This window comes from Leptinotarsa decemlineata, unplaced genomic scaffold (assembly GCF_025532065.1).
Source record: "Leptinotarsa decemlineata unplaced genomic scaffold, Ldec_3_MD MMD2_tig00026345_RagTag_RagTag, whole genome shotgun sequence".
In the NCBI taxonomy this organism is placed as follows: Eukaryota; Metazoa; Arthropoda; class Insecta; order Coleoptera; family Chrysomelidae; genus Leptinotarsa; species Leptinotarsa decemlineata.
In genome coordinates, this window is record NW_027412696.1 from 1,562,996 (window position 1) to 1,707,174 (window position 144,179).

Below are 144,179 nucleotides of genomic sequence, written 5' to 3' on the forward strand. Positions count from 1 at the left end.
TATAGAATAATTGGGAAATTATCATTGAATAGACCATATGGTAATGAAAGAATGCAAATAAAATAATTTCATCAAAGCTACAGAAAGCAGTTATAAAATGAACTTGAGATAGTTTTATGAAGATCATATAAACCCTGCATAGAATTCCTATGAAACTGCTACAAAAAAATACTTTCATAGGTAAATATGTTTCATGAGTCAGTTGTTAAAACGTTTCTGTGATGATTTCGTGACTATTTTATGACGATTCTATGACAAATTTATAAAACACTTTCATTGCCTACAATTGTATTGTGTTCATGGCTCGTCCTATATAATCAATTGGTATTTTGGGACCAATTATAAAAATCCAACAAAATGAAACTGTTGCAGCACCATGAAATTATGAAACAATTTTGCTGGTTGGAGTAGAACGTGGCAAGCAATATCATCAAACCAAATTGCATTGAAAAAAAATTATAAAATCCCTTTTCTATATATGGTGATGTTTTCTGGTTGGAGTTATTCAATTCGGTTTTTAACAAGCAAATTTTTTTCAGCATCTACCAGTAAAATACCACACAGTTTTTTATATATTTGTTGTTGGTGTTATTTTTATTGAATTTGCAACACTGGATTTCTTCATAGATGTCGATCATCATCATGAATAACACCTTTTCTAAAAAATCATTTGTATTCCTTATTTGAATGTCAAACTTAGAGATACCAATTTTTTTTTCAATTCATCAAGGTCAGGAAGGAATTTATTTTTTTTGTGGGGAGTTGGTTTCTCTATTCTCTTTTCATTTCAGATGTACACCAACACCATATTAATTCATCCAAAAACTCCACCATAAAGTACATTGATTCACTATCTAATATCCGAACACTCCATTCCATTTTTTCATTGCTAAAATGCTTTGACTGCTCGAAAAAAACTATAACTGATATGGCGTATCTTTCAAAATTTGTATAACCGTATATAATTTCGAAGGCTTTTTCAGATTTTCCAATTTCTCTTGATAAACTCGTCTTTTCTTCATTTGGACTGCTCAAAATTTTTTTCTGACTCTAAGTTATCTAAAATTATTATATTTCTGTTTCATTGTTGAAGTTTTTGCTTGGATATACATTGTTTTCAATTTTACGTTTTTGATATTCTAAACTTTATTGATATAACTTAGTCGTGATCATCATCGACCTGCCGATATACCTATATTTGTTCTGACTCTGCAAATCCAGCTTGTTCTTTTTCAATAAACTTGCACTCACCTGCACTTTTGAGTTCATGATGGAAGTCATTTTTCGTTTAATAATTATGTATGGAATCATTTGGTTTCTCAGTAGTATTCAATTTGTTTCTCAAAAAAATCCAGACATCTCACTTAGTGAGTATACTTGAGACTCACATATCTATATATTAACCGTTTCATAGTTTATTATATCGTCAAAAGTTACATCACCAATTATCAATTACAATCACATTATCTTGATAGCACTGTGATAAATTATAACAGGCTCTCTCACAACAAAAATACTTCAAAACTTTCCTGAAGTTCCTGTTATGGCATGCGCCTTTTAGATGGGATGATGGGATTAGATGGGATTTCAACCCATTGTAAATAAAATAGTCTTTAATGGGAGAATATTAGGAATCACACGTTAGAAGGTAAGATCTCGTTAGTTCTCAGCTCGCAAAAGTTTCTCAACTTCTGAGAGTTGTCGTTCGTATGGAGAAGACAGCTGATTAACGGAAAAACAGATTTTAAACAGATTTTGGAATGGCAAGTTGAAGTTATTTTTTTGATGAGTGGCGTTTGCGTTAATTGAAAACCGATTTTGATGTTTTACTATGAGACATATAGTTTCAATAATGAAAATTGATATTACAGTGAGGATTTTCTGTTCCTTAAACAGTGGTCTGCAAGAATCTCGTGGCTTTGCTTCACACAGAAATCGTACAGCACTTTTCTGTATAACTAAAATTGATTGTAATGTTGTCACAGTACATGCATCCTAAAAAGGGATTCCAAATCGTTGCTGATATTCTATGAGAAAGTGATATGTTGAGAGATGAACCATGATGTGAACAGTTGTTATCATGAAGTAGCTGGGCCTTTTTGTTAACACACACTATAGGATCCTGCGTCTTGCGTCTTTTATATAGACGGTATATCTGTATATCAGAATTTGTTTTTTTTGCCAGTGAGATCGTTTAGGAATACTATAAATGGAAGTGGATCAAGTACTGATCCTTGTGACCCTCCCTGAGATATGACTTAGCGTCGTGATCAGATTTCTTGATATATTCGATATCCAATTCCAGAACTTATTTATTATCATGGTATCATATTTGTTAAGTATACTGGGGGTGCAGTTTAGTGAATATTGAATGTTGGGAATAGAAATATAACCGACTTTCCAGAAGTGATAAGTTCCAAATATTGGCCATAATAACAACATACTGAAATTTTTGAGATTTCCAACGTACAGTTCTCCTCATAACTATGGAACGATACGTTTTCTTGTGGAACATTTGGATGGAAATCCAAAAGTTCATCATATACAGTAAAAATCAATTAGTCATTTGATTTCCTTCAAAACAGTCATCATTTACAATTCACCTAAACAAGACAACTGAAAACAGAAGTCGAGGTGAAACATATTTTCTTTGAGATGTTGCATTTTGAATTAGGTGGCAAAGCCATAGTTATTTCTTGAATAATTCAGTGATACCATTACTTATTGTATACTGAAATTTTTGGGACTAGCTGAGAATCTTTGACTCGATCCTTCAAAACAGTCATCATATACAGTTCAACTAAACAAGACAACTGAAAACAGAAGTCGAGGTGGAACATATTTTCTTTGAGATGTTGCATTTTGAATTAGGTGGCAAAGCCATAGTTATTTCTTGAATAATTCAGTGATACCATTACTTATTGTATACTGAAATTTTTGGGACTAGCTGAGAATCTTTGAGTCGATCTCCGGACAGTTTTTGTATGTGTTTTGATTGCCTTTCGTGTTTTGCTATGGTCTTTTCTGGTTATAATCTTCAAACCTTTCAACTTCAACTGCGGCAGTCACTTCAATGGTGTAGTCGAAGTACTACTCTCCTCAACATGTCAAATGAAACACCGAAAGCCAATCAAAACATTGACGCCAGCTGTGAAAGCCTACATTCCGATATTAGTTTTCATATACTTCCAAAGAGCACTTTATTAATTCGTACTCTCAGTTCAAAACTCAATTTACTCGACTCATTGAACTCTCGAAACTTTTCTTTGTTAAAATATTCGAATCAGAGCTTTCGAAAATGGAGCGTGAATAACTCAAACTCATTCAAGCATAACTGATTCGAAGTTATTGATAAACCGAAATTTATGATCCCAAACAAGTTAACGAATATCACTAGGATCAAGGAGTCGAATGAAACAAGATGGAAAGGTTCACCTGTAAACCACACTCTGAACGACGTTAGCTCGAAGATTTAGAGTATATTATTATAACTGATTAACGGAAAAACAGATTTTCAACAGATTTTTTTAAACTAGAGAAAAGTGTGTTTCAAACTGCTATTCAGGCATGAATTGTACTTGGCTTCCCGAATTGGAGGAAGATATGCATAATGAAGAAATTGCAAAAGAAATGTCAGAGAATACCCAGTTCTACACGGAAAGTTTCAGAGGCAATCAACAACATTGATCTATTTCACTTTCTGGAAACGCCTACTCCCAAGTGTCGATGCTCAGAAGTAAGCAGATTGAGACCCTTGCGGAAGCCAGTGACAAGACCTGGGGAGTAGGTAGATAGAAACCCTGGCGTCAAGCTACAGACCCTTGAAGTGTGTCACTAACTAAGAAGTAGGCAGATTCAGACCTCAGTGTTGTAATGTTCTCTTGAAAATGGTTTCAAAGTCGAAGTCGAATCATCGAAGAACTGAGAACTCTAGACACGGTTCAACTCGAACGTCAGATATTTGAGTACACGTTTCAACAACTTATTATGTTACTTGCAACAACTAAATGATAAACCAGAAGTTATTGTTCTCACTGAGACGAGACAAATTAAATATCTGAATTTATATCACATCGATGGTTATAACATAGTATACAATGAAGGAATGTACAATCAGAACGATGGTGTAGTGATGTTCATTAAATCAGATCTTGAGTTCACATATGAAATAGTGAAGTTGAGCAACGAAAACAACATGATCTTTTGCCATATTTATTTCAATAACAGAAGTTTATCTATTCTCGCTATGTATAAAAACCCTCCCTATTGTTGTAAACTGTTTGTAAATTCTTTGAAAGCATATCTCAAACAATGCGAAAATAAGGCAGATTATTTCCTCTTTCTTGGAGACATAAATATTGACATAATGGATGAGAATATGGATATATCAATAATTGAATACCTGAATCTTATGGGGGAATTTGAATTTATATCTTTGATAAATAATTATACAAGGGTGACAGAAAATACAAAATCTTGTCTGGATCACATGTTTATTAGAACTAAATCCGACACTGATATTTTACTACCTATTATCATTACAACAAAACTCACAGACCACTATACTACATATCTCCAAATAGTACTAGATAAAAAAATTAATGAAACTGAACGGTTTGTGAATAATTATACAGCAGTAGACTATAATAAACTTAGGACGCATATTCAGACGGTTGACTGGGAACCAGTATATCGCGCAACTAAACTAGAATCTGCAACAAATTTTTTTATAGAAATCCTAGATAATAAAATTTCCGAATGCAGCTACAAAAAAAGTCTAAGCAAAAAAAAGGAAAATATGGATTACAAACGGAATAATAAATTCAATAAACACTAGAGACCGCATGTTTCAAGAGTATCTACGCAACCCAAATGATGACAGTTTGAAAAGGAAGTACATACTCTATCGAAATAAATTAAACAGTACTATAAAAAAGGCACGAATTACTTTTTACCGGAATGATATTGAAAAATATAAAAGTGATAACTCAAAATTGTGGGAAACTGTTGGAGAAATTTGTGGGAAAAAAAGGCCAATAAATGAAATAACACTTATAAATATAGAAGGAAGATCCACGGATAATATTCCCGAAATTGCTGATAATTTTAATGATCATTACATCAATATAGGCAAAAAATTAGCAAGAGAAATAAAAGTCAATCCAAATTATAAATGTCCGAGAAGAAATATCAATAATCATATGTCAATGTTTTTATTTCCTACTGATTCCACCGAAATAAAAAATATAATTCTATCATTGAAAAACAGAAAAGCGGTGGGGGTCGATGGAATAAAGGCTGAAATTTTGAAAAACACAATTCCATTCATAGCCGAACCATTAGTATATTTAATAAATAAATCTTTCATAGACGGTATTTTTCCATCCGCGCTGAAATTGACACAAGTAATACCAATTTATAAAAACGGCGATAAAAATGAACCTATAAACTATCGACCAATATCACTGATCACTTCTGTAGCCAAAATTTTCGAAAAAATTATAAAAATACGACTATCGTCCTACCTCAAAAAATATAACATTCTTTCCTGTAGACAATATGGTTTTCGAGAAGGTGTGTCGACCCAAGATGCTGTCCTAGACCTAACAACTGAAATGTATTCTGCTATGGATAACAAGAAGGCATCTCTATGTGTCTTCATAGACCTGTCAAAGGCTTTTGACACAGTTAGCCACCCACTCCTTCTTAAATCACTTGAAAACATATGTATAAAAGGAACAACACTAAAGCTGTTTCAGAGTTACCTGCTAAACAGAAAGCAATGCGTAAAAATTGGAAACCACAAAAGTCAATACAAGAATATAGAATATGGTGTGCCTCAGGAAACTACCCTGGGCCCAATTCTTTTCAATATTTACCTTAATGACTTATTCTCAGTACCAACAATAGGAAAAATTTTCACATATGCTGATGACACAGCCATTTTTTATGAGGACACTACCTGGTCTTCCCTGAAAAATAAAGTAGAGATTGATCTCAGAAATATCAGAAAATGGTTTTCACATAAACTCCTCACAATAAATTTCAGCAAAACGTACTACCTACCAATTTATGCTTCTGCGCGCTCCTCACCATCTTTTACTTCCCTCAATGTGTCCAGCTTGTTTAATATCACACCTGTTAAACAGTTTAAATATCTCGGGATTGTTATAGATGACCAACTCAAATGGGAATCCCATATAATCTATGTAATAAAAAAACTCCAATTTCTAATGCACCGTTTCAAGGTCCTAAGAGACATATTAGACAAGAAAACACTCAAAACGTTATATTTCGCTCTCATCCAAACGCATATAACTTACGGGATACTGGCATGGGGATCAGCTGGAAAGACTACTATGAATAAACTGATAATAACACAAAAAAGAATCCTTGAAATTATTTTCAAAAAAAAGAGGAATCACCCAACAGATGTTCTTTATCACGAAACAAATATATTTGATCCCGTGCAGCTCTTCTTTCTGCTTACTAATATAAAATGCTTCAAATCAAAACAAAAACACCCCAGGATAGAACACGAATACAACACTCGAACAAAACAACTTAACTTCAAAATGCCGTTTATGAACAAAGTTGTAGGACAAAAAAGCTACAGCTACCTCAGCCTCAAATTTTTTAATTCGCTACCCAATCAAATAAAAAGTTCAAAAAACCAAAATGAATTTAAAAAACGATTAAATGACTACATTACCAGTTTGCCACGTACAGAGATACATAAAATAGTGTATTGAAAATATTTCTGTGTCTATACATATATAGTTATTAACCTCAAATAGTGTTCCGTTATTATATAAATATATCTTTAAATCGAAAAACAAACTGACCATATGTATGTGTATGTATGTATATATGTGTATATGTGTGTATGTGTATATATATATATATATATATATATATATATATATATATATATATATATATATATATATATATATATATATATATATATATATATATATGTATATATGTGTATATATGTATTTTAGCTAATGTAAGTGTAAATAAGGATATATCTAGGGTTGAATATGAATGTTGTATTTTTTATTATTTTATTAGTTTTCTTTAAGTGATTTTAACTTTGATTGTAATTTTCACAGTCACACACAAACTGGAAACAGTTTATGTGACTTCTTAGTTTATTAACTTGATTTGTTTTTACTACGTCTATATTCTATATTTTATATTGTACCTGAAGTAAATAAATAATAATAATAATAATAATAATAATAATAATAATAACATAGTCAATAAGTTTCAATAATGAAGCTTTGCTTCGAAACTGTATTCAATTATTTACTTAGTTAACTGAATACAATAATTTTTGAATGTTTTTCATTCCAAATTTCAAATACTGGATATTGTCTTCCGATGCTTCGATTGAAAATCAATTGAAACTTTTTTGTAACATCAATTGAGGATCTGAGAATACTCTCATTACCTATAGTAGTATCAATGTTTTCTTTATTTTGTTAATATTCTCATTTATGTCAAGTACTTGAAAATTCATGTCTTTTTCTTATTTGTTGACCCGTTCTCTTCTTGATCTGTTTAATTTTTCAGATTTCAGTTACCTCGTCTGTTTTCCTGTCTGTTTTGTCTCCTATCGTACTCACATGCCTGTTATCCATATGCTTTGTATTGTCTCCTATCTTTGCTGCATTGTCTTTTATTTTTCTTCAAATTCAAATTCATTTGAAATCTCTTGAAAGCATTTCTGTCCTTCAGTCAATTGTTTCTTCTATATTTCTTTCTAGAGTTTCTATTTTTTTCTTCTATTTCCAAAGTCGTGATCAATTTTTTGCCGCCTTTTATCAGTTTCTTCCTTTTTTTCATCCAACTTCCATAATAATTCTTGTTTTCCATATTTTTTGATAGAATTACAAAACAGGCATGAATTCCATGGGCAAATTTATGCGTCACGTTTCCTTCTTAGAGTTTGGTCCATCTCCTTTTATTTATGAAAAAATCTAATCTATTCCAATATCCGTAGCAAAGAATCTGAAAATCTCATTTGTCGAAAGTTCGCATGGCCTTGACTGATTTCTTCAAAAAAACTATTTACATTATTGGAGAATTGTATATCTCTGAATTTATTAAGTTCCTCACAATTTTCCCACTTCAAAACTACTATTCAAAACCTGTTGTCGAGTAGAAATTTTCTCTCATTTGAAGCTGATAATTTTATTCTTCATTCTCATTGAAGTCTACTCAAGTACAATTAGTGATTCATACCAATTGAATGATGAAACATCTAGTTGTCAACATTCTTGATTCATAAATGACTCTCAAGGTTCAGTTATGCATCATTTCCACAATTTCTGATCAAACTGAAATAATTGAATCAGATATTCAAATACGATTGTGACTGAAAACTCTGCATGAATGCTTCTACAGACATTCACATCGAAAAATGGTTGGAGATTTATATCTCTTCTATAAATACTTTCCCGGGAAGTTTCCAAGTGACTTGGCACATTTGATTACACCAAGAGCGGTACATATGAAATATACGCGACGGACTGTGGCTACTAATCGTTTTGAGGTTCAACTCAGTACACCTCGAACTTGACTGTTCAAGAACTCTTTCATTTGGAGGAATGGGTTTATGTGGAATGAACTTTTTAATCTCCAGCGATTCGAATCCAATGTGAATCACTACTTTCGCACAGGCACCGCTCTTAGAGCGCCTTAAGGATTCTCCTGTTGTGCTTGTATTTTGTTCTAAAAAAATCCACTAAGTCAACTCAAATGAATTTGTAAATCAAATAAAATTCACAAATACAATGAACATATAAGACTCCTAGACAAAAACCCAATTGTTACACTTCATCGATTCAAATAACCCCACGAAAATAAGACAACAATATTAAAGTTCAAATTCCACTTCGAATACACCAATTCATATATAATAATAATAATAATGTGTCTTTATTCTGTCAATCTAGGATACATATAGATTTTTTTACATTTGGAACATTAATGATCCTAGGGCTGACGTCAAAGGCGAAGTTCAAATTAATAATTCAAAATTATTGATTTGGTCTACCACTTAACCTCACACAAGCTTAACATTATGGAAAATTCCTGTAATACAGAATTTAAAGAAAAAAACAATAATAAGGACTCTTAAATGACTGAAATGTATTATTTGGTTAATTGCTTCCACAAAACATTCCTATATTAGTACTTAAAACTAATCACATTCATTTTTTTTAATTTAATTTGGAATACCGTTGTACACGTAAACAATTTGATAACTGAAAGACCGTTTAAAGAATTCATGATGGAGAATTGGTGGTGTTAAAATACCTTTAAATCGAATATTGATTGTATGAACATCGGTTCGAAATAAAATTTTTTCCTATTAGTAAATCGAACTCTTCGTTATGATTATTCTGTGAAATAAGCACGCTGCATGCAACCGCCTACGCATTGCCATATTTAAACAACCAACCAATCAACCAACTTATTGGAAATACTTTCTCGCCTTCGAACCCCAAGAATGAGACGTAAACATGAATTCTGAATCTTTTGGATTTTTTGCTCATATGCTTTCGTCAAGCAGGGACCGTACACTGAATCAACAAAATTGAGGATAGACAAAACTAAACTATCACATAACATTATTTTTGTTGCTTTTGTAAGAAAATTTCTATTTCCATAAATAATCTCAAGAGTTCCATAAGCCTTTTGAATGAGTTTTTTCACGTGTGTTTCGAATCTTAAATTACTTTAGAGAATAAGTCCCAGACTTTCGTTTGAAGGTGATTGACAATGTTTCATGATGAATTTCACTAGTTCGGACTTCCATTGTCTACAATATAAAATTATTTGAAATTTCTGGTACAACTACAAAAGAAGACTTAAAAATGAATAGCTGAAAATAACAATTATATTAAGCAAAATAAAACTGAAATGGAATGATAGTGAAATAAAATACAAGTAAAAATAGAACAATCGAATAAATTAAAATAAAGAAATGAAGAAAGAAAATAAAAATAAAAAGTGGAGAAATTCCAAGTAACGTTAGTTCACAACGTTTCGATTGTTAGTATCTACAATCGTCTTCGGGTGATGACTGGACTGATTCCTCCGAGAGATGACTATTTATAGGTCGTTCGAGTACTTTCACTTATCCCCGCTTTCCATTTTCCCCGTCACTGGGAGTTGGCCAACTCCCGCCAAACGGTCGTTTCCCACGGAACCAGTGAAGCGGAAAATGGAAAGCGTGGAAGTACTTGAACGACCTATAAATAGTCAGATCTCGGAGAAATCAGTCCAGTCATCACCCGAAGACGATTGTAGATACTAACAATCGAAACGTCGTGAACTAACGTGTCTTGGAATCTCTCCACTTTTCATTTTCATTTTTCATTTCTTTATTTGTATTTATTCAATTGTTCTATTTTTACTTGTATTTTATTTCACTATTATTTCATTTCAGGTTTATTTTGCTTAATATAATTGTTATTTTCAGCTATGCATTTTTAATTCTTCTTTTGTAGTTGTTTCAGGGATTTCAAATCTTTTTATATAGTAGACAATGTAAGTTCGAACTAGTAAAAGTCCCAGACTTTTCGCTTGATCTACAATGGACAGGTCTTTGTCGAGTATTTTTGTTTTTAATTTGTGTTCAATCTTCTCCCTGACATGTTTTGGCCCAAATATCAAAACATTTCACTTTTTTGGGTTGTTAACTAGACAATGATCAGTTGCAGTTTCAACAAAATTATTGATGTCTTTATTAACTTGTGCACAAACCTTATCAACGTCTTCAGGATTGAAAGAGATATAGATCTGTGTGTCGTCTGCGTATAAATGAGAAGAACAATGTACAAGGGAGTTAACGAGCTGGCTGGTATAAATAGTCACTGATTCATTAGAATGAGCTCACTCACTAATCTCAGATACTTCGGTTTTACTTGAAACACGGTTTCCAAAATCATCTAGAAACTTTTAATGGTGCAATACAATTACGCAGTATGATCAAAATAGAGAAGAATGTACAAAAGTCAACTGACAACTGCTAACTTCAAAAAATACCTAAATGACAACCTGTCAAATCTGGATATACAGATCGACCGTGTGGGTCTATTCGACTCGCAAGGGTTCATTATGGCTTACACCTATTCACACTCTTCCAAATAAACCCAGCTTCTTAACAAAGCCGATTAGTTTGTATGGTGAGTGGTCTTTCAGTTCAGATGGTGAGAGTACGGATCTGCCGAACTCAAAGAACCTGATTCGGTCCCCAGCGGGGTAGGCACAAAGTATATGCTCTGCTGTTTCATCGTTAATGAGGTAGTCGGATAGTCTAGCTGCAAGATTCTCACCTTGATACCCTCAACAACCTTCCCATATGTAGGTTTTTGCACGTCAGCTACACCTGACGATTCCTTAGATTCAACCGTGCAGGGCTTTTTCGCCTCTAGTTTTGGTGAATCATGACTTGAGCGCAAACGTTTGCTAACCTGCTCATGATGGGTTTGTTCCTCCACCTGGGACAGATTTTGCGTACGCCTCTCAAGAATTTGGTGCAAGGCAGTTTCATAAAGTACCCCCTTCTTGAGGAGACGACTCAGTCGTTTCCTGGCTACACCACCAAACCTTTTTTAGGTTCAGTTATTGGATCAGGAGTTGGAGAGTTGAGAAGCTCTCACTCCTGATCCAAATTCACAGGGAGGTTAGTTGGAGTCATAAGCTCGTCATCCGTTTCCTTTGTAGAATCGATTCTGATCTAAATTTACAGAGAGGTCAGTTGGAATCATAAGCTCGACATCCATCTCCATGAACATACATATATGATATTTAGAAACCTCGATATCTGAATCAAAACTTATTGGTACAATAAGACAATAATTATTCGAAACACTCACCTGAATACTAGCAATTTCATTGACTTGACTCGGGTGTTGGCTCTGCGGTCTCACGTCAAGACACGATAGATCTCAACAATGAAATTCCAATGTTGAAAAAACGAGTTCGGTTATTTTGTTCAAAATTTTGTTGTACTTTCAAACAAATATTGTTGATATTTTTCGTTATTCAGGTAATGAAATTGTGATAATTTTAGAATCGGTCAGTAACAGTTTCATGATCAATATTTCCGTTCCTGTTCTACTAAAGTTTGTAAATGAGATTTCTGTTCATTGAAAAATTGTTATATATAAATCTCAACTTCATATTATTTGTCTTGGCAGATTATCTTTTTTTCTCAGACACATTATTGACCGAAACCATTGATGAAATCAGCCCTTCTTACCCTTCATCAACGGTTCGCTTGTCGTCGGATGTGGTCAGTCGACGCTTTCTGGCTTACCAGTTTCATCTTGTTGATTAAATTAAGAAGGAACCCAAGCGTCAGACCGTCCCTTGATTGAATCAATTATTCTCCAATTAACACATTAGCAACTTTGTGGTCAAGCTCGAAGTGTGTGTCAGAACATTTCTGATACAATGCCTTTCCATTAACAGATACCATCCTATTCATACGCGAATCGAATTGTATTATAAACCCGAATAATGGTCCAAATTTAGGAGCATCCAGAGTCGTTTCGTGAAAAAAATTTCAACAGTATGAACGGCGATTCCCGTGAATGGATTATAAGACCCAAATCGGTTATATATAACCGTATATGTATAATAGATATTGAAATATACACGTTGTTAACGGAAAACACCTCTACTCTCTACTCAAATTTTCAATGTGTTCCAAGACCACGGGTCTTGGAACACATTGAATTTTTCAGGAAATAAATGTTTCCTGAATTCAACTTTTGAGCAATCGATAATATTTTCAGTGAAGTGGTGATAAAAATTCATATGACGGAATTTTCTGATGTTTCAAATTTCGGATTATCGTTAACAAATTCTTATAAAAATGAATTTCATACTATCTTTTTGATGTTATCAAGAATATTACTTTTTGCAGGTTGATCGTAGTATTTTTCCGTCCATTAGGTGCTCACTCCCATTTTATTGCATTGTTGATGAGTTGATATTGACTGTCAATAGTTATTATGGCCGAAAACTGTGGGATTCTGCAAAAATTGGTGTGAGTTATTCCTCTTATTTAGACTTTCGATCTCATCTATTTCGATTGCCTTTCTTATGATTCTGGTTTTCTGAGGCTGTATAATTACGTTCTGTTTGGAGCTTTCGAAGTTGATGTTTTGATTTGTATCGAAGAGGTGTCTTTATAGGGTTCGGGTTGGTAGTTTATTGTGTAGTGAGGATTGGTGTTCCTTCAAATTGACTGATATTTGCCTATTTGTTTGAGCGACGTATTTTCCGATGCAAACTTCACATGCGACTTCATATACGGGTATATTTTGGTTTTCTAGGTTGACTTCATCTTTTTAGTTCTTCAAGGAATTTCTGATGGCTTTCGTTGGTTTGAATGTTGTGTCGTTTTGAAATTTTTCAATTTTATCTCTAACTTCTCTGACGTAAGGCAGGATGACTTGATATATTTTGTTTTTCTCCTTTCTGTGGTGCTGTGTTAATTTGTGAATTTTATGATTTTAATATCCATTCTGCTGAATATTTTTTGTATGTCTTTCATTTCTTGTTCTTTCGTTTATTTGTCTGTTTAGCGTTCAGATCTGTATGAAAGGGTGTTAGATACCGTTTGAATGTATACTCGATGATGATGTAACGTCGCGTTCAGGTATCTGTAACCACACAAGTAATAAAACACATAATATTCATAAACAAATATATTTCATAAACAATATACACTGAAATATTTGACGCTTCTACCAATATCAAAAATGAAAAATCTAATTCAAAATATTTATTCACTGAATAAAATATTCCTGAATATTGTCATTTTACAAATATTAGAAATGTATTCAAATTAGAATGTTCCTACTTTCAAAAAAATGTATACTGAAAAATATACTGAAAAAACCAACTCTGTGAATTCATCAGCACGAATTAAAAAATAATAAACTAACTTGAAGTTATCTAAACTTTGCTCACCAAGAGAGTTTTTCTGATATATTTGTCCAACAATGCATCAGCCAGTGATTCAATATTGATACCTGGAACAAAATATACATTAACTTTCATTATCACTATATGAAAGTGGCACAATAAAATTGAAATAAAAATCAAATAGATATTTTTCTCAACAAATCCCACACAACAACTCTCCTCGGGCCTAAAATTAAGTACAGTAGGTTAAGCACCATGACTTTACTATCGATACTATTGCCTTTCACTTACTTTTCTTAAAGACTGAATATGCAACTCTAATGTTCGAAGATGCAAAAGCAATGTTTGAAGATGATTGACAATTTTTCATGATTATTAGACATCACTGAAACAACTAAAAAAAAGAAGAATTAAAAATGAATAGCTGAAAACAACAATTATATTAGGCAAAAATAACCTGAAATAAAATAATAGTGAAATGGAATACAAGTAAAAATAGAACGATTGAACAAAAAATAAAGAAATATAAATGAAAATAAAAAGTTAAGAGATTCCAAACGACGTTAGTTCACGACGTTTTGACTGTTAGTATCTACAATCGTTTTCGGGTGATGACTGGACTGATTTCTCCGAGAGATGACTATTTATGGGTCGTTCGAGTACTTTCACTCATCCCCGCTATCCATTTTTTTCCGATTCACTGGTTCAGCGGGAGATTACCGTTTAGCGGGAGTTGGCCATTTTTCGCTTGACGATGGGTTTCCATATATTGCGTATCTCTACGCTAGCTTGGCTCAGCTTGGGACCACTCGATGTTGTGTTGATGGGTCCAAACAGGTCTGATGTTGCATTTGGAACCAATTCTTCTTATCCTCTTCGATAATCTTCTGAAGTGGGTTGTGACGTCTTCTCTTCCTTGCAAGGCTCCTGCTGTCTTTTAGCCAAAGTCTTTTCTACCATCGCTGTGGAGTAGCCATTCTGTTGAAGATCATTTTTGATGATGTCTAGTTCCTTCTCTAGACTTTTCTTCATATTGCTTAAACAGTATTAATAGCCATCCAACGGATTCAAAATGGGAAATTTTCAGGCAGATATCTTCTAAATAGGAACAACTAGACTATTCTGATAAGAATAATCATTCCTAATAATAATAGGACGATTTTTAAGGAAGGCCAAGTGATACGCACCTCACAACCCATTGAGAAAGAAGTCCCTCAACAATCCGCGAAAAAACTCATCGACTAATTATTCAGAAAACCATTCGCCCCGAAGATAAAAAGGAAAGACTGCCTTTTCCAAGTTCATGCCGTTTGCAAAATAGCGAATAGCAAAAAAGTTAAAAATTGACGATTTTTGAATTAGCCATCGGAAAGGGCAGAGTTACGGAAACGAAGACAATGCCTGGGAAAACAGTCAAGGAGAAGAGGGAGAACCATATCAGACAGGGACGCGTGCAGAATCTCTTTATGGACAGCTCTGATTGAGAGGTGAGCTTCCACATCTCCTGCTGCTTCGAATTCCCTTGGACCCCGTGGGTAACAATTCGAAAGGATACCTTATCTAGGAATACGGTCAGGCGATGTGAGAAATCACCTGACTGGTATGTTACAGTCGCTAACAGATTGCGAGGGTGACACTACCTTCAGACGAGGCTAGATTTCACCGCAGTACAAAAGGAAGATGCGGCCATGAAAGCTGTGAGGAAAATTAATTGAACAAAGCGATGAGGCCGAAATGACAAGCGATTTCGGAGCACAGCCATCAGGAAAAGTAATGTCTCCAATGACTGGTGCGATAACTGGTACAATCAGCGTGTGTGACCTACATCTTCCTTAAAAATAGTTATTCAAAATAAATGTTCCGAAATTGTAATAAATTGTGTGTAAATTCAAAACAGTTTGATAAGATTAATATCTCCTGGAATACCATATTATCTGAGTTGGAACATAAAATATTAATAGTTTTTATTGTTTATGAATTGTGAACTGTTTCGGCTGGAGTACTACTCCGGTAGCGGTGAATATAGCATTGAAAATAATGGATAGTATGATATTCAAGGCAAATATTCGATGGAACCAGGAATAGTAAAATATAATTGAAAAGTAGCATCAAAGCTAGTGAACCTAATATTTTATTGAAAGTCGAGGACCTGAAGTTTAAGATGAACTGCCTCGAGAAAAAAAATCCTCCACTAAGGAGAAAAATTGAAAAACTGGAAAGAAACAAAAAACAGAACAATATCATTGTTTTTGGATGGGTTGCTCCAAATGAGAATGTAACTTCAGAATATATTTGCACTCAGCTCAATAGCATGTTGAATGTGGTTGTAAGTGGATCAGATACAAATAATTTTCACTACCTTGGACAAATTATAAATTGACCAGTGAAGATAGAATTTGTATCATATCTGAAAAAAAAAAGTTTTAGAAACTGTAAAAAGTTGAAAGAAGGCAGTATACAGTATATCATGCATGACCTAATGAAGCAATAACGCTGCGAGTACCAAATCCTACGAAAATTTCTAATTCAAGAGGGGCACTGTTACATCAAGAGTAATGAACTCGTTGTAGATAATTGAGAATTTTCCTTAGAAGATCTATACGAAAAAAATAACCAGGTATACTAGAAAGCAAATAGTAATGAATATTTCACATGAGAAATAAAAAAATCAGTCTAGTGGAACATCTTCCCAAGTCTAGTGGAGCCTCAAAACAAACAATCGAAGCCAGTCAACCCAGCTGGCAATTGTAAGTCATTGTTGATCACTTGAAAAATTATTATATTGTAGATTTCTGTTCTACTACTATCATATCATGTAAGCAGTTCTCTCTATCAACCATTGAACATTATTTTTTTGTTTTTCTATCACCGCCATATGTGAAATATATATTATAGATTTGAAGGTGAAACAAATTGAAACTTACGCACTTAAAAATTTAAGAGTTTGATGAGGTCTTGAAAGTCAATAGTTAGAAAAATGAAACATGTTCAGTATTCCACAACAACATATGTAGCATCAACAACAATTTTGGTGAATTTAAAGTATCTTTTAGCGAAATAAGCTCTGACATAAACGTTGTGGTACTTTCAGAAACATGGAAAATAAGTGATATGAACTCTTCTAATCTGGAGAGATGCAATACTGTATATAACCAAGGAATATTCAATCAGGATGATGGTGTTGCTGCCTTTGTGAAATCAAACATAAGCAACACTTCTTCGAAACATAAGCTTGGTTATATGTTTATGCTTTAAATTAGAATCAAACTCGGTGGGAGTGATATGATAGTTTCAAGAATGTATATATCACCACCTTCTTTTGACTCTTCTGATCTTCCAAACTTTCTACTAGACGATAATGAATCAAATAGAGATGAAATACATATTTTTATCGGATATATCAATATCGAGATAATGAATGTACTTTCGAATACAAAAGTATACTAGAAGAGTATAGGTTTATCACTACCATTGATGATTGTACAAGAGTGCATGCCTTCATGATATATTTTTGAAATCAAAATCCAACCTTTACTATCAATACCTGTATCACAGATCATTCATCAATAGCTCTACAAATAATAACCGACGAACCTAAAACAGGAAAAGATACTGGCAAAAAATATATCTATCACATTGAGTATAGAAAACTCGCAAAACTTCTACAAAAGTCTTTCTGGAATTCAGTATATCAAGCAAAAGACGTTGAATCTGCAACAATTTTTAAATATCAAACTCGATAAATGATTATCAACAGGGAAATACAAAGAAAACTCCCTGGATTATTCCCGCACTTATAAAATCAATTGATACCAAGTAAAAACTATCCAATAATCTATAAAAAAACAAATAATGAACTATTGAGAAACCAATTTGGAAATTCACCGCAACAGCTTTTTTATTATTCCAACCGATCGTTACGATTTGAAATCCTTGATAGGAGCCCTCAAGCTCAGTCAATTAACCTACACTATAGGTAATATAAGACTAGCCTGAACGAATTTTTCTTTTAGATAATTCGATTTACAGCCAGTCTCCAAATATTCCCACTCAATGTGTGTTTTCTTCATTATACGAGGAATTGGGCAAATTTCGGATATGCGATTGGTTACCTCGTTCACAGGCAGATGGGGCCATGATAAATCAGTTGTTCATGTTTAGGTTGATTATAGACACTACCTTTCACTAACGAGTGGAACCTTTCCGCAAGTGTGTTCCAATATCGGAAAATATCTATTGCGGCAGTTACATCGCCAACAGCATATGCAGGAATAATTTCAGTGGAGAATGCTGCACTGACATCTGTGGGATATAATCCAATTCCCTGTGTGGTATTTTCCAGGGGAGTAGTTGTTTTCTAATGAGTGTCAGTTCGATAACCTACAATGTAGGTGATGAGAGACTGGCCTGAACGATGATGTACTGATTCTAGCAATCAGTACATCATCAGTTTATTAATGGATCTCTTTGTATAATCAGATCCTCTTCAGCTAGTAATTCTACTAATATTTTTTGTCAATTTCCGCATATCATTGTATTTATTGACTAGATTGGCAACATTTCAGAATTTCTGCGTTTCTGCATCCTTTTGTGTAATAGCGGGATGATGTAGTCAGACCATACCACTTCCAATACGCCCTGCTGTGTTAGCAACAGCTTCTTCAGTGACTGTTTCACGCCTCTCATTTGTGCCGGTTTCAGTTACTCATATTATGTGCTTCGCGACATCTGGTATCATATTTCTATAGCCTTCTTCACGAATGTGGATATGCTTTTGAAATTTTGACCAGGAGTGTTTCATTTCGAACCGAAGTTCTCTCGTTGTTTCTGCTTGGCCATGAATCGACCATTATTGAAATTACGATATTGTTGAAATTATATCATTTGATACCGCCAGATATAAAAATCCATCGGTTAGTGAATAGCCATCGAACCGATATTCTATCCATTTCCAACAATATGTAGTTGAAATTTGTTGAACCAATATTCAGCCAATATTCAATTTGAAATATTGTTTTTCCAATATTGGATCAAAATGAAATCACGAAACTTATTTTTTCGACTTTGGTTACACAATGTTGTCTGCTTTCTCTCTCTGACATTTTTTCGTTATCACTTCTTTTGTATTCACAATACACACTTTAACTTATATCGCCACTGTCATCGTTATTACACGTTTATCGGTACTCACTAATAAATAACTTAGCAATTCAGTAACAGAGGAAAACAATCTGAAATATACTGGAACTTGTACGTTAGTACAAGTTCCAGAATATCTATCACCATAACTGTAGTTATGGTGATAGAGGTATTTAGAAGTTTGCTCACACCCCTGACCTCTGCCATCCATTTCAGTGTCATGTACTATCACTTCTAGTAACCACCAGAAATACATTGTATGAACATTTAGATCCTCAATCTATTGGCGAGATCATATTCGCTCACTTGCCTTTGAATCGATACTTATTTAGGAATTTTCTGATTGATTCAGCCGTTACTTGATGAAGATCCATAGTAATTTCAAAAACTACACCTCACGCTTTGATCTCCACAAACTTTATTTGAAAAATGTATCACAACATGTTTTGCTAGCACAGTATCATTGTCAAGTGATTTGACATCACTCGACAAAGCTACTGTGCTAGCGAAACATGTGATATGTTTTTCATATAAAGTTTGTGGAGATCAAATCGTGAGGTGTAGCTTTTGAAATTATTCAGGAATATTGTAGCATAATATGTTGCAGATATGTTCGTTAATATTATGTTTGTCTTGTCTCAGCGAAACAAAAATTATTGACCATTTGATTATGAAACAATCAACAAAAACATGTAAGAAACATTTTAGACGAATTCTAATATTGAAGAATCGATATGTTGACTCACTTTTTTGATACTTACATATTTTGTTTCCAATATATAAAGATCATGGGAATTGCGATTCTAACAAATTTATGAACCATGGAAAGTGATATCAGTTTCTAGTTAACCTAAAATACATGTCTTGTAAGAGTAAGATAGGATTATTCATCATTCTAATGGGATTTCGATGACTAGAAAAAGTAATTTTCCATAAATAATTATGTATGAACTGATTATAAAAAAGTCAAATGACATTTCGTATTGACTAATATGAAAATATTACCTGAATTTTGTTCTAATAATATTCTCTGAGCGGAGTTTTTCATTTTGAAGCTGAAAGTTTTCTACCATCAGAATTTATAATCTCATATTTCAAAAACTTCCACAGTAATTAAATTTGCAGTGTGTTATTCAGTTGTGAAACTCCTGTCATAAAGATTTAGCTTTTAGCTCACTCAGTTCGAGAAAATTTTATATTGCTACAGGCAATGTTTTTATTATATAACAAAAGAGATATTTTCTGTAGTTTCCAGATCAAATCTGTCCAATACAGTACCTTGAATAAGTTTAGATAATAGATCAAAGGTAATTTCCAGTGGGAAATGATTGACAGAAATTGAGTCACTAAAAAGATATATCATGGTTGAAACAAGTTTTGGTCATGTTGTTCGGATGTTATTATTAGTATGACATTCTTTGGGAACTCTGAAATTGTTTATGAAATGGTGTTGAAATTGTTCGATTGTTCAACAGTAGTGTTTAACCAATTTTGACTCATTTTCGACAAAAATAAATTGGTTAATTTTCAATATTGTACTCGAATAACTAGACATTTCCCGGTGATCATTTTTTTGTTTGTGAAGGAAAAATGACGTCTTATTCAGGGGCAATAAGTCGCAATTTTCGATGTTGTTCGAAGTTATCCAAATCATATCAACGACTAGAAATTCCAAGTGAGGAAAAGAGCGTTATTTCAACATCACAGAGAAAAATATGCCCAGAGAAAAAACAAAAATTGTTTAATCCAACATAGCCAGGTGAAGTGAACCAGTTGAATTCAATAAGTTATGTTCGCTAAAACGTTCACAATAAAAAGTGTAGTCAGCAAGAAAAACTTTACGGTACATAGGGAGACGTGGCAGTTGCTATTATTGTGTTTTTATTCAACTCAGTCAACCAATTTCCAGGGAAATAATTTAAAAGAGAATAATGCACACAATTATAATCAAATATTACCGAAACATACAATTGAATTTGATTTTTCAGTATGAAGTGAACGTCGATGATACAAAAACTACAACAAAAATACAGGTCCGTATTTGAAAATTCAGAGATGGGGTGGTCCAAGTCAGATGACTCCCTATATAAAAGATTCATGGACATATTCTGATAGCCTACATCAAGTGCCAATGGCAAAATGTGAAATTTGGGCTATATTCGATTTTTTTACATCACTGAATATGTCTCTGAAATACGCAACTTTGCCGCAATTCAACCGACACTATATTTCTTATCTTTTACGAGATCCCCATGTACTGAAACGAATTTGAATAGCCCTGTATATGACTTGGAGAGTTTGTAATTGATTTTTTTGATTTTCCAACGTCTGAATTTCGAAATAGACTATATAGATAGTGATATTCCACTGGAATATAGACTGGAATTTATTGAAATAACGTATAAGGAAAACAAATAGAATATAAGTAGTATAAAATAAGGAAGAGCTGAAAAATCAGCAGTCGCCCATCACATTTTGCAACAAAACCATTCCATAGACTTCAGTTCATCAAGATTACTTAGACAAGTTAACAACAACAGACATCTAGATACCTATGAGGGTATAGAAATAAGTGAACAAAATAATATTATGAATAACGATGGTAGACCAATACCTAATAGCTTGTTGAAATAATATTGTAATTATTAGATTTACCGGACTATTACATAAGAAAACATTGTAAAATCAATGTGAGACTAGTAGATAAGGCAATATTGTGAAATTAATTCGAAACAGACGCAGGTTCTGGGTACCTGCGTATCTATGGTATACATAAGGATAACTTTGTAAATATGTTTAGTTTGATTTTCCTCTTGAAGACGATCACTCGGTGATCGAAACACGTGTCAAGGTGTTGAAATAACAATTTGGGGTTGGGAAAAAATTCCAGTAATATTCATTACTACACCAAACATTCCAAACAATACATCACAGGTGAAAATGTTACATGAGTTGACTGAAGACAAAAGAATGCAGTTTGGTGAGTTAATATCCGAAAGTCTGATTGCTAATCGAAACTTCATAAAAAGTATTTGTTCCACTGACGAACACACCTTTCACTCAAACGGAAATGTCAACCGCCAAAATGTGTGATATTGGTCAGACACAAACCCATATATTTTTCGAGAAGGTCACACTCAAACTGTTGAGGAAATCAGTGACTGATTAGGAATATTGGGAACTAATATTAATGGTCTTATATCTAAATGAAAATCTGACTGACTCATATTTGGAAATTCTTCATTCATCCACGGATTAAAGAAATTGTTGCCAACAATCAAGATGATTACGAAAAGCCAGTTGTTTCACAATAAGAATGTGGCTAGCCACCATTTTACGTCCTTTAGGGATTAGTTGGATCAGACATACCTTCATTTGGGGCTATATCAAATCGAAGATTTATGTTATGCAACCTGGGACAATTTACGAAGTCAGAGACATAATCACAGAAAGTTGTTCTAGCGTTACACCATAAACAATCCAAAATATTACAAAAGAGTTCGATAATAGATGAGAGAATCAACATTTGCTCGAATAATTTCTGTGAGAAAAACCTCAAAAGTTTTACCCCAATTGAAACCTGTGCTAGCATTACCCCATATAAGCGGTAAATATGTTCTGAGTTTCACGTATTTTTATACCCTAGATTACCTAATATTCTTACTGTTTTTTGTTGTTGAGTAAAAATAGCAGTAGCAGCCGAGGATTTCCCCACAATAAAGTAGCGCAACCGTGACTGAAACAGTAAGAAATGAACTGCTGTGTAAGTTTCGTGATATGGAATATGCCAGAGCTGTCGTAGAAGAAATAATAGTCAGTTTATGTTTTAATCGTTATATATGAGCATCCCAATTCAATTTAGAGTGCAAAGTACCACCAAGTAACTTTACATTCTGACATTCTGTTGTTCACACTGACGGGTCGTTACGAGTAGCTTCTGGGACTTGTCATTATTTAGTTTCAGATTATAGGCTTTTAACCATGTATGAACTCTTTCATCAATTTATCCAGATCGATCTTATGAAACGTCATGATTTTGACTCAAACCCACACAGCACTAGATATTCATGGAATATTCCCTGTATATCATAAAACGAACGTATATATTCCAAATATTCATAGAATATTCTTGGAATATATACATGCCTTTAGAATATTCATAGAATATGCTTGAATGAATATGGCAGGATTATTCCCGAAAGAATGTGCATAGAATGTCTATAAATGGATTATTCTCCCTTGAATATTCTAAGAATATTGTCGATCGAATATACCATATGGTATATTCTTAGAATATATCCCCACGGCATATTTTGGAATATTCTATACAATGGAATTTTGAATTGTCTTATAATAACGTATTCAAATAATTCAATATTATTAAAAACAAAAATATTTGAAGATCTTAATCGAATGCATAACCTAATGTATATAACCTTGATAGTGTTAACCAGTTTTTGAACTCTTCAACAGCAACTGTTGGAAACGACAAAAAAATTTGAATGGGCCAATAAATGAACCAATTGCATCAATAAATTGGTTAATTCTCATCCTATTTGACTTTTTGTATTTGAAATTATTTAATTACAAAGCGAAAAATCCTGGAAACAGAGAAATGGGGAAGTGAATAATTGGAGTAAACGTTTCTCATTGGTCAATTGAAGTGTAGCGCGCGACAGTCGAATAAGCTCTGTGAAAGCGGCTCTCCCTTAATGCATGGTATATTTGCGTTTGCGTTAAATTCGACATTTGATTCAACATGGCGGTTGACGTGGCAGGTTCGCATGTGTAATGCATGGTGTGTTGGTGTTATTATCAAAGTATAATTCTGTCACGTTCAGTGTACCATTTATAATTTGGGGTTGTCCAATTTGCAGTACAGCGAATAGTTTGATTTTGGATCTTCAAACAGAAGAGTTGCATCTATTCAGTCTTCAAGAAAAGTAAGTAAAATGCAATAGTATCGATAGTAAAGTCAGGGTGATTAACCTACTATACCTCATTTTAGGTTCGAGGAGAGTTGGTGTGTGGGATTTGTTGGATTGACTAAGTACATGTTTGAACTAGAGTGATTTCAGTTGTGTATCTTCAATAGAGAAAAGTAAGTGAATGACACATTCTTTTGTATCATTTGTTTTCATAATTTTCATCACTCGTTTTCAAGATAGTATCAATTTGCCCAAAAGGAAACAGAGTGGTACCTGGTACAGGCAGGTGCGCCAAGGAACTGAAAACGTAATGATTACTTTTCAACAAGACAATGCAAGTTGCTCTCCAAGTCATAAAATGTTGTAAATGTTCATGAGTAACCTATGCGAAAAATATCTATTTGATTTTTATTCCAGTTTTATTGTGCCACTTTCAAATAGTGATAATGAACGTTAATGTACATGTTGTTCCAGGTATTACTATTGAAACACTGGCTGATGCATTGTTGGACAAATATAAGGAAAACTGTTCTGGTGAGCAAAGTTTTAATAACTTTAAGTAAGTGAAATTCATTGAAGAACCCATCATACCACTCATTTTAAATACTTCATTTGTGGGTTTATTTTTCTACGTGAGAAACCTAACCTAACCTATTTCTTGATGTAATACACTTTTTCTTTTTCAATGAAATGATATATTTATTATTTTTTAATTAGTGCTGATGAATTCACAGAGTTGTTATTTTAGTATATTTTTAGTATACATTTGTTTGAGAGTAGGAACATCCTAATTTGAATACAGTTCTAATATTTGTAATATGACAGTATTCAGGAATATTTTATTCAGTGAATAAATATTTTGAATAAGATTTTTTATTTTTAATATTGGTTGAAACGTCAAATATTTCAGTGTATATTGTTTTTAAAATATATTTGTTTATGAATATTATGTGTTTTATTACTTGTGTGAATCTTGTATCAAAATGCAATATATACATGCCTAATAGCGGTTACTCGTCACATTCTTGGAATATTCCAAATATTCCTAGAATATTCATAAAATATATTTAAAGAATATTCTATGGTGTTTCTCTATTGTATATTCTTACAATAAACTAAGAATATCCTGAATATTTTATGAATATTCCTCGGGTTCTATTCCTGGAATATTCTTAATAGAATATACCTTAGATATTCTAAGAATATTATAAAACATTCCAAGAATATTCCCAAGGAATATTCTTAAAATATATCAAAGGTTCGCCAGGAGCACTTCCAGGGAATATTCTCCAGAAGATATATATATCCATGGCATATTCATAGCATAATACAATATCCTTAAATGTATATTCATGAAATATACCTGGAATATCTATTGCTATGTGGGAACATATACATGACGTATCATCGGCAAAGAGAACACATTTGAAATGAATCATGAAGTAGCCCTATCAGGGTCGCATGGCGAATCCAACAAAATTGTAAAAAAAAATACATGAATTTGTAGCTAAATAGTTGCTAATTAGCTACAGCTGATTGCTCAATAAATTATATACTTTTCTTTTGATCTTTACGAAAGATTTAGTTACTATTTAGTTGCTAAACCTTGGATATTGCGAAAAATTTTCATATATATTTTTTTTCTGATCTTGCTATCTTGAAACTGGTTTTTCCTGGAATTAAATATGTTTTTAATTTGTTGCCCACCAAGAGTAAACTTAAATACACCTTGAGTATCAGGAACAAAATAGTTGAAACCGATCGGCCGATTTTCGAAATTTTTTTTTCCGCGTTCTTGCTACCTTGAAACTGGTTTTCCTTAGAATGAAAAGTGTTTCACATTTGTTGCTCACCAGGAGATTACTCAAAAACACCTTGAGTATCAGCAACAAAATAGTTGAAACCGAACCGCCGATTTTTATTTTTTTTTCATTTTCCTCATTCTTGCTATCTTGAAACTGGTTCTCGCTGGAATTAAAGATGTTCTAAATTTGTCGCTCACCAGGAGAATACTTGAATACACCTTGAGTATCAGCAACAAAATAGTTGAAACCGATCAGCTGATTTTTAAAATATTCGAAGTAAAACTTCTATAGATGTGACCAGGGATTAACTCTGATTTTTTTTTTCTGATGGAAGTTACGCTAGACAGTTCGTCGCTTTTTTAGATAGTTTCCGCTGTTCAAAAATAGTTAACTGTATTGGTCGTGAGTATTTGTGATGCACTCCGTGTCTCTTGATTTATAGGTGAATTAGAAGCAAAGATCATAATCAATCAAGGGATCATTTTCTTTCTATTTCATCAAACGTATGAATAGCGAAAAACAAGTTTATTCAGGAGTTAACGGTTTCAATTTAATTTTAATTTAATTATTGTAAATTGTACCGGCATATTTTTTTAGAAGTTTTTAAATGTGTTGATTCATCTGTTATTACTTTTGTGATGCATTTACACCTTCCAAAACCTTCGTGGAGGCCGCCGTGGGATACTTTAAGGTTGCCATCTAGATGAGACTAACACATACGGTAAGGTTACCGCAGAAAGGAAAAATCTCATCAAAAATCAACTGCTCTAGAAGCTGGACAAGATCATCTTCTCCGCGTTACATAAGAGATGGAGTACTAGCTCACAACCCACTTCATCCAAATCAGCATGCATATGCTCCTGATTCAGCCCTTCACCATGTGATTGGCAGACTCGAAAGATCATTGGACAACAAAGAATCTACCCTGGGTATCTTCATAATATCGAGGGAGCGTTTGATAACACAACCTTTCCAACAATTACCCAGCAAGTAAACTCCAGGAATGTACCTTTGGTAGTAGGAGAATGGATACTAAGATGCTCTCTAGTAGAAAAATAAATATCAATACAGAAGACATTGCAGTGAGAGGACATCTGCATATGCAGATTACATAGTTACCTTGAAGACCAGCAAATTTGTGAACACACTATACGTTAGAGCGCAAGATAGGCACAAATCAATAGAGCTATTGGATCACCATCATTATTCATAATATCATTTTGTTGACTCATTACTAAACTCTCATAGGCATCTAGATGCCTGTTGTTTTTACTTGTCTAACTAATCTTAATGAACTACAATTTATGGAACGGTTTTGTTGCAAAACTGGGCGACTGCTGATTTTTCTGGTCTTCCATATCTTAGGTGTGCTGAGTGTTCGTCACATCTTATTGCAATAGATATTTCAGAATGGGTTATAAGGAACACTTATCATACCTCAAATATGAAAGAAAAGAAAAATCAGCAGTCGCCCATCATGTTTTGCAACAAAACCATTCCATACATTGTAGTTCATTAAGATTAGTTCGACAAGTTAACAACATCAGGCATCTGGATGCCTATGAGAGTTGTAGAAAATTTAAGAAACAATTTTCTTAAATTTTCAACACCTTGTGTTACGTACTGAATGGGTCTCACACTTACATTTAAGTATCTTAAGAACTATAGGCTGAGCTATTGAGACCAACTTTCTGAATGATATGAAATATGCATCTGTAGTGTGAAGTTTCCATATCATCCTAACCACCCCGTGCCGCCTCTTGAAGTGTACAGCTTTTCATATCCCATAAAATCATAACGACTGAGATCATGATGAAATTAACTTACACAAGAAGATGATACTAAAATGATGGAAGTATGGCAAAGTAACTGCGGAAATGAAAGCAGCATAATATAGAGAGTGCTATTACTTTGTTCTATTTTTCTCCATTCCCAAAAGGATGAATTACTCAATGTTAGTTCTATTTTTCTCCATTCCCAAAAGGATGAATGGAATAGAATATATCTGAAAGACATTTCGAACAACAAATTCAGAATCATATTGTCAAACAAATTTTTGGCGATTTCATTTCATAGGACAACAAAAACGAAATAAAATCTACTGATGAAATATCGTGATTCTATGTACGCCCCAAACTTTCAACTGAATAAAACTCCATAGTATATGTACTGAAAGTATCAAGAGAATTATTTGTTTCCGATACTGATCATGGAATTCAATATCATAGTGACTGTGGTACAATTCACTCATTCATGTCGCGCAAATCCATAATTTGTGGGTGGTTGGTACCCAACAAATCCAATTGGTCCAAAATGATCATCGCCTAAGAGCCAAGCACAGTTTTCAGGGCGGAATTTTAAGCAAACTTGATCAGTCGCGTGAAGCCACATAGAATTATGGAACGCCGTTTTACCTTTTATTGTCACAAATATTCATTCCTCAACTTATTCGACTAACAATTTATTTTATTGAATTTAATTGATTCATGCATTCGTTCGACATATTAAAAACGATTGCTCGCAAAATTTGTTCTATTTTAAATGACACTTGATTTAAAATGTTACATGAATAAAATTGTTATTTGAATAAAAAAGACTAATGAAATAACTTGAAGCTTTTATTGATTCCGAAGAAAAATATTGTTTCAGAGTATTGGAAAATGGAACGCCAATTCACTATATATTATGCTGAAAAATAATCTATATACATATAGTTCAACTCAGCTATGAACAAACATTTTTATTCAACAATCAATGGAATGTATTATTCGAGTAAATGCAACAAAGGTTTCAATTCCGCATATAATTTTGACCTTTGAATAAAATGTTAGTTAGTTATATGACTGTTGAATTATAATGAAACTTTAAATTAACTTTCTAAAAGTAAGTTTGGGAATGAAATTTCAATGAATATATTTGAATGACTGTCAAAGATTTCCAATGAAACATTGTTGGTAATAAAAATAGACTTTCGTTTGTCTGAAAATATAGAAAACTAACTTTCCATACTAAATATGCTTCTATGAATAATAAATATTGTTATATTTCAATTTTATTAAAAGTGTTGAATATTTCCAACATTCACTTTAATGTATTAAATTTGAAATTTGGTTACAACTTTTGTGCAAAACCTTCTCAAGCAAGTATCATTTCATTTCATCAATCTAATCTAAAAGCTAATTTCTGACAAAGAATTAAATTTGTTGAAGATTTAAAAAGTTTGTTGTATTTGGAAGATACATTCAAAAGATTGTTGATAATTTTAATTCGGCGCTGGTATCGAGCGGATTTATCAATAACCTTAAGTGTTACATATGGCAACATGAGAGTTCATTTATAGTACGACAAAATGCCGTTCGACCGTGGCGCCAAATGAAAATTATCAACAATCAATTGAATTCATGTATCACTGAAATTCAAACGGCGGGGCACGCCGTTTTACTTTCTATTAGTATTTTGTGAAAATGAATTATTTTGTTTGTTGCTTTTATGTGATACATGAATTAAATTGATTGTTGATAATTTTTAATCGGCGCTGCGGTCAAACGGAATATTGTGTTACTATCACTAGACTATCATGTTGCCAGATTTAAAAATTCAGCTTCTGCAAGAATCCATTCGACGGTAGCGCCGAATTAAAATTATCAACAATCGTTCTAATTCATGTAACTATAATTATCAACGAACAATTTTATTCATGTTTCACAGAAATTGTACTAAATTATTCGACAGTTGCAAAAAAGTATATATGATAAACATTTACTTCCAGAAATTTCAAACAATGAATCTATATTATAACTGTTCGCAACTTTTCATCAAACAAATTAATTCATGTAACATTTAAAATCGAGTGTCATTTAAAATAGAACAAATTAGTTGAATAAATTGAGGAATGAATATTTGTGACAATAAAAAGTAAAACAGCGTTCCATATAGAATTGACACATATTATTTGTAAAATTTTTTGGTTAAGGAACAGCAGCATTGTTGCAAATTATTGAAGTCATAACTTCTCACTGTTTCCAAAAAGTGCTCATTATCTTCCTTCGCGAAATAACTTTTCATCAAAATGTAATTCTTGGCATTATTCAGACTGTTGCAATTTTTTATACTATATATATGAGCGGTAAACTACTGAACTGCCTTCATTTTTCTATTCATGAAAATATCAGCTTCATCTAGTAATGACGCAGGTATGTTTTGGTAAGATTCATTTTTGGAGAACAGTTTGATTGGCCGAACTTAACCTTTCTGATAAAATGCCGCTCTGTAATCACAACCAGTATACGCATGTAAAGCTGATAGGTTTCGGCATAGTGTGGTTCCTAATTTTCAGGCCAATTCCATGCAATTAATGCAATCAAAGTCTTTGAACTTGCTATCCAAACTTCTGATTGTTCCAATTTATGTATGTTTTCAAGTAAAACAATCATTATGTGGGTATCGAAATATTTAATTCAAATTTCTGATCCCGATGTTACTCTGGATGCATGAAAAATTATTATGGTAGTATCTGTCACTTCATAGTCACACATATATTCAATTTATTCATGTTTTTCCCTTCGATTTTGATGAGCTCTATAGGAGTAACAACAACAACAAGTGTGAACACTTAGAATTCTTTGTTGTTTTTAGTACCTGTAGTTTTGTCCCCATGCTGCAATTAAGAGCTCATCGTTGTCAAACTGATACTGCTTCCACTGCAAGATTGTTTGTTGATTCGTTACTAGCATCAGCAATAATTGCTGTTTTAATGTTGAATAAATGGGTTTCCCAAAAAAAATTCGCTGCAGTACGACGGACTTCGAATACACCTCGTAAAAATAATGGTATCAAAGGCAAATTTCCTGCTCTATTTTCTATCTCGCACCTATCAACTATCTCCAATTCAGAAGCTTAATGATGAGATAACATCTGCTCGGCTTCTGTGGAAGAGCAGAAGGGTTATATCAAGGCCGCAAAGGCTAAGAAAGCTCCGGGGGTTCATTCAATAACCAATAGGTTATTGAAGAGGCTCCCAGATAACTGCGTCGAGAACCTTCTTAACATGATAAACAGTTCGTTGACGATAACCATGGGAAGAACGATATCTTCTTCGGCTAGGAAAGTGAGGGTCTCTGGAAGGGGGATCAACTGGCAAGCGCAAGTAAAGTACTTTCGCCTTCTAATAGACCGTAGGCTCACCTGAAACCCGCATATTATATCCGTTAAAGCTAGGATCGAGGGCCGGATAGCTAGTCTGTACCCTCTGATCAACAGAAGATAAAAAATGAGACTTACCATCAACAACACGATGTTCAAGCCTGTCACCACGTATAATTCAGGCGTCTGGGGACAAGCGGCTCCGTCTCATATCTTCATTCTGGAGAGATTACAGAATAAGATAAATACGGATGATTGTGAATGCTCCGTGGTTTGTGCAGAATGAAGTAATCCGCAGATATTTGCGGCTGCCTTCCATTTGGCAGTCCATTCAGTCGAGGAATCAGCGAGTTTTTGATTGCGCAGAAGCTCACGATAATCCGTTAGTTAGAGAAGCTATAGATTATTCTGTAGACGACCTCTCCCGATATAGAAGGCGTCGACACTCTGTTGAATGAGGCCCCCATATCCCTCGTTGATAGATGAACAATTTTTTCATCCATCTCACCTCAGCCAGGTAGTGGTACACCGTGAAGGGCGGCACTGATGTCTGAGGACATTCATGTCGTCATCTCACCATCAGTTATGACCCATTTATCCCTCCTAATGACTTGGAAATGATATTTCATATACGATTTTTTGCAGGCGAGCCTATACGATTGGTTTTGTAATTGGAATATTTTACTTATGATATCAATTTCGCTTGGTTATCAGATCGATGTAGTTACCTATACTGAGTTAACTGATCACATCTGCTGGACAGGTAGCCATTCACAGAAATAAGTAGGCAAGCCTACTTATTTCTGTGCAAGCATATTCTATGTATTAAAAACTATCAGTTGATATGAAAGTCATTCAGTTATGAAAAGAGTGAAGGTGATGAGAGAAAATTGATTGAGAGGCATTCATTTGAAATAGATATGTACACTTTCTGATAGGAAAGTTATCAAAGACATGTTTGTTAATGAATATTGATAAAAATATGTCTCATCAAGTTATCTGATGGGTGAAGGATCGATCTCCCACCAGCTCTTAGACAATAAATATGCTCCAACTGCAATTAATTTCAACACAAATGAAATAAACATAGTTTGCTTCAAACTCATTTTTAACGAATCATTTTTTAGGGGTATTCATAGATGATAAATTGAAAATTTGATGAGCCTATAACAAATTTTTGCAAAAAATAGCATCTGACTGGTATGCAGTCTGGTAGTCAGCAACTACTGAATTCAGTATTCGTTCTACAGATACATCTATAGGGCAAAAACACAAGACCACTGTGAACTACTTTTCATCAGTCAGAAAATTTTTATTGTACCTTGTTTATTCCTTTCAGAAACCATTTGCCTCATTCACGAAAAATAATTCAACTCAGCAGCAAATAATTACAGACTTACACGAAAGGAAATCGGAATTTACCCTTGCCAATCCCAAAATCAGCAATTACAAAATGTCTTTTCATATATGAGAGCAAGAAAATATACAACCACCTTCCAATGTGCTATAAGGCAATAGCAAATTTGAAAAATTCAGAAAATTAGTTAAAGGAGTACTTCTGCAAAAAGCCTCCTATAACTCAAAGGGATATTACGATGACGTATTTCGACTCTTTGTATCTTTGATGATTTATTATCTGTAATGGTTTATATATTGTTTTATTTATGTGTATTCGTATATGTACATTTTCAACCCTATAATGATTGTTCACTGTATATTATAATTTTGATATTTTTTAAAAGCTTTAACATTGTTGACTCCATAAAATTTCACTAGTTTTGTCAATAAGGATTTCATGGACAATAAAGCATGAATGATTGAAATCAACTCAGCACCAGAGTGGCTCTGAAATTATCTGATTATTTTACTAGCTGATCACAAGTTTCTTATTGATGAGGAATTTGTGAATATCAGACAATTCATAAGCTTTCAGTAATCACACCTTTCACTAATGGAAATTCAAAAATTGAGAATGGTTACTCACCCCACAACTTTACAAAAACCAAACTTTCAAGAGTTGGCTCTCCATAATTTGAAACTATTTCACACCTGGTGCATTTTCCATTGAATTTTGCGGTTATCGATTTCTCGCTATTGTAAAACTTGGGAAAATTTGAAGTAATTACCAACTTACCTTTTAGTACGTCAGCGTTAGCTGATATTAATCATATAACTTCGGTGAAATAACATCATAGAGCAATGAATTACAACTCCAACTTAGTGCATGAAGGAGAAGTAATCTATTTATAATTTGAAGTAAATGGAAGGGAAAAGTTTTTGGAGCTGTTTGAGAGTTATGTTGAGAAAGCCAATATTTGAATTACGTAGATTATTTTTGTAACTCAGAGGTTCCATAAAAACCACTACAATCGAAAATGAGTGATATCCTTTGGAAATGTAACGAAAACACAAAAATAATTTGTGTTTTCATTACATTTCATCTGGTATTTATTTTAATATTTTTACACTCGCATTTTTTTCACCTAATGTAAACTGAGAATATATTTAATTAATTTTTGAATGTGAACTGATATGTTTCACATTTCCACACTTGTATAAAATTCATCATTATACTATTTATGTTATCTAGTTACTGGGAGGCAGAAGTTACTTGTGAAAGTCAACAATTTTTTCGATAAAACAGCACACAAATGATGTCTGAATTTATGTTAGTGATTATGATAGTGACATTTCCCACTTCCGTTTTTTCACTTCGCTGTAATTCATTTCGTCTACCACTCAACAAATCAAATTCTTCAGTTCATTTCGATAGGTTACTTCGAAATAAGGAAGTATTTCTCAAAAAAGGTACTATTCATCAGTAACTTTTCGTATTTATTATTTTTTCATAAACAATCCGCTAAGAATTGTACAGATACTTTCCTAATGTTTTGGAGGCTGGAATATGCTACCGTCTTCATAATTGGAACAAAAATAGAAACGAATATATATTGCAGTTTTTTCTCCGACTCATTCCTCCTTGAAACATTCTGTACAGATGTCAGAAGAGTTTTGAAATGAAAAATATGTGAAAGTTGACCTTATCCCCGAAAAGGTCGATAAAGGAACAATTCGTTTAAGCCAGTCCCAACTCCCCACACTGTAGGTTAATGGACTGACACCCATCAGAAAACAACTATTTCCCTGGCTAATAACACGAAGGGCGTTGTATTATATCCGACAGATGTCAGTGAAGGATACTTCACTGAAGTTATTTCTGCATATGCTATTGGCGATACAACTGCCGCAATAGATTATCAATTATTGAAACACACTTGTAGACCGGTTTCGAGCTGTTTGGCCACCCGCCAATGCAAGGTAGTGTCTATCATCAACATAAAGTTGATGATTTCCGATAATTGAAAATCGAATTCCTTCAGAGTATCATTCCTCGAACTAGGCTGAAGCGGATATCAAACAACAGGTTTGTCATCGCCCTATCTGCCTGAGAACGAAGTAAGCAACCGCATATTCAAAATTTGCCCAACTCCTCGTATAAGGATAGAAAATTTTTCACATATAGTCAGTGGGCCTACTTGAAGACTGACTATAAATAAAATCATCCAAAGGAACAATTATCGGAAATCATCGACTTTATGTTGATGATAAACAATATCTTGCACTGACAAATGGCCAAACAGCACTAAACCGGTCTGCAAGTGTGTTCCAATAATTGACAATCTATTGCGGCAGTTGAATCGCCAACAGCATATACAGGAATAACTACAGTGAAGAATCCTGCACTGACACCTGTCGGATATAATCCAACGCCCTTCGTGGTATTAGCCAGGGGAGTAGTTGTTTTCTGATGGATGTCAGTCAATTAACCTAAAGTGAAGGGAGTTGAGACTGGCCTAAACGAATTGTTCCTTTCTTTAGATGATTTGATTTATATCCCGTCTTCTAGTATGCCCACTGACTATATGTGTAAAGTTTTCTTTCCTTATACGAGGAGCTAGGCAAATTTCGGATATGCGGATGGTTACCCCGTTGACAGGCAGATAGGGCGATGACAAACCAATTGTTTGTTGTTCGTTTCAGCCTAGTTCGAGGAATGATACTCTGAAGAAATTCGACTTTCAATTATCGGAAATCATCGACTATATGTTGATGATAGATACTACCTTGCACTGACAAGTGGCCAAAAAGCCCGAAAGGGCTGAAAATGTAATAAAACAGCTACCCGGGCCGAAGGCATCTACCAAGAATTTGTCAGATCCACTTGAGATCTGGAATTTTTTTACTGATGAAATTTTGAGTACCTTTGTAAACACATTAGTGCAACTGCAGCGAATTATACTCGAGAAAGAGACGCTGATCTTACAAATCTGTCTGAGATTCAAGCATTATTTGGGTTACTATACATGACTGGAGTTCTCAAATCTAGTCGGTTGCATGTCGGTTGCAAAAATAAGATAGATTAGCTCCTATTAGAAGAATGTTTGATGCTATTGTCAAAAAATGCAAAGAGGCATACACATTTCCATTATGTTACGATTGATGAAATGTTGACGGAAATGTTGGTTGAAAATTGTCACGCGTGTTCCGGAAGGTTAATATGGATTTTCATTAGGTATCGGCCATTTCTATTCAATTAATTGTGATAGACACAAGCTTTGGTAGTTATTGTATCTACGAAGCTTCATAAACCATTATGGCTGTAATTCACAAAATATAAATCTTCAAATGAATTCCCTCCGGTTATATCACCTAAATAACACATTTAGAGGACAAATGGCAAAACTTTTCCAGAGAATAGGCCGATAAATTGAAGAAAAATGTCATTCCACTTAATCCATGAAAATTAGCAAAGCGACATGCCCAAACTTTGCTAGTTTCCGAAAACAAATTTCACTTTAACTTTGTTTACGAAGTTCATTTCTAGAACTCACAGTCGAGCAGCCAAGAATTTAGACTGGATGATTGTATTAAATACATATACCTAACGCTTCAAAAATATAACCATCGGGGTTATAAACGATAAACTTTTGGAAAACTGACATATATCGTTCTACCCCAAGTCAATAGTGTAGTGGTAGAAGTGAAAAAGGGGGCGAGAAATATTTGAGAATATATGTGGAAACTTTCAGTGTTACTATCTTCATTCGGGTTTGAAGGCCGTCGTAGTTTGGCTTCTTCAGAGGTTTATTCATCTTGATGATTCACCAATGACTAATGATTTGTAGTTCGTAGGTTGTATTTATGTTGACTCAGGTAGTACGCCTCTTTTGTTGATGTGTTGTAATTGGCCGAAGTGTTATTATCTGAATTGAAGGGGTTATATTTTTAGGAGTGATTAATTTTTGGGAAATAAAGTTTTTGGCTTTCTACTACTCCATCTGATACAAAAAAAAGGGATGAGAGAATCTTTCAAAGAAAGGAAGGAAGTAATCAATTTGAAAATAAGTAACTCTATACATGGATGTGTAGATCATGCAAAGAAGTAACTTTCATAGGTAAGTTATTATCTGTTAATGAAGTATCTATTCCCGCCGTCCTTGTTAGTGGGCTGTTATTGAATGAAGATAGTAACACGGAAAATTTAAGCCGCGAAAGCCTCAACCAAATTATCATATTAGGGAACTGTCACTCTTCCACTATAGGTATCTTCAAATTATACAGGTAGATTAGTTTTAATGACCGCCAAAAGCAGAAAGGCAAAAAAATCGAGAGGAATTGAAAATCCTGGACTATGAGGATTTCTCTGCTGATAGAAATACAGCTTTTTGTATTAAACCTTCATTTTATAGTGAAGAATAATCCATAATAAAAAGTTTCAGGAAATGGAAATATACCATAACCATTTCATTCTCTTCAGTTTTTCCAAAGATGATTGATATTCAGATATTTTTGTTCATTTCGTTCATTTCGTTCATTTTCTTATTCATTCCGAATAAATGATGTTTTGATAAATAATAACAATGTTTCTGATGATTTCTACATGATCCAATTCGTCAAATATATGAAAAATTTGCTTATATTCAAATTATTACCAGACTATCGTGATCATAAACTCAGTTTTTTCTGAAAGTGGAGATATAATACACATTAAGTCCCAGTTAGTAGTGATATATTATCTTTGTGAAAAACTTATATTGGTCAAACTTCAAAATTATTGAAGGACCGTAATATATGCCATTAATGCAATTGCAAATTGGTTTCATTCATTTTGTAATTTGCAGTTTTTCACCAGGTAACACTGGGCCAATGAGTAGGTCAATCGCAGATACAGTGTCTCACATAAAGTTCGCGACATATGGAAGTTTTTGAAAGCTTTCATTTAACTTGAATGTATGTTTGTATGTGAAGGTCGAATCTTGCAAGTTGAATTTGACATACTTCCCGGTGTCCGATTGATCTGAAATTTTACTTACTGGTCGAGTCCCGATGACAATGCATGTTCATGATGAGCATGACGTGATACTGCTGTCACGATTGGCTCCAGACGAGGCAACTTCTCAACGGTTAACAGTAGGGACATCAGATTCTGCATACCCATTGGGGTATGAATGACAGTCAGTGGATCCACCATGAAATTGCTGCTACCTTCAGGGTTGTCTCCAAACCAGAGAACTCCTCAGAGGTCGGCAGTAGGGACTTGAAAGTTTGCTTACCAGTTCGTATATGATAGAGGGTTGGTGGGTCTACCATGACATTGCTGTCACATCTAGGGTTTACTTCAAACTAGGCAACTCCTCAACGGTCAACAGTAGTAACATGCATAAGAGGCATACCATGATTTGTGTAATTTGGTGAGATGGGCGTTAATAGCATTAGTTTGCAACCTCTCTAGGAGACGGAAAACCCCAAAACCAAGCCCGGAATGGTGTTTCGTCAGGCAAGAGTGATCTTTAAGCTCAAATAAGTGGCGCATATATTACCGGATTACTACTGAAGTCAAGGTGAGGCAGTGCCGAGGACTGAGTGGCATGAGGCTATAAACTCATGCCGTGAACGTACCGCCTCAAGGCACCTGGACGAACTCTGTTGTATATTAGCTCTTGCCCCTCTGAACAAAGCTCTGGAAAGGTTGACGGATATTTCTTCGGTAATCGGGGGAAATTATGGAAAATAAAAAAAAACAACACATTTAAAAAGAAGATTGGAGAAAAAAAAGTTGGAAAGGCAAGAAAAATGTGCCATTGAGAGTGCTGACATGAAACGCCAACGACTTGACAAAAGGTGCGGTGAGTTGCGTAGTGAATCACCCACTCAGGCACCCGCCTATGTAACAATGACACACTGAATGAAATGAATGAACTGAGAAATATATTTAGCGAAAAGTGAAATATATAAGATGAATTAATATAGAAAACTTGAAAAAAGATTTTATTTACGCTATAAAGAGATAAAAAAAGTTTTGAATTACATTAAACCTATTCATTTTCCAAATACTTTACAAAATTCAAATGTGAATAATAAGATTCAAATTCTATTAAATAATAAGACTCAACCTCAGTGCTGTACCATGTGAATTTTAGTAATCTTTTCACACTGAGGCTGAATCTTATTATTTAAATAAATTCAAATATATTCACAATTGAATTTTGCAAAGTAATTGGAAAATGAATAGGTTTATTGTAGTTTGCATATTCTCTTCATTTTTAAGGTGTGAATGAAAGCTTTTATTTAAATTTTTCTTTATATTATTATTCCATCAGAATGTTACTTCTCAGTTAGTTTGTGCCTCTCATAACCTGTCATATTTGAATTTTTTATCTAAAATCCTCATTTTTTTCTTACAAATTTCGAAAAATGTCAAAGAAAAAAGTTGCTCAGTTCCCAAGTTTACAGAAGATTGTGATATTTTGACTCAGTTTGTAACTGAGAATAGAAATATAATCGAATTGGATAAAAATCTTCCAAAAGATGAATACGAGTGTAATAAGAATGAAGATAAATACGTTTATTCGATATATTATAACGTCCATACATTGGAAATTGGAATCAGTTCAACAATGAAATGAAAAAACCAGATGAACTTTGCAACAACAAAGATACATTTTTGGAGGTGTATTTATTTCTTCTTCTGGTTACAGGCCAATGCGGGTATTTTCCGAGCAAGATATGACATTAAAGTCTCGTATTCATCAAAATTATGAAATTTGAATCATTGTTTCATTCGAATCGATAGAGCGAAAGATTGGAGAACTTAAAAAAATTGGAAAAAAGTCGAAGTGACAATAGAGAGGCCAAATTTTTGAACAAGGGCATAAAATTATAAACTGAGCAACTGTTTTCTTTGTCAGTTTTCGAAATTGAAAAAAACTGATTTTTTGAGGATTTTTGAGAAAAATCAATCAATCTATCAATAAAAAAACTTCCTCATATCGCGAACTTTCTGTTTGACACTGTATATCAAAAATTAGCTAGGCTACCCAAACAAATGCTAATAGGTGAAGTTGGGTGCCTACACGTTTTTGAAAACTGAACATGAAATTATTGGTATGAACAATCATAGTCTAGAAAAAAGACTTCATTAAAAAAACTCTGTTTAGTTTATACGTATAAGGACATATGGGAAATGTGACAAAAAAAAATTGTTATTTTTTCCCACACCATGACAAATTTCACAATTCTACATAAGATGGAATGCTTATAGAGTTTGTTGTATTCGTTCGAAAATGTTTTTATGGAATGAAACTGCAGTAACGTTAGTTACAAATGGTAAAAACACAAAAAAAATCATTACTCATTTGTCTTATAGATATTTTCGGAGGTGTATATGGATGAAATTCATAAGTTTTGTACCACTTTGGTATAACCTCCATAAGGTTACGGATGCAAAATATGCATCCGTAATCCGTAATCCTGAGTATCTGTATACAAAAATTCCACGTGTATACTTACGTGGAATTTCAGTTTGTTTGTTATTTGGTGAGTTTGCGAAAGTGAACAAAGTATAGTTGTCAATTGTGTCATTTTCTGTCGTCGTAGTTTGGAACCTGGTTGTGAACGATCGACTACCGGAATTTGATTCTGACAAATTATTAGACAGGAGACCGTTACGATGATTCGAATTATTCCTAAGAGGAATCATGCGAAGTTAGAAGGCGAAAGAAATGGTTGTCTCAGTCATTATAGTGAATATGATTCACTATAGGGAGAGAAGCGCATCTTTTTGATTATGGGAAATGTATAGAAATTGCCGATTTCGAGGTGTGAGACACTCGATAGTATAAGTACGGCTATAGGAAGTTCACTGGTACAGCTCAAATACCAACTAGAAACCCTCATTCCAAATGCGGAGCGGAAATGCCTTCAAACAGAAACAAGTGTTAGTGTTTTCCTTGAATTTTGAACCCCAAAGTATCAATCAAATCATAATTGATAGCATTTGCAGAAATTGTGATGGTTATCACCCATAACATTTCTTCAAATTCTATAAGTTTCTGTTGGAAAAAGCTGTCAAAATACCTTGATAGCCTCAAGGAAGTTCATGATATGAATTCAGGTTTATTATTGGGTATTATTGATTGGGTATTTTGAGGTGAATATTCACCCATTTCTGTCCATATTGAATTCCAAAACATTTCATTGTGAGATTTCACAATGAAGTGTTTCTGAATACGCTTTGAATTTTCATCAATTATCGCCGGATTTCATCACATATTCTCGTCCACCATATATAAAACTTCATCGAAAAGTTGTTGAAACGATCCGATCCGCCCGAAACCGGTCTGCAAGTGTGCCCGTTCCATAATTGAAGGTCGACTCTTCCAGTTGTATTGCCAATTGCATATACAGGAAATTTTCCGTGAAGATTCCTGCACTGACGCCTGTCGGATATAATCCAACGCCCTTTGTGGTATTAGCCAGGGGAGTAGTTGTTTTCTGATAGGTGTCAGTCCATTTAACCCACTTTGTAGGTATATTAGAGACTGGCTGAAACGTTTAAAGTTCATTTTTTGTTTATTTGTAGATTCGTCTAAGTCTAAAACAAGTTTAAAAGTCGTTCTGTTCCATAATGGTAACAAAACACCTTCTATTCCTCTTGCACACGCAGTTGCCATGACGGAAATACACGAAGAAACGTCACTTATTCTAAATGCAATAAGTTATAATACGTATGAGTGGAAAATATGTGGTGACCTAAAAGTCATAGGACTGATACTAGGTCTCCAGAGCGAATTTACGAAGTTTTGCTATTTTCTTCGCCTTTGGAATGGTAGGGTAACACAGAGCTATTATCAGGTAAAATAATGGCCTGTGAGAGATAAATAGCATTTCCGTAAATATCACCCTTATATTTCCATGATTACTCCTATAGGTAAGTTTGTTCTATCTTTCAGGTTTTCGTCTTTGGAAAGTTTGCTTTGTATGATTTGAAGTGCTTCCTCGACAGAAATGTTGGTGTGAAGGCTTTCCACGTCGAAACTGAATAATCGATCATGCTCTGTGATCGATTATTCAGTTTCGACGTTCCATACTCATAGTATGGAACCATGGGACAATAGAACTAGATAGTTTTTCGAAGCACATCAACAGCGTAAGACCTTCCATCACCTCCACAATGAAGAAGAATGTCCACAAAGAATTGCCATTCTTAGTCGTATTGATGAAGAAGACCGACACTAAGTGGGAAACATATCGGTGAAAATGAGAGGTCATCGAAAGTCCGCATCGCCAAACATAAGAAAAACACGCAGTGAGGAGAAACCAGCAAATCGGAAATAGCAGAGCCTATTTGGACTCATTAATATAACATCAAAAGATCCCAAGCTGAGATCATCCACAGGGACGAACACTGGTTCAAGAAGAAGTTCGAAGAATCTGCATATATATTGTTCAACGACAGATTCAGCCAAGCTAATGTAGAAAAACGCAACATGTGGGAAGAGGTAATCGAGCAGAAATCGATCGACTCCCGCCAAACGGTCAAGACCCACTAAACCCGTGAAGCGGAGAGGGGTCAGAGGGGATAGTTGAAAGCACTCGATTGGCAAATAGTCATCTCTCGGAGAAATAGTCCAGTCATCTCCCGAAAACAATGGACACTAAAAATCGAAACGTAGTGAAGTAACTTAGTTTGATGTCTAACTAAATCATATATTGATTTTTATTTTTTTGCTGATTTTAATTCTCATTCTTTTTTATTTCCTTCTACTCTGTATTCATTTCCATTATATTATTCATTTTCATTGTATTTTTATCTCAGGTTTTCGAATATTGTTACATCAAATTATGAACTGAAAATATAAAATTTGAGTAATCACATTTTCCTTCAGGAAAATGTAGAAATGTTTCCTCATCAAAGGTTGTATGTTGACCATACTCTCGAGAACATTCATGTTTTCGTCTATGGCACCCTTATAAGGGTGTTTTTTCAGGTTATTTATGCACGATTCATTTTCAAGGGAAGTATTATTGCAGAAGAAACATCATATTTTTTATTATAAATGGAATGTTCCTTTACTTGATGAAAATTACTAACACTATCAATGATAATAATAACACAATTTCTTGAAACATTTTCGACGCCGTAGCTTGCTTACATCTAGAGATAATTATTATCATGGATTAAATCATATTTTGTGATCAGCTGCTGGACTTCAGAGTTTCTTTCTCGTCTTTTTCCGCGAGTGATATCCTTTTTATTCTTGTTGATATCGATCTGGGGGTTCTTCAACTTGAATGTCTATTCCTCACGAAAATTTTTGGTGGTTCCATGAATGATTCGTTACCGTGCTTGAGATCTCATTTCGTGGTGATTAAAAATTTTCCTCGTTGTGTTTTTGAAAGGATTGTTTGTGTTGATATTGAAGTAACTCTCTATAAAATAGTATAGGCATGTCTATACATTGAAAATCTATTTAATAATGGAAGTCGTGTTGTGGTTTTATGAATTTTCCAGTGAAAATCTCACAATGAAATGTTATTTGAATACATTATGGAATTTTATCGTTAAGGACAATTCCATCACTAATGTTAATACATACTTTTTTTCGCTCCAGAGGTTTCTGTTTTCCAATGTAACTCAACTGTATGTTTGATTTTAGGAGAACTATTCGATGTTTGAAATATTTGATGACTTTATCACTTTACTGCTTGTCGGGACTAGATATTTACTATAAGCCTGACCTTCATCAGTGTGACAGCAAATGACATGCGTTTTATCTATCATCAATCATATTTCTATATAATTGATTTCAATATTCATTTCAAGATTTTCGCTGCTTGACTTGTTAGAACCCTCTGTACAGGGTGTAATTAAGTACGTTGAAATATCCAAGTGACGTATTCCTAAGACAATTTCAAGAAGAAAGTTTCTATAAACTTGTGTCCGGCAATGATCCGTTCGGAGATATAGAGTATTTTTGAAAAGTAACTTTCGCAAAAAATAAGTTATCTGCACGAAGTTTTTTTGACGTAGAAAATCATAATATCGTAATAATTCTCATGTTACATCTAGAGAACGCTGCTTACGTTGTCTTTTTTTATTTTAAATCGTTCAAATTTTTTTGACAGTGAACATTTCATGAAAAAACCTGATTTCCACACCTTTTCCAAGTAAAAAAGTACATTTTCACAACAATGCTAGAGATGATCGTTTTCGAGATATTTATAATTTTCTATATCGATGCATATTACTTAGCTGCTAGGGCGCTAAATGAAGTTGCTGAGAACATTACAAAAACTGAGTATGTAGTGGATCTCGTCAAAATAAATAACAATTTCTCACAAAATGTTCATCAATTATTTGTCTTTGAAATACAAATAACTGAAATGACAAAGGAACTTATGACAGAAACCAACCATGTTTTGAAAAATTTCAACAATTTGTATCTCGAAAACGATTCATATTTTGATAAACATTTCAAAGGAAAAAGTTCTTATTTTGACAAGATCTATCATATTGGCAACCTAGTAGCTGAGCCATATGCATCGGTATTGAAAATTATATATAGGTATATATATATATATACCTATATATATATAGGTATATATATATATATATATATATATATATATATATATATATATATATATATCTTGAAAACGATCACCTCCAGCGTTATTGGAGAAATGTACCCCTTTTACTTGGTCTGAGAATTAGGTTTTTTCTTGGAAAGTACCAAACGTTTACTGTCGCAAAAATTAAGGCAATTTGAAATAAATAATGACGCAGTGTCCTCTAGATGTCACATAAAAATTCAAACATAATTATGATTACCCGAAAGGTATTTCAAAAAAAAAGAACAAAAAAAAATTCAATTTCAATACTCCGTTTCTCCGAAACGGAGCATTTCCGGACACAAGTTCATATAGACTTTTTTTTGTGAATCGTCTTAGAATACCTCACTTGAGTATTTCAATGTGCTTATGTTACACTCTGTATAATTGAGAAAAAGTACCTGAAGCTTTCACAAACTCCTCAAGAGTATTATTGATCTGAAATTGTGGCAAACAATTTCTGCGAAATGTTTTCTTTCGATTCATGAGTATATTTATCAGAAAAAAAGATAAGGAAGTGAATGATGACTCAACGGATGGGAAGTGGGAAATCCTATTCAATAGTGATTTGTGTAATGTACGGCAATTTCTTTATCAGGTTAGTCGGACATATTACATCTGAAACCCATGTGATGTTTCATTAGCAAAGAAATTGTGTTCAAAGTGAAATAATTAGTTGGGATGAAATCATCACGAATATTATATTGGTGAGTCTACTATGATAATATTCCGAGAGCTAAAATAATTGTTGAATATTGTAGTTGGAAAAAACTTGCAAAATAAATTGAATGAAACATAATGATATGGATGATGTATCAAGAACATTCGAATTGATTTTTTGTTATTCAAGTTGAAGAAAATATTGTTGTTTTTACTCGTTTCGAGTCCAATGTGGAAATGAGGTCGATAATGTTAACAGCAGGAGTATTTTGTTATCAACATTCTGATAACTGCTGAAGAAGTTGAAAGTTCCATCAATGAAAACTCAACAATTCATTGGGTGAGCTTGAGCGGGGTTATCGGCGACGATAAGGAACTTGACATATTTTCATAGATAAATATCCGAACACGCATCCCATTGATAGGTCCATAGTAAGAGGTTCATTGGAAAAAAATTAATAGATTTGTTCAGAATGTGTCTGAAAATCATCCCAGAATAGAGACATAGGTTCGAGGTGATTTGTATGTGCATTTGATGTGATGTAATATTTCGTACAATTTTGAAAAAAATGTAGTTTCAGCAAACTACTTTATATGAAAATTTGTCACTACTGCAGAAAATCAATACGTCTGATCAGTCAGTGATCTTTATTCATAAATATCCACAACACAGAAACAATAAACTTTGCTTTTCTTCAAAAAATTGTAGAACTTTCGATAAGATGCTCTTTTCTGTTTGCAAACATGTTTTATCCATGGAAACTCACATCAATTATGAATTTCAAGAAGTTTTTTTGACAAATATCAGAGATGGACACAAATTCCCAATTGCTTTTTATCTTCAATTCCTCGTTTCATTATCAATGAGATATTCATTTTCACACAGTTAGTCGAAATGTAAACCTCACGAAAAAATATAACTACTCGTATGTTCATTCATTGAGTTTTTTGTAAACCGTTTGTAGTTTTGAAAACAGAAATACCTTGAATATTCCGAAGAAAATGCAAGTACCTGTATGAAACAATTTTTTTTGTTTGCCTAAGTCAAGTGTCTTACGGCGAAACATCAATGTCTACCAGTGATACAAAAAATTTAGGAATCTTCCAAAGAAAGGGGGAAACAACCAATTTCGGAAAATTAACTCTATACAAAGATGTGTAGATCATGCAAAGGAGTAACTTTCAGACACAAACTGAAACGAAAATCCCTTTCGAAACAGCTTTTTTCAAAAAACTTTTGAATTAAAGAAAAAAACTTTCGAAACAAATTATTTCATATCAAAGTTGAATTATATGAGAAATATTTTTTGTATTCTGTTTGTATTCTAATAGTCGTGATGAAATCGAATCAGATATCATTTACGGGATTCCTGAACAATATAATCGATGAAAGAAGTAAAATTTCACTTACATGGAACACTGTCATCTTCAATGGTAGACACCCGTAAGTTTCACCATAAGACACTTGCCTTATTCGCTCATCAGTACCAAATACGGATAATATTATAAAAAAACACTCTTCTATCAAGATGGAGAGGTAGAAAGCCAAAACCTTCCTTTCCCAAAAAAATTGAAGGAAATTTTTACGGAGAATCGTCAAATCACATGAAGCGTGTGGAAGCAAAGTTAAGTTCGTTTCAAAATCGCAAAATTACTCAATTCGTTCGAAAGGATCATAACTGGTGACTAATCGTGGGTATATTGACTACAAAATCTAAACCAATCTTTAATCGTCCCAATGGAAGGGCCCAGGAGAGCCAAGACCATAAAAAGCACGCCGAATTCGATCAAGTGTCAAAGTTTTGCTCACTGTTTTTTCGATTACCGTGTCGTAGTACATCAGTAGCTCTGCCACATGGCCATACGGTAATGAGGCGTATCATATTGAAGTTATACGCCGCTTGCGAATACGAAGAAATCGTTTAGTATTGTAGAAAAATGCATCACGATAATGCACCTGCTAACTTTTCATTGCTTGTTCGTGATTTTTTGGCCAAAAACAACACCGTAATCATGCCTTAGCCATCGTATATAGCAGATTTTCCCCCTTGAGACTGTTTGCTTCACCCAAGATTGAAGAAACTCATGGAAGGACGGCGTTTTGCGACGATTGAGGAAATATAAACCGAATCACTCAGAGAGCTCAAGGAAATACCGAAAAGTGCATTCCAGAACTGCTTCAAGAATTGGAAAAAAAGCTGGCGTGAGTTTTTCATAACTGAGGAAAACAACTTCGAAGAAGACAACATTGAAATTGATGAATAAATAAATAACTATTTAAAATAAAAATTAAAACTCACCTTATTTTTCGAACAGACAGCCTACATTGAGAAATGAAGACATGTGACAAAAATTATCAATTCAAATGAATGAATGAATAGGAAAGGAGTAGATACAGGGATGGAAGTATGCTTGCCAGGTATGCATTGAGTAAATGCTCATATCGACAATTCTTTGACCACTGTAATGAAATAAGGCTTATCGACTTTCTCAATACAGTATACCGTTAGAAATAGTATATGCAAAAACGGTTATAATTATTCAGGTGCATAACCGATGATAGCTTCTGAATATCCATTTAATTTGTATATACATCAAACTGTTTTGGATTGTTAATTATTAAAAAAAAATGGGAAACAGTTGCAAAAAAGTTATTGTTTGAACGAGCCCATGGGTCTACAAGTTTAGCCACCCTGTAAACTCCACACTCGGTTCCTAGTAGTGGGGTTTGACTCGATGTTATGCCCACTGATGTCAACCCTTATAACAATAGAGTATTGAAATCAAATCGCTCTGAAGGAATCTCCACCTGCTCAAACTAGAGTGTTGACAGAGCAGATCACTTTCAGACGAGGTGTATTTCAGTGCATATTGATATCGCCAGTATCCTTTCTTCTCAGGAATACTTGTAGAGACAGTTGCGACTGTCTGGAAACGGGTAGCATAGGATCATATATATATATATATATATATATATATATATATATATATATATATATATATATATATATATATATATATATATATATACATGTATATATATAAAATCTAGAAAGGTTAATGCAGTCAAGCTGCTGGAGAAAATAATTCCATGAAAATCAAAAAATAAATAGATAAGTACCTACTTTTTGATCATTCCCACATTGATTTCAATTTAGGAGTGTTCTGTCCATAAATGTTTCCTTTTGATTTATATCATATACACTCGATAACATCTTTATCCCTGTATTTATATCCTGGACCCGGAAGTCACGCAGGTAGCTATAGCTGCCTACGTGGTGATGTTAGATGATGCCTGGAAATGCTAGGTCTTCTAATTGAAACCACAAATGTGCGGTTAGCTCCTGTTGGTGACACCGTGTATATGTGAAGTTTTTTATTTTTGGTAACCAGTTGTTGTCCATCTTTGCAATTGGCTGCACCGCGCTGATGAGGCCAATAGCCAGAAACACGTGTCCGCGGTTTGCCTCAATTTTTTGAGTGTTCTGTCCATAAATATTCCCTTTTGATTTATATCATACACACTCAATAACATCTTTGTCTCTGTATTTATATCCTGGACCCGGAAGTGACGCAGGTAGCTATAGCTGCCTACGTAGTGATGTTAGATGATGCCTGGGAATGCTAGGTCTTCTAATTGAAACCACAAATGTGCGGTTAGCTCCTATTGGTGACACCGTGCATATGTATATATGCACGGTGGTGACACCGCGCATATATGTATATATATATATATATATATATATATATATATATATATATATATATATATATATATATATATATATATATATATATATATATATATATATATATATATATATATATATATATATATATATATATATATATATATATATATATATATATATGGTGAAATGGATTAACAGGGTCTCTCAGTCAGAAAATCAAAAATCAAACACTGCTTTACTTTGCCAAGCTTTCGCTTCTAATGGGAAGCTTCTTCAGGGCAGTAAAAATGAGTGAAAAACAATAAATTGAAGATATAAATTGAAGTAAAAGTTAACATGTACCTATACGATTTTTTTTGTGGGTTCGACAAACCCACAAACACACACACTTCAATTTATTGTTTTTCACTCATTTTTACTGCCCTGAAGAAGCTTCCCATTAGAAGCGAAAGCTGAGAGACCCTGTTAATCCATTTCACCATATATATATATATATATATATATATATATATATATATATATATATATATATATATATATATATATATATATATATATATATATATATGGTGAAATGGATTAACAGGGTCTCTCAGTCAGAAAATCAAAAATCAAACTCTGCTTTACTTTGCCAAGCTTTCGCTTCTAATGGGAAGCTTCTTCAGGGCAGTAAAAATGAGTGAAAAACAATAAATTGAAGATATAAATTGACATAAAAGTTAACATGTACCTATAACCACAAACACACACACTTCAATTTATTGTTTTTCACTCATTTTTACTGCCCTGAAGAAGCTTCCCATTAGAAGCGAAAGCTGAGAGACCCTGTTAATCCATTTTACCATACATTTCTCCAGTCGCTAACATTATCCAATTTATATATATATATATATATATATATATATATATATATATATATATATATATAATATGAAATTTATTGAGTGTCTGGTTTTTCCGGGTATTTGATCCGTGTATGTGATATTATTTCTAATTTCACCGACGTTTCGACAAAATCTCATTTGTCTCACTTATATCCAAGTTTTCAAAGTATAGTACAGGACGAAATCCAAAAGAAATGAAGGTTCCCCAATTGAAGACAAAATGTGAAACGCCAGAGAAGTACTTGATAAAAATATCTGCGTAAACGCAAGCTAAACATGAATGAAACCACCTATTGGTGTGACACCCAAGTCAACTTGATAAGTTTTATGTCAGTGTTGGTGGTTTGACCAATCAACCGACAACTGCGGTAGCAGAAATTTGGGAAGGTAACCTGAAATGCCATCGGAAGACGAATCCACATGTTTCTAGAAATGATATTAAATCGATAAAGGTTAATGCAGTCAAGCTGCTGAAAAATAATTCCATAAAAATCAAAATATGAATAGATAAGTACTCTCTGATCATTCTCATATTGATTTCAACTTGAGAGCCACCGGTAGACAGCTGTTTCAGCCTATTGGGCATCGTCAGTACCGGGCAGGTGGTCCTCGATTGAAAACAAAATGTGAAAAACCAGAAAAGTACTTGATAAAAAAGCTGCGTGAACGCAAGCGAAACATAAGTGGAACCACCTATTGGTGTGACACCCAAGTCAACTTGACAAGTTTTTATGTCAGTGTTGGTGGTTTGACCAATCAATCGACAACTGCGGTAGCAGAAATTTGGGAAGGTAACCTGAAATGAAAATATGAATAGATAAGTACTCTCTGATCATTCTCATATTGATTTCAACTTGAGAGCCACCGGTAGACAGCTGTTTCAGCCTATTGGATATCGTCAGTACCGGGCAGGCGGTCCTCGATTGAAGACAAAATCTGAAAAACCAGAAAAGTACTTGATAAAAAAAGCTGCGTAAACGCAAGCGAAATATAAGTGGAACCACCTATTGGTGTGACACCCAAGTCCACTTGACAAGTTTTTATGTCAGTGTTGGTGGTTTGACCAATCAACCGACAACTGCGGTAGCAGAAATTTGGGAAGCTAACCTGAAATGCCATCGGAAAACGAATCCACATGTTTCTAGAAATGATATTGAATCGAGAGAAGTTAATGCAGTCAAGCTGATGGAAAATAATTCCATAAAAATCAAAATATGAATAGATAAGTACTCTCTGATCATTCCCATATTGATTTCAATTCAAGAGCCGGTATACAGCTGTTTCAGCCTATTGGGCATCGTCAGCTATTTTTATCAAGTACTTTCTTGATTTTTCTCTTTTTATCTTCAATCGAGGACCGCCTGCCCGGTACTGACGATGCCCAATAGGCTGAAACAGCTGTATACCGGTGGCTCTTGAATTGAAATCAATATGGGAATGATCAAAAAGTACCCATCTATTAATTTTTTGATTTTCATTGAATTATTTTCCAGCAGCATGACTCTATTAACCTTGCTAGATTGTTTCACCATACAGTAACTATGGTCTTCATTGATGGGTTTTTGCCTTTGAAAAGTGCCTGGGTGACTTATCGGTGTCTCTTCTCACCGATAAGCTCTTCTGTTGTCGTAGAGGATCCACTCTTCATTACACATGACGATCCGCTTTTAAAAGATCTTTTTGGTTGCGCGAAGGACAACTGTGACAATTTCTATCGATCGTTCGAATCATGCGACACTCACTCTTCTAGTTTTTTACTTTTCCAGTACGTATTGAACCATCAAAAACCACATGGAACCTGAATTCCAGTTCTTTCGCTATCTCACACACCATTTTTGTTGGGTCAGTGTCCACGAAAGTCCTCGAATCCTCGAAATACTGTGCTCCGGGGCTCATCCTCGAGGCTAAAATCCCCGGAATAGAATTTTGCAAACCAACGTGGAACAGTACGTTCATCAACACTCTTATTGGCAAATGCCAGCTGTTTTGGCAGCGCATTAGTTCGATCAAAATCCGTAAAAAAAAATTGGTGAAAAATTGTTCAAATAAATCATATGAAAAGAGCTGAGAAGAGTCAAATATTAAAATTTGAAGCAAATGTACAGCAACGTTAAATGGATTGAAAAATTCTCTATCGATCAGTAAACTACCTAATATTTCAGTTGATGTCGATGAGTTCGAGCAATAATCGTGAATGAAATTAGTTTGAAATTATTGAAATCATGAATGTTTATCAATTTATCAAGTTCATATGATGTGAATTATTTTGATTTTTGTTAAAATAAATTATCATAATTTGAAATACGGAACAGTTCTTCTTTTTTGGGAAAGGAAGTTTTTGGCTTTCTACTACTCCATCTTGATACAAAAAAAGCCAAAAACTTTCCCAAAAATTTATCACTCCTGAAAATATAACCCCTTCAATTCAAAGTTCTTCTTTTTGCAGGAAGGCGTCGAAATGAAAAGTTAAGAGTGATGGCCACAAAGGGGCCGAGAGGGCTTATGACAGTTGAATTTAAGATATATATGTCCCTCTTGAATTTAATCGACATGTTTTTGCATTTTTTCCGCGATGAATATGTTTTGAAATTATTTCGAAATGTATTTGTTTTCGGTTCCGCGCAGAAAAAATATTTTTGTTCAACTGTCATTAAAAGTGACATTTTTAATGGTTGTCAAGAGTATTAAAAGATGACGTTTACAAAGTAGCGTGTTGAAAATATCTTCAACATTAGTGTTGAAAGTATTTTTAACACGATTTTCTGAGCCGATTATTTTGGTAGCAATTCATTTGAAGCTCTTTTTGCAGCCTCATCAATATCGTCATTAACACACAATTTCTCACTATTTTTCTTCATTATACAATACATTAAACCCCAGCACGAACTTTGAATGTGTTTTTATAGAAATATTAAATTTATCTATTTGAAAACAAGACACTTCTACAATATGTAAAATATTTGTGTTAAAAGTAAGTTTTCTTTTGTTCGTAAAATTGCTCAATTAGAAACACTCGTTTCGAAAACTTCTTCACTCATAAAATAAAACCTTACTTCCAACACTCATATCATAACTAGCTATTATGGTATCTAGTGAGTTATGAAAAAAATATGAATTGAATCAGTTTACTGAACGTGAATTTATTGACGATATCAATTTAAAAACTTTTATATTTTTCTAGGATTTCACTAAGGATGAGGAGAGACCAATGATTGAATACAATACTGATTCGTTGAGAAATATTCAAAAGAAAAATAAGGTGAATCAATCAGGACGATGAATTTAAATATAATTTTCATCCCTCTCAGCATAGCTATTCTACTCATAACTCTGATAACATTTTTATTTGGATGTTGTTGCAAGAAATTGAATACATCTGAATCTACTACCAGAAACGGAAGTTCTCCATTTGAAAAGGAAGTTATATTCACGAATACGAACATGGAAAATATAAGCAGTAATGTTTATTTCGGGGATTCATGTGGTGATAGAGGTCATGGAGAAACTAATTGTAGAACTACTCTGAACAGTGATGACACCAAAGATGTTTGTGGTGTTACTAGTATTATATCCGCTGACGTTAATGACTTCATATGTGATTATGATAACAATGTTGCTGACTGATACTATGTTTGAGTAGTTTGTTTTATTCATTTTCATTTTTGTAATGCACTGTTGAAAACCTTTTGTCTAGTAGTAAATATTACTGAATTTTTTCCCAACACCAAACCGTTATTATCAAGACCTCAACACGTGTTCCAAATACTAAGTGAGCATCTTCAAAAGAAAGATTAATCTTCCTTCTGAAGTTCAATCTTGAAGTCTTGAAGTTCAATCTCTCTCTTGAACATAATCACTTGGTGATTGAAACACGTGCCGAAGTGTTAAAAATAACAGTTTGATGTTGAGACAAATCTTCAGTAATATTCATCCATAGTTATTACCTGAAATAAAAGTTGATAAATTGTGCCAGCCTCAATGAATATCCCTTTCTCGTAAAAGCATGACACTTAAGATATAATTGATAACCAAAATACCATATAGAAATTAATTGTTGAGTGACCCCTGAACAGTGATGAAACCAAAGAAGTTTTTGTTGCTACTAGTATAAAATCCGCGGACGTAAGTGACTTAATATGTAATTGTAATAAAAATATCGGTGACTAATTCTAGGTACAAATAGTCATTTCTCATCATAGGTGTTACCAGAAATTCAACTCAGTGCAGTTATCCAAATATCGGCACTCAGGATGCAGTAGGATGAAAATATACACCCCATTTGCCAGTCACGTCAGTGTATACTGAAACAGTCAATCTTTGGAAGTCCTCAGAAACAGCTTCGATTTTGATATTTGGATTTTTATAATTTGGAAGAAGGAAGGAACTTTTGTTAGAAAAAATGTATGGTAATTATATCAGAAGTTCAGTTTCCGGTGACTTATATTTTTCTTCTATCAATTATATATACATTGAATAACAAATATTCACTGTGACACCAATGTTGAAGTTATTTTCGATGGATGTGATGATGACGGAACCAAAGCAACTGACAAATATTATATATTTACAAGTGATGAGTCAATCGATTATTAATTTGAACAAAGTATGGTCCTGAAAAATACTTTTTTGAATTCAGGTACCGGTTGCGTTATTTTAACTGATTATAACCGTGTTAGGAATCACACTTTAAAAGGTAAGACCTCGTTAGTCCTTAGGTCGCACAAGTTTCTCAACTTCTGAGAGTTTTCGTTCGTATGGGGGCGACAACTGATTAACGGAAAAACAGATTTTTTTAAACAGATATGTGAATTGATAGATGTAGCCTACGTGGTAGAAGATCATCATGAAAAATGGAAAATGAAACTCACAATGTTTTTTCACCACTTGCATTTGTAACTAACGGTTTTGTCCTATGAGAACATTTTCAAACGAATACAGTTAAATTCCGTTTGAAAATATCCTTATATGATGAAACTGCAGTAGCGGTAATTACAAATATAAGTGTTGAAAAAAGATAGAAAGTTTTATCTCTCATTTTTCATCAAGATATCTAATCATATTTTTGCTGATCCCATTCTCCATGAGCTACTAGAGCTTTACTTTTATATATATATTCCTGAACTTTCGAGTCAACTGTTCAATATCCCATTTTGCTTCATCCCCATTTGCTTCATCCCCTTTCGGAAGTAGAAAACTGTACATCTTTTGCTTCCAGAGATTCTCTAGATTAACAATTTTGCCAATAATGGGCAAACGGGAATAACTTTCCAACACATAATAGAAGAACGTAGGCGTAGGTTCTTGAATGTGAAGACTGATTTCACATTTGCAAATTATCTCTTGGCAGAGAGGCATGAGTCCAGCCACGACTATGATGTAGGTATTACATTTGGGAAAAGAAAGATTTGAAACTCGATCTTTTGGAACGCTCAATTGATAGCTTAGGGATTTCAAAAAATGTACGAAATAAACAAATAGAATTGAATTCTTACCCCCTGTTTTCTAATGTGAAAATTAGTTTGTTATAATTCATTTAAGTAGATAAATGGTCATATGATCGAAATTATTATATTATATGAAGCACTGATAAAGAAGAATAGATACGAGTACCTGAAAACATGATTATAAGCTAAAAACGCTCATCGTTAGCCCGGTCAAAATATACATTTCAAATAACAAAAAATTCCGGTGGAGCTGAATTTTGGTAGAGACCAGAGACGATAAAGTAGCAGAAGTCCCTATAGATTCCATGTTTGCTTAAGAAATTTTTCAAGGTTAGAGTTGAAACTTTTCGAAAACGGCTAATTTTATCGAATATATATATATTGTATATAAAATATTGTATACCAAAAAATATCTACAAAAATTATATATTGGCACACATTTGCACATCACCTGTGGGGTAGCATACGTGGCGTGTTTTCTCAACGTTCTTCTTCTGGAAGGCCTACTCTACGATCTTTTGTAACGGAGTTTTTTCGGAAAATACCGAAATTATCGATTTTGATATTGATAAAGGTAATCGATTTCAACTTCAGTTCTGATTTCTGTTTTTATATTGATCTGATTCACTTCAATTCCGACAGCAACAGTCATGTCTTCTTCGATTTCTAATTTCTCTTCACCTCACTGGATGTTCATGAATTGTTCAACTGAAGATTGATAAGATGTGTTTTTTTTCGATATCACATGAATCTCCATGTATTGAATTTATCTAAACATTCGATCATGACTGCCTTGGCAATTAATGCACACTGGTTAACACAACAATCCTAATCTTCTACAGCCACTTTTTTGCAATTGCAGAAATAGTGACTGAGAGTTTTTTCGAAGAAGAAGATAGTATAGTTCATCCGTTTATTTTTTTTGTGTTTTTTTTTGTCGAAACATACTTTCAACTGTCTTCATCTATTCCATCAAAGATTATTCAATTATCATATGCGTTGAAATTTCACAACTGAATTTATCGAACAGCGAAAAAAGCAAATCTACCAGTTGAACAACTTACATACCAATCCACAGTTGATTTTCTGGTGAAGGCATCACCCACATTTCTCACACTAGAATCCACCATGCCGAAAATTACTTTTCGACAACGTTTAGTCTAGTCAACAAGTCATCTGTTCAGTATTTTGTTTATTTTTCAGCCTGTTTAAAAAAAAGGGGTTTTCCCTCTATGTTGAAAGATTGTTCTCGTTCAGCCTATATTGTCTCCAACCCTCTTTTTATTGTATATTAACAAAATATCGGAAATCCAATATATTGCTTCGATGACGACAGGACATTTGTCTCGTCATTCCATTTGAACTCCAGGACATCGTCTGCAGACGAACATCTCCACCACAGGAGGTTGCATATTTTAATGAGCATCTAGAAATTATTTCAAATTGGAGTTAAAGTAACCAGGTTCAATTCAATGCCACAAAGACACAGGCATCGGTTTTCTCCAGAAAGCACAGATAATTCCGCTTTCTACTTCGATAAGGTTGAAGGGGATTAAAATGGACACCAATAACTTGGCACAAACATGTCGCTTGAATTGCAAAGGCTGCTTCTCAAAAGTTCAGAACACTGTTCCGCACCAGAAAACTGCACACTATTGATGCTTCATAAAGCTCAGATCAGAACTTCTTTAGAGTATTGTTTTCATGTATGGAGCTTTGCCCCTAAGCATACCCTGAAGCCGCTGGATTCTATCCAGAAAAATGCCATCAGCTCGATTGGAGACTCGAACATCAATTGCAATCTCAATAGTCCGGAACATCGAAGAAAGGTTGGAGATTTGTCTCTCTTTCATACATACTTTAACGGTAGGTGTTCAAGTCACTTGGCACATGTGATTCCACCAAGAGCGGTTCATATCAGAAATACGTGACGGACTGTGGCTGCTCATCGTTCTGAGGTTCAACTCAGTACACCTCAAACTGCACTGCTTATGAACTCACTCATTTGAAGAACTGCGTGTATGTGAAATGAACTTCTCGAGAACGTTTCTCCGAATGAATTTCATCTCCAGCGATTCAAATCCAACGTGAATCGCCATTTTCACATGGGCACCGCTCTCAGAGCGTCTAAAAGTTTGTGGAGATCAAATAGTGAAGTGTTGTTTATGAAAAAAAAAAGTCAAACGTTTATTGCAAATTAAACACAAATGTGAAATTTTTTAAAAATTTCATTTGGTACAAAATGTAATAGAAGACGTTAGCAATAAACACGTGTATCCACTCGGAAGGAACATTCAACTCGGAGAATAGAGTAGGCACTTTTTGATCAAGTCCAAACGGGTAGAAGGGATTTAGTTTCCTTTGAGTGTATATTCTCATAATTATATATTTTAAAGATATGAAATACCCAAATAGGCATTTTCATTATTATTCAGGGCCTGACTATTTATATACGTCGCATTTGTGTGCATATCATGTTAATCTTTCAACTTTTAGAATGCCGATACCGTAGAAATTGTTATCTTCAGAAAATAATGTATGAAGACAGTTTCTGTATGTGATCTGTAATTTTTGTCTGCTGTATCTTTGATAAAACTAATCTTTTTCGAGAAAAATCCAAAAGTCCATCAAATAATCAAAAATTCTGACCTTCGACCTTGAGTAACTTCTTTGGCACACATGCGATTTATAGGACTTTTGAAACTCCATTTCTACCGGTATATTCAAAGTCTCTACCAAAATTCAGCTTTGCCAGAGTTTCTGTTATCCGATCACAATTTCGTGTATATTTTGACCAGATAACCAGATCCCTGAAATAATATTTCCAGAATGCATTTCGTTTGGTAGCGAAACCGATGTATTGATTCATTCCTGCACTAGGGGTCGCACGTTGATAAGTAGGACGTCGTTAATACTTAGCTCACAAAAGTTTCAACTTTTGAGGGTCGTCCTTTGCAGAGGAGCGACGGCTGGTTATCAAAAAACAGGTATACACGCTTTAGGGTCAAAACTCTTGACGATGTATTGAAATCAATTGAAAAAAAAATAAATTGAAAATCGAAATAAAGGAATATTTGAATGATATTTCGATTAGTTGAATTTAAAAAAAAATGTTTTGAAATTATTGGAACACTCTTCCTCTGGAGGTATTCAAGCTTCATCGGTTGCAATGAGTTATGAGAATGGAAAATTAAATTATATATAAAACTGTGAAGTTACGTAAGTTATGTCCATTCAATTCTTACTTTCCAGTTCATCATTTTCTCCATATAGTTTTCGGAAGCTACTGATGAACCATTTGACGATACCAGTACAAGCGGAAATAATGGACAAATTCTCACATTCTTTAAGGGTGTGACAGGTAAAAAAATCAACTCACTTTTCATAGTTATTATTTATTATCCAAAAAAAGTTGAATTCCATACCCCATTCAAAGTTATAACATACAAAAACAATGATGCTCATTTTCAAGAAACGGCTGGAAATGTTTTTGGATGGGTTTGCAATGAAATCATGAAGGTGACATGTTGATGGAAGATGCGAAGAGAAAACAAACCATATATTCAGATACTAAACTCAATAAATTTCAATTATAGTTCCTAATTCCGTTCAGAAAATACTATAAAGACATACCACTCCCAAGTAGAGTTTACAACAATTCAAAAGTATTGAAAACATTTAACGAAAGTCATTTTTTTGTGATGAAAAATCAGTTTTTCATCGACCTTTTTTGGGTATTTGTTACCTTCTATAATCTGAAAAATATAAAAATCATAATGGAGAACTTTACACAAGTGAAGAAGGACAAACTTTTCATATTTCATATCATTTTTCATTTATCATATTTCAAAACTCCTTTGACATCTGTAAAGAAATAAATAATCAAAAAGGAATTACTGCCAGTATATTGGAACTTTTTTGTCTATTTCTGCAGACGGAGGCAGATTTTGGCCTTCGAAACGTTAAGATGAGTATTGCATTATTTCTTAACAATTTTTTTGATAGACAAAATTGTTAAATACGACAAGTTACTGATAAATAGAAGATTTTTTCTCTGCCCTTCTACACTTGTATAAAGTTCTCCTTTATAATTTTTATATTTTTCAGAATGTGTAAGATAACAAATACCCAAAAAAGGTCGATGAAAAATATTCAGAATATTATCGCTCCAATCACCTTTGACTTGGAAAAAACTGAAATATATCATTCAGATTGAGAAACTCCAATCAAAGAGTATGTGAGGTTTGACAAAAGAGATAAACTGCATCTTCTGCATTTCTTGTATTTTAAAACTTGCGTTTCAAGCATTCAGTTCATAATATAATAGAAAAAATTACTATCAACTAAACAAATATTTTTGACCCAACAATACTTTTATCACCTCAGAAAGACACAGAGACATTCTGGTTGATATCAATGAATCAAATCATTCCCGGGCTCGCTAAATGCAATATTTAGATAGTTAGATGACAAAGCATGTCACCATATCATTAGGTATGCAGTTTCGTCATATTCAAAAATATGCGTTTCTCAGGTGCTAGAAACATTGACTTCTTGCGATACTGTATTGGATTTGGTGTTCTGTCATTAGGAGAGATTTCAAAATTCAATAGAAGATAGAATATCAAAGTTTTCACCGTTATTATTCCAAATCTGATACTCGGGCAATTTCGCGGTCCCATTCCAAAAGGCATATATTGGAATGGTTCAATTTTATTTTTATTTTCATCGTTGAATCGTTCTGGATCAAATTTATATGGATTCTCAAAATATTCTGGATCATGATGTAGCGAATAAAGTGGAATCCACACTAATATACCTTTTTCTATCACCAGCGGTGGTTCGTCTATAGTTGCTGGTTCGATAGTATACGTTTCGGTGCAAGTTCTTTCAAATCCTGATATAACTGGATGTCTTCTTAAACTTTCTAAAAAAAAAAAATTCAAAAATGAATAATGTGTGATCAAAACATCAATAGTTAGCGCCAAACTGACGCATTTGAAAGAGTGCCCGACTCACGATCCAAATATCGTTGGTTCTAATTTATCATAGATATTTTTCTGGCAAAAATTATTCTTACTAAATCTTACTTCATAGTAGTTTTTATCGTTGACACCAAAAAAAAACATCAATTTTTTTCAACAATCACATAATTTTACGTGAAATGAATGTTTTTCACATCAAAAAGTGGGATGAGTGTAATTTTCAAAGATAAAGGTAACTACGGTGAAAATAGTTGGCTGAAATCAATATCCAATCAGTGTAATGTATTTTCGATGACATGAACAAAATTAACTAAGGAAGGCAGTATCACTAGAAACATCATCACTTTGGTTGCATTAGAAATAATATAATCAGTGAAAATATGGAGCCAGAGTAGAGTCATACAATTTTTGAACCATCAGCATATCATAATCTCAGTCAATAAAATACATTATTCGTGATAAAATGAAGTATTTATCAAATCCGATTGTGATTCATAAATAACACGGATGCATCAAATGATACAATCATGAAAACAAAATATTTCAAATGAAATATATTTTCACTGCCTCAAGGCAGATTCTAAGCTTCAACATCGATTGCCAACCGAAATTCGTGCTTTGTCCTCCACTGCATCGTTCAGAGCCTTGTTCAGCTTGGATGAACGTCGATTGAACACTCTGTGGAACTTACAAATACGCACACATGTTTACAAAACCTTGCTCAGCTCTGATGTACGTGGATTGAACATTCCGTGAACCTTACAAATTGCTTCTTTGTAAAGAGAGATGTCATTGCATTTCCTTACTTAGGTTTGTTCTTCAAGAAAGGTTGAGTTCACAATGCGCTTCTGTGCTGAATTTTCTTGTGCATCTTCTTTTAATATTTTCTAACACATATAATACGTTCACAAAAGAATAAAGGACAATACGGAAAATAGCAGAAAGTAATGGTTTCTCGAGGGGTATTATAGGTGATATTATAAGGAAGATAAAATTTGGGTTGAGGATGAAAGAAATCTCGACTTTCAGAAACGACGAATACCAAGATGAATATATCTCAGGTGCATATCACCTACATATGAAGATTTTGGAAATATTTTCAAGGAATTAGGTATAAAGATAGTATTTAAAACAAGTCATACACTACAGAGCCTTTTAGAAAATCCAACGAACAAAGTTGAGAATTCGGAAAAGTCTGGAATTGAAGGAATTAAATGTAGGGACTGGGAGGCAAAATATGATGAACATACTGAAAGATCTACTAAAATAAGATATAAGGAACACTTAGCACACCTGAAAGATGGAAAACTTGAAAAATCATCAGTCGCCTATCATATTTTGCAACAAAACAATGTCCATAGACTTTAGGTTCATTGAGATTATTTAGACAAGTTAACAACAACAGGCATCTAGATGCTAATGAGAGTGTAGAAATTAGTAATCATAATGATATTATGAATAATGATGGTGGATCAATACCTAACATTATATAGCTTATTGAAATAATATTTTATATATCAAGATTCAGCTGATTATCAGATGAGGCAACATTGTAAAATTAATTTGGGACCAGAAGATAAAGCAACGTTGTGAAACTAATTTAAGACGATTAAGACGCAGGTATCTAGCAGATGTATTTATGGTATACATATATGGTATAGTATTCAGTTCAATATTCTTCTTGAAGATAATCACTAGGTGATTGAAACACCATTTGGTGTTGTGAAAAAACTTCAGTAATATTTATTACTACACCAAAAGTTCCAAACTGTGCATCACAAGATATGGTTCTGCCTAGTCCCACTGATGAGACGTATGATGGGTCAAAACCGCACTGTCCTGTTGTTGTTTCATAATGCTTTTTATTTTTGGTGGACATTTATCTAGTAACCTACTGCAATAATCAAGGAATTGATTCACTAAAGCAATTATATATCCTCCGACACATTCATTCAACTCATGCATACAAACGGTTGTTTTCCAGATATGTTTGGATGTACTCATAAAAGTATTGCCACATTTTGGAAAGAGGGACCGGCCTCCGGTTGAAAAATATATACTCATATAAATGATTATCCTTTTGCGAAAAAATAATTTTTAAGAACAGACTCATGAGCTTTTTTGTTACGGACCAATTATTTAGTGAATATCAACAACGGGCGCTATTCGAAAATCTGTTGATCTAGTTGTCTAGGTCTTGAGAGAAATCAACATGAGAAGTCGAGCATGTGTTATTTTCCTGAAGCATTCGACTGCGTCGTATGACGGTCTTTTCAAAAGGTTTAAGTTTCATTGAGTGAGGAGGGTACTACTCAGGTTATTCGAGTCATAATTATTATGGAACAGCTGTCTGTGTAAATTGAAGCGTTCTCGACTATGAAACTATCAAGAATAGGTACATAGATAAACTGAATAGGAAGTTATGTGAGAGTATTTGCTTTTCGACAGTTGAATAGAGTATTGCCTTTTGACGCTCTGAGAATTGCTTATTTTGTTTTATTCCGGTCACATAACAGTTTTGGAACAGTTATGTGGGCTAATTCTCCTCATTCTATAAAAATCTTCAGACTTCTAGAAAAAAACAAAAAGAATATTGATGAATACCACATATAGTGATCCCTGTGACCCGCTCTTTGAAAAATGGGGATACTACCACTATCATTCATGAAAATGAATTCATCCATTCATTTCGTATCACGGTGTTCATCATCATGATACAAAAAATGCAGATCTGTTCATACAACCTCGATACAAATCTTCAAAATCAATGAAAAATTTATGGGAATTTCTCGAACAAAACCTTCTTCAAAATGAATATCGAAACTTTTCTCCTGTAAAACTGTTTTAATGGTACTCAAGGTCATTTGAGTACATTTATTATGCCTTTTTTTATTTTAATTTTTTCTGCCATGTTTATACATAATATTCGTTTCTCGAAACTTTTCGAAACATATTGTTAACAGTGAATAATATTTATCCGTTAGATTCTTCATCGGTATTTCCTCAGCCAGTTTCAATCCAAACAGTATAATTTATATTTCCATGTGGAATATTTTCCATTCCAGAAAATATTCAAGAACCTACTGGTTGGAAGGCGGTTTCACGACGATGAATATTCACTGCATATTCTCTGAACCGTGTCAGAAAGTGCACTCCGAAACGTAATACCTCGTTTACCATCGCTACAATTTTTGATATTTTGGAATAGTTCGAATGGAAACGATAGTTGATCAACAAAATATACAGAGAGCATATTTTCATCATATTTCAGTATATAGTTATATAAAATATTTCGAAATAAAACTGCACTCTTCACAATTTCTGAAATACTTGTAATTGAGTACACGTTTTTTTTTTTTTTTCATTCAAGTCACAACTTTTACTTTCCATACTCATTGTTCATTTCCTGATATTTCTTGATATCATTTTTCTGATGAGAAAATCTGAATATTACATTCCTGTTATTCCATTCTCATTTATACATGTCTCTAGAAAACATTGCCAGTTCAAGGGCTCATTGCGTACTCTCAATCTCTTATTTGAAGCCAATTTCAACAATCTTGTTTTCTGTACCAGTATGTACGAGTCTTCTGTTGGAGATTTGTCATATTCTTATAGTTTCTCTCTATATATTTTGGATGGACGGTACTTCCCACTCGGGCGCATCAGGTCAGGCTCCTCCTATTAAGGTTGACAGGAACTTCGTCGGGGGGGGGGGGGCGCAGCGGTCTTGCATGAAGCAATGCTGCCACCAATTTTTTGTTGAACTTTTTTTTTATGAAAACAATTGAATTTTTTTATTAAGTCGCCTCCTGCACGGGAGATCTTTTGTTTTTTTTTCACATATACAGCCCCCTTCACGTGGTTATCCGAACCACTCCGGCCTGGATACAGGCGTGTATAAAAATGCCCCGTATTGTCAACTTCAGAATGGGCTTTCACATAATTCAATTATTATCAAAACGGACTAACACACAACACAAAACGCATCCGCGTACCTTCTTTGTGAACGGACGTTATCTGCATATTCGTCCACTAGCATGGCCACCACGAAACTCTTTTTTTTGTAGTCATGATGTGTGTTATCCATAGATTGCTTTCCTTCTGTGATCCAGTGCCTCACATCCACATAAAACCTATCAAGCTATTTCTGTCCGTTAGGTGCATGGTCTCTGTGAACAGCCCTATGTTCTTCAGTATCTTCTCAGTGGAAAATGTTAAGTAATTGTTATTAGCTGATCCCTGCTCTGGTGGAGAAGTTTTTCTATTTTCTTTCCAAACAGTTTGTTTTTCAATTACTTTTCATGTTTCTTATAGACCCACTTTCCAATCTGGTTCCACAACGAAGATTTCGGTAATGTTACTGGTAGTAGGCCCTGCATATAGTATTGATGATACATATCAGAGTGTTGTGACACCTAGTGTAGAGTCAATTCGGCTAGTACTCTCAGTCGTGCACGTCATATCCAGACCAGTTTTGATGTCACTTTTGGACTTATTTGTACCCCAAATGAAGCTTGGCTGTCAATGGAAATATTGATTCATTCATTTCATTGATGTTCTTCAACAACAACTGAGTTTATAAGTCGATTCTGTGCTGAATTTTCTAGTGCATCGTCTTTTGTCCTTTCCTACTATATATGATTGGCTGATTGATTCGGCCGTTACTTGATGAAGATCCATAGTAATTTCACAAACTACACTTAAACGATTTGATCTCCACTAACTTTATTGAAAATAATCATAACATGTTTCGCTAAAACATTAGCTTTTTCAAATGATTAATACATCCAAGCATCCTTACATTCATATTTATATACTACAGGTAACCACAATCGAGACTACCAGAGATTCAGGTAATTTCTTACAGGTAGTCTCGATTGTGGTTACCTGTGGTTCAAACGGATATATTCATACATTACAATAGGTAATAACAGAGGTCCTCAACTTAATTGGAGTACCTAAATTTTGTTCACCTGAGACAATGTGGGTACGCTCATCTGAAAACTGGCGAGTAGACAAGATCGATTTGATCATTTGGTTTATCACATCCGCAATATTTATGCTTATGGATTTCAAGGTATTTCAAATGATTGAGTTTCCAGCCCTTGCTTTCAAAGCACAGTGCAAAGCAAAGCAAAGTGAAAAATTTCCGTATCGTTCATATTCGGGAATTTGTGGTTGCATTCCAAGGAATGATTTGAAAACGTCGAATCATGTTTACCTAGCCTGAATGACCTTTCATGTTCAGCTTACCTGCTTGAGAAATAACGGCCACATTATCCCACATAAACAATAAATAAATGATAAATTCTGAAAAGAAAAGAAAGATTGACAGTTTTCGAGTTTTTTTCGAATCGGCAACGTCTGAAACTGCAACGTCTGCTTAACGTGAATATCCTATAAGAGTTAACATCAATTGTCATTTCAGTTAATTGTATTCATTTGAAAATGTCCATATATGACGAAACTGCATTAACGTCAGTAAAAAATACAAGTGGTATGAAAACATGTAGTGTTATTTCTCATTTTCCATGATGTTCCTACCACGAAGTTATGGGTACATTCATGAATTTATCAACATCTCCAGTAAATTAACAAACTCTCAAGATAATATATCCAATTCAAAACATTAGGCAGAAAGTGCCTTATGTTTTGAATAGAATAGTACCAAATGATTACGGCAGCTACTGATCATGAAGAATGGAAATTCATGAAATTATGGGACTTTTAGCACGCACTAAATCAGTCAACAGAAACAAAATTTCTTTTATAAATAGGTATACACTAGATTTGAGCGTCTAATATACTGATTCGAGACCCTACAGAAGACTTCTTTTCACCTTTACATTATTGTATTTTGTTTTCATTGAATGAGTTTCACTTGATATCACATTCTACAGAAATAACCCTATTGGACTTTGAGAATTGGTTGCCATCAATTTTTTTAGATTTTGAAAAAACAGAGAAACATATTGAATGTATTTTGGGAAAGGAAGTTTTTGGCTTTCTACTACTCCATCCTGATAAAATATATGGGGGAATCTTCCGAAGAAAGGAAGGAAGTAATCATTTTTAAAATAAGGAACTGTTTACATGGATGTGTAGATCATCCAAAGAAGTAACTTTCGGACACAAACTGGAAGAAAAAGCCCTCCTGAAACAGCTTCTTTCATATAAACATTGAATTACACGAAAGGAAAATTATTTCAGTTAGTATTCCAAACATTTGTTATGGAATTAAATCAGGTAACATTCATAGGAATTCTATATTGAATGAATTGTAGAAAATTGCACTCACATAAAACACTGTCATCCTCACTGGTAGACATCGATGTTTTGCCGTAAGACACTTGCCATAGGGCTCATCAGCACCAATCTGGATATCATTATACGTATAATGATATCCAGATTGGTAGTGATGAGCATAATGATATCCAGATTGATAGTGATGATCCCATTATACGTATAATGATATCTAGATTGATAGTGATGAGCCCAGAGGCAAGTGTCTTACGGCGAAACATCGATATCTACCAGTGAGGATGACAGTGTTCCATGTAAGTGCAAGATTTTAGCATTTATTCAATGTAGAATTCCTATGAATGTTACCTGATTTTATTCCATAACGAATGTTTGGAATACAAACTGAGTAGAGAATAGTGTATTCTGTATAATTTAGTGTTCATATAAAAGTAATTGTTTTGAAAGAATTTTCCTTTAAATTTTTCAATTCAATGTTTATATGAAAGTAGCCATTTCAGGAGGGCTATTTCTTTCAGTTTGTGTCTGAAAGTTACTTCTTTGCATGATCTGCACATCCATGTATAGAGTAATTTATTATAAAATTGATTACTTCGTTCCTATCTTTGGAAGATTCCCACATTTTTTGTATCAAGATGGAGTAGTAAAACGCCAAAAACTTTCTTTCTCAAAAAAAATATAAAATGTATTATTGAGAAATTGGTGTATGTATTATTGGAAGATGAATTATCTTCGAAAATATCATGATATTAAAACGATTTGTTTTGAGCTCTACTTGTTTACCAAGCAAATTTTTGAAAGCGAGAAATGGCATTGTTATAATGATAGAAAAAAAAGGACGTGCGATTCACGTTGAAATTATCAACAAACAATCTGAACCAGGCTCAGAGCTCTTTTGGGACAATATATTGAATTTTTTGCATGTCTGCTTCTTGACATCGCTGGTCTCTTTCCTATAATCGAGATTCTAAGTTTCAGATTGAAATGTTATCACATATAAAACGGCGCATAATGCTTGTTGGCTTCTTTCACATTACCCACGAAAATAGTTCCACGAAGTTGATTGTAGTACGTGGTTACACACTCCTACAGAAAGCAAATTGAAGTACGAAGTACTTCCTGTTCATTGTTTTACTCGCCGACTTCGATCAACTTCGCGAGTAGTCTAGAGGAAGCTTTGAACAAGTTTTGACTACATTTTCATTCTATAGGAATTAAATTGTGCAGTAATGTGATGATCGAGAATCGATTTAACAATACAACAGTTGGATGTCAATAAAAATTCAAGTTCCTACCTGAAAAAACCATGTTCATATATTTCATTTCCAATATGCAGGAATACGTTAACTTTCCGTTGTTGGATTTATTTACTTCTAATATTTCTTTTCTGAGTTTTTCCTGTATATTTTTATTCATTGCAAGTTCATAACACATGAATACCAGAACACCGGAAATAGTTTCGAATCCTCCAGAGATGTAAAGCATAGCTTGAGCTAATATATCTTCGTTGCGAATTTCTCTACCTGAAATTTTTCACATTATTTCTAAATTGTAATGATAAGTGTTTTTTCAATAAGACACAAGTGCGTTCTTTGAGTAACACATAAATCCATGATTAGCTGAATGAACATCATTATTAGAAAACCTTTCTTTCAAATATCGACGATGCGTCAAATTAATGAAGGGTGAGCATCAGTATGGCAAGTAAAGAATGTATAAACAGCCATGCGTTACTGAAATCCTCACAGAATAATATTTGAGAATAATCGTAATGAACTTAGCTTCATAAAATTTCGTCAGTCAGAATCACTAGAAATACATAGAAAATATACAAAGTGTCCTCCGTTGATCGTTTTACAATGACCTACTCCGGAATTAAATTCGTCTCTGGTATAGCATTGCGTGTGTTTCTAAATTCATCACTCAATTTGGTCTTCAAGATCACTACTACTACCAAGTCTGTGGAGACATTTTCAATATTTTGATTGAGAACTTTGGAAGAAGTTCAATGTGTTGAGATGGGGTGATCTAGACAGTCACTCCATTCTGAATGATATATATGTTGCAGTTTGGGCAGCAAGTGCTATGAATGGTTTCGAATAAAGTTGTAAATATCTCTGAATAAATATCTGTGAAAATAATTTCAAAGCATTTCCAAAATAATGAAACTATAAATATCATATAGAAGTCTATCAAATCAAACTGAATGCCAAATCCAAAAGGTAAATTCAACCCTGCAGAAAGTTGTGAGCAACTGACTCATAAATTTGCGTCTCAGCATTTTATTCAACTAATCATCATGAGAATTTTCGCAGATCACCAAATAAATATTGACCACTGATGTGGGCATCTGTGACTAGCATAGATCTGACAGCATAGATCTTAGACAAGAGTCTAAGTGAAAAATTGCAGAAGAGTTTTAAATTTGCACCAATAAATAATTTTGAGCTCGATTACAGTACAGGCGAAGGAAAATGAATATCCAGAAATAATCAGAGTCCCGGAGATTTCATTTCTGCTGGTCAACACCATTGTGAAAAAAAACATAGAAAATGAACTAGTTGGCATATATCGACACTGAATATTATTGAAGAAAAAGACTTTGCAGCCCACGATGATAACCAAGCCACAATAGTAGAATCTATATCTGAATCTGAACGAGAGACAATGATAATCTGAGGTCAGCCTTGAATTGACTGAGATGTTAGTGGATTGTTCCAGATGAATATATGTATTCTGAACAGGCTACTTCTTCAAGTGGCCTGAAATACTTTCCATACTGAATCAGCAGGCAGAAAGTTGCAGAAGCTTGATTCAACTAAGCATATCATTCCATATAGGAACTATACTTCAATCAGGGGTAGAACTTGCATTCTAAAATATAAGAAATAAATACAAAAATTGTAGTAGTGAAGAAAATTCATTAGACAGTATTCTGAACAAGACATGATCAAATGTCACAAGAAGATCCCTACTCAGTAGCTGTCATTGTTACAAAAATTCAAAGAATTTATTGGATATACTTATCAACCGAAATTCAGCTGAACCAAAGGGATAAGCAGAAAGGTTATGTAACATGTTGAAGTGTTAGCAGGGTATCAAAACCGTGTCTACCAAACCCAACTAAATGCCAAATCTAAAAGGGAAATGCAACTCTGCAGAAAGTTATGAGCAACTGACTCATTAACTTTGCCGGGCATTTCAATATTTTATCCAACTGATCATTATGAGGATTTCCTTAGATAATCTAATATATATTGACATGTGATAGAACCAGTGATATGGCCATCTGTAACCAGCACAGAATTCACTGGATATATGCACTTACCAATCTAAATCCAGCTGAATGGAGAAAGTATTATTTAGTTGATTCCCCTAAGTTAGAATCAACATAATTCAAAATAAATCGAATATAAAAGCAAATTACAACATTTCACTAGAAATGCTACTGCTTTTGAATTGAAATTGGGAACAGATTTATCTATCCATTTTGTCAGTTGGATCTCGAAATCATCTAAGGTTTTCAATAACTGAGACAAAATGTGTTTGAAGTTTTCGATGTATTTGAACCAGGCTAATATTGGTTTCGACAAGCAATGGTGCACACATTTGGATAATGTCAAACTTCTGATAACAGAGCTCAATGAAACGAGAAAGAATAAAAAAAAACAGCTCTTATAGCATTGAATGGATTTTGTCAACTTTTGAACTTTTCTGATGAAGGAGGGTGAACTGGAAAAAATTCATATCTAGTAAAAGGAATCATCTCCAGTGTGATGTGTTCGCTAAAAAATTCAATTCAATTTCGAGAGATCATGAATTTGATATTTATTAGAAACATTTTGGATATTTCGTAGTGTGAAATAAGGGTTAACCCATTAAGGACCCTGGGGTCGTTAACGACCCACTTCGGATTTTTATTGTCAAACCTAACTTCTTTTGCATAAACAAAAGATCAAAACTTATTTCCATATTAGCATTGTTCACCTTCTGCATGCCGGACGCTTGTTTCAGGGTTTTTGTGATTTTCTGGCTTCAGAGAAATTGTTGAAAATAGTATTTTTTTCTTGTGCGTGCAATGACTTCATATTGAAACTGGTAAGTACCTTTTTTAGTATTTCATTGCTTATTTTGGTAAATTAGTACAATTATAAAAGATGGCTCACAAGTTAGGTTATAAGAAATCAGACTTCGAATGCGTGGTTGCCAAACTGCATGTGTTTTTTTAAGTGGGTAGTTAACGATCCCTTGAGCCTCAGAACTTCTTGAATATTTTTATTGGTTATTTTTTTAGGAAGCGCCCACTCACAGCTGCTGAGCTTTTAGAGTAGATAGAGAATTTAGAGGCAGATGATGTGATTCCAGACGGAATTGTGATATTACCACATAAAGATGGTGATGAGAGTGCCGAAGATTCAGGAGACGAAGACTGTAGGGATTCGGACCGTCTTTGTGTAGTACAACTAAATGCTGAAGCAAAGTTCTTTTATGACAATTCCGACCCCCCAGAAGAAAGCAAAGAAGCCGCAGAAGTAACTCAGGAGACAATTCAATCCTCTTCTTCTAAAAACTTACCTGTGAATCATAATATTGGAAAATTCATTTTTTCACAAACATTGCCAAAAATTGCAGATTCCAAATGGCAAGCACCAGGTGATTTCCAGAAAAATGAAACCAAATAGATTTTTTTGAACTATTTTTGACCCCAGAAATTATTGAAAATTTAGTGAGTTTCTCATGCTTCTATGCTGCGAAAAGAAATAAAGCAGGATTCCAGTTGGATGTAAGCGATATGTACACCTACATAGGAATTCTCCTTTTGAGTGGATATGCTCCATTACCACGAAGAACAATTTATTGGGAAACAAATGAAGATCTTCATAATCCTCTGGTGGCCAAGTCTATGCGCAGAAACCTTTTTTTTGAAATATCTTCTAATTTGTATGCAGCAGATAACGATAACTTGCCTCAAAACGATAAGTTTGCCAAAGTAAGGTATCTTATTGATGCACTAAATAATAACTTTTTGCGATATGCACCTGTTGAAAGCAACATATCCATTGATGAATCCATGATTCCTTACTATGGAAGGCATGGATGTAAACAATACGTAAGAGGTAAACCTATCCGTTTTGGATATAAGGCATGGGTTGCAGCACTAAAGTACGGATACTGTGTACAGTGTCAAGTGTATCAAGGCAAAGATGATAACATGGATATCGACAAAGGTATTAGACTGGGAGAATCAGTAGTATTTCATTTTGCAGAAATACTGAAAAAACATTACGATGATCAAAAATTCTCCCTTTATTTTGACAATTTTTTCACTTCTGCAAAACTTATCACATTGTGGGGTCAAAAAAGGATAGGAGCAACAGGTACCACTAGAGGAAACAGAACTGGCAAATTCAAACTGATAGAAACTGCCACAATGAAGAAGCTTGATAGAGGCTTCATGTGTCCTGCACTTGATAACCATAATAATGTGGTTGGTGTTCGCTGGAAAGATAACAATATTGTCACGCTTATGTCTAATGAGTATGGGTTAGAACCAGTGGCCAAATGTAAAAGATATTCGGCAAAAGAAAGATCTAAAGTCAACATATCATAGCCTTACGTTGTAAATAGGTATAATACTTTCATGGGGGAGTGGATCAGCTGGATAATCACGTCTCAAATTACCAAATTGCATTTAGAGGCAAAAAGTGGTACATTCCGCAAATTTTTTGGATGTTCGATGTATGTGTCACAAATGCATGGCTTTTAGCGCGTGAGTATGGATACAGTGAAGACAATCTTACTTTCCGTCGTACAGTTACATAAGCACTCTTACTGAAATACGGAAAACGAAGCACATGTCCAGGACCGAAGAGGGCAACATAATCTTACGACACATAATCTTAACTGGACAAAGAAGAATCCGATGTGTGGTATGCAAAAATAAGACCAACAAGTCTTGTGATGCTTGTGAAGTTCCGCTACATGATTAATGCTCTCAAACGTATTAAAGTTGATTTCAAATAATATAAAGTTAATAAACCACCTTATATCTCAAGTGTACATTTATTGCACTCCTAAGTCCCAAGTGGTCATTAACGATCCACCTCAAAACTCAAAAACCAAAAAGATAGCATTTTTGAAAGTATTTTTCTGAGTCATTTCTGACGTTCCTTGAACTGAAAAAGTTATCAGAATAACCAATTTTGGAAAAAAATAGTTCTGGGCCTTAATGGGTTAATGACAAGTTGGATAAAATGAATTCTGAATTTTTTCATTCGAACACAGTAACATTCCTGGACAAATTTGTATTTCTATTCGATGAATTTTATTTTTTCATGCTAGGGGAGTGAAGGCCCATTATTTCCAAAAATAATTGTACTTTTTCAAATATAAAATTGAACTGCAGACCCAAGTTTTGGAATATGAGTATCAGGTCTGATTGTGATTAGTTTTGCATTCTTCACAAATTATTACAAACATGACAAACATTCAAGGTTTATATATACTATGGAAGAGAGAAATCGGGGTTGGTTGAGGTCAGTTGTGAACATTTCTTGTGAGACTCATTTACAGATTCACTACGTGTGCGTACAAATACAAAATACTATGAATAATTTTGGTTGAAAAGGGGATTTTTGTCGGCAACCTCCTTTATTTTCAACGAAAACCGATTTTTCAAGAAGCAATCTACAACATATTTTTTACACAGCCAGTTATGTTTATTTTCTACATGCCAACTATGTCTTCAATGTGGTCAGCAAAACATTTTTGTGAACATTCAGTTATATAGAATGGATATTGTATTTCTTGACTTGATAGTTGGTACTGGAAATTCTGAAGTGAAATGAATCTTGAAAACACTTTCTCAACACCAGAACAAAATTACGGTCTCTCGACGCGCGTTTAGCTAATCAAGTTAGCATCCTCAGGAAATCATTACGAGTAAAAAATATTATTGTTGCAGTCACTATGATATAGATAACCTGAAACTGATCTGAATTGATCACAATTTGAACAATGAACTGAATGAAAATAATATTTCAAAGTGAATAAACAAACAGCAATATTAGCAAACAATAGATAATTACCATCCTTTTTTGTATCCAAGAGTATTTGTATCAAATCTGTTCGCGCTGTTTTACCTTCTCTCCTCATTTTTATAGATTCATTCAGTACCTCAGTGAAAAATTTCGAAACTCTGGTGCTGAACATTTTAATCCCTAATAACTGAAAAAAAAAATAATTAGTAAAATACGAGTGGAGTCCATTGAAGATGTAATTGACGTAATCATATTCATTTTCGGATGAATTTCGTGAACATTTTCGTGGTTTTATACTTTCATGAAATATACTGACCTATATTTTTGATCAACAACAATAGCAAGTGATTGCTGATTATTTTTTCGAGAAAACGTTTGGTCTGGTTTCGAAAATCAACGTTTCATCGCAATCTGAATTGGTGTTTTCGAATTATGTTGATTCTTTTCATGAACGTGAATGATGTTCGGCTACGTCATATGGATTAAATGATAATAATAATAATGATAATATCGTCTTTATTATCTTGTGATACATTTAAAGCAAATTAATCAGGAACAGTTAATTTATTATATGAATATAAAAGGCGAAGTTCAATTTACATGATGATAAGTCAAAATTCAATTGCTCTTCCACTTAACCTCAAAAATGTCGCCTAGTACGCGAAGGAATAAACAAAAAGGATTTTTAATTATCTTAAAATATTATGACTATTTATAGATTTGTAATAGGTAGGTATCTATAGGGTCGTTAATAGTTCGGGTCAAAATTAAAATCAATTCAGAACATTATGGTTTGGGTGTCAAAATTTTAACACTTTTTTGAATGATTTTGAAGATTGTCTAAGCCTAATTTATCCGACAGTGGATGAACTGATTTGTACTGGTGATTTTAATATTAACATGTTGGAATGTCAGTCTGCTAATGTTATAAAATTTTCCGCCATTGTTGACTCTTTTGGTTTAAATAAAATTATTGACTCTCCCACAAGAATTACAGGGACATGTGCTACCTTAGTGAATTTGATGATTGTTTGGAGCGAACTGGTTATAACTGAAAACATTATTGATAGTGTAAGAATATCCCACCCTTATATGGTAGCTTGTATGTTAGGAGTACCAGGAAAAGCAAAAATCTCAAAATTTGTTAAATATCGTAGCTTTAAATATTTTAACAAAAATGATTTTCAGCGGGATTTGTTTCAAATTCCCGTATTTCGTATTCTTGACCAAAGTAGTGTTGATGAGAAGGTGTCATTTCTTGTCAATGGTTTGAATAATCTATTTGATAGACATGCCCCAATAGTGAGTGCAAGAGTAACCAAACCAAGGGCACTATGGTTGACGGACACAATAAGAGATATGATAAAAACAAGAGATGAGGCTTTGCTGAAATATAGAAAGACAAAGTCGAAGGCTAGTTTAAGATTTTACAAAGATGTGAGAAATCATGTAAATATAGCAATAGAAAGGGAAAAGAAGGCATATTTTACTTTCCACTTTCAACAAAATAACTCGAAAAAATGTGGCGTATCCTGAAACAAAATAAAATAATTTTACATAAGGACAAAAGTATTCCAGATTATCTGAAAAGTGCTGACGAGGTCAATGATTTTTTTGTTAATTATATACCAATAATGGAACCTGCGCCAAACTTACTTGAATATTATAAAACTAACTGTTCAACTACCTCAAAATTCTGTTTTAAATAAGTGAATGATCTTTTTGTTTTTCAAACAATAAATGATATCAAAACAAATGCAGCTGGTACTTATAAAACTATGTTGTCCGCATATTGTTGAGTACATTACTCGCATATCAAACTTTTGCCTAACTGAAAATGTTTTTTCTGAGATGTGAGGCAGTGCTGTTGTGAAAGTGTTACCAAAAAAAAAATATTCCCACTGAATTTAAAAACTTATGAACCATTACCAGAATTCCACATTTTACCATCGGTTCAGTCTGGGTTTCGGAAGGGATTCAGTTGCACTACAGCATTGCTGCATGTTGAATATGATATCGTCAGAGCTTCAGACAGAGAACATTGTACAGCTTCAGTACTTCTTGACTTCAGCAGAGCCTTTATCACTATAAACCACGATTTATGGATATCAATTTCACATTACGTTCGTCTGTCAACTTCAGCTATCACCTTGCTTGCCAATTATTTTAATGGAAGAAGTCAAAGAGAGACTTATCTTTGGAGCTGAAATTTCTGGATTGGAATTCGCAAACCAACGACGAAGAGTGCGTTCATTAATACTATTATTGTCAAATGCCTGGTTGATTTTCAGGTCTGTTTCGGCAGCGCTTTGGATTTGTAGAAAAGAATTGGCCAAAAATATCTCAACGACATCATATTGTAATGAGCTTAAAGGAGGGAAAAATTTGAAATTTGGAGAAAATAAACAGCATTAATGTATAGGGTACGGAATTCTCTATCGATCAGCATAAACCATGACATGACATCAAACCGGACAAAACTTTTGAAGCAACATAATAATTGATATATAATATTGGTGAAAATGAAGCATATCCATCTGAAAGTATTTCACAAATACACTGAAAAGCTGGATGCACCTCATTTTTTTTATTAACGCGACAATTTTGAAATGGTTAGACATTTCATAACAACACTAACATACACACACATACGATGATCGAAGCAAAGCATATACTCCGTAACATTAGCAAATATGGCAAAACAAAAATCATCAATATCCTGAAGAATATCAAATCCTGAGCAGATAACAGATAGATTAGTTTCCGTCACCCATTATTAGTTCTGAACTTGCAGTATCAATTTCTCTCCTTAGACTTTCAAGAGAGAGAAAGAGAGAGAGAGTTCGATATTGGTGCTCATGTGTTTATGGAAAGTTATTGTGAAAAAAAAACTACAATGGCGATAACATCAAGTCTTCCGTTTTTTCATCCAAACCCATGAGACTTGTGATGAACTGTTTGGACTCTTTGGTGTAGTATTTAATATTACTGGAGTTTTTTCCAACACCAAACCACCAACACCAGATCACCAAGTGATCATTGTCAAGAGGAAGATCAAACTTGGAACTTGCATCTTCCTCTTGAAGATGATCACTTGGTGATCGGAACACGTGTCGAGATGTTAAAATAACGGTTTGATGTTGGGAAAAAAACTCCAGTAATATTCAAACCCATAAGATTTTCAGGTTGAAAATTTTGAGATTGTCAACTTTGAAATTGACGCGAATTGATTTTCAGCAATTTGGAAATAATTAGATAATATCTTCAATTCAGCGATAGCCTGATGAATGATTATCGAAAAATGAGTGAATATTTCACCAGACCTTTTCATCGCTTAAATATGATTTCTGAAATGAATTGTGAAAATCATGTACAATCGATTCCCATATTTTTCCATCAGATTACACTTATATCACAAAACATTTTGAGTGGAAGGAGTATTATTTCAGGGGAAAGCACATGAAGTTACTTTTCATGTCAATATTTGGTATCTAACGGCATCATTGTTATGAGAGATTGAGGTAGGTAGGTAGTATTCATAAATATAATGAAACTAGTATGTTCATTTTCGTTTGAGTGTTTGGAAAATTATTCTTTCATTTTATTTTTCGTTCTGTTAATTTTTTCCTCATATCAAATATCTGGAAGGACTTTTGGTGTTGAGATCATTACCGCTCCTCATTTCATCAAATATAATAATACACAAAGTACTCATATCATACTCGAATATTACTTGCAAGTCTATGATAAGACTGAAATGACTGATATATATATATATATATATATATATATATATATATATATATATATATATATATATATATATATATATATATATATATATATATATATATAGTGTGACCCATTTAAAATGGAACCACCCCTGTAGAATGTGCATTTTTCAATCAATCTCAATTTTTTTTATTGAAATATTAAGCATGAAAAACTGTATTTTGACACTAACTTTCACAATTTTAGTTTCATTTCCAAGGCACTCTATGGTTTTTTTTGTTTGTCAAAAACGGCAAAAGTTTATTAGGCAATTTTTGTTTTCAAATTTGACTACACCACTGGATTCGTAGTCGTTATAAATCAAAACTGTCAAATTTTCATTAAAAAATATTTGTTAACAACGAAGTTACAACAACTTCAATTTTGGAAACAAAGTATTTGTTTGTAATTTTTATTCAGATTATAGACATATTTGAGATCTGACAACACTGTCATCACCAAGTAGAACACCAGTGAATTTGTACAGTGAAAATCCGAAGTCAACAGCTCAATGCGTTCTACAGTTATAACTCCTGAAAATATGGTAATGTGAGAGATTTGTGGTGCAAGCGTTTTGTAATAAAAATCTGACTACGCCACTGGATTTGTGGATAATATTCCCTTAAAATCATTCATTTGAGTGTAGGTTACGAGAAGTGTATTCTAGAATAACAGAAAATTAAAAATTCATTTTCAAGTTATGCAGTACTTAGTACATTCTTCCGTATAGCCGCTAAAATCAAATTGATTTAAAGCATGGAAATCATTTATTCAATAATAAAACACAGAGCAGGACAAAAATTGTTCCCTGTAAATTCTTCATAACTCAGCTAAAACAATCTTTTAGAGGAGATATCAATAATTTGAGGAAGCTGAACTCATTATGCGACTCGTAAACTTCTGTTTGGGTGGTTTCTAAAATAATCTAAAACAGCACCTTCGTTTAAATTTCTTCTTCGGTGATTATTTTTTAAAATATGTTTGCTGACTGCACCGGTTTCTTTAAATGTTTTGTTAATTTTACTGACGGTGCTTCTGTCAATGGGAAGTCGATTTGGATGTCTGTGATTAAATATCCTAGCTGCTTCTCTTTCACTATGATAATTGTCCCCAGAAATTCTCACAATTTCAATTCTTTCTTCTAATGATAATTGCAAAGCCATTATTAAATGCACGTTACTAACAACTATTATTTTATTTATGATTAACTGTCAAAATCACAGCCTACTGTTGATTTATTATAAAACCTTTGCATAATGAGTGGTTCCATTTTAAATGGGTCACACATATATATATATATATATATATATATATATATATATATATATATATATATATATATATATATATATATATATATATATATGGTATATATATATATATATATATATATATATATATATATATATATATATGGTATATATATATATGGGTCACACATATATATATATATATATATATATACAGGGTCCTGCAACAGTGGCGCGGTGTTCCATATCTCTATATAGGAAGCAGATAGGAATCTAATTTTCTAGGCTGAAACAGCTGTCTACCGGTGGCTCTTAAATTGACATCAATAGGGGAATGATCAAGAAGTACTTACCCTATATATATATATATATATATATATATATATATATATATATATATATATATATATATATGGCGCGCGGTGTTCCATATCTCTATATAGGAAGCAGATAGGAATCTAATTTTCTATAATATTACCTTATTGCTCGAGCTCGACAAAATAAAAATATTGGCGGTCACACAGGGTGTTCGATTTTTTCTGGGCGGATCCCAACTGTGTCTTTTTAAATGGCAACCTATATTTTTTATCGCTTTTTCGGTTTCTTCATAGAAAATAAAATAAACTTTATGTATATCTGCACTTCGAAAATATTGATGGTTTTCGAGATATCTAGCATGACAGGTTTTTTTTTCCAATATTCGTCACTCAGAATATTTGAAATTATAAAGTGGTGCCAAGTCCAGTTGGAATTTTTTTTTGGTCGAATATTCTACATTGGTAACTCTCTCAAACGATATATCTGAAATCGACCTGTGATATACAGGGTATGAAAAACCGCTTGCCAAATATTGTAAATGAAAATTTGCAAAATCTTCCTTATATTAAATGGAACACCCTGTATATTATTGATCCATAAGAAGCGCCAACGAAACCTCTACAAATTTCATTAAGTATTCCCTATGGCTAAGTTCAATAGTTTTTCTTGAATGAGCATTTCTTTCGAAAAATGGTCATTTTTTCAAAGCGAAATCCATTTGACGACTGATAAGAATATACAAAAAATACCCTTTCCTTAAAATATCGCCCATTCCTAAAATTACCTGTTGCTAGATAAACAAGTTGCGAATTACATCACAAAATGGACGTTCTTGAATAGTTACAATAATTTCAAAAATCTCGGAATTTGTGCCATATTCTTTCGGTCTAAAACAACCTTTCAGCGAATGAAATATTTATTGGAAATCAAGTAGTCTGGCAAATGACAGAACAAAATATTTGGCTGCAAATGAATATTGAAATTTTTAGTCAATCGTGAAGTTGAACTGTCGGTATAATTTCATCAGAATGTTGTTATCAAAAAGTGATTTGATTGATATGATTTTCATATTAGGTGAATCAGACAGGAATTGTTTATTGGCAAGTAGAATTTATTCTCAACGGTATCCAGATAGAAGGCATCCAGATGAAAGATCTTTCCGAAAGGTCTTGGGACGATTCGTTGAAACTGGATCTAATAATTATTCCAAACATGAGCGCATCAAGCCAGCTACTAATGAAGATAATGAATTGCAAGTACTTCTTGCTGTTGAAGAAGATCCTAGTAGGAGTCAACGACAAATTGGGGAAATAGTGGATATAAGTGAGAGATCAGTGCAACGAGTATTGAAGAAACATCGCTTGCATCCATACCACGTTCAGTTACATCAAGAACTACTGTATGCTGATTTCGAGAAAAGAGTGAGATTTTGCAATTGGGCCATAATCAAAATTCGTCGAAATGAATATTTTTTCAAAAATATTTTATGGTCGGATGAATCGACATTCCATAAAAATGGATTTGTAAATCGACATAATTACCATTATTATGCGACAGAAAATCCTCACTTATTGAGACAGGTGGATTATCAATATAGGTGGTCGATAAATGTCTGGGGAGGCATCATTGGAGAATATGTAATTGGTCCATACTTTTTTGAGGGACATATGAATGGTGCAATGTATCTCAATTTCTTACGAAATGATTTACCAGGTTTGTTAGATGATATTCCTCTTGACCTCCGCAATAGAATGTGGTTACAACATGATGGTGCACCTGCTCACTATTCGGCAGAAGTGAGAGATCATCTAAAAGAAGTATTTCCCAATAAATGGATAGGACGGAATGGGCCTGTACGGTGGCCCGCTAGATCACCAGATTTGACGAAACTAGATTTTTTCTTATGGGGTTACATAAAAAATATGGTTTACGTTGAGCCACCAACTTCTCCCGAAAATATGCTACTTAGAATAACGAATGCTTTTCGCAGCATTACACCAGCTGTCTTGCGCAGGGTAGAATAGTCTTTCAAACATAGACTTCAGCTCTGCATTCAAGAAAATGGAAGACATGTTGAACATATTTCATAAAAGTTTCATTATCAACCTTAATTAAACTCTCCCTTTTGTAGTTTTGTAATTTGCCAGTTGACAAATTTGAATATCTAGCTCTGAATGAATATAATAACATGAAAAAAATAGTTATTTATAATTTTTCTTTCTTTTAACTTGTTTGGTTTGATATTGCACGATTTATGAGTGAAATTCTGCATCCAATGAAAAAATAATTTTCCATTTAGCAAAAAGTGATAGGTACATACATTTATTTCGTTAAAAAATATTTGTTTGGACACCTTCTAATTTACAAAATTGAAACAAGATATCTTTCGTATATTTTTATCAGTCGTCAAATGGATTTCGCTTTGAAAAAATGACCATTTTTCGAAAGAAATGCTCATTTAAGAAAAACTATTGAACTTAGCCATAGGGAATACTTAATGAAATTTGTAGAGGTTTCGTTGGCGCTTCTTATGGATCAATAATATACAGGGTGTTCCATTTAATCTAAGGAAGATTTTGCAAATTTTCATTTACAATATTTGGCAAGCGGTTTTTCATACCCTGTATATCACAGGTCGATTTCAGATATATCGTTTGAGAGAGTTACCAATGTGTAATATTCGACCAAAAAAAAATTTCATTTGGACTTGGCACCACTTTATAATTTCAAATATTCTGAGTGACGAATATTGGAAAAAAAAACCTGTCATGCTAGATATCTCGAAAACCGTCAATATTTTCGAAGTGCAGATATACATAAAGTTTATTTTATTTTCTATGAAGAAACCGAAAAAGCGATAAAAAATATAGGTTGCCATTTAAAAAGACACAGTTGGGATCCGCCCAGAAAAAATCAAACACCCTGTGTGACCGCCAATATTTTTATTTTGTCGAGCTCGAGCAATAAGGTAATATTATAGAAAATTAGATTCCTATCTGCTTCCTATATAGAGATATGGAACACCGTATATATATATATATATATATATATATATATATATATATATATATATATATATATATATATATATATATATATATATATACAGGGTAAGTACTTCTTGATCATTCCCATATTGATGTCAATTTAAGAGCCACCGGTAGACAGCTGTTTCAGCCTAGAAAATTAGATTCCTATCTGCTTCCTATATAGAGATATGGAACACCGCGCCACTGTTGCAGGACCCTGTATATATATATATATATATATATATATATATATATATATATATATATATATATATATATATATATATATATATATATATATATATATATATATAAATAAATAGATAAGTACTCTTTGATCATTCCCATATTGATTTCAATATAAGAGCCACCGGTATACAGCTGTTTCAGCCTATTGGGCATCGTCAGTACCGGGCAGGCGGTCCTCGATTGAAGACAAAATGAGAAAAAACCAAGAAAGTACTTGATAAAAATAGCTGCGTAAACGCAAGCGAAACATAAGTGGAACCACCTATTGGTGTGACACCCAATATATATATATATATATATATATATATATATATATATATATATCAGTTCAAAATTATGTTTTACAACACAATCAAAATACTCCCAACTGAATATGACTTTTTGAAAATTGTAAGTTTATAAATAGTTTATAGATAGTGAGTTTATTGATAAGTTATATGAAAAAACCGTTTCAGAGTAAACAAAGATTTTCAAACTGATTCAAAATCGAACTGAAAATGTTTTTTCTTTTGTTTTCTTAGAAAACAAGGTATCTGAAATAAACCTTAAAAAATGTTCAATTACCTTCATGACATAGTCAGGAAGCAGTAAAGATGAAAAGAAGGCAATTTTAGCCCGGGTTGAATGGATATTTGTAGCCTCTTTTGACATCAGGTAGAACTCATCATCTGGATTCCTCATTGAATCTACAGTTACTCCAAAAGCAATAGATGCAATTATATCGTTACAATAGTGGTTCATGGTTTCCTTGATATCGAGCTCGATTACTGCTTCATCTTTTTTTGAGAAAAACTCAACAAATGTTTCTGTTACGTTCAATATTGTTTGAAATAATATCTTCATTCTACCACTGGTGAATATTGGAGTAGTGGCGGCTCTCAAATTTCTCCATTTATCCCCTGGAATAGAAATCATTGTATCAATATATCTATAGTAACCACCATAGTTAGAGCCTTTTATTTCAACTAGGCTGAATTTCGAAGCTTCTCATCTGGAGGCTGATGGAAGCTATTGTTGGCTGCAAGCCAGTAACCCCCTGACTGACTTACGATATTAACAAAATTATTGCTCTTCAGAAAACGGAAAAGGGGAAGACCTACGTGTGAACTTTCAATCTTATAGTAGATTATATTCCACTACATATAATGAAACAAAAACCCCGGTTGTTAATTCTCAACAGTGAAGTTTCAACAGATAATTCAGAAATATTTGGAAAACAAATCAATTTTCGAAGCACATTGCAGTAGATCCGATTTTGGAATGTAAGATATACATTTTTATTTCATGAAGTGGTGATTTCTAGTAACAGAATAGAACTCGTTGGCGATAAAGTCCAGGTCAGTTTTGGTGGATATTGAAGAATTATCACGTATTTGATTTAACAATGCTATATGCAAAAAATAGAAGCGAATATTGAAGAATTTCAATATTGAATAAATTACCTGTGAGTTCAACCATATTTCTTCCCCAAAGTGGATCAACTTCTTCTGACAGAAACTTCCTGCGATCCGTGAAGTGGTCAAAATATTTAATCATCACTTGTTTCAGTAGTTCCGGATCTTTAATCAAAAGCGTTGGTCTGGTGAACTGGTAGAATCCGTGATATCTGAAAATATATTCGTTAGAATGGAACAGATTGGGATTGGATGTTTAGGAAAATACTCGAAACAAGACATACATGTGTTTTTAAATCACATATAATTCTTTGAAAACTCTGTGGTCACCTGCACTTTTAATTTTTTCAACATGGTTTAGAAAAAAAAGTTCACTGAAAGTATAATCACATAAAATACAGAAACAACTGTTTTGGGCTAACTAACTTTAATTATGATATAGCCTAGTGTGAAAATAGGGAACAATTGATTCCGTAGAGCACAAACGTACACACCATTCATATAAATAACATTTCATTCTGAGATTTTGACTAGACAAATTACGAAATCGCAAACAATCGTAACAATAACCATATAATAGCATGATAAAGCTATTGAAGAGCGAAACATATGTTGCGGTTTTTTGCGGTTTTGTAAACTGTCTAGTGAAAATCTAACAATAAAGTGTTATTTCAGTTATTTTCATCAAGTATCGGCCTATTCCTTCAAAACACAAAATTTTACTGAAGTTTCTCCCTGGTCAATTGAAATTTTGAGCCGATGCACCATTTCGAATGGGAGGAAAGAGAAAAACAATAGAAAACCTAAGTAACAGGACTAGAGAAAGAAAGATTGAGAAAATTAAGAAATCATAAAGAACGAAGATCCAAAATATAATGAACAATGCTTACGAATATCTAGGGAACGTTGAAAATTATGTTTCCAGGACGATTAGTCGAAGCCAATCAATTTTTCAGAAAGTGATGAATGAAGGAGCCAATACAAGAAAAAATATAAGGTTCGAAATCAAGTCAGATAAATTTGGGATAAAAAGAATGCATTCATCGATAAGTACTATAGGAAGAATAGTGCGAAATAGTAGACAAAAAACCATCATCACCATTTCCACCCTCTCATCGTTTTTCGAACAGAATACTGCTGCTTCAAAAAACATCACAAAGTTAAATTTCAAAGCCTTCAAATCCCGACAATGTCATTGTAGATACCATACGTTGTAGATCACATACATACAGGAGTTCTGCATCATTAGTTTCACTGTATTCTGGAAAACATCCAAACATATATCAAATGGATGATTGAAGAATCCGCTGTTCCTGAAGGGAAACAACAGAAAAATGGTACAAGTCATTGTCATCAGAAAAATGAAGGGGCTTGAGAAATACTTTTTGAGAAAATATGTAGATAACATTTCCGATTTAGATTTGGCTGAACTTTGATGCCAAACCCATTGGATCGGTTCTATGAAAATTGTAGAAAAATGAAGATGTTGAAAATAATTCCTTGATATCTATCCAGGAAGAGAGTCACAGAACACAATGCGATGCAAAAATGTATATTGCAAGGAGTTGATTAGCATCACAACTATTGGACGACTGAATTTCGATGGACCTGATATATGAAACATGAACGAAATGAACAATAGATGAAAGGTAGTTTGTGATCAGAAGTTGATTCTGAACAATTCCTATGGGCATTCAGTAACAGAATAAAAAAATGATTTTGCAGAAGAGACGCAGACACATATTCATATCAACTCAAGACAAAAATATATTCATTTCAAGCTATGGACATCGATGAGACAGAGAGTACCAAGAAAATAGGTAACTTGGTACACCTAGTATACAACTACTCTTTGCAAACAGTTGACTATTGGTAATCCAGATTGAGAAGATAGGTTGTCGATAGTGGCAACGATTCATTCGTGTTTTGTCCGAATTAGGCAGCTGAGTTTTTGAAGATGAAATAACGATGAGATGTTTCCTATTGCCAAAAAATTGGTGAGTGAATATTGCTTCCGAAATCAACGGAATTCATTCGTATATCGTATTCGCAAAACTTATTGGAATCACCAATGGGCTATTCTCCATTGGCGAACTTTCAGCTCTGAAAGTGATTGAAATGAGGTCTAGAAATGAAAGAGATTACTGACACCCTGTATTTTTGGAGCTTGTTCTATAATAACGATTCTTTTAAGAAAGTTACAGCTCTCAACTTTGTTGAAACGTTTTGGGGAGCCTATCGTATAAACCAGTGCAGGGTCTATAGCTGCACAAATCTCTTCTTTGAAATATTCCTTTCTCAATAGAAATCGGGATTTATAATAGCTCCATGAAGATCCGTTTTCGAAAATGTTTTGCAGTTATTTGTGGCTTGAAGAAATTCCTGTGGTCATCTGTAGTGGTAGGTATCTGCTTCTGAAGTGATTCTGGAATACTTGTAAAACCATTGGAGTCCACGTCGCATTTTCTGGGATCTCTCTATTTGAAATCCCTTTCTCTAGAATACTCTGAAGTAGGTTTTGTGCTCAAAGTAGCATTTGTGGAATGATGAAATGGTCCTTTTTTTTCGACTAGCCGGTTATTTCAACAATATTGATGACCTTCAATGACTCTCATGAAATTTCAAAAATTTCAGGGTGATAATTATGAAACAATATTATATGTCAGTGGTATCATTATTGGGTCATCGAATAAAGTCTCTTCCGTATGATATTGCTCACTCATCAAAGTACTCAGAGGTGAAAAATATTAAATTAACTGAACCAAAGCTGTTTCCAAATCTTGAGTGAGAGAGAGAGAGAAAGATAGAGAGAGGTTATGTGTTTATTATCCAAGATACATGACCTTAATGAAAAACACTGGTAGAAAGTAAATAACTACATCCAGATAAATATACAATTACATAATTACATGAAAATAATACACGTTAATAATCACATCTAGGTGAAAGTATAATAATAATAATAATAATAAATATGCTTTATTGTCATAAGAAAAACTTGTTGACAAAGCAAGATACATATATTCAATTACAACACCTTATAAAATAAAACTATAAATTATCAAATACTTCGATAACTTAACGTCAAATGTCAAATGTCAAAATAACTAATACAATCTACAATAAAATATGCCGGTAAATAGATCTTTCTTTCAATATGCACATCAAAGCAAAACTTTTAAAAGGAGTCATTAAAATATTCCTGTAAGCTGTAATACGGTCTATCTACAAGGAATTTTTTTACGGTCCTTCTAAAAACCCTGATAGATAAGTTAGTAGTAGACCTTATGTCAACTGGCAGATGATTATATAATTTGGCTCCATTATAAATTATCGAATCTTTTACTAAACTTGAGGTGGGGATAGGGAGCCTAAAAGTAAACTCACTACTTCGAGTCGAATATGGAGTGGTTACTGAAGTGAATTTTGATTTATTTACGAACACTAAGCACACCGTCTCTAAGATGAACGCTGCTATCACAGTTAATATTTTATTGGTTTTAAAGAGTTCTCTACATGAATCTCTGGGTTTAACATTACAAAGGCATCTAATAGCTCTTTTCTGTAGTACCAGAACAGAAGACAAAAGGGTTGGACTACATGCTCCCCAAAATGGTATGCCATATCGAAGATGGGCGTCAATTAAAGAATAGTAGGCGATTTTCGCAATACTGAAGTTCAGTTCCTTTGAAACCACTCTCACTGCATAACAACCGGAGGATAACTTACTCCCAAGATGTCTAACGTGTTCTTCAAATTTGAGCTTATTATCAATAAATACACCCAAGAATTTAGTATTTGATTTGTTTTGTAAGATACCCTTACCCATGTGAAGTTCATCAAGCGAGCATTTAAATGATATCACATTGGATTTTGAGACATTCAAGGATAACATATTAGCGTCACACCACGATTTTATTTTTTGCAAGTCAGAAGATATTTTTCTATGCAATTCAAATGAGTTCTTCTCTCTCCATAAAATAGTGGTGTCATCCGCAAATAGCGTGAAGCTGCCTGATATATTAATTGTTGTCAAATCATTAACATACAATAAAAACAAAATGGGACCCAACACGGAACCCTGAGGCACCCCAGTTTTGATTACCCTCCTCTCTGAGACTTCAGTTGTTCTAACCATTTGTTCACGTCCTGAAAGGTAAGATTCAAACCATTTGTGAGAAGTTCCTCTGCAACCATACCGGTCCAGTTTCCTAAGGAGTATGTCATGATTAACGCAATCAAAGGCCTTAGAAAGGTCAAGAAAAACTGCTGCGGCTACATCACCAGCGTTTATTTCTGAATAAAGTTCGTACAAAAGTGAGAAAATTGCCTGGTGAGTACCCTTTTCAGCCTGAAACCCAAATTGGTTGTTACTTACGATGCTGTTGAGATTCAAAAATTCATTCAAACGTTTCTTGACCAATTTCTCAATGATTTTCGCCAAAGTCGGAATCAGAGATATAGGCCGTAGATTGGAGGGGTCCTCCAAATCCCCTCCTTTATGTAGAGGGATAACAATCGTAGTTTTCAGGGATGTGGGAAACACTCCAGTATTGAAGGAAGAATTGATTAGTGCTACTATAGTTTCCAGAGCTTCAACAGGTAAATTGAGAACTATCTTTGCAGAAATTTCATCATATCCAGCTGCACTTTTGTTTTTAATATCATACAAAATTTCGGTTAATTCACAAAGATTGGTGTCATACAATATAAGCATTTCACTAATTATAATTTTATCTAAATTGATCAGAGGATCGTAAGGCGCATTGATAGTACCGCTAAGTTTTTGAGCAATCGTGCAGTAATACTCATTGATTGTGTTAGGATTCATAGGAACATCAACAACTGTTTTTCTCGATTTACCTCTCAGCTCATTAATAACTGACCACGTCTCTTTGATTTTATTATTCGATTTCTTGATGTTGTTCATGAAATACATATGCTTAGCTTGCTTGATAGTGGATCTATATATTTTGCGGTATTCTCTAAAATAAGTAGAGATGAATTGGTTGTTTATGTACTTCTTAACATAATGCAGTGAGCGTAAATTTCTAGAAAATACTTTTAGACCTTTTGTCAGCCACGGTTTCTTAGATTTCAATTTAATTTTTTGTTTCGGGAATGATGCATTGAAAACATTCGATAATACAGAATGAAAAGATAAGAATGGATCAGATTCAGTTAGAATATTTTGCCAGTTGACCTCAAGACAATTCATATAGAACCTATTATAGTTCGAACCACTGAACAGCCTCCCATATTTAGATTTAATCCGCTTATCTGATGAGTTGATGAGTACCGAACAAGTAATTGCTTCATGGTCAGAAATACCGGAAGGAGTAACTGAACATGTAATATTTTGTGCATCCAAGTTGCTACAAATATAATCAATCCGAGTTGCAGAGAATCTAGAAATGCGAGTATCCTGCTCTACGTGCATAGCCAAGTGGAACGCCAAAAATAAATTATTAAGTGATTCTCTAGCAATAGATACGTAGTCATTATAATCTATATTAAAATCCCCTGTTAATATCAAGGAGCAATTAAGTGGTAAGTCCGAAAGCAATATCTCTAAGTTGTTTAAGAAAATATTAACATCCGATGATGGAGATCGGTATAGACATACAATATATAAATTATATTTTTTACTAAAACATATTGTGAATTCAAAAATTTTATCCACCAAGAGGTCCTGATACTTATCTATTTGAATGAAAGAGTATTTACTAGCTGCATTATTATTAATCAGAATGACTGTTCCGCCATAATTAGAATCAGTTCGCGAGTTTCTGCATATAACAGAGTAGTCAGATATAAAAATAGGTTCATTTATGTTGCACCAATGTTCAGTTAACAATACTAAGCTAGGAAATGTTAGGCTATCCAAAAAACTATAAAGTTCATTACATTTATGTCTCAGAGATTGAATATTCAGCAATACCAAAGTAAGGGAATCAGAGAGGGAGCTGCAACTAGCTCTATCGGTATATAGTGAAGATTTTACTTTGTGATGATTTTTAAACAAATGGTAGGTTAAGTCTTGAGTATTCGTTATGTTATGAACTTCTACATTACCATCTCTAAAAAAGAACTACATTGATAATGAGCTTGGGAGTCAGTGTCTCTTGAGGATATCTCAGGTTGATCATTGTGAAGTAGAAACGAATTTGAAACATTTCCATTGGTCATTTCATTCTGATGTTCAGCTTCATAAATTTCTTCCGCGAGGGAAGCAGGATTGTCGTCCGAAACTAAAGAGATACATGATAATCTTGGGTAAATGTGGTTCGTAGCTGGCACGTATTGTTTGCTCTCAAGGGTATCTTCTTTACGTTCGCTAAGGGTATAATTTGTTGGTGCTTCCTGACATTTCATGCGGGTCTCGAAATGTTTCAGTAAAGACTTACTCAAGAACCGCTTCGCAGACTTCTTTAAAGAAAAACCATTACGTTTATAGTTACTTCCTCTGAATATATTATTACAATCTAAAATGTTCTGCGATCTATTTTTCTCGTGTAAGGTTTTCATTAATTTCAAGTTATTATTGTAAATTGATTTATTAATTGTAGAAGAGCCGAGTCGGTACGGTTGTGTGATAAACAGTATGTGAGGCGACCTCTCAAGGATTCTAGGTACTTCATTTATTAGGTTTGAGTTTAAATTATCAGGCCATAGTACTACTACATCATTTTCTTGTTGATTTTCAACAATTTTTTCCGCGGTATCAAGAAACTCCGCGTCACTAGCGTTAGGTTTAAGAATTACCTGAACAGAATACTTGTTATCTGCTTGGTAATTGAGAAATTCTGCCATGTCTCTACCATTTCGTCCCGCTACCAAAATAATAGTATTAACCTTAGTTGGCTCAGCTTTGTTCTTAGTTTTATACATTAGGCTCTCTGTAATGGGCTTGTTAAGATCTACTGGAAGTGTCTGCGTGAAAACATCATTGCAATTCATTTCAGTGGAGTCTCTGTGTTTCATATTGACTGGATCGATAAATGTTGATTGGTCCCTGTATGATATAGTGTCGGTTTGAGTGAAGCAAGATGTTTTAACTTCTTTTTTAGTAAGCTTAACGATCTTATCTCGTAGTTCTTTTATAGTAGCTTTTTGTTGTTCTAGCAAGGCGGTCATTTCGTGTTCCGTTTTTTCGGCAATTTGGGTGAACATCTGGTGATCATTTTTTAGTTTTTTGATATAATTATCTTTATATAAACTATCTTCATTTAAATCGTTGATTGTTTTTTCTAAGATACTGAGTTCCTCTGCAACTTGTTCGTTTTGTTGATTGGATTCAGAATGGCAGCATTCAATTATGTTTCCCGTCAAGAAGCAAATTTTTGATTTGAATTTTGTCGATGCACAACTCTTATGGTAAATACCTGAGCATATTTTACACACATAACAGCTGGAGATTTTAGTTTTGCAGCACTTATAGAACATTTTCTGAACCGCACAATAAAACACAGCAGGTCTGATCGAGACACTGCAGCCAAAAAAAGTACACATATAAGCAGCGTCAATTTTATATCGTTGCGTTATTAAAATATTCTGTCAGATTGTATCAGACTTTAGATGCTCGTCTTGCATTCATTTTCTTTATATCTTCAGGAAGTTTATTATACATTTTGACCCCGACGTAAATTATTGATTCTTTGATCAGTGTGGATTCAGGGATGATTACCTAATGATGAATCCATTGCATTCCGCGCAGTGCGATTGTTATTTTCATATAAAGATCTATTCTTGTAAATGAGACAGTAGAGTAGCTAAGAGATTATGGGGCAAATGACAACACCGCCTTATGGGAAATACCATGTGAATTTGGAGAAAAAAGCCAAGCTCCGTTTTGCAAATTTTTGTCCCAACATGGGAATCTCCATTAGACAGTATTGCCAGGTTTTCCAAAATCCACAAGATTTCATACACCATTCAGATGTCGCACGATCCACTGTATTGGAAATAAAAATATAATAACTCTGCGCGCTCGACCCAATACTATCTAGCATTAAAGATGAAATTCAGTCATTGCCACCCTCACGTGGGTTGAATAATTTTCCAAACTACCTGTTCCATATTAAAAAGTAGGGTCTGTGTGTGTGAACGGCCGGGAGCCGAGATGTTGTAATCGATTCAAGACAGGTGTTGAAGTAGTGTGAAGATTAAATAACGTGCCTTTGATAAGCAATATTGTAAAATCTCGTGAAGTAATAACCTGAAAATTATCAACTTGAGTTGTAACTATAACTGAAAAGTAGTGTCATCACTTTGATCGAAAATAAATTCATTCACCTGTCATTACCACATTTAGCCGTCAAGTTTGGTTTGACTTTGAAATAAATGCAAAGTTATTATCTGTCGACGTCATGCTAGATGGATGTGTGTGAGGTATCCAAAACAGATGCGTAGACTCAACACATAACATTTTACAGGAGAACGGACTGTCATTTCTCACGCATATGCATGTCTAACATGAACTACAATATATTTAATGATGATTCAAAATGCTACACTATATTTTTCGTGAAATATAATTACATTACAATTTGAAGCAACATAGTAGATGATATTGACGTAACTTCAAATAAAAAGTGTGTATCACCTCACTTTGGTCTCTTTTTCCCCACACATTGGCCAAATCTGATGATGGAGTTTGGTTTAACCTTGAAACTGAATGGAAGGTTTTTTTCGAGGGTCGAGTTTTCATGTATGCCGATGACACAACAATCATTGTAACGTCTCCAGGTCTGAATGAAATTGAAAATTAAACAAAACTAGTAATCAATGAATTCAAATGTAATGAATTCGAATGTTGGTGAAGAAACAATCATTTAATGAATAATGAAGATAAAACAACATTTATCCAGTTTTCAAGTATCAGCACCCTCTCCAAATAAATCTAGGTTTTGAAACAACAGAATATACAAAATTCCTTGGAACACAACTTGACAATAAATTGTCTTCCAATAATCACATCGGATACTTGTGTACTTCTCTGAAAAAAATGTATTTTGCCGTCCTAACAATGAAATCAAATTTTTTGAGACATAATATCTTGGATATATACTATGATCTAGTGTATTCTAAGCTTAATATAAATATTACCATTTGGGGATACTCATCAGAAATTAATGGTAATCCGGATGTATGGTCAGGTTCAACTACTTGGTTTCGTCCTGTATGATTCCATCCACTTCAGGGTCATATCTCTTATACCATAGTGAGAGAGTTTCTGAAGTAATAATGTGTGATTGACACAGTCAAGAGCTTTAGTCATATCACAGAATGCTGCCGTCACGTGTTTGCTGATAAAATAATAATTTGATACTGCTTCTGAAGGGTCGAATTTTTAAAAAACAATGGGAGACTAAGTTAACCTGAATAGAAGCCTTCCGATCACGAATATATTGAGGATGACGTAGATCTAAATATGGAATAGTTCATGGAAAACACAAACATTTTATTTTCTCAAAATATCTCATAGAAAAGGTATTCATAAAGATGGAAGATAATTGCAAACGATTCTGAAATATCTCACCTTGCATTGACCTTTTTATAAATATTATCCATGATGATTGGTATACTTTCTAATCCCATTACATTGCGGAAATTATCTCCGAACATCCATTTCGGAGTTTCTTGTGGAACTCCCCTCTTTCTCCAGTAATACATAGGTCGAACGAAATAATAATAAAATGTAGCCATCACGATGATCGCCACGGCAAAAATAGCTAAAATAGTCTCTGCCATTCTGAAAATATCAATAGAATGGAAAATGAGAACTGTTCATCGAATCTAAAAATATTATGCAATATATCTTTTATACTAATATTATAAATGTGAAAGTTTTAGAGGATGGATGTATGTGTGTATTTATGTTTGTGCACCGTATAGAAGTGAACACTAGTAAATTCACTCCCGGTTGGCGTCTTTGATGTATCGGGTCGGGATTTTATTTTTTGCTGGAGTGTGGCGGGGCAGGAGGGTGTCGGCAAAGACCTATCGTGCACCTCTGCACGAGGTTTGATTAAAATATATGTGACCATGATCTGACTTAATCATTGCTATGAGGAGCTCCCAATAAATGTCTCATATGATCGTGAACTGTTTGAGAATTGATAAAAAATAAGACAAGGTGGTGAAATAAACGTATATTTCATATGATAAGATCATACAATTTAGGTATATTCTTAAGATTTTTCAGAATGTTGAGTTTTTGATTTTTTTTTAATAATTTGTTTTCAAATTTCTATCGGGAAATTTTAAAGTATAATCAATTGTCACCCTTGTGAAAGGAGAAAATGAATAATCCAAAATGAAATTATCACAAGGATGAGAAATGTTGATTTCTGAAAACATTGTTTTGAGATGGTTGCCTATCCAATTATTGAGAAATTCTGTCTCTAGATGAATGATACTTTGTTTAAATGAATCTGGAATCATATATAAACTGCCAAACTGTTTGTATTCTGTATTAGGTACTATATGACTTGAAATAACTATATACATTTGTGTAATTCAGTGTGGTACTATCCGCCGTAGCAAAATTTGTACATTATTCACATGAATGTTTTCTTAAACATTTTATCAAAAGATATCCACAAACAGCGCAAGCTGTTGCCTTCTGGAGTGGCTAGGTTTGTGATGCACTGGTGTAGTAATGAATATTAATGGAGTTTTTATCCAACACAAAATTGGTATTTTTAACACCTTAACACGTGTTTCGATCACCAAGTGATCATATTTATTGAAGAGGAAGAATAAACTGTTTAATTTTCCTCTTGAAGATGATCACTTGGTGATCGAAACACGTGTCGAAGTGTTGAAAATAACGATTTGGTGTTGGGCAAAAACTCCAGAAATATTCTCAAAGGTTTATAGGAATTTTTTGGAACTTCCACAACAATCTTCATTCTAATCATGTCAGCATCTGTGATACTAGATGGAATCTCACAAATATCTTCTAGATCAGTGGTCGCCAACCTCTTCAATGTGTTGTTGATTTTGGAATAAACAGCGAGCTACCCACATGGAAGCCACGTAACGCAACGTAAATGAAATAATCCACAGTTAATTTATCATTATATGTATTTATTTCACTATTCAACTGGTAATACATAATACATAGGTACTAATAATGAACTAATAACAAAATAACTGATATTACTAGTACGTATTTGTTCATAGCTACATTCCTACCTATCAAACGAAGGTGTTTGAAAAATAAACACAAACTTTTATTCAGCCACAACAGTATGTCACGTATAATTCAAAAATAGTTAATAATAACAACAGAAAAGTAACGCACTATCATGAACATGAACATTGGAAAATAAAAAAGCACGTTCAATGAGAAGGCTGACACTCAGACTCATCGATAATTTTTTTAATGTTTGCAGTATAATTTGATGCCGCCATTCGAATACAATTATCCAAATGTTCATCTGTAAGTCGATTGCGATATTTGTTGATAAACTTCATATTGGAAAAAGAAGATTCACACAAATAGGTTAAACTGAATAATGCTTTCACTTTCAAGGCAACACGGCATAGAACTGAATATTTGTCTTTACTTTCAATAGGCCAGATACATTCAGTACTTGAGACTAACGATTTGAAGGCTTAATCATTTTGAAACTCAATGACTTCCATTTCTGTTGCAGCGATGTCTTCGCCAAAGTTCTGCATAACACAAGTTGCAAACTGTTGGATATCAATTTCCATTTCCAATTTCTTCAGGGTAGAAATTATTTCTGCATGATATTTATAGTCATAGGGTTCTAATGGATTTTGAGATATTTTTTCTGAAAGAATAGGAAAATGCTTGGCATCGCTGTTAATTAGGTTTTGTTCCCAGAACTCCAGCTTTTTGATAGATGCTTCTATATCAGAAATCATTTTCGCTAGTTCTTTGTCTCTCCCCTGAAGCTGCAAATTAAGTTCGTTCAATTCATCTGTAATGTCCACGAGAAAACCAAAATATCTAAGCCAGATTGAATTTTCTAGTTCCGAAGTCGGTTCATCGAGTTGTTTGAAAAATTGAACTATGCCGGAGAGGACATCATTAAAACGTTTCAGCACCCGTCCTCTACTCAACCATCGGACTTCAGAGTGAAGGAGTAGGTCCCCGTATTGACAGTCAACTTCATCGGCCAAGGTTCTGAATAATCTTCTTTGTAACGCCTGAGCTCTAATCTTGTTCACAATTTTCACCACCAGTTTCATAACGTTGTTCAATTTCAGGAAATTTCCACATAATGCTTGCTGATGGATAATGCAGTGGTAACAGAGAAATTTCGGAAAAGTTTCATCTTCACGACATAACGCCACCAGACCCTTATCACAACCCACCATAGCTGGAGCGCCATCGGTTGTCAAGCCTACCATTTTCGATATTGGAATTTTCTCGGAAGAAATAATATTTTTCAAATGAGAAAACAACTCATGTCCAGTAGTGTGTCCTTTCAGTGGAATGAACTCCAAAAGATCTTCTTTAATCGTGAAATCACTAAAAACTATCCTGACGGACACGGCCATCTGGGCAGTGTCAACGACATCTGTTGATTCATCCAGTTGAAGTGAAAATTAAACACAGTTATCTGAGTCAGTTCTTAACTGTTAAAAAATATCATTGCTCATTACTTCTACACGTCTCATCACTGTATTAGCAGAAAGTTGCATAGATTTTATAGCTGAAACTATCTCGTCTTCATTTCTAAAGTTGGCAAATAACGAATCAGCAGCTTCTGAAAACGCCTGTTTTATCATTTCCCCGTCTTCATAAGGTTTCTTTTTTTGTGCGATTATTTGGGACACACGGTACGATGCTACAGTTGCAGCCTTATTTTTGTCGACTGTTCTCAAAAATATTGATTGATGTCTAATTAACTGCTTTTTTAACTGTTTCAGTTTCTCCTTTCTGGCGGCAGAATGTAGAGGGAATGATTTTTCAAAATTAGAATGTACAGTTTTATGATGTCTCTCAATATTTCCTTTTTTAACAACGGAGACCGAAGTATTACATAATAAACACACATTTTTATCTTTAACTTCTGTAAAAAAGTATTGTTCTTCCCATTCCGAATGAAAGTGGTATGTCTTTACCTTCTTACAACTGCTTGCCATAATATTGTTTTTGTTGTTCTCTACTAACCCAACCGCTGGACGTTGGTTACGCGTTCAGTTTTGAACTAAGCGCAATGTCGCCGCGCCGTGCGTATTTATCCCGTTCAAAGCAATCCAGATCGTTCTCGAACACTAACGCGCAGGTCCGGCTGGTCGGTTCTAGCCGATTCTAGCTTGATGCCGCAACGTTGCCGTTGTTTATGTTTAATATTTTGACAATTAGATTTTTTGTGGAATTTTCGGAAGCTTCTCTGATTTTTGCAGTTTGTATTTTTTAAATTAAAATCGTTGTGAGAGCTACCAGAATTGCCTCCGCGAGCTACCGGTAGCTCGCGATCACTGTTCTAGACAGTTTGTTCCTTCTGTTTGTGTGAAATACTGAAGAAAAATGTGTTTTTGAAAGCTCTGGTAATTTGGATAGGAATTGTGTTTCTGGCATTTCCACAAGTATTGTGAAAAAAATTGACTAAAATAATTTTCCCACACAGGAATATAAATCAGCACAGTCCTGATTTATATTCCTTGTCAGTATCTATCTATTCTTATCTATGTAGAATTTCCGAAAGTTGCTGAAATGCCGTAATTATATGCCACCCCTAAATGAATCTCATTTGTCCAGTCGTGTTTTTTCCTCTTTTTGATATTATCTAAATTTTCTTTAGAAAATCAATTTGTCTTGTGTGTTTATAGTATTGAGTATTTATAATAAGGATATTGATTAATTGAATAGATTGAATTAAATATTGATTAAATAGATTGAAGCAGAATTTGATGAGAAACAAAAAATAGCTAGTTCAGCAAATGTTTATTTCGTTTGGTTTTGAATCGTTTTTCTGAAATATTTTTCCAAATTATTGGGTTGGTTGTTGTAAATCGAAACTTCGTAATAAAATACAGATTTTTTAGTTTTGGGTTACCTAGTTTGCTAATTATGAAGTCTGTCAATCGAATGAAATTCTAATGTTTTTTGTTATTGATGACAGAATCTAAGATTAGACATATTAGCTTTTTTATAGTAGATTATCTGAAACATATGAATGAAAAGTAGGCTCCAAAAGAAGTTATTCTAATATACATTTGATGCTCTCGTTTTGCAGAGAATTCAGTGAAATAAATTGTTTTTCTACAGTTACCTATCAAAAACTTCATGTGGTTCAACAATATCCACTGGAAATCCACAAAATTCCTTTGTGTATTTCCAGTGTAACTGCAGGCATATACCATTCGTGAAGTTCAATTTCATCAAATTAATTTCATTAAAAAAGTCTGCGTATTATCAATATGATCTATAACAATTTATTTTCATTATATGTTCATTACTTCAATCTCACATAATGAATAATAGATAAACATATGTTTTTTCAACAACTGTAAAAAAAATTATTGCCCATATCACCCTGCAAATTACAGCAACCCACAGCTCGCCACTTGTTTATTTTGGAACTAGACACAAATTTTTCACAAATACAAAACCACCACGTACAACGACTCACTCTGTAATAATATTCCATGCCTCAACTTGGCTCGCTTGGTAAACGCCTCAGATTCAGTCGGCGTCGCTGTAGATCAGCTACGCATAAAATTCGAGGTGAGGAATTTCGACCCAAATATGGCGAAGAATGAACTTACGACTTGTGTTTACTTCTATACGGTGGTTTGTGTCTCTTTTACGCTTGAACGAATGAACGGATTTAAATGAAACTTAACATAAATACAGCTTATACATCAGAATAACATATATGCTACAATTTACGAAGGTTTTGTGTATTTGTGGTCATAATGTAACGATAAGTATTAAGTAAGTCAGAAAAATTCTAGCCTCCTGAGAGCTATCTTGGCGTGCGCTGCCTACACCGTTGATGTATCGTAAAATAGTTCATCTAGAATAGTTCTAAATGAAAGTCTGCGATAGCATATATCTACCTACCTCTTATGTGGTAGCAACTATATGCAATATTCTGAGTCAGACATACAGTTGAATAGAATACATTTTTTACAATGCACATTTTAGAATATCAGTCACATTCGTTTAAAAATACGTTTTTTGTATTTAATATAGATAAACTTTGTCTGTTATAATAAGTAACTTGGAAGAATCATCTGAAAGTTATCACGATAAGATTAACTTGACGCAACACAGTAAGCCTTTACGCGTCGCGTCTAATGTGAAACGTGAAAGTACGATGCGCGGGGATAGGGGAGAGGTCTAAGTAATAAAGCGCCGTCACCGAGAACGCGACCCGAAGGCGAACAGACGCGTGAGGGCAGACGTCGTTGATAGTTGTGCTATTTTTGCGAATTTCTTTATAGGTAACATAATTAGATCCGCGCAGCTATTCATTAATAAGTGCATTTGGCATATTTTCTCAATTACTGTTTTTTTGAAGTAAAAATAAGGTACTAGCTGTTGCCCGCTCTTATATTAACGTACAACCGAAGCTACTGAACCTAGAATCTTGAAATATGCAGGTAAGTTCTTTCTATTACGTAAATAAGCATCGTGAAAGGAAATCAGGAATTTCCACCTCCAAGGGGGGTGGGTTGATGAAGAAATATTGTAACAATTTGTTCAACTTGGTCTGTCATGAAACTCAATGTGTTAAACCAAATTCTACGCGGGCGAAGCTGCGGGCAACAACAATTACTATTCGAAAGAATATAGAGAGACAATAGAAATACAAACAAGATGAGGCAATCCAATTAGGAGAAATCAATCCAAGCACACTTATAATAATGTAAAATCGGGGTTAAATACCAGCTTCGTAGTTACAGCGATCGGAACAACGGGAACAACAACTTAAGCACCAACTCGGGCACTGCGAACATAATCACATCGCCTTTGATAATATCTACCGCAGTAGAAGACGAAAAGTCAGGCATACAAACCTGCAGACCACGGCCAAAAAAAAAACTCAAAACAGTTCTCACACAAATAGCAACTATTAAATATAATCATCATATCAGGATCATGCTGAACTTCAAAATTAATTTATTCAAATTACAGTAGCCAGAAACAAATATAAGGTGCCTCTGCCGAACTCTAAAAACCTGATTCGGTCCCCAGCGGGGTGAGCATGAAGTATGTGATCTGCTGTTCCATCATTTTCCAAACAGAGGCAACACAATCAGTCTTCCGACATTCCAAGTCTCTGCATATGATGACTCAAATGACAGTGACCTGAGAAGTGAGAATGCCTGTTAGACATCGTAGTTCATTCCTACTATAGTCCAGCAACTGTTCGGTATCAAGCTTCGAAGGGTGAATGAACGCCTTGGATCGAGCCAATTCTGGAAGATTCTGCCAGAAGTACATAAATCTTCTTGCCATCCAGGTGTTTTATGTTTGTTTGGCAAAGCTTGAAGCGATGTCAATGACAGGTTCTGATCCGATGAATCTGCTTGCAGCACCCTCCTTTGTAAGGGAGTCAGCAGCCTCATTGCCTTCCAGGCCAGTATGGCCAAGATTCTGGACCAGAGACAGTCTATTGAATCTTCCTATCGAGGAGTGTCGTTTTTGGCAATTTGCTACCAATTTAGAAGTTGCTCGATGGGAGCCAAAAGCTTTCAACGCCACTTGACTGTTAGAGAATATTTTTATTGATTCAATAGTGTAAATTTCCGCTTAGAATACAGTCGTATAGGTTCCTAGGCAGGTTATCCCTGTTTAAGGTCTGCGGCTAAAAACACCTGCACTAGAACCGGCAGGTATTTTCGATCCATCTTTGAACCACCAACTATCTGCTTTCAATATATCCTTCTCCCGGCAGATCCAGTTTTCTCTACTGGGGAACATTACTTTATAAGGCAGTTCGTAGCTGACAGTTGGAGACATGAAGTCAGAGGTCATTCCCAGAATGTTGTGACTTTCAGTGTCGACCAACAGTCTATTGCACTCTGCATTAATATGATTTGTGCGATTGGCAAAGTGCACAAGTCCATATGCAGCCTCTCTCTCTCCAGAAATATGTGGAGGGGAGGTAAATTTAGAAGGATCTCCATGGCCGCTGACGGTGTGGTACTGATGGCACCACGGATGGCCAGACAAGCCTGTCTCTGTAAGTCAGAGAGCTTCGCTTGGGCTATTTTCTGTAAAGCCTTCGGCCAGCAGGCAATTGTACCGTAAGTGATTATTGGTCTGACAATCATCACATATATCCAGTAGATTTGTTTGGGACCTAATCACCAAGTTTTACCACAAATCCTTCGACATATCCATATGGACAGTCTGGCTTTGTGTAAAACTTTTTCCAAGTGTGCGTTCCAGGTGAGTTTTTTAGCAAGGACAATGTCGAAATATTTCACCTCAGTTCCAAATGGAATGATCTCACCATTGAGGGAAAGTGGCATTAGATCATTCAATTTTCTTCTCCTGGTGAAGGGGATTATCACAGTTTTGCCGGAATTGACAGACATCTGCTCCCTTAGGTACTGTGAACAACGTCCAACGTGCTTTGGAGGATATTACAAGCTACCCTTTCCGATGTGGACCTTTCCAAGATGACAAGGTTATCTGCATAAGGTGAACACTTAAGTGCTACGTCAATTTGATTTTGTGAGATAGTGGTTCGGAAGAATGCCAAAAAAGAAGGAGCATAGCAGTCATAAAAAGACAGGGAAAAGAAACGGAGACTGGAAAAATTTCAAAGGAAAATGGACAAACCGATGAATGAATTGATATCGGAAAGTTCAAGTGGAGAATTACATGCGGAATAAAGTTCCAAATACCTTGAATGATCTGAAGTGTTCAACAATCGTGCGTACTGCTGGAAAATAGATGGTCGCGTGTCTCACAATGGTGAATCGAGTGAACGTATGTTCACTCACACAGCATTGTGATGAATGAGAAAGACAGGTTTTTAATTAATATGAACTGAGTCGACATGTGTTTTACTCATAATCAATTGACTGTTGTCACGTGACAACAACACTTACTCATCAATCAACAGTCTACAGCTCACAAAGATGATCAGAACAGTCACTCAATCATTTTGGAGAGGCTACCATCAGCCCCAAGGATCAATAGTAAACTGCTTGCTTTACTTGGGGTCTTTCCCAAAGCAAATACGTACACCGTACCACAGTTACATCAAGAAATAGATTCTGAAAAAAACAAATATCTCATAGAAAGGGATATGCAAGAAGCTGAGAACTGAATCATTGGTGAAATATATTACATCTGAGAATTGATCTGCTCAAAATGCCCCAATAAATGAATTGGGTCAATTCTGCTTACCTGGATGTAGACAGAGACAAGACAGTTACTTTGTGCACAGTTATGTCAGCATCAGACAATGAGATCAACAGAAAAATAACATTCAGTACTGTCAAACTACAAGTTTCATCAACCCCTGTGACAGATGCAACTGGCTACGTCAAGTGTGTTAGAAAAATACAATTCAGAAGGCTAGCTGGGAAATTGAAATTAATTATCAACAGTCTCACCGTTAATGCCACTATACTGAACGTTCAAAAAAGTTTTTGTCTTTTTGGAAAACTATAACTAGAAGATTGAAAGATCTTAGGTTGGGTCAGTTTTATATGATTGCTTCTTGCAGAAAAATCTTTTTAGTTAATTTTACTTAATGTCACATTGGCTCTAGGCTGAGGCATCTAGACATCTGTGTCAACCCGATTCAAGTCGCAGTTATACTAGATGCAGGAGAAGTTTACGAAAATGAAATAGGATGATATTATTATTTAGAAATAATTTAAAATTCCTACAGGAATTCACACATTCATATTGTGACATGAAAAATCTAATTGATACAATGATGACCAGTTGAATTTTCAAGATAAACTATCCCCTCAATGTTTCTATCTTCTAAAACTCCAACAATGTTAACTCGTTTTTTTTTAAATATGTGTCACTCACAGTTTTGGTGTCAATAACTATTGATATTTTTCATTACAGGTGAACTATCTGCAGAACGAACAATTTTTCCAAACACCAAAACTATTGTTGGTGCCTTCAGAAATTCAAATAAACTAAAATAGTGCTCGTTTTTAGTAGGTTTGATCTGAGGTTCTGCTACTATTGAAAAGCTGTGGGTATTGAAAATACCCAAAGGAGATTTCCTGTACCGCCGAGTAATGGAAACAAGACTTGGGAGAGAATGGTGTTGGTTATAGTTTGTGATATTTTTGGGTAGTTTTTCAATCATGAAGTCGCTATTTCCCCCATTCTACTGAAATCAGGAATGTGATTGTGTCTGCACACAATATTTTTTCCTCATCTCTTTTGTGACTGAATTCATCAACAATGGGTGAAAGAAACGTGAAACGAGTTTCTGATGAACTAGAGTTACTGAAGTGACTGTAGTTCAACTCTATCCAGCAATTCCAGTAATTCCAATTCGAAAATGCCATCCAGAAGGCTGAGAAAGTGAAATCAGTAAAAAAAACTCGAGAGGAGCTTGAATCTTTCAAAATGAGTAAAATGGAACTGAAATGGATGGAGACTGTACTCAAAACAGAAATGAAGTCATTCTGAACGAACAGGTATTTAGAGTGAGTTCCATAAATCCCTGAATACAGTTGAAAGATGATATAAAATATATACCCAAAATGAAGTTGGATGGGCGTAACTGGAAATGCATTTCAACTTCTACTTTTTATTTTTCAAGAAAAACTTCATAGACTTCACCACATTCACTTCGATTTGTCCAATGAGCAATTTATCTCCCTCTCTGTGACGTCAGCGGTGAATGTATTGAACATGAATTTATTTGATGTACTGAACCTGAGAAAGAGAAGGTGATCGTTGCCATCAAGTGATAATTAAAACATGGGTTATCAGAAAAAGTATCAATATCCATCCATATACATATTACTGAAAAAATAACAAAATCTTTTTTTTCTATGTAAAAAGTGGATTTCTACCTTACAAACATTGTTCACATATTTTATAGACCTAATGGTCATATTTTCTATCACTTATTCAAAAGAGACCATAGATAAGTTTGAAAAAATTTTCCAAAGTAGTGCAAAATACGAAAAGTACATTCTCCAAACAAACAAAATGAATCATCAGGAAGGTGATTGTTCTATTATGAAATCTGACCAAGCTCAAGAGTTAAAAATCATGATTTCCAAATAGAAAAAAATTCCCAGGGTTTTCAGAAAGAGGTGATTGAGGAAGAATAAAATAACATTGCAATTTCATACTACATGATAAGTGAGTCACTGGTACATTTTATGTGAACATAAAAAATCAGTGTATATTCTTCTATCTGGAGCGAGGTGTATTTCGAACAGCTCCTTAAAAATGAATCGTACTTGGCTACCCGCCTGGAAGGAAAATTGAATAGCGACACAATTACAAAAAAACTAATCAACAACATTGACATATTTCAAATTTCAAAACTCTCTCGACATATGTCGAGAAAATTCGGGAAGAAGCAAATCAGCAAAAAAATATCTTTAATTTTTCCAATTCTGAATACGCTGGCGGATTTTAGCTTCCGAAAAGTTAAGACAAGTGTCTATATAATTTCTTTGCTCTTACTTTGATGAAAATATCACTGATGAATAGAATATTAGTTTTTCCTGGAAAATACTTTGAATACACGAAGTAATTAATCGAGGTGAACTGAAAAGTTTGCCATTTCTACGCGTGCAAGTTCTTCATTACAAACTTTTATATTTTTCAGATTGTGGAAGATGGAAATACCCAAAGAAGGTCGATTTGAACTTTCACATTTTACATGAGATGAATTTCGTACAATAATATAAATTATTTCTGCAACTCACATATTTTGAATATTTCCCTGACAAAGCCTGGTAAAGGAGCGAGAGCCCAAGACCACTCTCATAACATATGAAACAGACTTTGAACATCGAATATTGAAAATGTTCCGCCAAACGATAATATGGAATTTATTTTCCATTAAGTTCCAGAATTCAAGGTGCGATACACTATCAGTATATTTTTAGTACCTCAATGCTGAGAATTAAAAACCTAGTGAATATTGAATTTGTGAAAATAGTTAAATCCAGTATATAACTGTACAGTATACCAGAAAATAACGAACATTGTGAAAAATGAAGTATTCAAAAATAATTTGTTGTTTGTGTTTCTTGATTAAGTTATGAATTTTAATCAAGTGTAACTCGATTCCATTACATATGAAAAATAAAGTACCTATCGAGTTCAATCGAACTAGTTTCTTTTAGTAAGCTCACAAATGTTTTCTCTTCCTGAAAATATATAATGGGAAATGATTTTATATCCAACACCAAATGAGTAAATTCAACATCAGAAATAATATGCATATACATACCTAACAATAAATGTTAACTGTAGAGCTACTGACTGAGAACAAATAACATCAGAGGCAGGAAAAGTAATAAATCAGAATAATTGTAATCGTGTAAAGTGGAAAAAACTTTCCATGTAATTTTTTAGGTAATTGTTCGAAGGATTGAAATCGTACCATTGATTCTCCCTACAGAATGTCCCGGAAGGAATACAACCAAATTGATTATGAGTGTTTGTAAAAACGAAATCATTATATTTTCAGAAATGGTGGACCTCACTTATCAGTTCGATATTCTATAGAATATGTGGGCCAAAAAACTGCTTGTTCTATGAATGGATTCGCTTCGGAACATAGAAGTGAAAATAATTCGACATGGGTAGAAAAATGTGTTGGAACTAGTCGTATCATGGATCACATTGAATGAAAACTATGATAACGATGTCTCCTCCTTTACAATCATTGATTCTGTTTACTGCGAAATACTTCAGAAAAACTGCTTATTTATTCTAATTTTACAAATTTCTATTGGTAAATTACATGCACAATTTCTATGTTGGTTACGTTGAATTTTGCATTATGGTGCTTCTTTGTAACAAAATGAGCAACATCCAATGTCTTCAGGGTTTATACGATATATATTCAATATTTAATATTCATTTGTAGTTCCTCATCACATATAAATACAAAAAAAATTACAGATGAGGCTAGAAACAACAAGTACCGGAAAGTTACTGTTGATCTTAGTTCTAGCCTTGAAGAAAAGAAAACTAAACTAGATAAAAAACAAAGAAAAAGAGAAGAAAAAAAAGAGGAAGAAGAGAGAGAGGGAAGAGGGGGAGAAAACATGTTAAATGTTATTACAGAACATTTTTCAGAAGTATAAAATCTATGAAATCAATGACTTTTTGATTGAATAGCGATGAGATATTTTTTGTAACACCACTTAAATGAAGAAACTTTACTAACTTTATATTCTTGTGAAATATTATTACATAAACTATATATATTATAACTGAAGTATTGTCGATATAGAGAGGTTCAATGGGGCGGAGGAGAAAGTAACCCTTTAAACCTCAAATTTAAAGTATGTACATCGCTACAAAATCTTATTTTGTTATACAAATGTGATGGACATTTGTTAATTAATATTTTATGGAAGAGGGTAGCCGAGTGTAAAACACGTCTATTTTCCATATTTGTGACATGTTTTGTAAATCTTAAATTCCCGTTCATTTCGATACCTACATTTTTTCCCACATTCGTGGGGCGTATTACTGTATCACCAATAACAATATTAATATATCTTATTTCCACCAAGCTACGATTAGTACCAAAAACAAGAAATTTAGTTTTGTGGATGCATGAATATTCTAATATTGTTTTTGGGCAAGAATGCACTGATATTTGATGATATCGGTTGATACTTCATTGTGACACTCCATTGTGATATTTTCACTTAACAATTTTACAAAAACGCAACACGTGTTTTGCTAAACAATAGCTTTTTCAGGCGTGTCTTCACGCCTACACGTCAGATTTTTATGAAAATGACGAAATTTTACTAATACTACAATCGGTTAAATCGTATCCGAAGCATTATTCGAAGCATTTTCTATCAAGCAAGCTACGGTGTTAGCGAAACGCATCTAAAAATGAGAATGTTTATGGAAATTATTCGATTATTATCATGGATGCGAACAATGAATACACAATTAGTTTCCAATTACAGATATTCTAAAGTTCAACAGAACTAAACCATGATTTTTAGTTTATGTAAATTCTGATTTTATAATAATATATCCAAAACATTTCTTCTCTACTATATGGAAGTCGACTTTTTCATTTCTCCAAGTCTCCGGAAAACACTACAGTCTCATAGATATTTTTTTTTGCTCCCATCTTCATTATGACACATATTCTTTTGTGCCCTTCATTAGTTTATACAGGTCCCTTGCTGAATGCATGTCATATTTTTCTGGGTATAATTTGGGATGATCATAAATCGTTTGCCTCCTATGATCCAGTGCCTATGATCGTATAAAATATGACGAGTTATCTTTGTCCTTTCGCTGTATTGCTTTCAATTGAGGTCATATTTCGTTCTTTCAGTGAAAAGTGTCCAGTGAGTTATCCTGTAATTGTTCGGGGCAGATTTCCGCTCTGTCGAATCACTTTCTTGGACGTCCCTATATGAAGGTTTTCACATGTGCGTTCCCGTGTATGTTTTCCCAGTATACCAATGTTTCTTATGGATCAACGTTCCAATCAGGTTCCATAACAAAGACTTTCGTACCCTCACAGCCGATTTTTGACCTATATATGAGTTAATGATCTGTGTTTGGCATATTCATCAGCTTTCTTATTGCCTGCAATTCTTGCTGAATGTCCTGGCACTCAACATATAGTCAATACGTTCGTCAGTTTTCAATGCATTCTCATACGTTTGGATTTGTCAGTGACCCGAGAGCAGTCTGACTATCAGTGAAGTTATTGAAACGCTTATTTCAGGCCACAAATTGATGTTCGTTATGCATTGCAAGGTCGCATACTCTCCTAGAATATCTATTTGTACTGACTAAGTGAGTAATCGAAATTAAGATTCATCATCACACAGTAATTTCCAGCTTCTGTTGGTATTCGACATATGTCGATAACGTGTTTCATGTTGACACGTCCAGGTGTTTCTGTCAACCATATTCTCAGAATAACTGCTCATTTTCTACTCTTCGCAAAGTTTGTTTCGAATATATATTTCGGTGGAATTTCTATTTTGTTCAATCCCATGTAACTCATTAGATTTGAATTGACCACCCTCACTTTTCCCATCGTTTCAAAATGTGAAAGAGGAAGATTCAAGGGTGTCTCCAATGTTGACAGCGGTCGTTTTGTTTCATTTTTGACCATCAGACTATAAATGCATTTATTATCATTTTTCCAACAACTATAGTATAGAACCAATAGATATTATCTGGTTTGAGCCTCCAGCATCAGTGTTACTTCGCCTCCAGAGCGTTAGAAAGAGAATGTTTTGTTTCTTCAAAGGCCAAAAAGAGCAACTATTTTGATTCCTTATAAATCGGCTAACATATTATGATGATTCATTTTAGAATGTTATGGGTAATATACACATGATTTTTATACTTCGAATATTTAGTAATACATAACGGTAGTGACGTAAGTGAATGGTATATGAATATTTATACTATTTTTTTTCATTCTATGCATGTTTTTCATGACAGTAATATGACGCTTTCATTAATAACTCAAAGTTTCCATTACATTTTCTGTGTACTTACCCGTTAATTTGATTCAGGTTATATAATGTTATGAATTGGCCAATTCCTTCAGAATATCATTCCTCAAACTAGGCCAAACAGTCCGAAACCGGTCTGCAAGTATGTACCAATAATTGAAAATCCATTGCGGCAGTTGCAGCATATGCAGTAATAACTTCAATGAAGAATTCTGCGCTCCGCCTGTTGGATATAATCCAACGCTCTTCGTGGTATTAGTCAGGGAAGTAGTGATAGGTGTCTGTCTATTTACCTACAGTGTAGGTCTGTCCTGAACGAATTGTTCATTCAGATGATTTGATTTATAGTCAGTCTTCAAATATGCCCACTGACTATATGTGAAAAGTTAACGAACTCAGTTAAAGTTCTAGGATTAACTATCGATCATACATTACAAATAAACTCAAGCGCATACAGTTTACTAAAAAACCTTCATTCTCAGAGACACCACCTAAACAGAAACACTATGTGATAGAATTATTTTGTCTATTTTGAATTACTGTGATACTGTCTATGATTTTTGCCTACACCTGAAAACAGTCTCCCGAATACAAACATTACAAAACTTCTGCATCAGACCTATTTTTGGGTTGAGCTAAAATACCCCTATCACCCTCTTCATTGATGAGACTGGGTGGCTGAAAATGTGTATCACCAAAAATACTTTGTTTATAGACTTCTAGAGAGTAAAACTCCCGAATATCTCATGAATGAACTTGTACCCAAAAACCTCATACATGACAGAAATCTCTGTCTCGCAAATATTTTCACAATAATTGTGCTGTACCTCAGAGCCAGATGGACGTAAGTCACATTGTGCTAACTTTACAGCAGACTAATAAAAGTGAAAATAATAATTTCATCGTTAAGCTACAAAGTAATTGTTCGAAGTATCATATCAAAATTCATCAAAACATTGAAAGGGTCGTACCTTATTCATTCATGGACAATGTTTGTGTGAATAATTTACAATTGATATAATTATCGTGGTTTAAATTAGGCAGGGAAGGACTTACTCCATTATGGCTCTATATCAAGAATCTTTTTTGGGACTTAGTGATGATAAGATATATTATAAAAAATGATTATTACGTCGTTTTGAGTAAACATAACTACGCAAGCATTCATTTAAAATTTTCAATTAACTTAAAAAAACATAGACGAACTACAAAATGATATTTCATTACTCCAGAGCAGTGGAGTCATCCTCAGGAAAGTTTCCTTCCGTCTCTCCATGTGAAAGCCTTTCGAAGAAGGCTCTATATTCTTCAGGAGCCCACTGCATCAAATTCATGAGATCTTTGTATTTCTCGTTACTCATTTCCTTCTTTGTTTCTCTCACTTTTGGTATCGCCGCTGGCATAACGACCCTTCCTCTTCGATTTCTTTTGAATTCGACAGTTTTGAAGGCCTCATCTGCAAAACTTGTTTTATAGTACAACTTGCTGCCACCTTTGCGAAGCTGCAACCACATTACACGGGATATCAAAAATGGTTCCTCGTCTGTGTTTTTCTTCCTTGCAACAAATGGACCATCTCTGCTTCTCAAGTAGAGGAAATCAAGGAATCAAGGCACATCCTCCTCACAATGAAGGGGTCATTTTTTGAACACGAAGCGATAAAATTTACCCAGTCGTTAGTTGTAAAAATAGTGTGACTTTCCACTTTCTTCTTCGCCCTCTCTATCACACTATGCTTAACATCGACTTCCATGTGTGTGTGTGCCCAGCAAGTAGAAACTTATGATTCATTTCTGCACGGGTCCCTAATTTTTCTAACAGCCACAGATACATGAATACCATATTAATATTTCTGTGTTGGCCGCTGCAATTATCTGTCCACACTGTTAACTTCTCCGTAGATCTTTCAGGATTTCTTAGTTCTTCCATCCCCCAAACGAATAAACATGAAGCTATTTCATTACCTCCCCGACCAGCTGTTGTCTCATTCCACATCATACACCAAGTTCTGTCAGCGGTCGTGTCATAAATAGTACTATTTAATGTCCAGAGCTTTCTTGAGTAGAAACTTTGTGAATTCTTCAAATCAGGCGTTGGAAGACATTTTTGGAGATCAGACATAATCACTCTGGAACCTTGAGTAGCACGGGCTTCCAGTTTATCTTCCCTCTTTAACTTATACCTTTGTGATGCATCTTCAAGGTGGTTTTCTTTTTGCAGAGTAAGCCCAATAAGATTTTCATCAATCTTTTCATATTTGAGTTCACAGTCAAGTTTATCGCAAACATCACAAGTGTCATTGTCTGGTAAGTGGAAAGACAAGTTGAAATCTTCATTGAATACTTTGGAATAAACCCACATCTTTTCTGGCATAAGATTTTCTTGTTTGCACTCATCTACATACAATGAGTACATCCTGGAAATGTTCAGATGATTCCCCAAATACTTACGCATGGATCTTTCCCTGCCATAGTGGCTTTCGTAAACTGGAAACTTCGAAATATGGCTTCTGATCCGTTCTAACCTTTTACTCGACAATTTATTTGCTGAGATATGTTTTCCTCTAAGGTCTGGTGTTACTAAACCAACGTCACTGCTTTTTTTCAAAGCAACTCTCATGAATGTTTCCGAAATGGAAAGTGTGTTTATAAAATAAGTTTTGCAAACGACTCCTTCTTCACAATTCAAATTAAAAATGAATGAGTGACTCTTGGTTTTGCCTGTTCTTGTGCCTTCTCTTTTCCGTTGTCTAACAACAGGCTTAGTTCTTATAGAAGAGATCACAAACTGACGTTTTGAGTCCCAGCTTCTCTCCTCATTCCAATAATCAGGATGTATTTTCATCTTTAGGTCTTCTGTAATCCTTTCGTTGCATTTCAGGCGACACTGACAGGGAGGCTTCAGAGATTTTTTACTTGTGAGTACATTTTTTGTATTCACATATTCCTTTCCACATAACCTACCCTTTTTCCTCACGTTCCTTTTACAGGTGTTTTCATTTCTTACTCGTTTCTTGCCTTGTTTATTATTTTGCATAGTGATATTTTGATCATCTTCCTTATTAGTATCACTATACGGGACCAGAGTAACTGCATCATTCTCAGCTTCATTCAAAAAAATGTCTGGACCTGCGGTAAAGGAATGCATTGAACTTGAATCATTTTTTGAAGCTGCTTCAGGAGAAAACGTAGGATCATCAAGGACATCGTCTGTATCGCTTAACGGTGAGTTGTTCACTGAGGCTACATCAGAAGAATAAGTAGGCTCAACGGACTCGTCATCTGCCAATTGAAGGTCATAACCAGCTGGTCCTTGCGCTAGAACCAGTGGAGCTTGGTCCACTGCCCGTACACCTATTTCGAAGTGTTCCTCTGAAAATAGGTTTTCTTCGAGCTGGTCCTCCGTACGTACTTCTACTTCAAATTCTTCTGTTTCAGAACCATCAAATAGAAAATTGTCCACAAAACTAGGATACAGTGCCTTGAAAAAAATAGTTATTACTATTATATTGAAACACAAAAAGTTTATGATTGAGAAGCTTCATTCAAAAATTGTTACATTCTTCTGTTAGCGATGGAGCCGGACTCGATTCTCTAGAAAGTGAATCAATCTGCATCTGCTTCCACTCATCTTTCAATATTCCACACACCAGACAATAATTCGATCTTCACAAGGCTTTTTCAAATTAATACAATAACTTAAGAACATCCATTTATATCCACTGTTTCAGGTATCATTAATTACTAACTACCAGGATTAAGGGCAGGTACTGAATATGATAATTAATTATGTACCCAGTTGTTTACCCAACCCTACATTAATGTGGGGTTTGGTATTGATGATTAATACAATAACGTCCAATGTAGGTATAATAAAACCTAATAATATTAGGGGTAGGTATGCTATTTTTATTGAAAAATAATATATTCCTTAAAATAAGTTGCAAACAAAAATTTTTTTCTAGAGGGCATTAGTCATACACAACATTCTCATATGGTTATCGTGACTAAACCTAACCACTGACAAGCTAAAACAAGAGGGTAACTGGACTTGGAACATGGAATTTTAGAGCCATTAGGTATTAAATGGACTTACGTTCTTTTGGCTCGAATAAAGCTTAGGACTTACGCTCTTATAACCGTCCCTAATAACAAAGGATGAATCTTTAGAGAACATACGTCATTACGGCCGGATGGACCATGAAATTATATGTGCAAACCACCAATAACCTGAAAATCGCTGCTTTTGGACTTACGTCCATCTGGCTCTGAGGTACAGAATTTTCAAACATTATTCACAAGAATATCAACGCTCATTTTCTTACCAGGCATCAATCTTGTTTATCTACTTTGATCATATTGAAATCAAGTCATTATTTTCATTAAGAAATAAAGTCAAAGAAATCATTTCCAGTAAGCAGTGAAATGAAATGAAACGAAAAACAGTGAAATGAAATATTGTTCTCTTTTTGTCAAACTTTGTTTGTATGATTCGTCATATATGAATATTGTCATGCATTTTCGTCAAATGTCTGTTCTTGGTTGAGTGGAAGAATAGCTATACTAAACTCCGCCAAGTAAATAAAGACCCTTTATTATTATTATTATTATATGGTAATATGAATTATACAGTGTATGGAAAATTGAACTTAACCCATAAGGGTCAAAAAGTAATAGCGTACTCACATATGGAAATCTGGAGTCAGCAGTTGTAAAACTATACAGAGTGGTCCAACGAAAAGTATGCACCTTGCTTTTCTTCTTTTTTTGTAACTTAACGCAAAAATGCTCGGACAGGTCAATTTTGCTTTTGAGGGGGACACATTTTAGATGTATTTTTCAACCTGTGCCTTCAACCCCCTAGCGAGGGTGAGTAACAACCCCAAAATTTCAATAGGAAAGTGGGATCGAGTGATATATCATTTGAAAGGGCACAAAATTATTTTTCCAATGATACCTAATTTGTTGTACTTCACTCAAACATGTAGGTATTATGAAGAAAAACAACTACAACCCAGTACTTTGAAATGTGTAATTGACTTAGTAGAATCCTACTTCAGCAAGTGCTTAAAATGTGATCCATTTGCTTCCATACAATAATACAGATTTTGTTCGAATCTATTCCTAACATTCTGTAGCATATCAGGTGTTATATTTCTGCACTCTGCTGTAATTCGTTGGCGAAGATCTCCTATGGACTTGGGCTGCGTAGTAAAACATTTATTTTTCAAGTGTCCCCAAAGGAAAAAGTCTAAAGGCGATAAATCAGGTGACCTGGCAGGCCATTCGATGGGTCCTCTCCTTCCAATCCACCGTCCAGGAAACCGGTCATCTAAAAACTCTCTTACCGAAGCAGCAAGGTGCTCCATCTTGCTGGAAATGAAGCCGATCATCATTATGATTTTGGTCATTTTCAATTATCTCTTTTATGAGAGGATCAATTGTATCTTCAAGCATGTTCAGGTACACCTCACCAATTGAATTCCCAGGAATGAAAAGTGGCCATACGATATGACTACCTAATATGCCACACCAGACATTTATTTTTTGAGGGTACTGGTTATGGACCTCTTGGAATGAGTGTGGGTTACTGTCATCCCAGTAATGGCAATTATGCCCATTCACAGCTTCATTCAAAAAAAATGTACTCTTATCGGAAAAGCACGTGTTGAATGATAAGTGCGGATCATCAATTAGTAGCTGGCTCAATTGTTCACAAAATTGCAGCCTTCTATCAGGATCATCTTCATTGAGTTCCTGTACTAATTTAATTTTGTACGGATGAAATTTATAGGCTTTCAATATCCGTATTATGGACGAACGGGAGACACCTGAGGCTGCAGCAAGCTGACGGGTACTTTGAGTATGATTCAATTCAACATGTCCCAAAACAGCGACTTCCACTGCTTCATTTCTGATCTGTTTCCGTGGCTGGTGTTTCACATTACAGACAGATCCGGTATCGACAAACTTTTGGACTAACTTGGCAACGTACGAATCATTCACATTTTTCCCTGGATGACTGTTATTAAAGAGGCGACCAGTAAGTCTAGCACAACTTTTATGTTGATAATGAAGTTTAACAATTTCAACTCGTTCAGGAATGGAATAAACCATTTTTACAGTAAAGTTGAAATAATTTCAAAAGCAACCGAACTGAATCAATGAACGTTTGCCTAAATTCTTTTTGTACACTTATCTGCTGTTGTTATTTGAACCAAAAAACGCACGAGAGAAATTGAGAAATGTAGTAGTGATAAAAATGCCGTTTTTTTCCGCATTTTCATTAACACCAAAAATATCGAAGTAAATGTTCTTGCTTTTTATAACTATTCAAGTAAATACAACAAATTAGGTATCATTGGAAAGAAAATTTTTTGCCCTTTCAAATGGTATATCACTCGACCCCACTTTCCATTTAAAATTTTAGGGTTGTTACTCACCCTCGCTAGGGGGTTGAAGGCACAGATAGAAAAAAACATCTAAAATGTGTCCCCTCAAAAGCAAAATAGACCTGTCTGAGCATTTTTGCGTTAAGTTACAAAAAAAGGAGAAAAGCAAGGTGCATACTTTTCGTTGGACCACTCGATATATTCATCTTTCATTGAAAAACTCGTCTTTATCAAATCAATTGCTCTAAAGGTGTTATCGAGAATTATGTAAAAACAAGTATTCATTATTGCTATTTTTTCACTTTTGGTAGATAATACCAAAATGTAAATGAAAAGGTCACTCAGCATATCTTTACCTGAAAGTCAATTATACAGTATCTGATATGAGAAGTATTGAATGGAATTACCATACGTGAATAATGACCTGAGATAAAATTGTTCTTATCTGTATCAGTTACACCTTCAGTTATTTTTTCACTTTTTTTGTTCAGTGAACCTATTCATATTGATATCATGTCATTTACTAGAAAAGATATACTCCATACAATTGATCAGTGAATGAATGTATGTAATATCGATACCTTTATATTTCGTTTCCATTCATCAAAACACAATATGATTCATGATTACAACTTTTTCGAATAATAATTCAATATAAAAACAATATCAATTCCATCGATGTAACCTAACACATCTTTCTTTACTAATACACCGTGATTCACGGTCGATGGTAGGTTAGACGGTTCTGGAAAACGCAAAGCATGATTTTTTCTGAAAATTTTACCTCTCACATTTCCTTACCTGTTCTATCGATCTAAAATATTTTCAGCATTGCGGCGTTGCCACTTCCATCAAAAAGCCCTAGCAACTTTATTATTTTAAATAGAACACCCCCTATATTATTACATTTTTGGAATTGCTCTAGTATTTTAATACTTTTTTGTTGGTAATGTCCTATACCTATCTCTATCTGTTTTCGAGATAAAAAATAAATTGTGCTAAATATGGTCCAAAACATAGCCTTAATTGAAATTAAGTAAATCAGTACTCTCAATTCATGAAAAGTTGAAATTCCGATGATAGTTTGGACAAACTCGAAATATTCAAATAATACCAAGAAATCGACTCCATATCATACAGGGCGTGCTAAAATTATTATTATTTCCATTGTGCATAAAAGTAGTCAAAAACTCATTTTTTCAAACGAAACCTCCTGTATATTACTCGGTAAATTGAAAGATGGTGAAAAATTTTTCAAGATAATATATCATGTCCCTATACCTAAATCGTCAAGTTTTCTCAATACAGTCGCTTCTTCTAAAAACATTATTTTTTTTAGAATTTGGATTTAGGTAGCAGTGGAATTATCAACCTTATAGCAGTTCGGTTACTTTTATAAGTAATTTGCAAAGAGTTGTCGACGGTGTTTCGAATCATCTTCCAAAATGAATTCAAATATCGATTATTCAAACGAAGTTCTTATGAAATTATTTATTATACACATGAACAAAGTGATAAAATCATTGTCAGAACGTGTAAAAAATTCAACTAAATGTATCCTGAATTAACACCAATGAACGAGAGAAAGTTTTCAAGGTTACAAAATAATTTCCTTAACTATGGCTCAAAGTTTCCAGGGAACAACTGTACCAAAAATCAGTCCTTTCTAGGTAAAAAGTAAGATTTTGTGGGCTAAAACATATGAAAGTATAGACAATAACTGAATAGGATGATTCAAAATAACAAAATTGTAAACAAAATATCACATTCTCACAATAAATGCTGAGAATGTTGTCCATTACATTCTAAATACTTCAAAATGTTTTTTTGTACGCGACTTGTGGTTGCTTTTTCAATTTCCTGGGGATCCAGATCCTCAATACTCCGCACTATTCGCCGTCGCAATACTGTATACCCTTTCTTTTAAAACACCCCATGAAAAAAAGGCAAGTGACGTGAGATCGGGTGATCTCGGTGGCCAATCCCACGGCCCTAAACGCCCAAACCAACGATCGTCGAAGAGTTCGTCAAGTTTCCCGGAAACTTCCTGGGTGAAATGAACTGGTGCTTCGTCAAGTTGAAACCACGAATTCCTATATTCCTCTTAAGGCAAATTTTCAAGAAAATAGGTCACAGTCGTCCTTAATATTTGGAGATATCTCTCTGCATTCAGTGTGTCTTCATAAATAAAAAAGCTAATTTTATTGTTCTTCAGAATACAGAAAACATTCAGGTTAAATTTTTCTTAAAACCCATTTCTTTTGTAACATGAGGATTATGATCAGCCCAAAAATGTTTATTCCTTCTATTGAAAATACCATCTCTCGTAAATTTTGATTCGTCGCTCCAAATTATTTTTGACAAAAATTCCCGATCTTCCTGTGTATGAATCAAAAGGGACTCACAAAAATGCATTCTACGTTCGAAGTCTTCTGCTTTTAGAGCTTGAACTTTGGGAAATTTATGCGGATGCATTCCGTGATTTTTTAAAATTCGTTGTACTAAAGCATGTGGTACACCTAAATATTTTTCTGCACTGCGAATGGAAAATACTAGATATGCATTAAAATATGCCAAAATGTTAACAGTATTGTCCTCATTTGAAGTAACAGGTTTTAGTAATGTTGAAGGCGCTTTTAACATGGAGCCATAGTTGAGGAAATTATTTTGGAATCTTACAAACTTCCTCTTGTTCATTGGTGTTAATTCAGGATACATTTGGTTGAATTTTCTACAAGTTCTGGCAATGATTTGATCACACTCTTCGTGTATAATAAATAATTTCATAAGAACTTCATTTGAATAATCAATATTTGCATTCATTTTTGGCGATTCTTTGAAACACTGTCAATAACCATTTATCAATTACTTATAAAAGTCACCAAACTGTCATAAGCTTGATATTTCCACGGCTACCTTGAAATCAAATTCTTTAAAAATTATTTTTTGTACAACTGTTATTGAAAATCTCTTTGATAGAAACACTTCAATCAGAACACCTACCAAAAAATAATTTAGAAAAGTTCACACATGCAGTTCGTGCTATTGGTAATAAATCACTGTGAAGTTACTACGAAGTAGTATTCAGTCCAACTATAGAAAATCCTTCATGACTAACCAATAATCCTCCTTAAAATAACGTGAGTTGGCGTATGTAGTTGTAACATATGCCTTGTAATCCAAAGATCGTGTGTTCAAATCCCATGGACTCTATAATTTTTTTTATTATCATCAGTAACGTTATACAGAAACATTTGTATGATACATTTGTTAAAAGTGATTTTATTTTGCTCGTGAGTTTGCTCCACTTGCTGACGCTCGTTTTGCAATAATCCCCACTCACAAAATAAAATGCCACTTTCAACACTTGTAGGTAAAACGTGAATAACTATTTTTTCACAAAAACGGCCTACTAAGAAAACTTGACGATTTAGGTATAGAGACATGTATATCATCTTGAAGCATTTTTCACCATCTTTCAATTTATCGAGTAATATACAGGGGGTTTAATTTGAAAAAATGAACTTTCGACTACTGTTATGCACAATGTTAATAGTAATTTTAGCACGCCCTGTATGATATGGAGTCGATTTCTTGGTGTCATTTGAATATTTCGAGTTTGTCCAAACTATCATCAAAATATCAATTTTTCATGAATTGAGAGTACTGATGTACTTAATTTCAATTAAGGCTATGTTTTGGACCATATTTAGCACAATTTATTTTTTATCTCGAAAACAGATAGAGAAAGGTATAGGACAATATTGACAAAAAAGTATTAAAATACTAGAGCGATTCTAAAAATGTATTAATATACGGGATATTCCATTTGAAAATATATAATTGCTATTTTAGATCGATAGAACAGGTAAGGAAATGTGAGGTGAAATTTTCAGAAAAATCATGCTTTGCGTTTTCCATAAACGTCTAACCTACCATCGACCGTGAGTCACGCTGTATAAATGTGAAAGTTCATGAGGATGGATTTATGTATGTATGTTTGTGGCTCTTTCACGCCTAAACGACTGAACGGATTCAGATGAAACTTAATATAAATACAGATAACATATCAGAATAATATATAGGCTACAATTTACTAAGGTTTTGTGTAATTTTAGTCAAAATATAACGATAAATATTAAGAAACTCGGAAACATTCTTGCTCCCTGAAAGCTGTCTTGGCGTGCATTGCCAATACCGTCAGAGTTACAAGCAGATAATGTACAGTAAAATCTTACGGTCAATCGTTTATCTTGAATAGATCTGAATACAAGTCCATGATAGCATATATCTACCTCTCATATGATAGCCACCAAATGCAAAATACTGAGTAATAAATACAATTGAATTAGATACTTTTTTTACAATCCATATATTAGAATATCTGTTGAATTCTTATAAAAATTGATAAAATTGTCGTTTTTAATATTAATATAGATTAACGTTATCTTTTATGCTAAATAATTTGGACGAATCGTTTAAAAGTTATCACGACAAGATAAACTTGACGCAACGCAATGAGCCATTACGCGTCGCGTCTACTGTGGAACGACGGGGGTCGATGCGAGGGGATAGGGGCGGTCTAAGGTTTGCTTGGGGTCTAAGCAATGAAGCGCTATCCACTCAGCAGATCTTTATTATCAAACCTTGCGTGGCTTAGGTTATTACTTAACATCTGTAGGCAACTTACTCAACACTGAAATGAGTTCGTGATCAGAAGATCCCAATGGAGACCTTACGGTTACTGTGTAAATTTCTGGATTGATTGTTAGATATAGATCCAGAAGACTAGCATATTCTCCATCACGGTCAGGAATCCTAATTGTCTCATCCATATTCTGAATAAGTCCGCTGTTTATTGCAAAAGCCTCAGCTTTGCGACCTTGTTCGTCGTTGATATTTGAAAATTTGGGCCATTCGATATTGTGGACACTGAACTCACCAAATATGGAACTTTCGGCACTAGGGTGATTGATTTGCAGGAAATCGATGGTCTTTGCAATTGAAGAAAATAGTGCCCTACATTGTGTATCGCTTGGAGGTCGATAAACGCAATGAATTCAGCGTTTTGTGATATTATTTTGAACCACATAACATCAAAATTTTCGAGTTCCAGCAATTCGTTTCGTTGACAGGAGAGATCGCTTCTGATAAAAAGAGATATTTCTAAGGTACGTCTGAATCGGGAGTGAGACCCATATAGAAAATTGACGGGTTTGTTGAAGCACTGACTTTGGTTTCTGTGAGTGCAAAAATATGAGGACTATCTGTTTGCAGATGTTGATGCACTGAGTTTAAATTTGAGTTGAGTCCTTTGATACAAAAATCGATTTTGAAGTTACTGGTGGGCTACTTAGCAACTGCAATAACCATGCTATTTCTCTGTGGACTGATGTTAGGAAGACCCTGTTGACTGTCAACAATAGTGGTTTTCGAATAACTTCTGCAGCTCCTACCCGGAGATCTGATTGGGGAACTATTTTACCTTTGTATTCTTTTAACCCTAGGAGCGCCAGCATGAAATTTTTCCTTATATTCCCACCCTTGAAACTGGAAACAGCACGAAAGCAACGTCACGCTGTCTAAACCGTTGCGATTGCGATGCTATCTCACCGGGCGATACCGGGTTGTACCAGCATCTGCCATTTATAAAATTATTCATAGTGAGTCGACTTCGGCAACAAAAAGTTAGCACACTCTGATTGGAAAAAACTCATATGACATTAGTTCACGTGAATCAAGATCATTTGAAAATAATGTCTTTAGATAAATTCTTAAAGGTTCATCAATAGCAAAAATTATCCATAGTTATAAATTTCAGTCGAGACACTTTTAGCTTAACGATAGCTTCATCAGTTAGACTACAACGTTTGACGAATACTTAATTTTGAGCCAAATGGCAAACATTTCAGAACATCAAAAGGTATAGTAGAAGAAGGTACATATTTCATCCATCCAGGTTGGAAGTATATGAAGTATCTAATAAGTTATATTATTATTTTCAATGTTTTGAAAATTTTTATTGCAAAAAAGCCTCATCTTTGAGGAAAATAATTTGGCATTTAAGAGCTGCTTATTAGCATTTCAATATAAAAATTACGTTATGACTGATTAGTTTCGTTATTCAAACTGTATAATATGTTTTATTAATGATTTCAACAGAGTCCATATATTTCATGAACTCAGAAGATTCAGTTTGTAATTGTTGATGCAAATTATGCTGATGTTGAAATTCCCGTTTTTTATCAAGATGCTATGAATGATAACTAGGAAAATTGGGAAATAGTAATCGACCCTGAAATTAATTGTTAAAACAGAAAGAAAATTCGAACATATATTAATAAACCAGATGATAAAAAACTTTGAATTCAAAATAGGTAAATATAAAGAAATTGATGATAATTTCAACGCTAGGTTAGGAATTAGTAGGTATCAGCAAGATGTTTCAATTAATGGTATTTACTTTCCAGGAATGAATATGCCAACGTTGAAAATTTCATCATCTCAATGTTGTCAAACTAATTTGATTACAGAGCAGATAGATATAGACACTGCATTTTCAAATGAAAAAATTGCACAATCTACATACAAATATCTGAATTGAATTGAAGCTCTGTTATGCTACTTCAGGAGCAAGACCTGAAATAAATTTAATTGTGAATTATATTTGAGCAGCTTTCAAAATTTGTATCACAACGCTGATAATAAGTGTTCTTTGAAAATCAAGAAAAAAATGTTTCCAATTGAAGATTTGAGATTGAATTTCAGTATATGTTTCAGATTGTTATGTGTATAATGATTAATCAAAATCAACAACTAGAGATTGTTTGATAAATCAATAATAAGAAAATTCATTCTGAAAAAATATAGCAGATCTTCATTTAGGATTCAGAACGAAGAGCTGTGAATATTGTTCTTTGTGATAATTGTAATGTAAATTCAAGAAGGCGGGTTGGCATGAAAGTGAATTTGTATTTATTTAGATCCTTATAAATATAGGTAAGATGGTGCCACTGTTCGATGTGCGTTCACATTCACCTACATTGGCAACAATGTATTGTCACATGCGCCAAAGTTTATGTTATGATTTGATCCTAACTTATAGTTCATATCAAGGTGATTTCCAAAGTGATTTACTGTTTTCATTTTCGGAAACTAATAGGTTTCGCAACGAAGTTTCTCTGTAAAACGAAGGAAGGTTTCGAGAAGGAACTAGGCATCATCAAAAACGATATTCAACAAAATGGTTACTCCAGAGTGATAGTGGAACAGACTTTGACTGAAAAACAGCAGAAGCTCCTAAGGAAGAAAAGTCGCGACAACCATTGCTTTTACTTCCTCACATCAGAGGATTCTCGGAAAGAAAAAGAAGAATTGGTTCCAAGTATAATATCAGAACCTGTTTCAGATTGAAAAACATTAACCGTAACAGCCTCACGATAACCAGCAGAGGTGGACTGCGATTCCAAGAATTACATTTACTGGATACCCGGTGAGCATTGCCAAGCATAAGAAACACACACAGGGAGAAAAAACGAACAAATCAGGAATAGCAGCGCATGTTTGGACCCATCAACATAACATCGAGTGGTCCCAAGCTGAGATCATCCACAGGTATGAACAGTGCATTAGGAGGAAATTCAGATACGCTCCATATAAGTATTCAGCCCCAAGCTAGCGTAGAAATACGCAACATATGGAAACCCATAATCAAGCGGTAAACGACCAACTCCCGCCTATCGAACATTCCACTATGAACTATTGAATCTGAGAGAGCGAAGAGGGATAATTGAAAGTATTCGAATGACCCATAAATAGTCATCTCTCAGAGAAATTAGTCCAGTCATCCCCCAAAGAAAATTGTGGATACCAACAATCGAAATCTCTTGATTCTTGAATCTCAATTTTATTGATTAATTGTTCAATTCTGAATTTTTTGGTTGCGTTCCATTTCATTGTAATTTCATTTCAGGATTTTTGGATTGATATAATTGATATTCTCAGCAAATGTTTTCAATTGTTGTATTGGTTCTTTCAAGGCCGTTACTCTGGTGAGTTGACGTTGAGTAGTCAGTTCCACTCAGTCAATCGACCGCTATGCGAACCGGTGGTTCGAATCGCAAGGCCGGACGATCGATTTCCACTTTCCATCGTCCAACCCGTGTCAATAGTCACACGTTGAAAGGTAAGAATTCTTTATACGGGAGCGCCAGCTGGTTATCGGAAAAACAGATTTTGACGGATTTCAAATCATTTTATTACACGCTTTATATTAGCTTCACCTGTATGTATGTATGTATGTATGTATGATTGTTTGTATGCATGTTTGTGTGTAACTCTCAAGATCGGGATCTGTATTGACAGAATTATCAGCATTATTGCTTGATCTATTCGCGAGCAGATGGCGCTGTACGTAACTATCAATTATTGCTTGATCTATTTGCGAACAGATGGCGCTGTACGAAACTATCAATTATTGCAATCAAATCAAATCAAAATGTACTTCATTGTTGAAGATGAAATCTCATTGACAAAGTGTTACTATTCTGAGATGAAATATTATTGTCAAAGTGTTATTATTTTGAAGAATATAAGTTATACAAATTGAAATTATTATCTGAACATTTGGTGATTTCAGCAATTTGGTGTGAAAAAGTAGTCAGAAAGTGATAATATATATGCTACATATTGAAATAAATAATAATAATAATAATAATAATGAATATTCTCATGCAAAACATAAATGTAAGTATGAGAATATAAAAACTATAAAGTATAAAAATATATGAATTGAAGGGGTTATATTTTTAGGAGTGATTAATTTTTGTGAAAAATAGTTTTTGGATTTCTACTACTCCATCTTGATACAAAAAAAGGGGTGAGGGAATCTTCCAAAGAAAGGAAAGAAATAATCAATTTGAAAATAAGTAACTATTTACATAGATGTGTAGATCATGCAAAGAAGTAACTTTCAGACAAAAACTGAAAGAAAGTCCTCCTGAAACAGCTACTTTCATATAAACATTGAATTACACGAAAGAAAAAAAATTCTTCCGAAACAAATACTTCTATATGAACACTGAATTATACAGAAGATACTTTTCTCTACCCAGTTTGTATTTCAAACATTCGTTGTGGAATAAAAATCAGATATCATTCTCATGAGTTCTACTTTGAATGAATGGTATTAAATTACACTTACATGGGACACTGTCACCCACACTGGTATACACCGATGTTTCGTCTCAAGACACTTGCCCTAAGGCTCTTCAGTACCAAATTGGATAACATTATAGAAAATACACACGCGTCATTCATGAATTACGATTTTTAATGTCACGGAATAAGCTTGATCTGCTTATGTCATCGATGCCATCGTAATGACATTCATTCACCTATTTGATTTAATCCCAGCCAAAAAAAATCTTATTTAAATTGGAGGGGTTATATTTTCAGGGGTGATTAATTTTTGGGAAAAAAGTTTTTGGCTTTCTACTACTCCATCTTGATACAAAAAACGAGGTGAGGAAATCTTCCAAAGAAAGGAAGGAAATATTCCAAAGGAAGGAAGGAAATAATCAATTTGAAATTAAGTAACTATTTACATAGATGTGTAGATCATGCAAAGAAGTAACTTTCAGACACAAACTGAAAGAAAGTCCTCCTGAAACAGCTAATTTCATATAAACATTGAATTACATGAAAGAAAAAAATTCTTTCGAAACAAATACTTCTATATGAACACTGAATTATACAGAAGATACTTTTCTCTACCCAGTTTGTATTTCAAACATTCGTTGTGAAATAAAAATCAGATATCATTCTCATGAGTTCTACTTTGAATGAATGGTAATAAATTGCACTTACATGGGACACTGTCACCCTCACTGGTATACACCGATGTTTCGCCTCAAGACACTTGTCCTAAGGCAAATAAGAATCTCATGGCTGGGATTAAATCAAATAGGTGAATGAATGTCATTACGATGTCATCGATGACATAAACAGATCGAGCTTATTCCGTGACATCAAAAATCGTAATTCATGAATGAAGTGTGTGTATTTTCTATGATGTTATCCAATTTGGTACTGAAGAGCCTTAGGGCAAGTGTCTTAAGGCGAAACATCGGTGTATACCAGTGAGGGTGACAGTGTCCCATGAAGTGCAATTTATTACCATTCATTCAAAGTAGAACTCATGATAATGATATCTGATTTTCATTCCACAACGAATGTTTGAAATACAAACTGGGTAGAGAAAAGTATCTTCTGTATAATTCAGTGTTCATATAGAAGTATTTGTTTCGAAAGAATTTGTTTCTTTCGTGTAATTCAATGTTTATATGAAAGTAGCTGTTTTAGGAGGACTTTCTTTCAGTTTGTGTCTGAAAGTTACTTCTTTGCATGATCTACACATCTATGTAAATAGTTACTTATTTTGAAATTGATTATTTCCTTCTTTTCTTTGGAAGATTCCCTCACCCCTTTTTTGTATCAAGATGGAGTAGTATAAAGCCAAATACTTTTTTTCCCATAAAAATATAAAAGTGAATGGATAGAAAATAACAGTAAGAATCAACTTCGCTTGAGCTATTCGCGAGCAGATGGCACTATACGTAACCTCCTTGATGGGTTGTTCAAACGAAATTTTGTACTACAGATGAAATATCTAAATATTTTCAATTACCTGTGATTCAGTACAGAAAAAAGTTTTGAACGAAACGGAAGATACATTTTAAAATCTAATTCGATTATTTGAAAGCAAACCAGAATAGGGATTTCAACAATGAAAACTTTATCGTAAATTGTACACCTAAAAAAATTCAATTACTTAAATATTTCAAAAAATCGAAAAATTAGAATTAAGGTTCTTGACATACATATCGAATCAAAAGATTGATTTGAAAAATAAAATTATTCACTGAAAAAATATTTTTAATCCAATTATATTTTGCATGAAATTTCAAGTCAAAACATCAAGACAGAATTGTTTTTTTTAAATAATTACTGTAAATTTTCTCTTCACTTCGAAACAAATTTTACAACTGTCCACCCTCTGTTGGAGACTTCTAAGACCTCAAACCAATGCTCAAACTTTATTATGTTGTTTGAGAGGAATTTTACTCCGTCTTCGTGCGCCGTCTGTTGAAGATTTTTAATACCAGTGACTAGAACTTGAAGAAAAAAAAGTAGTTTTTTTCAAGTTCTAGTCAAGAAAAGTGAAAAATAAATATAGTTGAAAAAAACTAAAAAACACGCTTTTGAAGAACATCGAACTAAAAAATTAAAAATATTTTGTTTTAAATGAGCTTAAAACAATAACGAACGACAAATACTAGTATTATTTTGAAAAAATGCGTGAGCGCTTTGACATATTTTCATATATCAAGCGCACGTCGCTTTCTTCACAATAATACTAGTAATTTTAGTTCGTTATTGTTTGAAGCTTATTTAAAAAAATATTTTCAACTTTTTAGTTCAATGTTCTTCAAAAGCGTGTGGTTTAGTTTTTTAAAACTATATTTATATCATATTAGACAATGGAAACCCGAACTTATGAAATTCACTACGAAACATTGTCAACCACCTTCAAACAAACGGAGTTTCTTTTAGAGTCATGACTTTTTTGATCATGCTTAGGTAAATTTGTTGTTTCAGCAAAATTTCAGCAAAAAGAAACTGTTGTCTAGAATATTCCTCCACAAGAATGTTTATGTTATGTAGTAGATAGAATTCATGACGCTTCTTTAGTATGAAAGTCAGTTGAAAATTATATGAATTTCCCCAAAGGAAAATAACATATGAAATATTTGAATGAGTGTATTCAAATTGTCAGTGTTGAAAAACTATTCGTTTGTTCAAGTCTCACTATTGAAAATGAAGTTGATGTAATAACCTTGAATAACATCTTGATAACAAACGGACAGAGACAGTTCGTCATATTTTATGGGAATGTGAGGCACTGGATAACAGAAGGCAAACAATTCATAGGTAACCCAAATTGTGTCCAGAATATATGACATACATCCAGGAATGGACCTGTACAAACTAGTACAGAGCACACGATTTTTTTAATGAGTACCTCCGTCTGATTATTCTGTAGAGTGAGTGTTAAATGTGATACAACCGGTACACTATGCATGATTGAGTATTGTTGTCTTCAATAGAAAGATGAAAAAATATCACCTTGAATGTTAGACATGGAATCGGTAGATAATACATACCGTAATTCATTCGATAAGTTTTGGTTTTTGTTAAGGAACTATCAGAGTGCAGTTTCTAGTTATCACTTCATTTCACTTTTTTCTGGAATAGATATTCAGGTTGAATTATGTCCAGAAATAATGAACAAATTATCAAAAAAATGGTTTCCTACTTCTTTTCAACAATTATTAATATAGATAGAGACAACTTGTGGGTCATTATGCCATGTAACAATAATGGAAGTTTCTTTTAGTTGCAAATCGAAAAAAAAAAAATTCATTTCTTTGTCTGTTCGTATATGGAAAACGCTATATACAAAACGTGATAGTATGTATCAGTTAAGTAGAATGAATTCGATAATCAGGCGTTTGTTTGAAAGCAGTTGCCAATGTTTCATGGTGAATGGCTCATTCAGGCTAATTTAGTTTTTCATTAAAAATTATATATTTCAAAAGTAAATCACCTCCCAAGTATCCCACGAAATTTTTCATTTATATGTCAATTAACAAATGAGCAAGAGCAATTGAAAATGTGAAATTGCCCGCGGTACATCTTGACATCACACCAGGCAACGAGCTTCGAGCGGTGGTAACCGGACGTATAGTTGGAGATTATGAATCATTGTTATCGTCAATGAATTTAATTTTCTCCAAAGTAATGTATATATTAGTTATGGGTAACTGACATTTTTGGGACAAAAGTTTTATAATAAATAAAGAGTCCCTTGGGATTCCAAGATATAATTTCGGTTTTGTCTTCATGACGTAAATAGATCTCTGCTCAATATTGTTTTTCAAATTCCAGTTTTGAACGAATATTCCAGACAAAGTAGAACCTTTCAAAAACTACACCTCACGATTTGATCTGCACAAACTTTATTTGAAAAATATTTCACAACATGTTTCGCTAGCACAGTAGCTTTCTCAACTGATTTGAATACTTCAACTTGTTCTTACAATAATATTTATGTACTATACAGGTAACCATAATTGAGACTACCTCCAAAAAAAAGTAGAATCTGATGATGTAGCAAGAAAAGTCATGTCTGATGTACTCAAACTCTCACTGTCCTCAGGGAAACTTAGTCGTAATTTTTTTCGAATACTTTCTGTATTTTCTACTTCTTTAGAACGATTTCTTTTTGGGTGGTATATAATATTTACGGTCTGTGCGGCTTATGATCTTTGAAAAACCTGTTTATCAACTTGAATTCCAAAATCGAAGGTATTTTGCTGTGTACCTGCTTCATCAGACATGCTTTGATTTTCAGCGATATCTTCGTTACAAGTATTTAACAAAATTTGTTTTTCCTTTTTTTGATGTATGGACCGTCGGTCTATCAATCTGGCAATCTGGGGTGGATCACAATGGAAAATAGACGGATATTGAATGCTGCTAATTTATATAACAAAATTATACAAACCAAAACGCCGCCTTATCTGTTCAGAAAAATCACTTTTCGTACTGATGTTCACAATCTGAACATCAGATTCAAGGGTACTCTTACCCCACCTAGTTTTAAAACTGAATTTTTCAAGCGATCTTTTAGCTATAATATTTGCCTAGTGATCAACCTGTTACCAAAAGAAATAAGAAATTCAGAACTTTCTGTTTTACGGAAAAGATTCAAACTACTTCTGTTCGAAAGCCAACTTTAAATATAAACTGCCCAACCCTATACACTTTTCATCAATATGAGACCATAATAAGTCTTAGTAATGGACGTCCTCTCCAGCATCCAAATAGATATTGGATCAATCCCATCTCTTTTTTTATTTCATGTATTACTTTTTTTTTGTTTCAGCTTAGGTAGAATCTTTTTGAGGTTGAGTGAAAGAACAACTCAGTAGCACTGGTGCTAACTAAGTTGAACTTCGCCTTTTGTTATATCAGCACTTAGCTCTATAATTTATTTAAATATTTGTATGTAACTACAGCTGGGTAACAATAAAGACGATTATTATCATTATTATTATTATTATTATTATTATTATTATTATTATTAAATATATGCGGAATTACGCCTGGTTTCAATATAATTTTTGCCACTTTCATAGTTTTGATATACCTACATGTAATTTTCTAAGTCTTTTTCATCCTAAAATTCAAAGTAGTGCTCAGAGCAAACTATAATTTTTTTTATTAATCATTATCAATCATACTTACATTAAAATTATCTTCGCAACAAAAATGCGTTCCCTTGGCAGATACACAGTCGGCCCTCCGCATAGGGCGCTGCCATAACTTTCATAATTTTAAGTTACTTGGCAGTGAAATAAAAAATTTGTTTGGTGTAGCTACCGAAGAATTCTTGCATTTAGTAACGATGCAATACTTTTAACGTCCTTTTTTATTATTTTTCATATTCACGGAGTTGACACACTGCAGTAAAACAACACACAACTCACTTTCTACGGCTTTAACACACGTATTTTGCTTATCCGCCAGCACTCCCTTGTCGCCGAGTCGACTGATATGACGACAAGCTTGACCACGCCCCGTTTCGGTGAACGCCACATTCAACTAATAATTCGAGGGGAAAGATAAAGAGTGAAAATTCAGATTTTTTGCAGATGTACTATTTGAAACATAAACTTTCAAATAATGAAATAAAAAAGTTTTTTAAATGCTAGTTGGACTCATTGTCCAATATGATATATGATTTGGAATTTAGACTGAACACCTATCGGAAGCACATCAACAACGTAAAACCTTCCAACACATTCACGATGGAGAAGGAAATCCACAACGAATTGCCATTCTCAGACGTATTGGTGAACAGGACCCACACCAAGTGGAAAACATCTGTATACCGAAAACTCACTAACACACACAAGGAAGAGAATCCGTCACAACCAGTGCTAACCCTTCCCTATGTCGGAGAATTGGGTCCAAGTATAACATCAGAACCTGCTCCAGGTCCGGAAACACCATCCGTAGCAACCTCAAAAAAACCAAGCCAACAAACGCGGACTGCAACTCCAAGAATTGCATTCACCGCGTACCCTGTGAGTGCGACAAATTTTGAGAGAAGTAACTAGCAAATCGGGAATGGCAGAGAATGTATGAACTCATCAACATAACATCAAGTGAAGAAGAACATTCACTGGGAGGAACACTGGTTTGAAAGAAAGTTCAAGGAAGCGGCATATATCTTGTCTTATGACGCATTCAGTTGAACCAGAGTATACATACGCAACATATGGAAACCTGTAGTCAAGCGGTCAACTCCCGCTAAACAGGTGAAGCGTAGATAGAAAAGAGGGTATGGGTGAAAACGTTCAAATAACCTATAACTAGTCATCTCTCATAGAAATAGTACAGTCATCACCCGAAAATGATTTGTGTATACCAACAATCGAAACGTCGTGAAGTAACTCGATTTGAAATGAAAAGAGAAATGAAAAATTTCTGTTTTTTACCACTTTCGTCCTATATGGACATTCTCTAACTTATACAATAAGTTTATTGTATAAGTTTACCACTTTTAATTGTAACTAACGTTACTGTAGTTTCGTCCTATATGGACATTCTCAAACTTATACAATAAGTTTATTGTATAAGTTTGAGTGGTAAAAAACATAGAAATTTTTCATTTCTCTTTTCATTATGATCTCCTATCATGTAGTAACGGCTACATCCATCAATTTATTGTTTTGGAATCTTTTTTAATTTTTTATTTAATTTTTAGTTGGTCAATTTCTTGTTTATTCTAATTTTATTGTGATTTGATTTTATTTTTTATTGCCTAATATAATTATTATACCCAGCTATCTATTTTAATTTTCAATTTAATCTGTTTTTTCAGTATTATATCTGTATTATACTATACCATAATGACAATGGAAGTCTGAACTAGTAAAATTCGCAAATGGGGGCGTGTTTGAAAAACCATTCGAACTTGTCGATTGAGAATGTGCATTTCCGTAGAAAAATATGTTTGTGTCATATATCAATGACTAATATCACTTTTATTATTTTAATATTTCCAACATATTTCTTGCCAATGTTCCTTCGACTATTTTCATTTGTTTCAAAAATATTGGGAGTTTCAAGATTTGGACAGGTATTGTTGAAAATTTCGCAGGTCTTTTTTTCATCGATAGTAATTAGGAAGGCGACAACTAGTATTCACTGCTCAAAAAAACTATTCAACTTAACTGACTTGATTAGGAGGATCTAACGATTAGATGGGTTGCACTCGAAATATTGAATCACGTTAGGAAAAGATTCTATTTGAGGTGAGGGTGCTGGCAAGATGTTTGCACTGGGTGTTTCGAACATTTACACCGACATTGATTATATTTTTTTTACATTGCCAAAAAAGAACAGAATTACATATAAGTTTTTGAGTATATTGTGGTGCATTCCTCTAATCGAATAATGTTTCCAATACCAGTTCATGAAATGAATCTAACAATACTTGAAATTTCTGGAACCATTGGAGGTCGGTATAGGAATAGAATATCAATAATAAATTTCACAATAATTCCATCAGATTCTTCTCAACTTCACTGAAAATATGTTACTACAGGATGATTCATGAATAAAAATATTTTTTTGAAAAGGTATTTTTTCATGAATTACTCTCTGTAAATTTCTACTTGAAATTATTCATGTGTGTATGAAAGTGAAAGTGTGTCCAGTTAGATATAAATTACGAGTTTCAAACAGTTCGTCAAGACTTGATATACTTGGAATGATCTCAGAGATGATAAACAATTTTCTACTAGTTTCTACAAATCCACAAGTGATGATTTTTTAAATCAGTCCAGAGATGGGTTTTTAGGAAAAAAATGGTAGTATTGCAACGGAATTCTGAAACAAACATTTTTTGAAGACTGAAAAATTATGGAATTGAATGATGTTTTCACATACTGGATGACATATTGGAAAAAATATAAGTTTGGTCAGCTATGCTCTCATGGAACACTCATTTTGTAAGAAACAATATCTACTTGATAGATTTGATTGACATCTATGAGAATTGTCCATTCTGTTTTTTATATCACTTCCGTGTTAGGAATAACACTTTAAAAGGTAAGACCTCGTTAATCCTTAGCTCGCAAAAGTTTCAATTTCTGAGAGTTGTCGTTCGTAGGGGTGCGACAGCTGGTTAACGGAAAAACAGATTCTAAACAGATTCATTTTTAAACTTACAATGCCACTAATCAACTAATTCACTAAAAAGTCATCAAGGATAAATTCAATCTGCGAGTTATCAGTATAAATGCAATATTTCTCACATATAGTCAGTAGGCATACTTGAAGACTGGCTATAAATCAAATCATTTAAAAGAACAATTCGTTCAGGACAGACCTACATTGTAGGTAAATAGACAGACACCTATCAGAAAACAACTACTCCCCTGGCTAATACCACGAAGGGCGTTGGATTATATCCCGACAGGTGTCAGTGCAGGATTCTTTACTGAAGTTATTCCTGCATATGCTGTTGTTCTAATAATTGAAAATCTATTGCGGCAGTTGTATCGCCAACAACAAATGCAGGAATAACTTCAGTGAAGAATGCTGCACTGATATATGTCAGATATAATCCAACTTCCTTGGTGGTATTTGCCAGGGTAGTAGTTGTTTTCTGATAGGTGTCAGTCCATTTTCCTACAGGCTAGGGAGTTGAGACTTTCCTGAATGAATTTTTCTTATAGATGATTTGACAAATGAAATACTTGTGTATATATGACTCTTTCAAAGGTTGATCCATTCGGGCAGTGCAGTATTATTAATTTTTAGGCCAGCAGACAATTTGAAAAACGTATGGCTGTCAGATAATCTAAACAGGAAATGAGATATTTATGGGAGAATGAAAGTACAACAGGTCCAAAAACGGATTAAAACCCCCATAAAAATACTTTGGAACCCGATATAGAGAAGTTTACTAGTGGATATTTCAAGACATTCAATCCGAAAATGCGCCAAAAAGCGACTTCATACGATATACTCGTAGATATCCAATTCCAATGAGTTTATCGACATCAATCTTGGAATCAACCAGTTCCTTAATTCTCAAAGAGAATATAGCAGACATTCAAACGAATTCAAGTTCCCTGTTTCTGCTTAGTGTTTGCTGGGACGTTTTGGCAGATTTCCGGTCGTGTACAAGATTGAATTTGTAGATATGAATATATAGCTGAAGCTGTTAATGAAAACTTCACGAAATCCAAAATTCCACAATATGTAGCTAAAGCTGTTAATCAAAACTTCAAGAAATCCGCAATTCCGAAACTAACACAAGCGGATGGTTCAATTGCAACACCATCCATAGAAAAAGCAGATATACTAGCTGAACAATTTGCGTCACACTCCACAGTCGATTTTCTAGTCGGGCGAATTTTGAAAAAGTTCAATATCAAAAAAGTCTCTAGTCCTGATGCATTGCCCGTCATCGTAGATGGAAAATGCGCAGATGAACACGCACCAGTATTTTGCTGACTTCACAATATGTTTAACAAGGTAGGGGTTTTTCCTTCTTGTTGGAAAATTGCTCGCGTCCAGCCGTAAACCAGCATATCTTTGGATATTTGGATCGTGAGCGATCATCCATATGATTTTCATATGTCACCCATATTTGGAATAACGCAATCGAAAAACATGAAGAGTCAAGAACTGTTGCGTTTGATATTTATAGGGTCTTTCACTGTGTTTGGCATGAATGTTTGCTGGCCACACTTCGATGATATAGCTCGTTTTATCATTTTTTAGTATGACTCTCCAGCTCTCTGAGAGAACGCTTCCTGCAAGTGACCGTTGATGAATATCTCTCGTATAACTTCACTATCAACGCTGGTGCTGCCCAGGGATCCATATTGTCTTCAATCCTCTTTTTATTGTATATCAACGACTTATTGGAAAAAACCAAGAATCCAATATATTGCTTTGCTAACGATACACTTCTTTCGTCATTTCATTCGGATTTCACAACATTGGCTGCGAATGGACAATTTCACTGGCAGCAGGAGGTTGCAAATCTTGATGAGGATCTAGAAGTGATTTCGAATTGGAGTGAAAGTAACCAGGTCTGATTCAGTGCCACCAAAACTCAGCCATCAGTTTTTCTGAAAATATAAATGTATCCGAACTGGATATGATGATGTCAGAACAGACAATTCCGCTTTCTGCTTCGAAAAGTTTGTTGGAGGTTAATAAGGCCACCAGTATGTCTTGAAACAATCATGTCGCTGGAATCGCAAAGGCTGCTTCTCAAAAGCTTAGAACACTGTTCAGAACCAGAAAAACGTACGCATCTCAGCAACTTTTGATGCTTTATAAAACTCAGATCAGACTTTTTTTGGAGTTTTGTTCTTATGTATGGAACTGGCCCCTAAACATACCCTGAGGCTGCTGTATTCGATCCAGAAAAGAGCCATCCGCCTGATTGAGGGCACGCACATAGAACATCGAAGACAGGTTGGAGATTTGTATCTTTTCCATTGCTCCTTTCACAAGAAGTGTTCAAGTGACTTGGCACCTGTGATACCACCATGAGCAGTACATATTAGAAATACGCGACGGACTGTGGCTTCTCATCGTTTCGAGTTTCAGCTCTGTACACCTCGAACTCCAGTGTCTAAGAACTCTTTTGGAGAACAAACTTCATGTGGAATGAACTTCCTGAGAATGTTTTTCCGAATTGATTTAATCTCCAGCGATTCAAATATAATGTGAATCGCTACTTTCGCACAGGCACCGCTCTTAGAAAACCCCAAGGATTTTTCTGTAGTGCTTGTGTTTTGTCCTTGGAACGAATTTTGATGAGAAATGACAATTTCTGTGCATTTCCTGAACGATGTCATAAGATTATTATTCAAATTCAAAATTTCTGTCACATTTTTCATGTACGTGAATATTACTGAGTTTACGTTATATTCATGTGATGTCCGGAATCCCAACTCATCACTGCAAATGTAATGTGAATTCTTTAAGGACGAGATATTCCAATTGAAATAATTTTGTCACACCTTAGCTGATAAAGAGTCAAAGTCATCAGAAAGTGACTGAAACTCAATTTCTTCCTGTTTAAATCTGGACAAACAATTTCCGTCATTGAGGAAGTTTCCATCATCAGTTAACGTGTTATTTTTAATCTTATCCCAATTTCTAATATACTTGTTATTATATCTAAAATTTCCGTAAAACAATTTTTAATCGTTATTATTGAGTAAGAGGGTCCATAAATGAATTGAAGGGGTTTTATTTTCAGGAGTGATAAATTTTTTTGGGAAAGAAAGTTTTTGGCTTTCTACTACTCAATCAATTTGAAACTCTATACATTACTTCCTTCATTTCTTTGGAAGATTCTCTCATCCCTTTTTTTGTATCAGATGGAGTAGTAGAAAGCCAAAAACTTTCTTTCCCAAAAAAAAGTCTATATATCTTTGTTGATCAGCACATTGACAACTGCTAATTTGATTTTTATGTTTGCTCAGATGAATATGATTCTTACTGTTTTAGGATTATACAGTGTGTTACTTGATTGCGTTTGCAAAGATGTTATAGATTCAAAAAAATTGTGCCAAAAATTGATTTATGTCAACCTTCTTGAAAAATTCAGGAATCGTATTTCAGAAATTCAATAATGAATTATCCAATCACAATTACAATCAGCCCAGAAATTAATTATACTGATGTCACATGCTCCTGGATAACTACCCATAGCACTAATGTGCCCAAATATCAAGATGTAAAATGAAAAAAAAATCATTTGTGCTTTCACGAACGGAAGTAAATTCCTATCAGAATTGTTCCTTCACTAAGAATAGCTAATTTCATTTCGATATTTTCTTAACTGCAAAGTGACGTAGACAACTCAGTTTCTCATTGCTGAAAATTCATTCAGGTAATACTTCATTGCGAGATTCTTATTGTCCTGTGAAAATCTCACAATACAGTGTTATAGTTCAAGTAAACGATATAGTGCTTCCAACAGTTCCCTTTTAATAATATAGTTAGGGAGCTAACTAATTTCGTTATTCAATAATCATTTCTGATTATATAACTATATAATATATTATATATATATATATATATATATATATATATATATATATATATATATATACATATATATATATATACATATATATATATATACATATATATATATATATATATATATATATATATATACATATATACACATATACATATATACATATATATATATATATATATATATATATATATATATATGTATATATATATATGTATATATATATATATATATATATATATATATATATATATATATATGTTACAATGTAGGTTTTCACGGATGGTAGAATATGTGTTGTTCTTCCGGGTGTTCATCCGTTGTGTACTATTCGATAGTCGACGTTTCGACATCATCTCAGATGGCATTATCAAGACGAGTTACTGCTTCGCTTCGAGAGGTGTAACTGATGTTAGGTTCTTCTTGTGGTGTTTTTATATGGTTTCGCTTGCGTAAGTTGTATGGATTTGTTACCTGTTTTCCTACCTGATGGCTTTTGGTAGTTCTCCTACCTGTTTTTCTACCTGAGGGTTGTTAATGGCTTCTGGCGGTTCTCCTACCTGCGATGGTTCATTATCAATTTGTGGTTGTCTTTGGTGGTTGTTTTTAATTATTGTTTTCCAAATCCTTGGGATGTTTAGTGAGTCATCCCTTTTGTTGATGAGGCCTTGCTTTTCGATTTCGATAGCTTCCCCCCGAAAGAGAGAATTTCCCTAGAAAACCAAGGAGTATATAGCATCACATGCGAGGACTGTGGACAACAATATATCGGTCAGACCAACAGACGTATATCTGCCAGAACCCAGGAGCACAAAAACTCGATAAGATCAAAACAAACCTCCTCTGCCTTCTTTCAACACCATCTACAAACAGGTCACAAGAATAATTTTGAGTCCACAAAACAGATAGCCCAGGTGCAAAACCCAAGAATTCGACAAATCATTTCTGATATTTATATATATATATATATATATATATATATATATATATATATATATATATATATATATATATATATATATATATATATATATATATATACATTATATGCGAATTAGCGTCTCACACGTATTAAATTGCAAAGCGATAACAGCTTCCTGCTAACATTGCTAATTGTGCAGTATCAGCAAGATGAACACTTGTGTTCCAGACAAAGCAATTGCTGACACTGTTCAAAAATTGTTTTTCATACCAAACATATAAATAGACCCTGCGAGGTCAGAAAGATGTTCATTAACGATTTATTCATTCTCAAGTATATTTCATATCAATTACTTATTCAGTTAATGTTCCAAGTTTTTCACATTATATTCAAATATTGTAATAAAGTGTTTATAAAGAAATGAACCAATTTTAAAAAAGTGAATTGTGGAAAACAAGATATAACAAATTGACGCAGTCGTGCGGATTCTTGAACGTTTCTAGAACAAGAAGATTCTAACTGGCAGCGGTGGATTCCAATCCTTCAAGTAATCAGAGAACCAAGCCCTTCGAGGAAACAAAGTATCGAACCCTTCAAGGAAAAGCAGAACCAAGAGAACCCGATGAGTCATCACTTGAAGAAAACCACGGAAGGAACACCTAGTGAAGCCCCTGTGAAAAACTTCGAGAACAAGACGAATCACCCATGAAACAAATACTGTAAGTCAACAAAGATTCATCTCGTTTATTGTATTGAATTTTATTTCATTGCAATAATCATACAGATTGATTATTGGCTTATTGTAAAACCAATTGTTGATAATTGCACAGATAGTCCAGTGAATCGATTGATTGAGCGATATGCCTGACAACGAAAATGCCCCTGATCCAATCCCTGAATCTATCCCCGAAATTGAACCATATAAATTGTCGTAAATATTTTCGATCGTCCCTGAGTTTGAAGGAGACCAAATATTTCTAACAACCTTTACAAATGCTTGCGATTGTGCATACCAAATGTCAACTCGCGATCAAAGAAATCTTTTGACAATACACATTAAAAACAAATTTTGCTGAAGAGCTGCCCAACTTATAAGCTCTCGAAACCCCGTAACATATCAAGAGATCAGACACCTACTGAATTTAAACTTTGGTGATACCCGATACACCTCCTTAATCCAAGACCTGCAAAGACTGAAACAGCTACCAAATGAAACCGCGTTGATATTTTTCAACAGATTACAAGTACATAACGCCAAAATGCACGCTTGTATTCAAAAATCTACTCTACTACTGCCGATCAAAAAACAGCTCAATCGAGACTCATCGAAACCATGACACTGAATACACTACTTACCGGACTTGAACCCAGATTAGGACAAATCATACGCGCTGGAAACCCCAGAGACATGCTCGAAGCACATATGCGAATCAGGAGAGAACTACAACTTTCGTATTTCGAAAACCAAAAGCATGACAAACACAACCAACCGAAAAACAACATTCCCAAAAGACCCCAACAACCTCAGTCTTCAAGAACATTAACTTTTGTGGACGCTTTGGTCATTTGTCGAACGAATGCCGCCAAAGACAACGACCACCACCAAATAACACAAATTCCTTCCAAAATACGAACTTTCCGAAATCAAGTTTTCCCCAACAAAACCGTCCTCAAACGAATTTTCAAACCAATCAACAAAGACCACAATTTCAAAACAATCAACAAAGACCGCAATTCCAAAATACCCCATCTAGGCCAAATTTCCGAAACCAAAACCAGAATCGTCCGTCAGTAATTCAACGCAACCCCAACTTGAATCAACAAAGAACACATCGCGTTAAATATGAAGAATCACAATCTCTCCAAGATTATAACACAGACTATGAGAACTGCTATACAGCTAGTAGCCAAGAAAATGACTATTATACTGATAATGGTCAATGCCCGCAAGAACAACTTGAACGATACGATCAATACAACCAATATGATCAATACAACCAATACGATCAATATGACCAAAATGACCAACACGACCAATATATAAACAATCCAAATATCTCAGGATACCAGGATTTTCTTTCACTTCCTACACAACATCACCCTCCAGATTTTAGTCAATCCCAAGACATAACATCGGACATTCAAACCCAAATCCAATCGATGAACTTAGAAGATTATAACCCCGATCTGAACTTCCCGGAACAACGCTTCATGTAAGTTCACTTCACTCCATGAATTCAAAAAACTTATACTATATCAAAGACCTTCCAAATACCTTCAAAATTTTAATAGATACTGGTGCAGGAATTTCGATATTCAAACCAAAAACTTGTGAAAAATACCTTCACCGATTCCCAGAAAATGTAATAGTCCAGGGAATCACTGAATCGACCCTGATCAATTTCAAAGATAGTGATCCCAACAAAGTCTATGTTCACAACCTTGATATTGAATTCGATGGTTTATTAGGATCCGATTTTCTGGAATATTATAATTGTATTATTGATCTAAAAAACAAACAATTAAACACAAATTTCAAAACAGTTCCTTTATTCAAAGTTATAGATAATGAAGTAACTGAGAATTCCAAACCAAACCAAATTTCAATTGAACCCAGAACAGAAAGAATATTCAAACTCAAAAGTAACTTCAAAAATACCGACGCTATACTGTTAGCGCAAGAAAAAGAGAAAGTCAGAATACCAAACGCTTTTGTCAAAATCGACAAAAATGGTGAATTTTTGACATCCATCATAAATGCCAACGCAATCCCCAAAACAATCGATTTTTCAGACCTAATTCTCGAATCAATTTTGAACTTTAACTCTTCTCACGATGATTTAGAACAAATTGACAGAACTCAAGAGATAAAGAACCAACTCAGACTTGACCATTTCAACAATGAAGAAGAACAAATGATAACCGAATTATGCCTAGAATTTTCTGACATATTTTATCTTGAAGGCGACAATCTCACCTTCACAAATGAAATTGAACACACAATCGGAACTAACAATGCGAGATCCGTATTCAGAAAATCTTACAGATACCCTCATATTCACAAAGAAGAAGTCAAAACCCAAATTTCCAAAATGCTCAATCAAAGTATCATTCAACATTCGACATCCCCATGGTCATCCCCTGTTTGGGTAGTACCGAAAAAGCTAGATGCTTCAGGAAAATCCAAATGGCATGTTGTGATTGACTATCGAAAACTGAACGAACTGTCAGTAGCCGATAAATATCCGTTACCCAACATTTCCGACCTGCTAGATCAGCTTGGAAAATGTCAATATTTTACCACCCTCGATCTTGCGTCAAGATTTCAACAGATCGAAATCGACCCAAAAGACTTTCCAAAAACAGCTTTCTCTGTTGAGAGCGATCACTATGATTTTGCCCGTATGCCTTTTGGATTAAAGAACGCACCATCCACGTTCCAAAGAGTGATGGATAACATCCTCCTTGGCATCCAAAACGAGCGCTGTCTTGTATATATGGATGATATTATTATATACTCACCAACGATCCACGAACATATTTCAAGACTGACGAAAGTGTTCAAAAGACTAAGGAAAGCCAACTTGAAAATTCAGCCTGACAAATGCGAATTTTCAAGGAAAGAAGTTGCTTATCTTGGACACGTAATCACGAAAAACGGCATCAAACCCAACCCCTCCAAAGTTGAATGCATTCAAGAATTCCCTCAACCAAAAAATCCAAAAGAAATCAAATCCTTTTTAGGTTTAGCTGGTTATTATCGACGCTTCATACCAAATTTTGCCAAAATTTCCAAACCACTCACAAAGTTACTACAAAAAGATCCATTTAAATTCGACTCAGAATGTTTGAAATCATTCAACGAATTAAAATTAGCCCTTACTTCTAGTCCAATTTTTATTAATCTCAACTTCGAAGAACCTTTCCTCTTAACGACAGATGCTAGCGCATTTGCAATAGGAGCTGTTCTTTCACAAGGACCGATAGGCAAAGACCTTCCCATAGCATATGCCTCCAGAACACTATGTAACGCTGAATCAAAGTACTCTACGATTGACAGAGAACTTTTAGCGATTGTATAGGCTGTGAAACACTTTCGACCATACCTGTTCGGAAGAAAGTTCAAACTCATCACCGACCATAGACCCCTCACTTAGCTTTTTTCAATAAAAGACCCAGGTAGTAGGCTGGCACGTTGGAGACTCAAATTAGAAGAGTACGACTACGAAATAGAGTATAAACTTGGCAAAATAAACAAAAATGCCGATGCCCTATCACGGATCAAAATTAATCACTTCAGAGAATGTGTAAATTTTCACGGAAAACTTACGATACTCGCTTCAAACGAAATTGATGAAACGAACAAACCAACTGACACCGAAACACAAGACACAGAAACACGAGACACAGAAACACAAAACAAAGAAACACCAGAACACGAAAAAACCCCCTTCGAACAAATTTTACAAGAATACAAAAATTTCAGTCACTTATATGAAACTCGATCCCTGATTGACTACTCAAAAATCAAATTTGACAATTGGCAACTTTTAGACAAATCACATAAATACATCCTCACCTTTTTGCTGCCAAAACAAATTAGAAGATCATCATAAAATCATAGATGACATATTCGAGGAAAATGCCGAATTTCACAACGATGGAATCAATATTCTTTCAAGTAAAACCGGCAAAGACAGAAAATATTTCATAATTGCTTCACCCTTTGATCATACCTCAGCCGTAGAAATTCTATTCTTTATCCTTTGTGAATGGACAGATGAAATAGACATTTCCAAAACGTACTTTGTCGAAAATTATTTGGATTTACCAATTTTGGAAATTCTTTCTTTCATTTTCGCTGGAAAAGAAATTAAGATAACAGTATGCCAAAATCTAACAAAAACTCCCGACGAAGACCAAATTCCCATCGTAATGGACCAAGGCCATTCAGAAAAAAATAATTTACATCGAGCAATAAATGAAACGGTTAGACGCTTAAAAAAATATAATTGGCCAAATTTAATCAAAGACGTAGAAAATTTTGTAAAGAACTGCGAAACATTCAAAAATTTGCAGACAAAACCTCAAAAACCCTTTAGTCATTACTGAAACTCCGAAAACACCATTCGAGAGAATAAATATAGGCATTCTTGAAATTCCCACAAGAAACTATATTCTTACAATTCGAGACGAACTCACCAAATTTACCCAAGCTTACCCAATTGAAAATAAATCAGCGAAATCAGTAGTGAACACTTTACTGCTATACTTTCAGCACTATGGAACTCCACTCAGAATTCATTGTGACTTCGGTCGAGAATTCAACAACGCCCTACTGAAAGACCTTTGTACACTTTATGACATTAAACAATCATTTTCTAGTGTGGACCATCCGCAATCAAACGGTTCCTTAGAACGTTTTCACGTGACCCTTCTAGAAATGATAAGAACAAATAAAATCGACAACCCTGATGAACACCCCTTAGGTATTTTACCATACGCAATAATTTGTTACAATAACACCAAAAACAAAACATACGGATTCACCCCTTACGAACTACTATTTGGACATACCTCTAGTAAACCACCCGAAACCCTTTACAACCAAAAAGAACTCATAACCAAGTACATACGAGATTTAAATAATAAAATTTCTTATTATTATAAAATTGCTCGTCAAAGGACACAAGACCAAAAAGAAAAATCCAAAATTCGATTCGATAGAAACGTTGCACAAAATATACCTGAGTATAAGGTAGGAGACAATGTTTACGTTAAAGAATCCCAAATTAAAAATAAACTAGAAAACAAATTTAATGGCCCATTTGAAATTATAGTTAATTGGAAGACAAGACAAAAAACAAAAGTAAATTTTTACAGACTACGACCTTTTACTGAAAATTGATTTCATTTTCAGGATTCTCCTGCTGATTTCAGCAACACACACAACACATTCCCAATATTCCGTTCAACCCATTAATAACACAATAGGAATTTTTCTTCACGAAGAAAGCACTTTGAAAATTTCCAATGATGAATGGACTCTTCTCGTCTACAAAGACTTGGACTCCATAGAATTTGCCTTAAAAACCAACAATGAAATTTTGGAAAACATGCTATATACTTTTGACCAATCAAACCCTAGAATGTTATCCTTCAAAACCGAAGTGAAAACACACATTATTATATTGACTCAAATATCTGCCTCACTCGACTTGAAATATCGAGAAATGTTTGCAGACACCCAAAATTGTTATAAAAGATCCAAACGAGGATTAATTAATGGAATAGGTACCTTCTGGAAAGCCATTACTGGTAATCTAGACTCGTCAGATGCCGAATATTACACCAACTGTATTAATAAATTCATTCAAGACGAACACCAATTAGAAAACCTTTTGAAAAATCAAATATCGGTGACCACATCAGTAATTAGAAATTTCAACACAACTATTCAAAAACTTCAAATCGATGAAGAAACCTTCAATCAGGCAAATAGAACAATCGATCTATAATATTTCAGACGATCTTGCGTATTATGAAGCACAATTGAAAACATTGGAAATATGCGAAACATTAATGGAAAGCTATCTTTTCTTGGAATCAACTCTTGATGACATATTGAATTCAATAACATTCGCTAGATTGAAAATACTTCACAGTTCAATTATCACTCCTAATGACCTAATGAACTCACTTCAGAAAATTTCTCAATCAATCCATAAAAACAATCTACCTTTACCCACACACAATGCTCTCACATGTTGCTCAATATATCGAAATCATCGAACTTGAAGCATATCAAGTGGACAAAAGAATTGTTTTCATATTAAAAATTCCACTGGTCGAACCAGAAACATACACTCTGTATCGATTTTTACCAATACCAATTCCAGATAACCGAACGGGACTTCATCACATATTATTAACTGTTCAGAAATATATTGCGAGAGATGACGGATCCTTGTTGTACATTTCACTTCAAAATTTATAAAACTGTAAAACTCTGAATCATGGCATTAGAATCTGTTCCGATCTACTACCCTACCCGATTGATAGCGAAGCTATATGCGAAGCCCAACTATTGAGAAGATTGACCGTCCTCCCGAAAACTTGCCAGTCTTCATGGATCTGAAGAACTTAAACCGCTGAAACTCAACAAAATCAACGTTGACGAGTTGAACATTGGCTCAATATAAATTAAATCAATATTCCGAAGAATAGCAATTGCTAACACTGTTCAAATATTGTTTTTCATACCAAACATATAAATAGACCCTGCGATGTCAGAAAGATGTTCATTAACGATTCATTCATTCTCAAGTATAGTTCATATCAATTACTTATTCAGTTAATGTTCCAAGTTTTTCACATAATATTCAAATATTTTAATGAAGTGTTTATAAAGAAATAAACCAATTTTTAAAAAGTGAATTGTGGAAAACAAATTTATATATATATATATATATATATATATATATATATATATATATATATATATATATATATATATATATATATATATATATATATCTATATATATATATATATATATATATATATATATATATATATATATATATATATATATATATATATATATATGTAAACGGTCATTTGTCAGCCCGTAGAATATACGATGTGAACTCTGGTCAGCCCTCGGAAACGTCGGTCGTCCCGGTTTCGGGCTCACCAACGTTTCCCACTGTATATAGTGTTTTTTGGACTTGTTATCATGTGAAATGACGTTTAGCAAATTTTCGGTTGGGCCGACCATTACACCATATACACATAGCTGATACACCACCTACTTTCACAAAACTTCGCCAGGAGGCGTGGCTGTGTAATTGTATACACCTGATGTGAATAGTGTCTTTGTGAGCCCAGGTTTATATGAACACTTTCAATGGATAGCATGTTGGTCAGCCCACAATCGGGCAACGCTGCACTTGCATTTCATGATTCTAACTAGATTTTCGTGGTGCAGAAATTCGATAATAGAAATGGAAAATTTTTTGAGAGATGTAGAATTTTATGAAAAAGTTCCTGTTTTGTATGTTTTTTGTACAAGCGTTCGTGTGCGTGCATCACCCTATATCTATA

The 144,179-nt window shown here is 34.0% G+C and overlaps 1 protein-coding gene and 1 long non-coding RNA gene across 2 annotated transcripts; one reads left to right on the top strand and one right to left on the bottom strand.

Moving 5' to 3' along the window:
* The first annotated feature begins 44,154 nt into the window (after positions 1-44,154).
* On the top strand, positions 44,155-53,130 carry LOC141486070 (uncharacterized). The gene is made up of 2 exons (XR_012467629.1): positions 44,155-44,634; positions 52,345-53,130. It is a non-coding gene; the product is annotated as an uncharacterized lncRNA (long non-coding RNA).
* A 4,856-nt stretch (positions 53,131-57,986) lies between these two features.
* Positions 57,987-104,420, bottom strand: LOC111512159 (cytochrome P450 9e2). The gene is made up of 7 exons (XM_023168261.2): positions 104,315-104,420; positions 92,449-92,661; positions 82,956-83,119; positions 82,078-82,412; positions 72,945-73,083; positions 67,152-67,379; positions 57,987-59,534 (listed from the first exon to the last, which is right to left on the bottom strand). Exons 2-7 carry the CDS (start codon positions 92,658-92,660, stop codon positions 59,098-59,100), a joined length of 1,515 nt encoding a protein of 504 aa, XP_023024029.2. The 5' UTR covers position 92,661; positions 104,315-104,420; the 3' UTR covers positions 57,987-59,097.
* Positions 104,421-144,179: the final 39,759 nt, after the last annotated feature.

Coding starts and splice junctions, on each gene's coding strand:
- LOC111512159 (XM_023168261.2), bottom strand. CDS start 92,660: ATGGCAGAGACTATTTTAGCTATTTTTGCCGTGGCGATCATCGTGATG. Junction 73,084..82,077: donor TTCCTGACTATGTCATGAAG/GTAATTGAACAT, acceptor TTTTTTTTTCAG/TTATTAGGGATTAAAATGTT. Junction 67,380..72,944: donor CTTGGATACAAAAAAGGATG/GTAATTATCTAT, acceptor GAAAAATTTCAG/GTAGAGAAATTCGCAACGAA.